Source organism: Empidonax traillii, unplaced genomic scaffold (genome assembly GCF_003031625.1).
Source record: "Empidonax traillii isolate 1590-97213 ecotype Southwest subspecies unplaced genomic scaffold, ASM303162v1 scaffold272:size679582, whole genome shotgun sequence".
Taxonomy (NCBI): Eukaryota; Metazoa; Chordata; class Aves; order Passeriformes; family Tyrannidae; genus Empidonax; species Empidonax traillii.
This window is the reverse complement of record NW_020955465.1, coordinates 325,102-453,292: the sequence shown is the minus strand read 5'-3', so window position 1 is coordinate 453,292 and position 128,191 is coordinate 325,102. Positions and strand designations below refer to the sequence as shown.

At 60.2% G+C, this 128,191-nt stretch overlaps 15 protein-coding genes across 30 annotated transcripts in view; 10 read left to right on the top strand and 5 right to left on the bottom strand.

Annotated features, from left to right (window-relative positions):
• Window positions 1-3,612, top strand: part of USP36 (ubiquitin specific peptidase 36) — a 10,225-nt gene extending 6,613 nt beyond the window's left edge. The window contains exons 14-20 of the mRNA XM_027889839.1: window positions 278-363; window positions 788-1,462; window positions 1,698-1,837; window positions 2,231-2,395; window positions 2,673-2,788; window positions 2,878-3,010; window positions 3,079-3,612. Of these exons, the coding sequence (XP_027745640.1) occupies window positions 278-363; window positions 788-1,462; window positions 1,698-1,837; window positions 2,231-2,395; window positions 2,673-2,788; window positions 2,878-3,010; window positions 3,079-3,083 (1,320 nt within the window). The 3' untranslated portion in view covers window positions 3,084-3,612. The remainder of the gene's footprint in view (window positions 1-277; window positions 364-787; window positions 1,463-1,697; window positions 1,838-2,230; window positions 2,396-2,672; window positions 2,789-2,877; window positions 3,011-3,078) is intronic.
• Window positions 3,613-7,459: 3,847 nt separating this feature from the next.
• Window positions 7,460-19,745, top strand: CYTH1 (cytohesin 1). 2 transcript variants are annotated; one of them, XM_027889852.1, is made up of 14 exons: window positions 7,460-7,586; window positions 12,145-12,227; window positions 12,997-13,061; window positions 13,735-13,801; window positions 13,979-14,097; window positions 14,412-14,492; window positions 14,605-14,717; window positions 14,793-14,941; window positions 15,055-15,166; window positions 16,409-16,411; window positions 17,591-17,667; window positions 17,766-17,837; window positions 18,189-18,343; window positions 18,565-19,745. In XM_027889852.1, exons 1-14 carry the CDS (start codon window positions 7,514-7,516, stop codon window positions 18,641-18,643), a joined length of 1,248 nt encoding a protein of 415 aa, XP_027745653.1. In that variant the 5' UTR covers window positions 7,460-7,513; the 3' UTR covers window positions 18,644-19,745. The 2 variants fall into 2 exon arrangements, with proteins under 2 accessions (XP_027745653.1, XP_027745652.1); XM_027889851.1 differs by lacking the exons at window positions 7,460-7,586; window positions 16,409-16,411 and having other exon boundaries at window positions 12,165-12,227.
• Window positions 19,746-20,639: 894 nt separating this feature from the next.
• On the top strand, window positions 20,640-53,752 carry DNAH17 (dynein axonemal heavy chain 17). Of its 2 annotated transcripts, XM_027889826.1 has the most exons (81): window positions 20,640-20,727; window positions 21,041-21,421; window positions 22,135-22,328; window positions 22,591-22,783; window positions 22,876-22,975; window positions 23,050-23,135; window positions 23,274-23,399; window positions 23,644-23,799; window positions 23,879-23,962; window positions 24,305-24,472; window positions 24,730-24,846; window positions 24,944-25,212; window positions 25,335-25,530; window positions 25,654-25,800; window positions 26,072-26,180; window positions 26,313-26,416; window positions 26,520-26,660; window positions 26,790-26,933; window positions 27,127-27,309; window positions 27,409-27,669; window positions 27,777-27,946; window positions 28,191-28,413; window positions 28,493-28,609; window positions 28,728-28,814; window positions 29,042-29,194; window positions 29,546-29,794; window positions 30,011-30,133; window positions 30,358-30,705; window positions 30,786-30,877; window positions 31,019-31,145; window positions 31,367-31,519; window positions 31,924-32,049; window positions 32,180-32,287; window positions 32,409-32,540; window positions 32,839-32,999; window positions 33,089-33,245; window positions 33,514-33,618; window positions 34,042-34,199; window positions 34,706-34,844; window positions 35,370-35,597; window positions 35,750-35,887; window positions 36,401-36,533; window positions 36,707-36,834; window positions 36,926-37,074; window positions 37,355-37,637; window positions 37,718-37,891; window positions 38,506-38,713; window positions 38,809-38,974; window positions 39,058-39,160; window positions 39,309-39,456; window positions 39,582-39,673; window positions 39,852-40,013; window positions 40,119-40,283; window positions 40,424-40,615; window positions 41,017-41,283; window positions 41,742-41,903; window positions 42,397-42,630; window positions 42,823-42,987; window positions 43,084-43,179; window positions 43,272-43,489; window positions 43,686-43,893; window positions 44,108-44,223; window positions 44,496-44,688; window positions 44,786-45,021; window positions 45,287-45,403; window positions 45,890-46,094; window positions 46,411-46,575; window positions 46,704-46,844; window positions 46,984-47,154; window positions 47,321-47,443; window positions 47,584-47,777; window positions 47,893-48,041; window positions 48,172-48,299; window positions 48,561-48,788; window positions 49,318-49,509; window positions 50,089-50,268; window positions 50,582-50,764; window positions 51,437-51,619; window positions 51,828-51,971; window positions 52,488-52,713; window positions 53,408-53,655. In XM_027889826.1, the coding sequence occupies exons 2-81, from the start codon at window positions 21,077-21,079 to the stop codon at window positions 53,653-53,655; spliced, it is 13,392 nt and encodes a 4,463-aa protein (XP_027745627.1). In that variant the 5' UTR covers window positions 20,640-20,727; window positions 21,041-21,076. The 2 variants fall into 2 exon arrangements, with proteins under 2 accessions (XP_027745627.1, XP_027745628.1); XM_027889827.1 differs by lacking the exon at window positions 20,640-20,727 and having other exon boundaries at window positions 21,077-21,421; window positions 53,408-53,752.
• On the bottom strand, window positions 52,967-69,070 carry PGS1 (phosphatidylglycerophosphate synthase 1). The gene is made up of 10 exons (XM_027889828.1): window positions 68,925-69,070; window positions 65,258-65,447; window positions 64,837-64,914; window positions 63,859-63,958; window positions 62,994-63,183; window positions 62,482-62,660; window positions 61,066-61,599; window positions 57,465-57,613; window positions 55,284-55,426; window positions 52,967-53,589 (listed from the first exon to the last, which is right to left on the bottom strand). The coding sequence occupies exons 1-9, from the start codon at window positions 69,068-69,070 to the stop codon at window positions 55,307-55,309; spliced, it is 1,686 nt and encodes a 561-aa protein (XP_027745629.1). The 3' UTR covers window positions 52,967-53,589; window positions 55,284-55,306.
• Window positions 69,071-70,619: 1,549 nt separating this feature from the next.
• On the top strand, window positions 70,620-73,070 carry SOCS3 (suppressor of cytokine signaling 3). The gene is made up of 2 exons (XM_027889829.1): window positions 70,620-70,674; window positions 71,220-73,070. Exon 2 carries the CDS (start codon window positions 71,287-71,289, stop codon window positions 71,914-71,916), a length of 630 nt encoding a protein of 209 aa, XP_027745630.1. The 5' UTR covers window positions 70,620-70,674; window positions 71,220-71,286; the 3' UTR covers window positions 71,917-73,070.
• An 8,254-nt stretch (window positions 73,071-81,324) lies between these two features.
• Window positions 81,325-82,437, bottom strand: LOC114060347 (translation initiation factor IF-2-like). Its single transcript, XM_027889797.1, has one exon. It carries the CDS (start codon window positions 82,435-82,437, stop codon window positions 81,325-81,327), a length of 1,113 nt encoding a protein of 370 aa, XP_027745598.1.
• A 2,616-nt stretch (window positions 82,438-85,053) lies between these two features.
• On the top strand, window positions 85,054-88,029 carry LOC114060369 (probable low-specificity L-threonine aldolase 2). Of its 2 annotated transcripts, none has more exons than XM_027889833.1 (8): window positions 85,054-85,187; window positions 85,267-85,350; window positions 85,640-85,728; window positions 85,980-86,165; window positions 86,324-86,461; window positions 86,614-86,806; window positions 87,096-87,462; window positions 87,704-88,029. In XM_027889833.1, exons 1-7 carry the CDS (start codon window positions 85,121-85,123, stop codon window positions 87,431-87,433), a joined length of 1,095 nt encoding a protein of 364 aa, XP_027745634.1. In that variant the 5' UTR covers window positions 85,054-85,120; the 3' UTR covers window positions 87,434-87,462; window positions 87,704-88,029. The 2 variants fall into 2 exon arrangements, with proteins under 2 accessions (XP_027745634.1, XP_027745633.1); XM_027889832.1 differs by lacking the exon at window positions 87,704-88,029 and adding an exon at window positions 87,564-87,657.
• Window positions 88,030-88,057: 28 nt separating this feature from the next.
• On the bottom strand, window positions 88,058-90,728 carry AFMID (arylformamidase). 3 transcript variants are annotated; one of them, XM_027889834.1, is made up of 11 exons: window positions 90,637-90,728; window positions 90,457-90,547; window positions 90,275-90,379; window positions 90,143-90,191; window positions 89,899-89,984; window positions 89,748-89,820; window positions 89,378-89,475; window positions 89,128-89,221; window positions 88,824-88,953; window positions 88,502-88,606; window positions 88,058-88,387 (listed from the first exon to the last, which is right to left on the bottom strand). In XM_027889834.1, exons 1-11 carry the CDS (start codon window positions 90,664-90,666, stop codon window positions 88,358-88,360), a joined length of 891 nt encoding a protein of 296 aa, XP_027745635.1. In that variant the 5' UTR covers window positions 90,667-90,728; the 3' UTR covers window positions 88,058-88,357. The 3 variants fall into 3 exon arrangements, with proteins under 3 accessions (XP_027745635.1, XP_027745636.1, XP_027745637.1); XM_027889835.1 differs by having other exon boundaries at window positions 89,128-89,206; XM_027889836.1 differs by lacking the exons at window positions 89,899-89,984; window positions 90,143-90,191.
• A 322-nt stretch (window positions 90,729-91,050) lies between these two features.
• TK1 (thymidine kinase 1) lies at window positions 91,051-93,926 on the top strand. 3 transcript variants are annotated; one of them, XM_027889775.1, is made up of 7 exons: window positions 91,051-91,134; window positions 91,320-91,351; window positions 91,443-91,556; window positions 91,637-91,730; window positions 92,051-92,140; window positions 92,223-92,342; window positions 92,454-93,926. In XM_027889775.1, exons 1-7 carry the CDS (start codon window positions 91,069-91,071, stop codon window positions 92,607-92,609), a joined length of 672 nt encoding a protein of 223 aa, XP_027745576.1. In that variant the 5' UTR covers window positions 91,051-91,068; the 3' UTR covers window positions 92,610-93,926. The 3 variants fall into 3 exon arrangements, with proteins under 3 accessions (XP_027745576.1, XP_027745575.1, XP_027745577.1); XM_027889776.1 differs by having other exon boundaries at window positions 91,106-91,175; XM_027889774.1 differs by having other exon boundaries at window positions 92,223-93,926.
• A 283-nt stretch (window positions 93,927-94,209) lies between these two features.
• Window positions 94,210-96,348, bottom strand: SYNGR2 (synaptogyrin 2). The gene is made up of 4 exons (XM_027889778.1): window positions 96,227-96,348; window positions 95,822-96,059; window positions 95,455-95,594; window positions 94,210-95,353 (listed from the first exon to the last, which is right to left on the bottom strand). Exons 1-4 carry the CDS (start codon window positions 96,329-96,331, stop codon window positions 95,156-95,158), a joined length of 681 nt encoding a protein of 226 aa, XP_027745579.1. The 5' UTR covers window positions 96,332-96,348; the 3' UTR covers window positions 94,210-95,155.
• A 600-nt stretch (window positions 96,349-96,948) lies between these two features.
• Window positions 96,949-103,427, top strand: TMC6 (transmembrane channel like 6). 3 transcript variants are annotated; one of them, XM_027889773.1, is made up of 20 exons: window positions 96,949-97,375; window positions 97,454-97,572; window positions 97,783-97,896; window positions 98,011-98,169; window positions 98,285-98,390; window positions 98,489-98,585; window positions 98,673-98,927; window positions 99,204-99,394; window positions 99,475-99,613; window positions 99,767-99,922; window positions 100,103-100,278; window positions 100,428-100,509; window positions 100,828-100,925; window positions 101,077-101,166; window positions 101,313-101,388; window positions 101,643-101,776; window positions 102,126-102,302; window positions 102,480-102,558; window positions 102,691-102,769; window positions 102,988-103,427. In XM_027889773.1, the coding sequence occupies exons 1-19, from the start codon at window positions 97,320-97,322 to the stop codon at window positions 102,760-102,762; spliced, it is 2,376 nt and encodes a 791-aa protein (XP_027745574.1). In that variant the 5' UTR covers window positions 96,949-97,319; the 3' UTR covers window positions 102,763-102,769; window positions 102,988-103,427. The 3 variants fall into 3 exon arrangements, with proteins under 3 accessions (XP_027745574.1, XP_027745573.1, XP_027745572.1); XM_027889772.1 differs by lacking the exons at window positions 96,949-97,375; window positions 97,454-97,572 and having other exon boundaries at window positions 97,802-97,896; window positions 103,125-103,427; XM_027889771.1 differs by lacking the exons at window positions 96,949-97,375; window positions 97,454-97,572 and having other exon boundaries at window positions 97,802-97,896; window positions 103,085-103,427.
• Window positions 103,428-104,989: 1,562 nt separating this feature from the next.
• On the bottom strand, window positions 104,990-106,140 carry ARL16 (ADP ribosylation factor like GTPase 16). Its single transcript, XM_027889779.1, has 4 exons — window positions 105,909-106,140; window positions 105,716-105,829; window positions 105,482-105,597; window positions 104,990-105,333 (listed from the first exon to the last, which is right to left on the bottom strand). Exons 2-4 carry the CDS (start codon window positions 105,761-105,763, stop codon window positions 105,162-105,164), a joined length of 336 nt encoding a protein of 111 aa, XP_027745580.1. The 5' UTR covers window positions 105,764-105,829; window positions 105,909-106,140; the 3' UTR covers window positions 104,990-105,161.
• Window positions 106,141-106,205: 65 nt separating this feature from the next.
• HGS (hepatocyte growth factor-regulated tyrosine kinase substrate) lies at window positions 106,206-115,677 on the top strand. Of its 5 annotated transcripts, none has more exons than XM_027889770.1 (21): window positions 106,206-106,310; window positions 106,646-106,730; window positions 107,120-107,195; window positions 107,623-107,715; window positions 109,573-109,696; window positions 110,595-110,647; window positions 111,099-111,167; window positions 111,377-111,501; window positions 111,737-111,815; window positions 111,903-112,001; window positions 112,209-112,304; window positions 112,647-112,685; window positions 112,770-112,913; window positions 113,046-113,256; window positions 113,432-113,604; window positions 113,743-113,883; window positions 113,962-114,139; window positions 114,216-114,349; window positions 114,596-114,712; window positions 114,877-114,972; window positions 115,080-115,184. In XM_027889770.1, the coding sequence occupies exons 1-21, from the start codon at window positions 106,274-106,276 to the stop codon at window positions 115,182-115,184; spliced, it is 2,274 nt and encodes a 757-aa protein (XP_027745571.1). In that variant the 5' UTR covers window positions 106,206-106,273. The 5 variants fall into 5 exon arrangements, with proteins under 5 accessions (XP_027745571.1, XP_027745570.1, XP_027745566.1 ...); XM_027889769.1 differs by having other exon boundaries at window positions 113,043-113,256; XM_027889765.1 differs by having other exon boundaries at window positions 112,770-113,256; window positions 115,080-115,677.
• Window positions 115,678-115,840: 163 nt separating this feature from the next.
• Window positions 115,841-119,356, top strand: MRPL12 (mitochondrial ribosomal protein L12). The gene is made up of 4 exons (XM_027889795.1): window positions 115,841-116,128; window positions 116,214-116,294; window positions 116,419-116,550; window positions 119,059-119,356. Exons 1-4 carry the CDS (start codon window positions 115,841-115,843, stop codon window positions 119,173-119,175), a joined length of 618 nt encoding a protein of 205 aa, XP_027745596.1. The 3' UTR covers window positions 119,176-119,356.
• An 892-nt stretch (window positions 119,357-120,248) lies between these two features.
• SLC25A10 (solute carrier family 25 member 10) lies at window positions 120,249-127,140 on the top strand. 3 transcript variants are annotated; one of them, XM_027889823.1, is made up of 11 exons: window positions 120,249-120,381; window positions 123,219-123,338; window positions 123,472-123,586; window positions 123,666-123,714; window positions 124,006-124,047; window positions 124,365-124,408; window positions 124,905-124,975; window positions 125,054-125,146; window positions 125,385-125,462; window positions 125,571-125,627; window positions 126,098-127,140. In XM_027889823.1, exons 1-11 carry the CDS (start codon window positions 120,292-120,294, stop codon window positions 126,197-126,199), a joined length of 861 nt encoding a protein of 286 aa, XP_027745624.1. In that variant the 5' UTR covers window positions 120,249-120,291; the 3' UTR covers window positions 126,200-127,140. The 3 variants fall into 3 exon arrangements, with proteins under 3 accessions (XP_027745624.1, XP_027745622.1, XP_027745625.1); XM_027889821.1 differs by lacking the exon at window positions 120,249-120,381 and adding an exon at window positions 122,670-122,873; XM_027889824.1 differs by lacking the exon at window positions 120,249-120,381 and adding an exon at window positions 122,687-122,899.
• The last annotated feature ends 1,051 nt before the right edge of the window (window positions 127,141-128,191 follow it).

The window sequence follows — 128,191 nt, the reverse complement described above, 5'->3', positions numbered from 1 at the left end:
TGCCTTCTCCCCAGGCAGTGTGTGGGACCAGCCCTCGGGGCTGCAGTGCAGTCAGGCTCGGGATGGTGTGCTGGGGTTCCAAGTCTTTAAATTTCTTTCCTTCCTTTTTTCCTTTGTTCTTCTAACTGAAAACACTTCTGATTCTTCCACCCCCTATTTCCCTCCCCCTGTCTGTATCTGTTCCCCTCCCCTTTCTCTGGGCTCCCCTTTTTCTCTTGGCTCATGGAAACTCCTCTGCTTTAGACCACCAAGTTTTTATTTATGTCAATAACTGCAGGGCAAACTCTCGCAGAAGGCGAGCAGGAGTGACCGCCACGCACTGTCCCACCCTGACTCCACTCCTGGGCCTCTGGGCAAGTCCAGGTAAGCAGTGCCACCGCTCCCAGGCTCCTGCGTGTCAGCAAGGCCAATGACAGCCTCGGCGTGCTCCGTGGGGCATCTGTGTGGCCTCTCAGCTGGCTCTCCTGTTCTCCAGGGCTGACAGGGCAGTCTCTGACTGTCAGCACAGGGTGGGAGGGAGCTTTGCAGGCCCTGACCCTGGACTAGTGTCCCATGGGATCAGGAGGCACCAGCCTGGTCTAGATCTTGCTCCAGCTTTCAACAGCAGTATGTGCTGCAGCAGTGCTCGCTCTTGCCCTGTCTGCTGTGGGACAGTGGTGCACGGTCTCTGTGAGCACTTGTGGACCAATGTCTGATTTCTGATTTCATGGCCAAGATGGCAGCAGTCAGGGTGGCATAAGAGAGGGGCTTCTGGGCTTTCAGATCAGCCTCTTTCCCTGTCCTTCAGCCTGCCCTCATCTGCTCTCAAACAACCAAGTCCTGAAAAGTCTTCCTTCAGCTTCACGCTCAGCTTGGACGCTCAGCTCTTAGCCTCCCCGCCGGCCCACGATTCCACTGCCCACCCTTCACTCCACCTTCCTTCCGGCAGCAGCGAGAAAGGATCCAGCCAGTTGGAAACAGAGGGTTCCTGGAAAAAGAAGCGTCGAAAGAGGAAGCGTCGTAGCACAGACAGGAACTCCTGTGCTGTGGCTGTGGGTGGATGTGGCTGTGACATGGATGAAGTCTCCAGTCCATCTAAAAAGGAGAGATTTGTCCCTTCAGAGGGCTTCAAAAACAAAGACTGCAGGCCCCCCAAGAAGGAGAGCATTGGATCTCAGAAGGACTTCATGGAGAAAGACTCCAGGCCCCCAAGGAAGAAGAGAATTGTCTCTTTGGAGGGTTTTGTATCCGCTGTGGGGAAAGAGACAGAAGGCGAGGGTCCTGGTGATGGCCTGGGGGGTCTGGGCTGTGAGGACATGGAGAGTGGGCCCAAGCAACACATGCCAGAGCCCAGTATTGACTTGGGCATAGAGCCAACCTTCTCACTAAAGAGGAAGAAGAAGAAGAAAAAGAAAAACAGGATCAAAGACAGGCCATTGGAGAGGACAGAAGAGTGCTGCTCTGAGTTGCTGTCACTGGACAGGTGAGGGGCACATGAGAGCCTGAGGTCAGGCTCCCTGGGCCATGGTTAGGGGCTTCTCATCTTCCTGAGGATGGGATGTGCCTTGGCATGGATCCAGCTGGAGCACCCACTTCCTTGGGGTGGGTTCACCCCTCCCCGAGTGCAGTGCGGGTGTCCCTGAACCCACCGCCCTGCAGTGCTCAGACTTCCCTGCTCTGGTCTGGCTGGAGCAAGCTGACCCTGCTGCCTTCCCCAGCTCCAGGAGGGCTGAGCTGGAGCCTTGTGAGACACATCGGAGCGTGGAGGCTGGAGAGCGCAAGCAGCACAAGCGCAAGTGGATGGAAAGCCTCAGCAGCCCGGCTGCCAACGCCGTCCCTGCCACCACCACCACCCCAGGTGTGACCATGTGCCCTGTCTGGTGCCTGGCAGGGCTGAGCCAGCCACTCACCTGCCCATGGGCCCCTCAGAGCACTGCTGTGCATTTCCCAGTGCTTGCTGGTCCCACAGTTGCCTGTCAGTGCCCGTCATCCTGCCCCCCATCCTGGGCTGCCCTGCCCCAGACCTGTCTGCTACTCCTGTGGGACAGCCCAAGAGCTCCCAGCTGTGCTCTGGAGGAGGGGTGGGGACAGGCTCCTTGAGGGGTGACAATTTGCCCCGATCATAGGTCCCGGTGTTCCCAAACACCCTCTGCCATCAGTGTCTCCTGGGGTAAGATCTGCCTTGGAGAGGGAGGGTCGCAGGAACTCCCCAAGCTCCCCCAGCCCGTCCTCACCCCGCCTGTTTCTGTAGTGGCAGCGTGTGCCAAGGACAGCCAGACTGGAGATGAGAGACACACCTTGGCTGCCCTGAGCCCTGCAGTCAGCAATTGGGCTAGCACAGCCCCTGGGGGCCAGCAGTCCAGCGTGGTGGGCGAGCTGCTCCAGGACTCGTTGGACAAGGCTTATGGCAAACAAGGTAATCCTGGATGGCCTGGGTGGGCAAGCAGCCGCACAGCCCCCCTGCCCCAAGCCCTGCATACAGGCAGGCTCTGCCAGGGTCTGAGCAACCCCTGCTCCAGCACAGGCAGTGATGGGGCTCCTGGAGCCGGGTGAACCCAGCTGGGGGCTGCCAGGGGTGGCACAGGGTGGGGGTCCGAAGCAAGGGGCTCCATCCTCGGGCCTGGTGGGGGAACAGTGCAGGCAGGTGCGGTGGAGCACAGCCCTGTGCTCCTGCTGACCATGCAGCTCTGCAGTCTTGACCTGGCAGGGTGAGATTTCCGCCGTCAGCCAGGATGCCATTCGGGACACGGCGTTGGCCCGGAGTGAGACCGTCATCGATGAGTGGGACCAGGAGTTCGACAAAGGAAAGGTGGGTGCTGACCGTGTGCTGGGCTGGGGCAATGGGAGGAGGCTGGGGACTCTGCCCTCTGACCTGAGAGCCTGCCTGCCTCTGCACAGGTAAAGAAAATGAAGAAGATGAAGCAGGAGCGGAAGAGAGACTCAAATCCCTTCCAGAAGCTGCAGAACAAGCGCAACTTCTGGTTGATGTCGCATCCTGCCAAGATGGCCAGTCTGGGCCACCGGCTCTCAGGTGAGTGAGCTGGGGGGAGGAAGGGGGTGGCAGCCCGATGGGGGCTGACGCTGCTTCTTGCCTCACAGGTTGAGATCTGCATCCCCCAGACAGCTCATGAAGCAGTCCCAGGTGAAGGACCAGGGGCAGGCAGCACTGTCCTGGGAGCTGTTGGTGGACCCTACTCAGAGAGGAGGGAATGCGGCCCCTGTCCTGGGGTCATGCCTTCACCTTCTGGAAGCTTCTTTTCCACCTGTGAAGGAGCCTGCCCATGCTGTCGTGCCTCCAAACATGCCTTGGCCAGGCTCCTCACTTCTCCGTGCCTCTTCCCCTCCTTTCCCCAGCCCACACCTGCGGGGGCTCCTGGCAAGTGCCTCAAGATCGTCCCCGCTGCTCCGTGTCACTGTGCCTCCCGCTGCCCTTCACCTTCCCGGATGCCCCCCCTCCGGCGCTCCCTGACCCCCGTTCCCTGCGCAAGCCGCATTGAAAGCCTCCTCTCCGCTTGTCCCGGCCCCGCGCTGGCGCGGGGGACATCGGTGGGCTCGGTGCGGGGATGGGGCGCTGCCGCCGGGGCCGCGGGCACTGAAGGACTGGATTTAAAGGAATAAATCCCGGTGTGTGTCCATCGGTGGGCTCGGTGCGGGGATGGGGCGGGCGGCGGGCACTGAAGGACTGGATTTAAAGGAATAAATCCCGGTTTTGTCCATCGGCCCGCTCGGGATGGGGGAAAGGGGCGGGGCCAGGGAAAGGGGCGGGGTCGCTGTAGCTCCGCCCCCGGGCCCACGTGACCGCCGTGGCGGTCGCGGCGCGCTCGTCACGCGGGCGGGGCCGGAGCGGCGGCGGGATGGAGGAGGAGGAGGGCGGCGGCTGCGGTCAGTGCGGGCCGGGGGTCCCGGCACCCTGCGGGACGGGGCGGAGGGCGAGGGCTTAGGGCGCACCTGGGCCGGGGTGAAGCGCCGGGGTTCTCCGTCGTCCGCGCTGGGGCGGAAGCGGCTCTCCCGGGCGGGCGCGGTTGGGCCGGGCCGTTCCCTTCCCAGGTGCGGGACGGGGGGGCGGCGGGACCCGGTGTCAGAGCGACCGCGGTCTTCGGGCGGGCGGGGCCGGGGTGGCGGAGGAGGCGCCGGAAGGAGCCGGCACCCAGTTGCCGCCGCCGGCACGGGGGGCGGGCGAGCCGCGGGGCTGCCCCCCCTGCGCTCCCCGCACTGCACCGGGAGCTCCGGGACCTGCTGCTCGCACTTGGCTCTCAGGTGCCCCCGCGGAGCTGCTGCGTCCCGACCCCGCAGAGTTCAGGGCAGGGTCGCCTCGATGGCGGCTGTCTGTCACAAACCCCCCTGGCTCGGGACACGCTCCAGGCCGGGCAGCGGCGGCTCGGGGGCTGCAGGTTCCCTCTCTCTCATGCCCACGCAGTTGCCTCTCGCTTCCCTCCCTGCTCCGTGCCTGCCGAGCTTTCCCTCCCGATGCTGAGGACCGGGCAGGGGAGTCAGTGCCTGTGCCGGGCCCCTCCGAGGCAGGTTCCTGTGGTCGGCAGGTGATTTTACCTTCAGTCAGGGTGAGATGTGAGCCCGTGGCCCCGGTGGGGGAGCCGTGCTGGTGGCCGTTCTTCCCGCGGGAGCAGCCGGTGCCGGTTCGTGGGCCTCCTTCCTTCCCTGCACAGCTGTGCGGCACAGCCGATTAGGAACTGCTGTTCCACCCCAGAAGTGACTGTGCCTGGCTGCGAGGACTTCACAGTGCGAGATAAGGTGCTGCGGCCTGGCTCGGGCGTTGTCAGACACAACCCGTTAGCGGGAGAGCGCCGCGGGGAGCGATGCAGCGAGCAGCCTCTCACAGCTTCCCGGAATTACCTGGAAGATGTCCCGGGTCATCTGTCAGCATCACAAGTGTCCTGCTCACCCCACCCCCAGGGAGCAGCACAGCCACCTCCAACCCTCGCCGCTGTCCAGGGGCGACAGAACCCCGCAGCTGCCCTGAAGCCCCTGAGCTGAGTTGGTCTAGCAGGGGACATTCTGCTGAGGCCACAGCATGGTGGAAGCCGACAGGGAGACTTGCTGGTGGGATTTTGCTAATGCCAATGTCTGACCCACAGCTCACAACCCCTCTTCAGCCTATCTGCCTCAGCAGAGAGCAAATCCTGGAGCAAGCAGCTGGTGGCACAGATGTGGGCTCCCCCTACTCCTGCCGGAGCGTGGGGCTGCACTCCCTTCCCCTTCCCATCCCCTCCCCATGGGATGGCGGTGAGACCAAGCCCATCCTAGACCTCACCGTAGCTGAGTGAGCGTCGCAGCACGGGTGAAACGCCTCTGGACCATGGGGCAGCAGTGTCCTGCTAGGGGGTATCCCAGCTGCTCCTACCCCATCGAGCTGCAGCACCAGCAAGAGGAAGTGGGGAGCACGGTCCAGTCCCAGCACCTTGTCCTGAGCTCGGCCCCATCATGGCCCAGGGTGAGAGGGATTGGGCAGTGCTGGTAATCCTGCTGCACTCAAGGGATTACTGCTCACTCTGGCCTGGGGATTAAGGGATTTCTCTAAGCGGGGTTGATGCAGCCTCCAGCAAAGCGGCTTGTGCCTGGGGGGCCTTTCTGTCTGGGGCAGGATGGATGCATGGAGGCAGGATGGGCAAGGTGTGGGCAATCTGCAAAGGAGGGTGGGCTGCCACATCCCCCAGCAGGCCAGGGGCTTCCCCACCCAGGGAATCCCTGTCCTTGTTGCCAGCCTGCACAGCCCTGTTTTGCCAGTGGGCGCTGGCAGCTTCTTGGCACAGGCTCAGCTGTTTCAGAGGAATCCTGGGACTGTGGCATGCCCCTCTGTAACAGGGGATGCTGCTGGGGAAGCTGCCAGTGATGCCTCAGTCCCTTCCCTGGCGTGATGTGGGGTGAGCCAGGGCGAGTCACTGGGCCCTCAGCTGGGGGCTCCCAGGTTGAAGGTGCAGAAACAGTGCAGGGGAAGCAGTGGGCTCAGAGAGCAGAGCTGGGCTCTCGGGCAGAGGCAGTTGACTGGTTCTTCTCCTGAGATGTTTGGAGTAGAGAATGATGAGCCCCACTGCTGATGCTCACAATCACACACTGGGGCCACAGCTGTGGTTACTGTGACCCCGAGGTGTTTGTAAGCACCCCACCTCACCCAGGCAGGGTGCAAGGACCGAACCAGGCATCTGGATCACTCTGCATGGGAGGTGCCACCTGGCCCTGCCTCATCCTGGCCAAAGCACCCATGTGCCCTATGGGGTTTTTTCCAGATGCCAGTCCAGGGTCTGGGCAGACGTTTGCCACAGCACATGCCCAGCTCAGCCCTGCTGTGTCCCCGGCTCCCTTCGCCTGCCCTTTTGCCTCCCTGTGATGGGGCAACCACCGCTCTGGCTGGGAAAGGGGAAGTGATGCTGAAAGCAGGAGGTCACTCCTGGTGAGTGCCTGGCTGCCCTCGCAGCTCCAGCAGCTGCCCTTCTCCGCTGTGTCTCCGGTCTGCAGTCACAGCGCTCCAGGAACAGGGACTGCTCCTGCCTGCCAGGGTGCCCTTCCCCACCGCCCACCCCTTCTGGGCTCCTGCCTGCCCCACTTGGGTTACTCCTGGCTCAGCAATCCCAGTGATTGTTGGGGCAGGTGAGCAGAGCTGCTGGGCTGCTCCTGCCCCGACAGGCCCTGAGGTTTGTTACTCATGGTGTGCCTTGTGCTTGAGATCGCTTCTGCTTTGAGGGAAGGAGCTGTCAGTCCGGTTTGTGTTTGCTCAGTGTTTGGAGGGTAGGAGGGCAGAAGGGCTGCACCTTTCCCTTGCTTCACAGCTCTGCCTCAGGCTGGGATCCCAGGGCAAGACCCCCCAGTTGGTGCTGCAGAAGGCCCCCCACACCCTAGGGTCAGAGCAGAGTGGGCAGCACCTCTGGGGTGTGACTGGGGCTCGACACCTGCCCACGTCTGCACACAGGGCCGGCTGAGCCTGTCAGGCTGTGCCAGGGTCAGAGCCCGGGCCCTGCACCCCGGGAGCGGGGGTTGTGGTGCACCCCCACGCGCCGTCTCTGGGTGCACCTTCCTCCACGCAGCACTCGTTGCTACGCGACCGCCGGCTCCCGATGCTTAATGCTCTAATACGGAGGGATAAAACCGCTCTAAAAATACCCCGCTGCCGGCCCCCCGCGGGGGCAAGGGGGCTGCTGGGGGGCAGGTGGCCTGGGCGCAGAGGCTACCGGGGACTTCCCAAACTCCTCGTCCTCTAAGTGGCTTTGAGCCGCCGGCCGGGGCTCCGGCAGCGGCACGGGCTGGTGTGCCGGTGCGGCGGGGATTGGCTGGGACTGGCGCGTGGGCTCCTGCGGCTGGAGCTCCCCTGCCAGAGCCGGCTCCAGCCAGAGCCGGGAGTGCTCTGGCTCCCCTGCCTGCACCCTGCCCTGGGGCCCTGACACCAGGGAGCCCGCTGCTTGGCCACGTGCACCTGCCTGGCCTTTGCCTGCTGCTGCCTGGCCTCTGCTTGCTGCTGCCGGACCTCTGCCTGCGCCTGCCTTGCCCCCTGGAACTGGTGGCATCCTGTGTGGGACCCCGAAGCATGGGGACGGTCAGCGAGCTCTGCGCCTCCAGCTTCCAGGCCTTTCTCTGCCCCTCGGTGGCTGCCAAGGCAGGTAGGCGCTGCGTGCCCCCCTCCCCTCTGTGCTGCGGGGTCCCCATCCCCCAGCAGACACGGTGGTGCCCGTGGCTCCAGCTCCATATGGCTCTAGCTCCATATGGCTCCTGCTGACAGCGGCACACATTGTCCTCGCCGTCTTGCTGCCTCCTTCCTTTGCCAACCTCCCCAGGCTCGGTCCTCTGCAAGCACCGAGCCCCAGCAAGACAGACAGGCACAGGCCCCTTGCCTGGCGTTGCCCTGCGCTAGAACCAGTGTCACGCTAGGATGGGGGTTGTTTGGGAGCCAGAGGGACTCGATGGTCACAGGGAGTGCGGCGCAGCCACGGCGGGTCCTGCCCCAACCCCTCACCTCTGCCCTGCGATGTGTGAGCGCTTGGCTGCCCTTACCATGGCAACTGCCTGTGGCTGCCAGGGCACCTTGGGGTGGCACTCTCCAAAGGGAATTCTGTGTGGGAAAACCCAGTGCCTGCCACGCTGGGGATGTGCTGAGGGCTGGCTGCCTGTGTGAGCTGCTGCTGTCTGCAGGTTCCTGCCTGGCTGCAGGAAGGGAGTGCTGCGCGGTGGGGCAGGGGGCTGTGGTCAGCCCTTGGTCAGCCCTGTGGCTGAGCAACAGCGGGTTCCGCTCCTCCCAAGGCCTGGCACCGTGAGTGGTGCTGACAGCAGGTGAGGCGCCTGGCTGGCTGCACTCTTGGCACCTGCACAGTGCACGATGCACGTGGACATGGCTGAGCCAGTGCTCACCTGGCTGTGCCAGGGGTCTGTGTGGGGGAGTACCAGAGCCTGGAGCCACTGGGAGTGAGGCAGCGGCTGTGGACAGGGTTTCCTGCTGGCCTCTGGGTTGTTTAGCGGGAGTGCTGGGCGGGCTTGCACAAAAGCAGGACAAGGGCCCTGGGCACGGGATCCAGCAGCTTTGGAGGGTCTTTCTTGAAGCTGCCTGTTCTGAAACCCTTCTCCTGACGCACCTTGGCTGTCGGTGGGGAAGGATGGGGCTGATGCAAACCGGGGTGTGCACGCAGCACAGTGAAAACAGGATGTGGTGCAGGGAGACAGGCAGGAAGTTCCTGGGGGCCCCATGGGACCTCACCAAGGGGCATGGTGGGCAGCAGCACCCAGAGCAGCACACGGAGACCCTGGGCTTGTCTCCATAGTCTGTTTGACCCCGAGGCCATTGCCTCTCTGGTGTGGCACAGCGTGGGCCAGCAGCATGTGGCTGGTGCTGTGGCTCGGGGGGCCAAAGGACATCCTGAGGCTTCTGAAGCTTGCACTCCTCTCACTCCATAGCTGGCATTCCTGATGCTGTGCTGTGCCTCCATCTCGTGCTGTTGAGCAGGATTTAGCTGAGTCAAGGCGGCCGAGGCTGATGCAGCCTCTGCAGGCAGCTGACAGGAGCAGGGACGGGCTGGGTTCTCTTCGCTGCAACCACGACACCATAGAGCCTGGATTTGCTGCAAAGGGGTCCTGCATGGAGCAGTGGGGTCCCTACAGGCACCCTGGAGCAAGGGAGCTGTCATGGAGCCTGTGGACCAGTGGTCCCCACGGCTGGCACAGGACCTGGACCTGAAGTCAGGGGGTCTAGCAGAGACGGGAGGAGCTGCAGGGCAGCGCTGGGGGTCTTTTGGGGTGGGGGGACCCAGCTGGCAGAGGAGAAGAGAGGGGGCCCTTCATTGCGCAGTTATCTCTGGGTGTGTTAGGGTGACTGTCCTGGCAGCCCCCGAGGAAGGAAGGGCTAGGCCAGCCCCAGGACCTGTGTCAGGGATCCCAGCACATCGAGTCCTCTGGCCCTGGGCCAAGGAGGGGCAGCCCTGTTTGCCTGTTCAACCGGGAGCAGAGGAGTTAAGGTGCTGGTGGCTCTGGCTCATGGCGGCAGGAAAAGGGTGTTGGTGGTGCTGGCTCCCGGCAAGGCCGGGATGACGCCCGGGCGGCCCTGGAGCTCATTGGTGCCGTGGCCCTGAGTCACCGCAGAGGCACAGAGGTGGCGGGTGCCCGCACCTGGCACGGCAGCAGCTCTGTGGAACCATTGGCAGCACAGGCACGGCCAGCAGGGCCAGTGTGAGGCCCTGCCGCGATGGTGCTCAGGGTGGAGGGCAGCGGTGAGCTGGGGGGTGTGGGTGAGGGGTGTGGGTGGCTCCGTGTCTGCCCCCCTCCCCTGCCCCCAGCCCTGCCCGAGGGCCTCGGGGCAGTGGACAGGACAGAGCACGGGGTGAGCACAGCCCCTGTGCCACGGGGCTTTGCTTTGGCCACAGTGGGGAGGGGACATGAGCTGTGGCTGCCGCTCCAGGTCACTGCAGGCCACGGCGAACCCGGAGTCCAAGACAGGTGGACAAATCCTGCCGGTGGCCCTTACTGCTCCTGGGCAGGGTCCTCAGGCTCAGCTGCCAGCAGCAGGAGGTGTGGGAGCCCCTGGTCCCCTGTCTGATGGGGAACCCTAACACTGCTTGGAATCCCACATCTGGTGGGTCACTGTGCGACTCCTGCCAGGCTGAGGCTGGGGGAAGTGTGTGCTCCAGCCTCCCCATCCATCAACATTGCTCTGCTTGCAGCCAGGCCCGTTGGGACTCCCCAGGGTGCAGGCCAGGGAAGGGTTAATGCCTTCTTCCTTCCCTAGAAAAGCTCTTGCGTCTGGGGTTTCTCTTCCTCTGGCTGCTGCTGACATGGCTGGGCCGCTGTCACGAGTGCTCAGCCTCCGTTTGGGAGGGACCTTCCGGGGCTCCGGCACAGCCCTGACATCCCCACTGCCTTGCAGCGTCTCAGCCTGCTCTGGGGCCGCCGAGACCCCCGCCGAGACCCCCGACCACTCCCAGGTGGGCAGGGGAAGGCAGCGCTGAGCGCTCGCCTTGGCCCAGCTCCAGCCCTGGCACTGAATTTGACCTTCCCTGCAGCCAGACAGGAGGGTCCTGCAGCCAGGGGAAAGGGTTCTGCAGCCCAGGGATTTGGGGGTTTCTGTGTCTGACAACACAGCTCATCCCTCCTGCAGTGAGCCTGGGCTTGATGAGCGGGGGGGCTGGTGCTGGTGGCAGCAGCACTGGGGCTGTGGAAGGCGCTCGGATGCATCGACACAGCTCTGTTATTAGAAGTTTAAGTAACTTTTAACCTAGTGCCTTGAGCCAACTTATCTGGTTCAGGCTTCCTGACACGGGAGGCTGAAAGCGTTGGGAAGTGCCCCCGTGAGGTCTGGGGCGCGGTGTCGCAAGCTGAGGCGCCTCAGCCTTGGCAGAGGGGTTTGCAAAGGAGGAAGCTCATCAGAAACCGGAGCAGGGCTAGGGAAGTGCTGAGCTCAGAGATTCAGGGTGTGGGGTCACGGTCACCCCAGGGAGGCTCCCTCGGAGGCGGCGCGGGGAGAAGCGATGTGTGGTTGAGGATGGTACCAGTGAAAGGCACATGGTGTCCCTGGGCGCTGGCACAGGGCAGTGACTGTGCTGTGGATGCTCCGGTGAGTCTTGGCTGGCAGCAGCGGTGGCCTGGTGTCTGTGCATGTGGTGGCACACGGGACGTCAGCGGGATGGAGGGTAACGCTTGGGGCAGGGGAGGATGTGACAGCCTACTGGTGCCTGTCCCCAGCACCCCGGGGTGGGAGGTGGGGATGACACGAGAGCTGAGCCTGTGGGTGCTGCTGCCACCTCCCTTGGGGACTGTGCTCTGTAGGGATGGTGGTTTGGTGTCCTTGTGGGCGACTTTGGTACAAAGTGTGGAACCCTCTGGCAGAGGTGGGAGACACAGGCATAGGAGGAGGGCTGGGAGCACTGCTGGAGGAGCAGGTGACCTTGCAACTGGAGGGAACAGGAATGGCATAGCTTGTCACCGTGACTCAGGAGGTCACACACCAGGGAGCACTAAGAATGTTCTGGGAGCAAGGGGGGGCGTGTGGCAGCCCTGTGCTTGAACCTCTGATGTTGCTGGGGAGGGAGTGCCTGGCTCTCCGGGGTCACAGGGAGGTGTAGACATCATGGTGTGCAGGAGGGTGTGCCAACTCCAGACCCTGCCCTGGAATGATGGATCCAGTGCAGAGTGGGCTGCAGGGGTGGCTAGGAGTTGGTTTATGTTTGGGGCTGGCCCAGTATGGCAGAACAACCTGCAGGGCTCCAGGTCTGTGCCATGGGGCCCAGCAGAGCTGCCCAGCCAGGGAAGGGCCCAGAATGGGTACCCACACCAGCCTGGCTGGGATGGAGCAGAGTGAAATGGGATATGGAGGGGCATCAGGGCTGGGGCTGGCGGGAGCAGCGCTGGAGCTGGTCTGGGGGCTGTGCTGGTCCTCACTGTGCAGCTGCCATGGGCTGAATCAGCAGGACACGGTGGTGCCCAGCTCCCTGTTGTAGCCGCTGCCCGGCAGGGCGATGCCCCAGCCCTCGCATTCCTTGCATGCCCTCAGTGCCACTTGGCTGCTCCGCAGGGCTGGGGACTCTGCTCATCAGCCTGGCTCCTCTGGGCAGCTGGCAGCTCCATGTTCTGGTTCCATCCAGGCCCAGGACTGCCAGCCGAGAGCACAGGCCATGCCAGGAGCCTGTCAGGGCTGATTCCCAGGGCCACACGTGCTGACCTGACCGTATCTCTGCTCAGTGCCCAGTGACTTGACCCCAGAGGAGTGCCAGGAGCTGGAGAACATCCGCCGCCGCAAGCAGGAGCTGCTGGCTGACATACAGGTCTGAATGCTGAGGGGTGACACCCACACAATGCCCTGTCTCAGAGAACAGCCTGGGAGGCAGAGGATGATCTCCCTGCTCATGTCACTGGCAGGGTCCCTGCAGCCCCATCCAGGGTCCCTTACCCCACTGCCTCACAGCGTTTCCTCTGAGGCGACCTGGGGACAGGGAGAGGCTCCCAGCAGGGACGTGATCCCAGGTGGCAGCCAGGCTGCTCTGCTCTGCCCTGCCGAGGCAGCCATGGCTTTTCCTGTGCCCTGCAGAGCTCCAGGCTGTGCAGTTGTGCCATGTCCCAGGGCACTGGTGTCTGTGCCAGCCCCTGCCTGGCACGGGCAGGGACCATGTCTCTGGACCAGGCCACTGCCCTGGCAGGCGCCTGCGAGGTCAGAGCTCATCTAGGACACTGTCAGTCCTGTCCCCGATTAAGGCAGCAGAGGCTAATTACTGCCATATGCTGGGCATGATCTGAAGGGATTAGGGGTAATTTTGTTAACCTCCAAATCTCTTCCTTCCTGCATGCTGGGAGCGTTGTGATGCTGCAGGGATTAGCAGTGGGATGGGGGGATGGGGAGGGGGAACAGCCATCCCCACTGACAGTGCCCCCTGAGCTGGTTCAGCCCCAGGGCAGTGCTTGAGGGTGGGAGGGGGATGGAGAGAAGGAAGAAAGAAAGGAGGTTCTGCAGGGCTATCTGGAGGAATGGGGCTGGCTCTGGGGCTGAGGGCTGGAGGGCTGGGGTGGAGGCCCCTCCAAAGTGTTCTCTCCCCACAGCGCCTGAAGGATGAGATAGCAGAAGTGACAAATGAGATCGAGAGCCTGGGCTCCACGGAGGAGAGGTGAGTCCCGGCTCAGAGCCCCACTGAGCCCTCTATGGTGCCCTGTGGGAGCGGAGGGCAGCTGAGACCTGGCCCATGAGTACTGGTGTGGGTGGCTTTCCCAGGCGCTCTGGGCTCCTGGGAGCAGGATCCCAGCCTCAATTGCTGCTCCCAGGTCTGTTTTTCTAAGCCCCTGCCCCTCTGTCTGATACAGCCACTGTGGGCCTTTGTTATTCTGAGCTGGTGCAGGCGGTGCCAGCCGGGATTAGGGGTCCCAGCAGCTGGTGGGAGCCGGCTCCCAGCGCTGTTCCCAATCACCCACTGGGGCGTGAAGGCTGTCCCCTCCCGCCAGCCCCACTGCTCTCCCCAGAGCCCTGCTGCAGCCAGCTTACCCAAGCCTCCCCATGCACGGCTGACCTGCAGGTGTTGTACCTGCACCCCCTCGGTTCAGGGTGACCCCTAGAGTGGGTACAGCAGCTCCACTCTGCTCTGGGGCCCGGCAGGCTGAGAGCAGCCCTGGGCTGCAGCACGGGGCAGGCACAGAGCAGTGTGTCAGCTTTGCCCTGTGCAGAACCAGCATGAGGGCCTGGCTCCTGCCACTCTGGGCTGCCCCTCGCTGCAGTGCACTGCCCCAGGGGCCGGGCAGAGGCACCAGGTCCCATCTGGATGCTCAGAACTGCTTCGTGCCTTGCAGGAAAAACATGCAGAGGAACAAGCAGGTGGCGATGGGCAGGAAGAAATTCAACATGGATCCCAAGAAGGTACTTTGGAGTGGGGAGCAGGGCGGGTCAGCAGCCTCTGAGACTGTGCTGGGCTCTGCCACCTCCCAGTCTGGATGCCTGAGCCAGGGCAGAGCCCGTGGACAGGGGCTCGGGTCAGCAGGCAGGCTGGCGGAGGCAGCAGCGGATCTCTGAGCAGCACCTCTTGCACTGCTCCAGGGCATCCAGTTCCTGATTGAGAATGACCTGCTGAAGAACACGTGCGAGGACATCGCTCAGTTCCTGTACAAGGGAGAAGGCCTCAACAAGACAGCCATCGGTGACTACCTGGGCGAGAGGTGTGCTGGCCTGGGGTCTCCTGGGGACTTTCTGGGCTCCTGCCGCCTGAGAGATGGGACACTGCAGCTCTGAGCTCACGGGGCAACCAAGTGGGGGTACCCGGTGTGCTGGGGGCAGTTGGGGGTGTTCAGTCCTTGACTGGCACTTGCGAGTGGCTGGTGTGTGCAGATGAGCGCAGGACACGAGCTGAGGGTAGCTGCAGCTTCCCCCCATGAATGAGTAGAGTTTGGAGCAGGACAGGAACAGTGGGGCTGCTCCTCAGTCACAGGATTGCTGATCATGCATCCCTCGTGCTCTGGCTTTGTTCCCACAGGGATGAGTTCAACATCCAAGTCCTGCATGCCTTCGTGGAGCTGCACGAGTTCACCGACCTCAACCTTGTGCAGGCCCTGCGGTGAGCAAGGGGCCAGGAGCTCAGTGTGGCCCATCTGGGGGACGGCGGGGGACCATGATGGGCCAAGGGACCGTGGAACCCCCAAATCAGCTCTACAACTTGCTCTCCGTAGGCAGTTCCTGTGGAGTTTCCGGCTGCCCGGGGAGGCGCAGAAGATCGACCGGATGATGGAGGCCTTTGCGCAGCGGTACTGCCAGTGCAACCCCGGTGTCTTCCAGTCCACAGGTGAGCAGAGCACCTGCCCCAGACCCTCTCCCTGGCATCCTGCCCCGCAGCTGACTTTCCCTTCTGCCCCCACAGACACATGCTACGTGCTCTCCTTTGCCATCATCATGCTGAACACGAGTCTGCACAACCCCAATGTGAAGGACAAGCCCACGGCGGAGCGGTTCATCGCCATGAACCGCGGTATCAATGACGGGGGAGATCTGCCTGAGGAGCTGCTCCGGGTGAGGGCCAGAGCGTGGAGGGGCCAGGGCCAGGCTGCAGAGCTGGCCTGGAGCAGGGCCTGCCACAGGGCTCCAGGGCAGAGCAGAGTTGACACCATGTGTCATTGTACCAGAATCTCTACGAGAGCATCAAGAACGAGCCCTTCAAAATCCCTGAGGATGATGGCAACGACCTCACGCACACCTTCTTCAACCCTGACCGCGAGGGCTGGCTCCTGAAGCTTGGTGAGTGCTGGTGGCCAGGAAGGGCATGCTGTTCCTAGGCACAGACCTGGGACAGGGGTGCAATGCCTCTGGGCTTCCCACACTGCTGCCCTGGCTCTTCGGAGCTTGAGGAGGCTGCAGAGAGAGGGACGGCTCCCTCGGGAAAGGCATCCATACATCCAGCAGCCCTCCATCTTCCCTTGGCTGGGCAGCAGGAATGAACTCAGAGCTGAGGAGGCCCTGCAGAGTGGCAGGGTGGGCATCCCAGGGGATTCTGCCTCTAGGTTGGGCAAGCCCCCGGGATGCAGAACTGGTACCAGGGTCCAGTGTCGAAGCACGGAGACCTTGAGGCCCTTCAGGTCACCGAGTCACAGCAGGGTGTGTCAGAACAGGCTCCTGGGAGTGAGCGGCGAGCTGCCCCAGGCTGCGTGTGTCCCCCCTCCGTGCCACAGACAAGCCCCTGCCTCACCTTCCCACAGCATTATCACCTCTGCATCCCAGCTCCACATGCAGGCAGCGTGCATGGCATCCCTGCTGCACCGCCCGGCTCCTGCAGCCGGAGCCCTCCGCGCCCTGGCTCCTGTGGCTTCTCTTCTCAGCACCTCTGGGGAATCCTCTGCATGGGTCCAGTGGGGGGGGGGATGGGTGCCGGCAGGATTGGGGTCCAGTGGGGCCTTTCCCTGGGTTCTGGCTGGGGTTGGGATTCCCGATGTATGGCCATCCCCTTGGGAGGGGGCGGGGCCTTATTGCTGGCCCAAGGGATGAGCAAGAGCCACCTGCTCCCCATCCTGGGGTAGGGGACTGGGGGAACAGCTCCAGGCTCTCCCATCTCTGGCAAGCCCAGTGCCCAGCAGGTGGACGGGCCTGGAGCACGCAGGTTCAGGTTGGTACTGCCACTATGGGTGGACAGAAGGGCAGAGAGGCAGCAGAGTGGCTGTGGACCCCAGCTCGCTTGTGGGGAAGGGAGAGACCCTATGGGTCAGCCATGGGGTGGAGGGTGCCAGGCTCTGTGCCCAGCAGCTGAGGAGCCCCATCCCACAGAGCCACAGTGAGCCAGGGCAGTTGGCCCCCACGGCCATGCCACCAGCCTGACCCCTTACAGCTTCCCTGCTGCAGCCTGGCCCTACTGACCCGCAGGGCAAGGGGGGGCTTTGGGATTCCTCTTTTTATTTTTTTTTTCCCTTTTTTTTTTAATTTTCTTTTCTCCCTCATTTGTATGTTTCCATGATTTTGGCTCTTCCTTTCCCTGCCCCCCAACTCCAGGAGGTACGTACCCCTCTCCCGTGCTCTGCTCACACTGCTGGGGCTTCGTTTCCTTTGCGTTTTTAATTGCTGGTGATGAGTCTCATTGCTGCTGCTGCTGCTGCTAACCCCGCACCGCCCGGGGGCCTCGCCTGCCGTGGGACAGCACTGCTCTGCCACCAGGCAGGGACTGGGGTGTGGCCCCACCGATGCCACACTCTCCTCAAGGCCTGCGGCCTCCTCTACCACCCTGGGGGAGGACAGAGCCATAGTGGCTCCTTGCCCAGCTGCTGGCCAGGGTGACCCACCCGGCCATGCTACGCTGTCTGCAGGCAGCTCAGCCTGGTCAGTGTGTCTTCACATCTGGTGCCACGGGGGATGGGGATGGGTTTGGTGTGTCCTCGGCAAGGGCTGTACGCGCGATGCTCAGGGGTGCCGAGCGCCTGGAGCTGGATGGAAGCAGGCAAGAGCCATCTGCATGGTGCCCTGTGCTGTGCCAAGGGCTCACAGCAGTTCTTGTGCGAGCACCAGTGCTGCCCCGGCTCCAGGACCTGCACCCCGGGGTGTCAGGGCATTGGTGCTGGCCCTGGGAACTACTGTGGGGCAGGGACTGGAGTGGGCACCCAGCTGGCATGGGGGAACAGGGGGCACAGTGCGCACCGTGGCTCCCTGTGTCCAAACCAGGCCCAATCCTCGAGGGTGGGTGGTCATCCCACATCTAGCACTGTTGCAGTGGCCACGGTGGAGGGGAGCCGAGCCCAGGGGGAGTGGCCCCTGTGCCCAGGGAGTGGCTTTTCCCACTGTGGTGGTGGCTGCTGAGCTTGGCCGTGGCTCAGCACGGGGATGAGGGGGGGCCATGGTCAGTGTGGACAGAAAGTCCCTGTGTCCCCCGGGGAACTGCCTGGCTGCAGTATCATTTAGCTGTGCTGAATTTGTTTTTGGGTGGGAACGGGCTTGGCACTCCCGGCCCGGCACCCCACCCTCGCCTCCATCCTCATCGGTCCGCTTCCCGCTCCGGCTCGGTGCGGTGTGTGCTGCCTGCTGCTGCTGCCCGCCGCTGCCTGGCTCTGCTTGGCTCTGTGTGTGTGCCCGGGCCCTGTGCTGCTGGAGCCGTGTGTGTCGGCCTGGCTCCCTCGCTGCCGTGTGCCACGTGCCCGGCTGCGCCCCGCAGGGCTGTGTCCGACCGTCCCTCTCTGCTCTCAGGAGGCAGGGTGAAGACATGGAAGCGGCGCTGGTTCATCTTGACCGACAACTGCCTTTACTACTTCGAGTACACAACGGTGAGTGGGCTCTGTGTGGGACCAGCCAAGCTGGGGCAGGGAAGGGGCTGGATTGGGAGTGTCCATCCCACAGCTAAACCTCTGCTTGGCCGCACCAGGATAAGGAGCCCCGTGGCATCATCCCCCTGGAGAACCTGAGCATCCGTGAGGTGGAGGACTCGAAGAAGCCCGTGAGTGCTGCAGCGGTGTCCTATGGGGCTTTGGTGCTTTGGCTCGGGTGGGGAAAGCTGGGAGGTGTTGCAGCTCCCCGGGATGCCCCTAGGAGAGGCGGGGGGCCCCACAGTGGTCACTGCTTCCACCGTCACAGTGGCCAGGTGCAGACCTGGGGCCAGTCACTGCAGCGACCAGGACTGGTGGCAGAGCTTGTGCAGGGCTGTGGGGTGATGAGCACGGCGTGTCCATCCCTCTCTGCCACACTGGGGTGGTTGTACTGGGAGAGCACAGCTCTGCCTCGTCCCTCCCAGCCTGGGGTCCCCTTTGGAAGGGGAGGGAGCCACTTCTGAGCGATCTTTCCCTCCCAGAACTGCTTCGAGCTCTACATCCCTGACAACAAGGACCAGGTGATCAAGGCCTGCAAGACAGAGGCAGATGGGCGTGTGGTGGAGGGGAACCATACTGTGTACCGCATCTCTGCCCCCACACCCGAGGAGAAGGAGGAGTGGATCAAGTGCATCAAGTGAGTGCCCAGAGGAGTGGGGGGGGCACAGTGCTGGGCAGGGGCACAGCAGGGACTTGCCTGCTGCCCTTGAAGGAGACAGTGCTTCCTGGGGCACCCTGCAAGGACAGGGAGAGTGAGCTTTCCCAGGGACATAAAGGGATGTGCCCAAGGCCCTGCCAGGCAGATCGCACCCAGCCCTGCAGTAGTTTGGCCTGACCCAACCTTTGTTCCCCTGCCAGGGCAGCCATCAGCCGGGACCCCTTCTATGAGATGCTGGCTGCCAGGAAGAAGAAGGTCTCCTCCACCAAGAGACACTAGCAGCCAGACTGGCCTTGTGAGGCCAGCGTGCCCTCGGCAGCCCAAGCGTCCCCCTGGCCGGGGGTCTGTGCGGTGGGGGCTGCGCTGCAGCCTGGCCCTCAGGGTCTAGGGCCCAACTTCAGCTTCATTGTTTCTTTTCCGTGGGGGGAGGGAGGGGGCACAGGCATCTCAGTGCCTCTGCCCCTCCATCACTGCCTCATCACCAGGACAGTGTCTTCATGGGCTCAAGCTGGGACACAGCACCCCTGGGAGCTCCAGCCTCAGCACCACAGGCACCCTCCCTGCTCCTGACCCCCAGCAACCCTGCGGCTGCACGTGGCGCTGCATCCCCCCAGCACTCGTGTCCAGACACACTTGGGGTGTCCCATCAAGAGGATGAGCAGCTGTCAGTGAGTAGCTGGCAGTTTTGGGGTGCCCCAGGTGCTGGGGTGCAGGGCATCAGGCCCAGGGAGGCCCCACAGAGACACAGCTCCCGGCCCTCGTTGTAGCGGGCCTGGGTCTGTCCTGGGTGTCCCCACGCTGCTGCCTCAGACCCTCACAGCTGCCCCCTGCATCAGGAACGGTCCCCATGGGCACAGGAGTGCCAAAGGGCAGGGACTGTCACCATCACGGTCTGCAGTGGTGCCACACAGGGCGCAGACGTGCACTCATCCAGCCTTGGGGGTTGTGGCTTGGATGAGGTGGCACTGGGTGGCATTGCCCCTGGCACATCCTTGCAGCACAGCCCCCTCGTGCCAGGGGCATGGTGCCATGGTGGGACATGCCCAGATCTGGAGCCTGCCCTGAGAATGGCTGTGGCAAGGGTCTGGATGGGTGGGGGCTGCAGTCCCTCACTCTCTGCCTCACAATCCGCCCATGTCAAGTCCTGTCCCTGCGCATGGTCTGGAGATGCCTGGATCAGTATTAGTCTATTTATCAGAGATGTAAATACTCCTGTATAGTTTTCTCCTTGTAGATTATTTTGTATGTGGGTGGTTCAGTGCAGAGGCCTCGCGGGGCGGGGGGGCAGGATTTTTTATTCTAACTTTTTTTTTTTTTTTTGCCATGGCCTTGTAAACTAGTGCTGAGGATTGGCAGCAAATAAACACTGCACTGCGCTCCACTTGGCCTCCTGTGCTCTGTGTGCAGCTCGGCGTGGGCAGGAGTCCCATGCCCCCCGCCACTGCCAGCCCCTGCCCTGTGCCCGGCCTTGAACCACTCACGCCCGAGGTCTCGGTACCGGCACCGCAGCGATGCCACACTGGGTGAAGTGGCAGCACTGGGGCCAGTGCAGGTCTTGTTTTGAGCCTCTGCCTGCTCCACTTCAAAGCCCCATATTTCTTGGTGTGCTGGTGGTGTTTGTGAGCCTTGTGCCCTCACCAGCCGCCCCTGGTAAGGACAGTGCCTTGGGGACCTTGCCACAGGGCATGGGTGGCTGTGCTGGGCTGGAACAGTTCCTGGTCCTGCATCCTGCTGGCCAGTGGGGCTGGCACCGAGTTTGACTGGGCAGGGGGGTGGTTGCCCACCACAGTGGTACTCACTGCACCGTGCAAAGGGCCTGGGACAACAGGAGTGGTGGGGCATCCACTCAGGTACCTCGTTGTGCAGTGGGGCTGGGGGGTTCATACCCAGGTGGTACCCGCTGTGAATGGGATCAAAGCCAAGATGGGGCTGAGGGCAAGCCGGGGGTGCAGAGCCTGTGCCAGCTGTGCTGCTGCCACCAGGGCTGGGGGGGCTGGTCCAGCCTTGTGCACTTGTGCCGTGGTGGGGGTCTGCCAGAGGCAAGGGCATTCCCTGACAGAGCCAGGGGCATTCTCTGCCGTGGTCTCTGCCCTCCCTGTGCCTCAGATGGGGCAGCCCGTGGCACTGTGACCTGAGTCAGGCCAGGGTGGGCACCAGCCCTGGCTGAGGGATGAGGATGTGGCGGGGCAGAGGGCAGCCCTGCAGCTGGGCTGGTGCCAGCGTCGGTTGGGCCGGTGCTGGGGGCAGTTGGGGCACAGGCTGTGTCGGTTGAACTGCAGATGGTGTCAGTTGGGCTGCAGACGGGGGCTGGAGGCTGTTGGAGGGCTGAGGGGCGCGGCAGGGCAGGGGAGCAGTAGAACCAGGTAAGATTGGGGTGAGCCAGGAGGGCAGTGGGGCCAGGCAGGGGTGGGGCAGATCAGAGGACAATAGGACCAGGCAGGGATAGGGCAGGTTGTGGGGCGATGGGACTGGGGGTGATGAGGCCAGGCAGGAACGGGACTGGCAGCTCCCCATGAGATTGCGTGTGCAGAGGGAAGGCTGAGGTCAGCGGAGGGGTGGGACGGGCAGTGGAGGGATGGGATGGGCAGGAGGGAGGGTCGAGGGGGGGGGGGGGGGGAGGGGTGTGCAGCCTCTATCTGAGCGGAGCTCCACCCGCTGGCCGCTGGATCCCATCAGGTGCTCAGGAGCCGCAGCCGAGCCCCTGCAGGCACAATGTCGGCCGGGCAGGACCCACGGCTTGGTTTCATGGAGAGCTTGGTCACGGCGTTGCTGCGCATCTCGAGCGACAAGTGGAGCAAGTTTGCGAGCAGCGAGGAGGTCACAACCACGCTGGACAAGTTCTTCAAGCAGCAGGATGCGCTGGAGCTGGTGTTGGGGCTGAACTCCTCTGGGCAGCTCCTGTCCACTATGGGCTTCCCATCTGCCCAGAAGGGCAAGGGCATCTACTTTGTGAAGAAGAAGGGAGAGAACATCACCCAGGAGAACTGCCAGAGCAGTCTTCTGGTGGGAGACATTGGCCCCTCGCCTGTGGAGCAGCTCATCACCGTGCTGCTGGAGGTGGGTTCCCTGCACAGGCACAGGCTCGGGGCGAGTGGGATGAGCTGAGCTCCCCGGGCACAGTGCTGTGCCGGGATGCCTCATGCAGGCTGCTAAAGCCAAAATTCCAGCTGGGCTCTGAAAGAAACTGACATTTATAGAAAAACCTTGCCCCAGGCAACTGGCCCTGACCTTTCAGCAGCTCCTGTGCTAGGCTGAATGAGCCCCACCAGGATAGGAGCTGGGGGAAGATCACCAGCCCAGTTTTCTCCTGGGCCCAACTAGATCACTTCCTCCCTGTGGTTTTAGAAACTCTTTGTAATGCCCCCTCCCCCTTGCCCCACATCTGGGAAATGTCGGAGTGGATTTCTCTCAAACTTCCCATGAATATTCCCACTGCCAGCCCAGAGTACCCAAAAGCTGTGTCGGCCCCAGGAGCCCCCACGATTCCCCTTCTGTGCTGGAGGCTTTTGCCTGTGTTCCAGCCTCTGACCCTGCTGGGTCCCAACGCTTCCCAGCCCATAAGAGCTGGAAACCCAGACCAAGGGGACTCCTAAGTCACACTGATGACAGAAACATCAGCAAAACCCATGGGTGGCCGCTGGAGCTGTAGCTGGGCTGAGACCGTGCTGTGATGGGCAGCAAGACGGGGCAGTGGGATGGGCAGCATGACTGCCCACTGCCCCGAGCATGGGAGTGCCTGAGAGAGCACCCAACCCAGCCTTGTCCTCCAGGTCGTGTCCCCCCTGCTTCTGAGTGAGGAGCAGGGGCTGGGCTGGCCCAGGATAGTGGTGGAGGATATTGTGCAACAGACCCACCAGCTGCAGAGCAGGATGTTCGTGATGGGCGGGAAGATCCAGGGGAAACCGCTGCTCCCACTTCCCGAGCACCTGATCAGCTGGGATGACTCTGGCGCCGCCCTGGACTGGTGGGTGCTGCTGGCATCACTTGGTGCCAGAAAAGGGAAAGGGGCCCAGGCAACACAAGTCCCTCAGAGAGGGACAGGAACTGGAACACTGGCTTAGTCCCTGCATGCCCCTGGGTACAGCCACCCCTGCAGCAGAGAAGGTTTGAGGGGCCCATGCCAGGCCTCCACACAAAGCAGGCACAAGGGGCTCCCCCTGGGGCTGTTTGGGATTCCCCTGGGGCAGTTCATGGCTCCCATGGGGCATAACCTGTCTGCCTTTCAGCCTGGTGGGGCCTGCAGATGGTCCAGTGCTGCACTCCATCGAGACTATCGTCATTGAGTGGTCCCAGCAGATCGAAGAGATCTTGAGCCAGGACTCAGCACGGCTGCTGCTGGAGGGACTGCACCCCCTGCCCAGGGTCGAGTTCGAGTTCTGGCAGATGAGGATGACCAACCTGCAGTGTATCAACGACCAGGTACTGCCCCACCCGTGGTGGCTGCACGTCCCTGTGCTAAGCCTCCCCCTGCTGAGCCCCCCGTGCTGAGCCTGCCCCCTCTCCTGTGCCAGCTGCTCTCACCCCAAGTGACAGTGCTGGCCAAGACGCTGGAGAAGGCCAACAGCTGCTACTGGCCACCGTTGCAGAACATGTTCAGGGCCGTCAGTGCTGGTGAGGCTCCGTGATGTGGTGGTGGCTGCCTCTGACAAGGTGTCCCCATCCTGACAGTTTTCTCCCCGTACCAGGCCTGGAGGAAGCCAAAGACGTCAGCCTCCATCTGCAACCGCTGCAGGTGCTGCTGGAGGAGATGGAACAATCAGATTATTCCCAGGTAAGTAATGTGGCAAAATAACCAGGCACAGCCTGGCTGCCTCATCTGGGTGGCAGCGTGGAGCCCCTGAGGCTGCAGGGGGGGCGCACGCCCCCGGCTCTGCCACGTCCCCACACTGATGGGGCTCTGCTCTCACAGCTGCAGCCCTTTGTGCCCAAGGTGCTTTGCACTGTCTGCCTGCTCCGGGTTCACTGCCAGCTCTACCACTCACCTACCCACCTAGCCCGTGTCCTGCAGGAGATCTGCAACCTCCTCATCGCCATGGTACGGCCCCAGCACCGACCCACATCCCCTCCAGCTGCCCCCCTGGGACAGGTGTGGGGAGTCCAGCTGTGGGGACACAGAGACACCCCAGACAAGGGAACAGCAGGGGTCCTCGTGGGGCTGGGGGGGCCTGGGGCAGGCACGGGCTGCAGGTGGCCACCAGCGAGCCCATGGGGATGAAGGGGACATGAGGAACCTTCACACCCTCCTGACCAGAGTCCCTGCCTGCATCTGTCTGTCCCAGACCCAGAAGTTCCTGAGCCCTGAGGATGTGCTGAAGGGGCTGCAAGGAGAGCCCCAGGAGACCCTAGAGGGAATCAAACTGAGCATCTCCACCATAGAGAAGTTCTTCCAGTCCTACAGCACTTACTGCTGCAACCTGATGCCCACGCTGTTCCCGGTGAGTGTAGGGACAGTGTGCAAGCACCTGGCCCCCTCCATGCCCACCCCCTTGACTGACAGACCCTCTCCCCTCCCAGGAAGAGCCACAGCTCTGGGAGTTCCCCCCCACCCGCACCTTCAGAAGGATGGAAACCTTCTTGCACAGGCTCAAGACCATCGAGGTGACAGCACAGCCTTTTGGGGCACAGTGCCAGCTGCAGCTGGGCCTTCCCTGCCCTGGGGATGCTGGGGTGGTCCCTGAGAGCAGCACGGGGTGGATTGGGGCTGCTGATGCAATGGGACATTGCTGGGAGCACAGTGGCACTATTCTTGGCACAGCCCTCCTGGCCCTGAGCCCCCAGGACAAGACAGGCACCCCCCAACCAGGCCAGGGAGCATCCCTGGGAGAATGCTCCTCAGGAATGGTGAACTGGCAGGATGCAGCCCTGTGCCAGTGCTGCAGCTCCTGCACCTGCAGCCTGGGACAGGGGGAGCCAAGTGAAATGGGGGATTGTGCTTGCCAGGAGCTGTTCCAGGCAGCCATTGACTTCCTGAAGCTGGAGAAGACAGTTCTGGGAGGAGTGCGAGGAAACTTCCTTGGGAACTGGGTGTTGCAGATCTCTGAAGAGATCTGTGAAGTCACCAAGAGTTTTGCTGATCGCAAATATGATCCCTTGGATCCCAGTGAAGAGGTGAGCAGATGGGGGGATGGAAATGTAATGGATGCTGGGATGGAGGTGTAAGCATTTGCTAAGTGAGAAGAAAAAAATCTCTTGCCAGAACACGCTGCAGAGCAGTCCATGGGACTGTCCCACAGCAGCACAGGGCTGGCTCTGGGGCAGGTCATGGGGCTCTGGGCCCTCCAAGTTTAGCAAACACTTCAGGGGAAGTGTTTGGGAAGCAGGCACAGGGACTGTGCCAGGTTAAATCATTTCGCTCTTGCTGGCAGCAATGGAACAGAGATTTTGCAGAGTTCCAGAAGAAGGTTCAGGATGCGAACAGGCAGCTGGCTGCTGTCTTCTGCCAGGGCTTTGAAGACTGCAACCACCTGTCAGCTGCCGTGAAGGTACCTGTGCCTCAGCGTGGCAACCTGGCACCTGCAGGGACCGGGGGTCACCAGGGGTGCTCCAGGGCACAGAAGCCAGCACCTCTTTCTCCCACAGCTGGTGCACATGTTTGCCTCCGTGCTGGAGCGACCCTTGATCAGAGCTGAGGCTTCCCCTTGCTACTTGGCCCTGCTGGGAATGTTTGAGGCTGAGCTGGAGAGCGTGAAGGTGCTGTACGACACCCAGACTGTGTCCCTGCCACCCCCCGGGGGAGCCCCATCCGTCCACAAGAACATGCCACCGGTGGCTGGGCAGATGAAGTGGGCTCTGGAGCTGCAGCAGAGGCTGGAGAGGCCACGCAGGGACTTGCTGGCCATCGACCACCCGTACGTGCAGGTCCCCTGTCACCTCATGGGGACACGGGGTGGCAGCTGGGCAGGATCCAGCCTGGCCTGGGTGCCCTCCCATGTTGTGTGCAGCAAATGCTGCTTTATCGTGACCCTGACAGTGCCATGGTGGGTCCTGAGGCTGAGCTGGCGACTGGGAAATACGAGGAAATGATGGCACTGCTGCAAGGTTACAGCAAGAAAGTCTACGGGGAGTGGGCGAGTGGAGCTGGCAAGGAATGCCACTTCAGCCTGGAGCAGCCACTGCTCTGCAGGGACCCCATCTCTGCCCTCCTCAGTGTGAACTTCAGCAAAGAGGTCAGTGCTGGCTCTGGGAACACCAGCCATCTCTCACCCCAGTGTGAACCCTGCAGTCCCAGGGGCTGCCTGAAGTGTGGTGGGTTCTGCCATAAACCCCTTCCTGACGGTGGTGTCTCACAGCTCACTGCCGTCCTGCGGGAGGTGAAGTACCTGAACATCCAGCAGCAGCAGGACATCCCGGAGAGTGCTGAGCAGCTCTTTGCCCAAAATGAGACTTTCCAAAAGCTTGGGGACAACCTGGCGCTCATCGTGGGCTGGTACAACGAGGCAGGTTCTGAGAGGGAGACAATCCTGCTGCTTTTCCATGCCCTGAGCCCCAGCCAGGCTGAGAGGGGCTGGGGGGCTGGGGTACCACAGACATATCACTGGCACCTCAGGTCCCTGCCCATCCTGTGGGTAGGCCAAGCTGTGGCTGCTGCTGTCCTCCTCCCGCCCCTCAGTTCTGTGTTGGAGGGATGGGGACCCTGTTCCTCAGCGTTTGGCTGCAGCAGGGTCCCTGCTCCACCTGGGCACTCACCTCTGCATGTGTTGGCCCCAGGTGAAGCAGGGGATGCTGCCAGTGGAGCAGCCGCTGGTGGCAGGGGAGCTGAAGGCCCTGGACAGCCGCCTGGCCAGCGCTGAGCAGTCCCTGTTCTGGAACCATGAAGGTACAAAGCCCCACATCAGCCATCCAAGGCTGAGGATCCTCTGTGCATTTTGGGGGGTCCCCAACACCGTCTGGCCTCCTGCTGCCCTGGAGGTGTCTGCACAACCTGTGCGTGTGTGCATCTTTCTCCCAGGTGTCATGGAATACATCCAGGAGATAAGGGACACCCTGCAAGACCTGCAGGGACGGGTCCAGAGAGTAAAGTTGAACCTGAAGAATATCACCCAGCTGATGGAGGTAATGTTTGATGGTGCTTCACAAGCATCTTTCTGGGACACATCCAGCTGGGATTTTCCCTTCCCTGCCTCAGCAGGGCAGTCCCATTCTCTCCTCCCTGCAGGACTGCTCTGCCACTCCCTTGTTTAGAAGGAAGGAGAACAAGGCAACTGCACTCCTGGACCTGGAAGGGAGAGAAAACGCCTTAACTGAGCGCCGCACTGTCATCGAGAACACGGGCACGAGGATCCAGGGGATGGTGGAGGTGAGGCCCATGGGATGGAGTGTCAGATGGGCCCACAGGGGCCACAAGGAAGGATTTGTCCACAGTGCCAGGAGCCAGCACCTTTGCTGGATGTTCACTGACAAACACTACCTGATTTTCCCATGGCAGGAGAATGCAACTCTGTTTAAGGCTGACAAGTCCTCGCGGATATGGCTGGACTATGTGGAACACATAGACAGAATCGTACTGGAGGGGCTCTGCAGATTTGTCCAGAAATCCCTGCAAATACTGCTCAGCAACATGGACCCTGATGTAGGTCCCAGTGTGCCTGCAGTGGGTTTGGGGGTCTTGGGGCATCCCACCGCTCACTGTCAGCTTGCTTAGTGGCCAAAGGTGCCTGTTGCAGTGCTCCCCAGCAGTGCTGGTGTCCCCCGTTGTCCCTGTCACTTGCAGGGCTGGGGGCTGTGGGACACGAAGCCCCATGCCAGGCACTGATCTGTTTCAGGCCGAGGTGTCCCCGCTGTTCGAGGTGCAGATGGAGCTGTGCGAGGGCCGGGTGCGGTACCAGCCTTCGCTGGAGGTGGGGGCTGGCGACAACTTCCTGACGCTGGTGGAGGGGCTGCTCGGGGACACCGAGGCAGCAGTGGCCTCCACGCCACGGCTCCTGGAGGGGGCAGTCAGCTACAAGGTGGGTCTGTGGCCAGCGGCAGCAACTCCTGGCTCAGCGGGAGGTGGGCGAGGTGCCCGGTGCCCCCAGCTGGTCCCCAAGCTCTGCCCGTCCCTTCAGACGGCGCTGGAGGAGCAGCCAGACCTTGGGAGGATGCGGGAGAAGGTGGTGTCGCTGGTGGTCAGCACGATGGAAGAGGGCGAGGAGTTCAGCGCCAGCTTTGAGGAGCACTCACACCTGTGGCAGGAGACCCCTGAGGAGTTCCTTCAGCGCTTCCTCACCTTGGGCACTGCCCCCAAGCCTGAGGAGGTGCAGCCGGAACCACCTCCAGAAGAGCCTGCGACCGGTGGGATCCCATCCCTCCAGCTCTTTAAGGAGGAGGTGTGGGATGGGTTCCTGGGCATGTGCTGGGTGCTTGAGTTGCCCTGAAGGACACAAAGTGCCCAGGGAGGTGCCAGCCGTGGTCTGTGACCTGCTCTTGTCCTCAGATCGATTCACTCGAGGCGCTCCATGAAGAGGTGTTGGGGTTTGCTGACACCACAGTGTTTGGGGGGTGGCTGCTGAGCGACTGTCGCCTCTTCAAGAAAGCACTGCTGGACGTCATCGAGGGCCAGAGCCTGGTGCTCCGCCAGTACCTCACCCACCACGTCACCTCCAGGTAAGGGCCTGGTGAACCTTGGCATGGGGATGTGGCACTACCATTGACTGGAGCTCAGCTGGGCTGTGGCACGGGCACCTCTGTGTGCCAGGGCAGGGCTGGCTGCAGGGGACAGAGTTGTGGAGGTGTGGGTGAAGGTTCCAAGCACCTTCAGGGGCAAGTCCATGGGGTGCCGTGCCCTGGCCCTGCAGAGTGAGCCCTGAGCCCCGTCAGGGATGCCTGGTGAGTGCCATTGTCCTCCCAGTCTCCAGGAGCTGGAGGATTTCATCCAAGAGTCTACTGCCGGCTTGAGTAAACCTCTGGAGGAGGGAGACTATGATGGACTGGTGGAAGTGATGAGACATCTGGCAAGGGTCAAGGAGAGGCAGGCAGCAACCGATGTCATGTTTGAGCCCTTGAAGGAAACAGTTGCCCTGCTCCAGACTTACGGGGATGAGATGCCGGAGCAGATCCACCTGCAGCTTAACGTAGGCTGCTCAGGGTGCGGGGGGACGGGGAGAGGCTCCCTGGGGCCTGGCTGGTGACCCCACATGGTGCCCACTGCAGAAGCTGCCCGAGCGCTGGGACAACAACAAGAGGCTGTGCGTGCGAGTTGCGGACAGCGCAGCACCCCTGCAGGCCAGCGAGGCTGCCATCCTCCGCGAGAAGTGCCAGGAGTTCGAGGTGCCTGCCTGGGGGCTGGGGGCACGTGGGCCGCTCTTCAGCAGCTTCGGGAAGACTCTGCTGGTCTTCCTGACTGCCGGGTCCCACGTGTCCCCCTGAGCCCCATCCTCCCACACAGATCCAGCAGCATGCCTTCCGGGAGACTTTCCAGGGAAAAGCCCCTTTTTCATACACGGATCCAAACCCCTACAAATCACTGAACAAGGTAAGAAAGTGGAAGAGGACACCAGGGCCACTGGTGTCCTCACTGGCGCTGCATGACCATCCCTGGCATTGGATGCTGGGGTGGGGCAGTTGCTCTGGTTTTGGCTCCAGCTCCCAGCCCTGCAGGGAGGATCTGACCCTGCAGCAGGGATGGAGCCAGCACTGGAGTAGGAGACATGTCCCTGGCACACAGTTTCTGGCTGAAACCTTCTCCTTTTCTCCATCCAGCAACAGAAGAGCGTCGCAGCCATGGAGAGGGACATGGCTGCCCTGGCCACCTCAGCTGCCCTGTTTGAGGTGTCAGTCCCAGAGTACAAACAGCTCAAAGCGTGTCGCAGGGAGCTGCGCCTGCTGAAGGAGCTCTGGGACATGGTCAGCCTGGTATGTGGCACGATCTGGGAGCCAGGACACAGTGCACAACACTAGCTCCAGGCAAGGGCTGGACAGCAGGCTGCTCTTGGCTGGCACGGGCAGCTGGCACGTGCACCTGGCACAGGCATCCAGCATGGACACCCAGTGCCAGCCAGGCATTACCAGTCAAAAATACAGAGCTGTAGTGACTCCTTAGAGGGGTCGATGCTGTCAGAGGGAGGATGAGATGGGGGGAAGGTCTGCAGCACAGCTGCATGCTGTGTGTGCCTGGGGGGCATGGGGGCACGGGGTATGCTGCTCTTCATTCTGGGCAGGAATGCTTCTGCTAATCATATGTCTGAAAATGTCTCCGGGGTCCAGGTGAACATGAGCATTGACACCTGGAAGACGACCAAGTGGAGTGAGCTCAACGTTGAGGATATGGATATTGAGTGCAAGAAATTTGCTAAAGACATCCGGAGCTTGGATAAGGAGGTGAAGAGCTGGGACGCATTCACAGGGCTGGACAGCAACATGAAGAACATGATCACATCTCTGCGTGCTGTGAGCGAGCTGCAGAACCCAGCCATCAGGGACCGGCACTGGCAGGAGCTCGTGCAGGCAACTAAGGTGCTCTTCCCACCCATCCCTGGCTCCAGCCCCTGGCCCAGGAGGCTCCTGAGATCTGCACCCAGCAACAGAAGGGTGCCATCGAGTTGAAATGTGGCCACATGCAAATATTTGTGTAGGGTCTTCAAATGCAGGTGTTCATGAGTTCTTTTGAGCCACAGGATTGCCTCTCCCCAGAGGAGAGTCCATGGCCCGACCGTGCCGGTTCCTCTCCAGGTGAAGTTCACCATGTCCGAGGACACCACCCTCGCGGATCTGCTGCAGCTGAACCTGCACAAGTTCGAGGAGGAGGTTCGCGGCATCGTGGACAAAGCCACGAAGGAGGCAGGGATGGAGAAGGTAAACAGGGCTTGGCTCCTCCCCTGCTTTGCTGAAAGCCCAGTGCCAACGTGATTCTGTGGCTGCCAAGCACTCGTGTTCTGGCTCTTGGCACTGGAGTCCACAGGCAGCAGGGAGCTCATGGAGCCTCTGCCTGGAGCAGGTGTTCCTCTGGTGCCCTGCCTTCCCGCAGGGGCTGGGCTCGGCACCATGGCGCCCAGCTCATCCTCATGCCCCAACTGCAGGTGCTGAAAACCCTGGATACTACCTGGGCAGCAATGCAGTTTGAGTACGAGCCCCACACCAGGACTGGGCTCCCACTGCTCAAGGCAGATGAGTTGCTCATCGAGACGCTGGAGGACAACCAAGTGCAGCTGCAGAATGTGTTAGCGTCCAAGTACCGAGCCTTCTTCCTCCGGGAGGCACAGGACTGGCAGCAGAAGCTGTCAACAGCTGATGCCGTTATCAGCACCTGGTTTGAGGTGCAGAGGAAGTGGGGTCACCTGGAAACAATATTCATCGCCTCTGAAGACACCCGCAACCAACTGCCAGAGGAGTCAAAGAAGTTTGATACCATCGACGAAGATTTCCGAGTGCGAAGCCCATTCCCACTCTGCCTTCACCCTGTGGCTCGCTGCCACTTCAGGTGGACTTAAGTGTTTTTCCTCTTCAGGAGCTAATGGCTGACGCAGAAAAAACTCCCAACGTGATTGAATGCACCAACAAGCCCAGGCTGCACGAGCGGCTGGAAGCGCTGCAGGACAGGTGAGTGTTGAGTCATCCCAGCGGACCATTTGAGGGGGCCAAAGGAAGGGGTTGATTCCCCCAAAGTAGCACTGACAAGGGCTGAGCAAAGAGTAAAACGCATATGTGGGGTTGATGGTGGGGTTTTCCATTTTCTTCCAGGCTGGAGGTCTGTGAGAAGGCCTTGGCTGAATACCTCGAGACCAAAAGACTGGCTTTTCCCCGGTTCTACTTTGTCTCCTCTGCGGACCTGCTGGATATTTTATCAAAGGGGACCGAGCCCCTTGAGGTATAGGTTGTGTGTGAACACGGGGGAGAGTCCTCTGCCTCTTCCCTGCTGACTGGTTTGAGCAGTTTTAGAACATTTTTCACCCTAGTGGGTAGAACACCATCCCTGATCCCCCTTGCCAGGGGTGCAGTGCCTAGGGAGCACCTGGAGGTAGATCCAAGTGCTGATCACACCCTCACACGTGACGGGGATCCTGATGGCGGCTGTGCCTCCGCTCTCAGGTGTCCCGGCACCTGACGAAGCTGTTCGACAGTGTGGCCAAGCTGAAGTTCCAGCTGAGCTCAGACAAGAAGCCCCTGAAGGTGGCCCAGGGGATGTTCAGCCGGGACGGGGAGTACGTGCCCTTCGACGCAGACTGTGACCTGTCTGGCCAGGTCAGCTGAGCTTTGTGGAGCCTCCACGTGCTGAGATGGCGGGGCAGGTTGAGGATGGGGACGGGCCTTTTGCTGATTGTGCACTAACAGTTTGGCAGGAGTTTAAAAATGTAATCACAAAGCTTTTTGGCAAAAAAAACCCCAGAAATGGGACCTGCCTTACAGGTGTAGAACAGCACAGTTTTGTGAACCTGCACAGCTTTACAGCCCCTTGGGGGTTACAAGGTGGTTTCCCCTCTGCTGGTCACCCTCAGACCACCCTCCGTTATCTGCCGTGGGATGTGCCCTGCGGGGCCAGCACCAGGGTCTCTCTGGCAGCTTGTTGCACAGGGGGAGGTTTGGGCAGCCTGAGGGGACAGAGGCTGGGAGCCAGTCACTCAACTCTGCTGGATGTGCCTCTCCAGGTTGAGATTTGGCTGAACCGGGTGCTGGAGCGCATGCGCGCGACACTGCGACAGCTCCTCCCCCAGGCCCTGGTCACCTACGAGGAAAAGCCACGGGACGAGTGGGTGTTCGACTACCCAGCACAGGTGGGTGCTGCTGCGTGGGGCCAGGCTGAGCCAGGGTCTGAGAGGAAGAGGAGGAGGAGACAGAGATCCCTGGGAGCTGCAGGCGATGTGTTCCCCTCAATGGCCGCAGTGTCCTCGTGGTTTGCTGCAGGTTGCCCTGACATGCACCCAGATCGCGTGGACCTCAGAGGTCGGTGTTGCCTTTTCAAGTCTGCAGAAAGGCTATGAGAACGCCCTGAAGGACTATAACAAAAAGCAGGTTAGCATCGTCTGGACCTGACCTGGAGCTGGGCCCAAACCCCTCTGCCAGGCTGGGGGTCACCAGGAGGTGGGAAAATGAGGGCATCATCTCTATGTGCATCATTTCTTTGCTTCCCCAGATCGCTCGGCTGAATGCCCTCATTTCCCTGCTCCTTGGGAACCTGAGTCCTGGAGACAGGATGAAGATTATGACAATCTGTACCATTGATGTCCACTCCAGGGACGTTGTGGCCAAAATGATCCAAACAAAGGTATTTGGTACAAGAGGGTATTTTTACTGCAGTGTCTCTCAGCACTTCTGAGCACGGATTTCCTGTCATTACATTACTTTTGGGCTGGGCACTGTGGTTGACAGGTGTGGGCTGAGCTGGGCCATGAGGAGGGATGGTCCTCACCTCCCCAGCACGGCACTGGAGCCTCTTCACACACTGTCCTTGTGCTGGGAGGTGGTGAACGGGTCCCAAGGCACAAATGGGAGCTTGCTGTCCCAGCGGGCTGGGGTGGGCAGTGCCAGTGCCCACCTGCCTTCCACAGCTGGCTGCTCTGCAGGTGGAGAGCGACCAGGCATTCGCCTGGCAGTCCCAGCTCCGGCACCGCTGGGACGAGGGGAAGAAGCACTGCTATGCCAACATCTGCGACGCTCAGCTCCAGTACGCCTACGAGTACCTGGGCAACACCCCCCGGCTGGTCATTACCCCCTTGACAGACAGGTTGGGACTCCCACACTTGCTGCTGCCTGCAGCTCTGTGGCCATTCTGCACCGCCGGCCCCACTCAGCCCCAGTGTCCTCCCTTCCCAGGTGCTACATCACCCTGACACAGTCCCTCCACCTCTACATGGGCGGGGCCCCCGCAGGCCCTGCAGGCACTGGCAAGACAGAGACTACCAAGGACCTGGGCCGGGCAGTGGGCATAATGGTCTACGTGTTCAACTGCTCTGAGCAGATGGACTACAAGGTAGGGCATGGGACAACAGGGTGGTGGCACCGAGGTGAGAACCATGGGGTGTCCAAGACAAGGGGGGCCCTGGTTTTGGTCTCTGGGAGCACAGGGGAGCCCAGGGGCAGGGGGCCGTATTGCTTTGGGGCATTTCCTTGGGAAGGGGCACAATCCATAAAGCATGAGCAGCTTTCAGCACTCGAGCTTTGTCACCAAACCCCCCATCACAGTTGCCATGTAGGATTACAGCACCTAAACACCATCTTGATGCTCTGTTTCTCTCCAGTCCTGTGGGAACATCTACAAGGGACTGGCTCAGACAGGCGCCTGGGGCTGCTTTGACGAGTTCAATCGCATTTTGGTGGAGGTCCTGTCTGTCATCGCGGTGCAGGTGCGTGCTGTTCCCACAACCCTGCAGCACTGAGTGCCAAAGAGACTCTCCAGCTCATATCCTGGATGCTGTCCCAGCTAAATGTGACTCATGGGACAACTTTCTGCTGTTCTCTCCACTATGTCCTGTTTGGACAGGGTGGTGGGTGGAAGCAGAGCAGTGCTGGTGATTTGGACAGAGTTAAACCACACAGCCCAGCTGTGTCTCATCCCAGTAACCTGACACCCCCTAGCTCAGCCATTGCCCAAGACAGGGAGTTGGGGTGATGGGGAAGGAGCTGGTTTAAGGCCAGCTCTCCTGCTGTTGTGGCTTCAGTAAGAATTCAGTGCTATTCCTGGCACTTTGAGGGGTGGTGAAGGTGAGCCAGAGCATGGGGCAAGGAGCTGGGAGCTGCCAGCACCAACACCTCTGCTCACCTGACAGGTGAAATGTATTCAAGATGCAATCCGTGCCAAGAAGAAAACATTCAACTTCCTTGGAGAGATCATCTCCCTGGTGCCATCAGTCGGGCTGTTCATCACCATGAACCCTGGCTACGCCGGGCGCACGGAGCTGCCTGAGAATCTAAAGGCTCTGTTCAGGTGGGTTGGTGTCATCACAGCGCTCACCTGTGTGGTGGCACTCATGGGTCACATCCATCCTAAGCTGAGGGTGTTTGTGTGCAATGGCAGCACTGGTGTCAGGGAGCCCTTGGCACCGAGGGACAACCCTGTCACTACCCGAAGGTGGCCAGGCTGGGCGAGCTGGGCTGCTCAGCTGGGGAAGAGGATGCTCAGGGGGTCTGATTACTACCCCAGCTAAAAATCCAATTAACAATAAGACAAAAAGGTGACAGAGTGCTGGGAGGGGAGGCACAGGGTTGCTGCGGGATCCCTGTCCTTCGTGGAACTCAAACTGTGAGTGCAGAAGGGCCCTGATCCAGCTGGGACATGAGCCCCACTTGGAGCAGGAGGCTGGGCAGAACACCCCAGCAGTGTAACTGCAGCAGGGTAAGATTTCTACTGGAAATTTGGGGACAAACCTTGGGGGCTATGGGAGGGTGAAGACATGGTGTGCAACCCTGCCAACCTCCGCTGCTCTTCTGCAGACCCTGCGCCATGGTGGTCCCTGATTTTGAACTCATCTGTGAAATCATGCTTGTGGCAGAGGGGTTTCTCGATGCCAGGCTCCTGGCAAGAAAGTTCATCACTCTGTACACACTCTGCAAAGAGCTGTTGTCGAAACAGGTAATTAACAATATCACACAGTGCTGTAAGAGGAAAGAGTCCACCTGAACTTCAGGCCTGAAACACTGTAGTGGGATTGCTGGTGGTGATGCGTGGGGTGATGTTCTGCACAGCTCAGGTCTATGGCAGGACAAGTTCCACTTCCACCTGGTGCATAATATGGTATCTTTCTGCCTTGGGGAAGGAATCAAGAAGGCCAAAAGTAGAATAACATGGAATTAGAATTAGAATGAGAATTAGAATTGAGCCAGTTAAGGTGAGAGCTTCTAGATATTCATCTTAGCAGAGGTGTTTCACACCTAAAGTATGTCTCCAAGAAGGAAGCTGGATTCTTGCTCCCCCTGTGACTGATGAAGGCTTCTCCTGTAAACAAACTCAGTTTAGGTCCAACCCACTGGGGGCTGGACCACACACTGTGTGGGTGACCTGTCCGTGGGGCGATAGACAGAGTGTTCCTCCGTGGTGCTGTTTGAAGCTGTTCTCATTCACCAAAGTGAAATGGTAATTCTTTGCTGCCTGTCACAGGACCACTATGACTGGGGGCTGCGAGCCATCAAGTCCGTGCTGGTGGTGGCGGGCTCCTTGAAGAGGGGGGACCCCGGCTGTGCCGAGGACCAGGTTCTGATGAGAGCTTTACGAGACTTCAACATCCCCAAGATCGTGACAGATGACTTGCCGGTGTTCATGGGGCTGATTGGAGACCTGTTCCCAGCGCTGGACGTCCCCAGGAAGAGGGACCTCAACTTTGAGAAGGTGCAAGCCCAGGCATAGCACCAGCACTGGAGACGTCTCAGCCCTGGCAGGGTTCAGAGACTGACGGTCCATTCAGCACTTTTGGGAGTGGCCGGCTCGTCTCCAGGGTCTTGCCAAGGCTGCCAGTGGTCAGCACCTGCTCTCCCTCCCAGGTCATCCGTGAGTCCGTGCTGGAGCTGAAGCTGCAGGCAGAGGAGAACTTCGTGCTGAAGGTGGTGCAGCTGGAGGAGCTGCTGCAAGTGCGACACTCTGTCTTCGTCGTCGGCAATGCCGGCTGCGGCAAGTCCCAGGTAGCAGCCAAAGCGTCCTGAGGACGTGGGGCCCAAGCACGTCCCATGGCCTCCCACAGCTCTTGGTGAGGGCATGGCCACAGGCCTCAGCCAGCCATGCAGGCCCTGCCTCTGCCACAACAGCTTTTGGGTAGGGGACTGCAGTGCAGCCTCGACCATGTGGCTGAGCAGGTTTGGGATGCACAACTCAGGGGCTCCTCAGGACAGCTATGAGTGGAGCAGGGACAGTGTAGGGAGCAGGCAGAGACATGCTCTCACAATGCTGTGCCTGCTGGGGTACTGGCAGCATGACAGGACATTGCTGGCTGGTGGGATCGGGGCTCCCACACCAGCCCAGCCAGGAGCTGACTCTGCAGAGGGAGGTCAGGTGCATTCCCAGCAGCAGCCCCCGGGAGAGCAGGACTCCGTGCCCTCTGCTGCGAGCAGAGGCTGCCGAAGGCTGTGGACACCCCAGTAGGAGCAGCACCCGATGCTGCACCACGATGATGCAGCTGCACCATCCCCTCTCCTCAGGTGCTGAAGTCGCTCAACAAAACATACCAAAAGCTGCAGCGGAGGCCGGTCACCGTGGACCTCGACCCCAAGGCTGTGACCTGCGATGAACTGTTTGGGGTCATTCATCCGGCCACACGGGAGTGGAAGGATGGTGAGAAACCAATGCTGTGAGCTCTGTTTATGGGATGTGAGATGGAAAGGGAAGACCTTTCCTTGGGGCTTTCTCCTGGGGCGGGAGGGAGGAGTAATGTCCTCCGTGGGAGCACCAGTCCTGAGTGTCTCCCAGCAAACTGACGGACCAACCCATGTCTCTCGGTGGGGCAGGTCTGTTCTCCACAGCGATGCGTGACCTGGCCAACATCACACATGACGGGCCCAAGTGGATCATCCTCGATGGAGACATTGATCCCATGTGGATTGAGTCCCTGAACACAGTCATGGATGACAATAAGGTTGGTGCCATCACATTCCAGGGGCTTTGCTTGCTCGTTAACTCAGGAGGATCAGCTCTGGGCATCCCTCACAACGAGCTGCTTCTCCCAGGTTCTAACCTTGGCCAGCAACGAGCGTATCCCCCTCACCCCCACCATGAGGCTCATCTTTGAGATCAGCCATCTGCGGACAGCCACGCCAGCCACCGTGTCCCGCGCGGGAATCCTCTACATCAACCCCGCGGACCTGGGCTGGAACCCGTGAGCCAGCAAGGGAGGAGGAGGGGGTGGGAAGGGATCAGATGGACAGGACGAGACAAGATGAGATGCAATAGGACAAGATGGGATGGGATGGAATGGGACAAGATGGGATTTGATGGGACGAACTGGGATGGAATGGGACAGAATGGGCTGGAATCTGATGGGATGGGACAGGATGGGACAAAATGGGATGAGGGAATGAGATTGGATGGGATGAGATGGGATGGGGTGGGCACTGGCCCCCACATGCTCACTGCAGCCCTGCTTGTCCCTCCCACAGCATTGTGACCAGCTGGATTGAGACGAGGACAGTAAAGTCTGAGAAGGCTGTTCTGATGATCCTCTTTGACAAGTACCTGCCACCATGCCTGGAGAAGCTCAGGTCTGGGTTCAAGACAATCACCCCTGTCCCCGAGGTCACGGCCATACAGACAGTGCTGTCCCTGCTGGAATGTCTCCTGACGCCAAAGAATGTCCCACCAGACTCGCCCCGGGAGCAATATGAGCTCTACTTTGTCTTCGCCTGTACCTGGGCCTTTGGCGGGGCCTTGTTCCAGGACCAGGTACAGCCATGGGACCACCTGGCACCTGCCACCCTTGCTGTGTCCCATCGTGTCTCTGAGTGTCTCTGTTTTGTCCCCAGCTGGTGGATCACCGGCAGCAGTTCAGCAAGTGGTGGCTGACAGATTTTAAAGCCATCAAGTTTCCTAATGAGGGGACAATTTTTGACTATTACATTGATCCGGCAACAAAGACATTCATGCCTTGGGATGAAAGAGTGCCACAGTTCGAGCTCGACCCTGAAGTCCCCTTACAGGTATTTCCCATGAGTTCTATGTTTATATAGCTTATTTGATTACTATTCTACAGTCTTCCTCCCAACAGTGCCTGGGGTGTCAGCAGGATTTGGGCTGGGGGCATCCAGCAAACCCAATGGCTTCCTGTGGTTATTTTTGCCCTGCAGAAACCCCAGCAAGGGCTACAAGTTCCACCTCCTTTTTAACTTCAGGTTAACCTGCAGCTTCAGAGGGTCTCATGAAATAACTGTGACTGTTGCCTGAGTGCAAAATTTCCTTTAGCACTTGATTTGTGTCTCCTGCAATGCTGTCCAGAGGGGGGTTATCAAAGCTGTCAGGGCAAGGCTGAGGAACTGTGACTGGGTTTGGCTGTGGGCTGAGCAGACACCAGGTTTCAGGAACTGTCCATTTTGTTTTGTGTAATAACTCAGTTTCAGTCAGAATGTAGTTCTGACTAGAGTAGTTGAGTGCCCAAGACCTGTAGGTTTAGAGAGGGAGCAGGTCTGTACGCAGAGAACATCGTCCACTGGAGCTGACATGAACACTGTGCAGGGGGCTGGCATGCTGCCCCATGCTCCATCCCACATCTGCCAATGCCAGGGTAAGCACAGGGACTGACAGCTCCTCTCCCCAGGCCGCCATGGTGCACACCACAGAGACCATCCGCCTCCGCTACTTCCTGGACCTGCTGATGGAGAAGCGGCAACCAGTGATGCTGGTGGGGAACGCAGGGACGGGAAAGTCGGTCCTAATGTGGGACAAGCTGGGAGCCCTTGGCACAGACGAATATCTGGTGCAGTCTGTGCCCCTCAACTTCTACACCACCTCAGCCATGCTGCAGGGTGAGGCTGTCAGAGTCAGTAGCTGACCTCGTGCCAGGCTGTGCCACAGCGTCCTGCAGTGCTGACCCACCACCCACCTGCTCCTCTTGCTGCAGCTGTCCTTGAGAAGCCCCTGGAGAAGAAATCGGGAAGAATCTATGGCCCACCCGGCTCCAGAAGGCTGGTCTACTTTATTGACGACATGAACATGCCAGAGGTGGACAAGTATGGCACCGTGGCACCACACACGCTCATCCGGCAGCACCTGGACCATGGGCACTGGTGGGTGCCGGAGGGGCACAGCATGATGGGGGGAACCTGTCCCCGTCCCCAGGGAAAACATCCCAGTGCTGATCCCTGCGCAGGTACGACAGGACCAAACTGACCCTGAAGGACATTCGCAACTGCCAGTACGTGGCCTGCATGAACCCAACCGCGGGGTCCTTCACCATCGACTCACGGCTGCAGGTGTGTGGGATCCAGGGGCCAGGCTGTGTTGTTCCCCTTGGGCCAAAGCCCAGAGGGTGGGGTGAGGAAGGGGGCCCCAAGGTGTCATCTGGCTGCATCAGCCCCCACTGGGCAAAGCGCCCATCTCAATGTCTGCCCTTTTCTGCAGCGCCACTTCTGCGTCCTTGCCGTGAGCTTTCCCAGCCGGGAGGCGCTGCACACGGTGTATGGCACCATCCTGGAGCAGCACCTGGCCCGGCAGCAGATGTCACAAGCTCTTCAGAAGATGCAGCCCCAGCTGGTAGCAGCAGCACTGGGTGAGCCCCTGCCATGCTGGAGTGGGACATGCCAGCACTGGCCTCTGAGGAATCTGCTGCTGGGGAGCCAGGCTCAGGGATCTCTGGGGACCTGGCACCCCCTCACCCCCCTCTCCTCCCCACAGCCCTGCACCAGAAGGTTTCCTCCAACTTTCTGCCAACAGCAGTTAAGTTCCACTACCTCTTCAACCTGCGGGACCTCTCCAACATATTTCAGGTAGTTTGAGGGCTGCTTCTTGTAAAACATCCTTATTCTCCCTTTCCTCATCCTACAGCCATGCAGCATACCTTTTTCCTGAAACAGGCCTTGGCCTCTTCCCAGAGCCAACCTTTACACTCAGCTCTGAGTGGCACTAAAATAATCCTGAGGGCTGAGAGGTTTGTATGTTTGTCAGGGACTGCTCTTCTCCACCCCTGAGTGCCTGAAAAGCCCTGTGGACTTGGTGCGTCTCTGGCTTCATGAAGCAGAGAGGGTGTACGGAGACAAGCTCGTTGACGAAGAGGATCAGACCAGCTTCAGGAAGCTGCTGGTGGACATCTGCAAAGCTGCCTTTCAAGTAAGTTGTGCTGAAAAGGACAGGGCTCCAGCATGGTGGCACTGCCTGGGTACCCCATGGCTGAATTCCATAGCTGAAATCCACAGCCGGAATTGCCTTTCCCAGGACCTCAGCGAAGACGTAGTGTTTGCCAAGCCCAACATCTACTGCCACTTCGCCCAGGGCTTTGATGAGCCCAAGTACATGCCAGTGCCAAGCTGGTCAACTCTGAGTGACCTGCTGGGGGAAGCCCTGGACAGCTATAACGAGGTGAACGCAGCAATGAACCTGGTGAGTGCCCATGGTGGGCAGCGCCGCCCTGAAAAGATGTGACTGTGGCATCCCACTGCTTGGGTCAGTGCATTATGGGGCACTTGCTACTTCCCTGCCCTGATCCAGAACACAGAACCTTCCCCTCCTGTTTTCTTCAGGTGCTCTTTGAAGACGCAGTGTCTCACATTTGCAGAATTAGCAGGATCCTGGAGTCTCCTCGGGGCAATGCGCTACTGGTGGGGGTGGGAGGCAGCGGGAAGCAGAGCCTGGCACGGCTGGCAGCTCACATCAGCAACCTGAGCGTGTTCCAGATCACACTGAGGAAAGGCTACAGCACCGCAGACCTGAAGGTAGGAGCAGCTTTGGGCCCTGGGCCAGTGCTGCCTGCTCAAGGAAAGGTCCTGAGGAGCAGGACCTGGGCAGCACCTGCAGTGCTGGTGCCTAGGGTGGGCTCATAGGGCTCTGCTCTCCTCACATCAGTGCATTTGCACACCAGGATCTGCTCACAGGTGACACCCAAGGGTCCTGCCCCAAGGGGCCACAGCACTTCCCCAGCCAGGGACAGGCAGTAGCCACTGCTGAGGAGGGCTACTGATGCTGCATCCATGTCCCAGCTGAGCAGCTGGCACCAGCTCCTTCCCAAAGGATCCTTCCCAAAGGCTCCCCCCTGGCTCCCCAGGGCTGCTTCAAACACTTTTGGGAACACCTCACAGAGGTTGAACCGGGGGGTGACAGTTTCTCTCTGCCCCAGGTGGACCTGGCCTCCCAGTACCTCAAGGCAGCCGTGAAGAACGTCCCCACCGTGTTCCTGATGACGGACTCCCAGGTGGCTGAAGAATCGTTCCTGGTTCTAATCAATGATTTCTTGGCGTCTGGGGAAGTGCCAGGTCTCTTTCAGGATTCTGACCTGGAAACCATCATCGGTGCCATGAGACCCCAAGTGAAGTCCCTTGGATTGGAGGATACAAAGGAAAACTGCTGGAAATTCTTTATAGAAAAAGTCCGGCGCCAGTTAAAGGTGGGTGGTTAGTCCATGGCCCTGACTTACCTGATCCAAAACCTCTTTGCAACAGGGCACCTTGAAGTTTCATCCCAGGCTGGTGGGTTTGGGCAAAAGGTGTTTTCAGAGACTCCCCAGATGCCCCCAGCCCTAGGGGTGCAGGCCAGAACACCCCTGTATTGACCTCCCTGGAGGCAGAGCAGCAGCCTCCGTGGCCGTGGGCCATGCTGGGCACTCCCAGGGACGCTGACTGTGCTCAGCTGATGAATGCAGCCACCAAAGGGGACACAATTCCAGCCCTGGTGAACAGCACAAGGTGCACAACCACAGACCACCTCCCATGTACTGGGAGTTACTGGGAGGGCAGCAAAGCCCTGGTCTGCAGCAGAAGCCTTGCAGTCATGCAGAGTTCCTGGTGATGTTCCTGCCACCCCAACAGCGGGGACACCCCGCTCAGCGGTGCTGCTCTGCCCCAGGTCGTCCTCTGCTTCTCCCCCGTGGGCTCAACCCTGCGTGTGCGGGCCAGGAGGTTCCCTGCCGTGGTCAACTGCACGGCCATCGACTGGTTCCACGAGTGGCCAGAGGACGCTCTCGTGTCTGTCAGCAGCAGGTTCCTGGAGGAAACGGAGGACATTGAGGTGAGCTGGGCCCCCGGCACAGCTGCTGTCCTGGGGCACTGGGGATCCCTGCACCTTTGCTGCTCTCCTTGTTTAATGTGCCCAGGGATAGGGGTCTGGTGTGACCAAGGGGGCGAGGGGCAGCAAGCTGGGAATAGGTCTGGGATAGGCTCACAGCTGGTTCTGGGGTCAGAGCCTGCAGCCCTGCACCATGTTTGTGGGGATGAACCTTCCCTCATTTTCTTCTGTCCTTAAAACATCTCCTCAGGTAACAGACTAGGGACAGCAGCTTCTCCAGTGCAGGGTTGAGTCAGGGACCCAGAGCTGGGCATAGGGACCAGTGCCAGTGCCACGACTACCAGCATGTCTCAGCCCTGCACTGTGCTGTTAACGAAAAGGGTCACTTTTCTCTGCAGCTGGACACGGAGCCAGCGCTGCAGGAGGGCTCAGGGCAGCCCTGCACTTCACTGCAGGCACCCACTGCAGCAGCTCCCTGTCTGTGCTCCCTGTGCAGCCAGAGGTCAAAGTCTCCATCAGCCAGTTCATGTCCTTCGTCCACACGAGCTCCAAGGAGATGTCCAAGATCTACCTGGCCGTGGAGAGACGCTATAATTACACCACGCCAAAGACCTTCTTGGAGCAGATAAAGCTCTACCAAAGCCTGCTGGCGAGTAAAAGGAGCAAGCTGGCTGCCAGCATCGAGAGGCTGGAGAAGGGGTTGATGAAGCTGCAGAGCACAGCATCACAGGTGCCTGTCTACAGCCTCACTCCTGCATTGTGCCTGCTGTGGGTCTGGCATGGGGGGAGAGAGCAGGCATGTCCCTGCAGGGTGGTCAAGGTGGCCACAAGGTGCCTGAGCCATACCAAGCCACCGCTCTGAGGCCAGGCAGGGCTTGGCAGTATCAGCCCTCTGATCTGCTCTGTTTCTCCGCTTGTCGAGGTGGACGACCTGAAAGCCATGCTGGCAATCCAGGAGGCAGAGCTGAAGCAGAAGAACGAGGACACGGATAAACTGATCCACGTGGTGGGTGTTGAGACAGAGAAGGTCACCAAGGAGAAAGCCATTGCTGATGAGGAGGAGCTGAAGGTCGAGGCCATTAACAAGGTGCGTGGCGCTGAGCCAGTGCCCAGTGTGGGACAGGGGAGGGTGAGGTGGGTGGCTACGGCCGTTCATCCCATCCCTCCCTCCCTCCCTCCCCAGGTCGTGGCTGAGAAGCAACAAGCCTGCGCAAGTGAACTGGCAGAAGCAGAGGTGGTGCTCTCTGCTGCCCGCGAGGCCCTCAACACACTCAACAAGGTGGGCGAGCTCTCGGGGGGAGGCAGGTGCCCAGCTAGCGCTGGTGGCCTCACACCAGGGGGATGCTCAGTGGCCCTGCTGTCCCTTCCCAGTACAACCTGACAGAGCTGAAGTCCTTCGGGGCTCCGCCCCCAGAAGTGGTGAATGTGATGGCAGCTGTGCTGATTCTGACGGCCGAAAATGGCAAGATTCCAAAGGACAAGAGCTGGACAGCAGCAAAAGTCAAGATAGGAAAAGCAGACACTTTCCTTTCAAGCTTACAAAACTACGACGGGGAAAACATCCCTGAGCCCTGTCTCAAGGCATTTCAGTGAGTCTCTGCCTGGTTCCTTGGGCAGGGTGGCCAGGGGGACCCTCACCTGGGAGCACAGCAGTTTGGGGGCAGAAGGTGTTGACCCTGCCCTCCCACCCTGCTGCCCACCAGCAGCCCAAGCCCCAGCAGGAGTGGGAAGGGTCGCTGGTAGCCATGACGTAGTGCCACAGCATGGCATGTGCTCCCATTCCAGGCCGTACCGGTCAGACCCTGGGTTTGATCCCGAGTTCATCAAGTCCAAATCAACAGCTGCAGCAGGGCTGTGCTCCTGGTGCCTCAACATGGTCCGCTACTACGAGGTGCACTGCGAGGTGAAGCCCAAGAGGCAGGCGGTGGCTGACGCTGATGCCGAGCTGGCCGAGGCGCAGCAGAGGCTCAGTCGCATTAAGAGCAAAATTGTGGTAAGTGTGTGTCCCCACAGCCCCCAGGCAGGGCCAGCTGCCAGCACCTGCCACGACCCCCTCAGCCACCAAACAGGCAAGAGAGGTTTCTGTAAGTCCATGAACCCGGAGCCCAGGCCAAACACTGTGCTGGGACAGGGCCACTGCAGAGCTCCGGGATCATGGAGCCACCTGTCCAAGTAGGGAATAACTGTGGAGCTGTTCTCTTCCAAAGACCCTGAATGCCAATCTGGCGACTCTCACTGCTCAGTTTGAGAAAGCCACAGCAGAGAAGATCAAATGCCAGCAGGAGGCTGATGAAACCAACAAAGTCATCACCTTGGCAAACAGGTACCGTGCAAATGCTGGCTCCAAAGCACTGGGGCGGGCTGATGCCGCCTGGCATTGCTCAGTGGCTGTGGGAGCAACAGAACCCCCCATACCCTCCCCAGATTAAAAGCTCCTGAGATAAACTGGGCTAAAAATTCATGGTGGGTATACCATGAAACCATTTTGAGATGACACCCTGGGGCATCGTGGCTGAGTCGTCCCTGCTCCCCCACTGGGTCACAGCACTAGGAGCACCAGGACCACAGCAGCCACCATCCCCTCTGACCCCCCAGGCTCGTTGGGGGTCTGGCATCCGAAAACGTCCGCTGGGCTGAGTCAGTGGGCCAGCTCAAAGAGCAGGGGAAGACGCTGTGCGGGGATGTGCTGCTGGTGTCCGCCTTTGTGTCCTACGTCGGATATTTCACCAAGAAGTACAGAGCTGAGCTGATGGAGCAGCACTGGATCCCCTTCCTCAACGGGCTGACGGTGAGAGGCCACAGATTCCATCCCAGAGTGCCCAGAGCTCCTTCACCCCTGCCCACCACCCCTCTGCAGCCAGGCACCCAACAGCCTCTCCCTGCAGGTGCCCATCCCCATCACCCCAGGCCTGGACCCCCTCAGCCTCCTCACGGACTCTGCCGATGTGGCTGCCTGGAACAACCAGGGGCTGCCCAGCGACCGCACCTCCACCGAGAATGCTGCCATTCTCTGCAGCACCCAGCGGTGGCCACTGCTCGTGGACGCCCAGCTCCAGGGCAGCAAGTGGATCAAGAACAAATACGGGGAGGAGCTGCAGGTCGTCCGCCTGGGCCAGCGGAGGTGGGCCAGGGGCTGCAGAGTTGGGCACAGGCTTGGGCTGCACCCCCATTTCCCTGCCATCAAAGGGTGCAGGGTGCTGTGAGCCAGGGCAACATCCCCATCAGACTTCAGGGCACCCGAGGGCAGCAGTTCCACAGGTTCTGCGGGGGCCAGGGCTGGCAGAACACAGCAGGGTCCCTACAGGGCACAGTGGCTGGAAGGCACCCCAGAAGCCCCCCGCAGCATGCTCAAGCCCCCCACAGTGCACCTCCCCCTCTCCACTCAGGTACCTGGACACAATCGCGCAGGCAGTCTCTGAAGGACAGACGCTGCTGATCGAGGACATTGGTGAGACGGTGGAGGCGGTGCTGGACCCACTGCTGGGCAAGACCATCTTGGGCAGGTCAGTACACCCCAGTGCCGAGCGGTTTCACCTGCCCTGAGTAACCACTGCTGCCCCAAAATGCTGGTCCATGCCCCTTTACTGCCAGCAGTTGAGGGCCTGATCCTTCCTTGGTTTTGGCCACATCCCCCAGTGTTCTCCAGTATGTCCCACTGTACTGATGTGGCCTTTTAGGCTATTCTCATCTGCAGCACCCAGTTCATGTAGTGATTTAAGAACACATCCCCTGGGGCACCTGCCATAAGCAGGTGATAAGCTGGAAGGGGAGAAACACCCCAGAAGCCATGGGGGGCTGCAGCCAGGCAACCTCCAGCTCCTGCTCCTCCACCCTTGCCCTGCCTGTGGTTTTGCACTTCCGCCCTTCCTGAGCTTTTTCCCAACCAAAGAAATTCATTCTGAGCAGCTGGGAACAGCACATGGGCTGATCACATCTGTCTGTGATGAGTGGACCAGCGTGTGGACTAATTTGTTTAATTAACTGAACAGATACATTAGGATTGGAGATAAAGAAGTGGAATATCACCAGCAGTTCCGCTTGATCCTGCACACCCGTTGTTTCAACCCGCACTACAAGCCGGAGGTGCAGGCTCAGTGCACTCTCATCAACTTCTTGGTGACACGGGAGGGCCTGGAGGACCAGCTTCTGGCTGCGGTGGTGGCCCGGGAGCGGCCGGACCTGGAGACCCTGAAGGTACAGACCCAGCTGCTGGATGGAGGGGTGGGAGAGGCTGGGGCACTGCGGAGGTTTTGGGGCAGGGAGCAGAAGAGCTCCCCTCTGTGTGCTCGCTGCTGTTTGTCAAGAGCCAAGCGAGTCCCAGCCAGACCCTGCAGGTCCCCCATTGTTCCCCGCAGCCAGCACTGCCCTGGTGGGTGATGGTGGGTCGCAGCAGGGTCTGTGCCCACCCTCCCCTTGCACCAGCACATCGGTGGCCGTATGACAGAGTGTCTGGTGCCAGCACTCGGTCATGATCTCTCGAGTGATGTATCCCTGGGTGCTGCTGTCACAGGCAAACCTAACCAAGAGCCAGAACGAGTTCAAGATCAAGCTGAAGGAGCTGGAGGACTCACTGCTCGCCCGGCTGTCGGCTGCTGGGGGAGACTTCCTGCGGGACACAGCTCTGGTGGAAAACCTGGAAACAACAAAGCGCACAGCCAAGGAAATCGAGGAAAAAGTAAACACGCTGCCCTGGCACTGGTGCCGCAGGCAGAGGGACAGCTCAACTGGGCACCCAGCTGGAGGGCAGGCACTGCTTCAGCCTGTGCCTTGGTTCTGGTAACACCCACCCCCCTGTACCTCCAGGTGAAAGAAGCTAAAGTCACCGAAGTACAAATAAACGTCGCGAGAGAGAACTACCGCCCAGCGGCAGAGCGCGCGTCCCTGCTGTACTTCATCCTGAGCGACCTCGGCAAGATCAACCCCATCTACCAGTTCTCTCTCAAGGTAGACAGGGAGTGAGGAGGGAGCTGGTGTGTGAAGGTGGGACGAGGCTGGGGGAGTATGGAGATTCAGAGTTTTAGTGTTTATGCTACTGACAGGCTCCCAGCAGCCCAACACTGATGTCTGCTGGGATCTTCTTCAGGCCTTCAATGGAGTTTTCGAGAAAGCCATCCAGCGTGCGGCCCCCAGCCAGGACACCAAGCAAAGGGTGGTCAACCTGACAGACCAGATCACCTACTCAGTCTATATGTACACAGCACAGGGCCTCTTTGAGAGAGACAAACTCATCTTCCTGGCCCAGGTTGCCTTCCAGGTAATCCCTGTGAATGTCTGGGGCTCCTGCTGTACCACAGGTGCTTGCGTGGCTTTAGACAGGTTGTTCTCACTCCTGTGCTGCTGCTGGATGCTCAAAGCCTCTCACCCCTCACACCGGGGCAGTGGGTACCAGGTGGCTGTCATGCTGCACTCCCAACTTCCAGGTCCTGACCATCAAGAAAGAAGTGAACCCAGCAGAGCTGGACTTTCTCCTGCGCTTCCCTTCCAAGGCCGGCGTCACTTCTCCCGTGGACTTCCTGCAGACCCAGGGCTGGGGTGCTGTCAAGGTGGGTCCGTGTGGTCACCTGCTGTGCCAAGGCAATGCCAGCACGGCCCCTGGCACAGTGGGTCCAGAGTCACCTGTATGGGTTCCCTGAGGATTCCCAGAGCCCAGGAATGATTTAGTCCTTCTCTGTGGAACTTGAAGGCTCTCTCAGACATGGAAGAGTTCAGGAACCTGGACAGTGACATAGAGAACTCGGCAAAGCGATGGAAAAGGTTTGTGGAGATGGAGGCACCAGAAAAGGAGGCGCTCCCCATGGACTGGAAGAACAAGTCAGCCCTGCAGAAGCTGTGCGTGCTGCGGTGCCTGCGCCCCGACAGGATGACCTATGCCATCAAGTGAGCTGGTGCCCTGCACAGGGCCCTCCTGCAAGAGCCCTGCGGTGTCATCATGCCAGCTGTGTCCAACAGATGCATCTCCTCTGACTCACTGGATGGTTCTATTTTTTTGTAGGAAATTTGTGGAAGAGAAGATGGGGAAGAAGTATGTGGAAGGAAGGAGCATTGACCTCTCTGAGGTGTACAAGGAGAGCAGCCCTTCCACACCCCTGTTCTTCATCCTCTCCCCTGGCGTGGATCCACTGAAAGATGTAGAGGCGCTGGGTGAGCCACTGCCCACCTCAGGCTGGCAGCAGCCCCAACAGTCCCGAGCTGGTGCGGGGCCAAGCAGCTGGAACTGCACAACCCTAGCTCAGTACCCATGCCCATAAATCTGGCGTACACTCCCCCCCAGGCACGAGGCTGAACTTCACCATTGACAACGGGAAGATCCACAACGTGTCACTGGGGCAGGGCCAGGAGGTCGTGGCAGAACAGGCCATGGAGGTGGCTGCTGAGCAGGGCCACTGGGTCATCCTACAGGTGGGTGGGGGGCCCTGCGGTGCACCACGGGGCACACGACCCTGACGGCAACCGGGCACGCCGGGCACCCAGTCCTGCCAGCATCCAGTCACACAGGACATGGTCACCCCACTGGTGATGGCAGTGGCACTGCCTGGGCCAGCTGGGTGTATCCAGCCCAAGTGGCATCCTGTCATGCTGCACCTTCTCCCTGCGGAGCCACAGTAGGAATTTGGCGGGGGGGAGGTGAGATTCACGAGGTACAGGCTGTTCCTTTTGCAGAACATCCATCTGGTGGCCCGGTGGCTGGACACACTGGACAAGCTGGTGGAGCAGCACAGCATGGAGAGCCACCCCGAGTACCGGCTGTTCATGAGCGCCGAGCCAGCCGGCAGCCCCGAGTCGCACATCATCCCGCAGGGGCTGCTGGAAAACTCCATCAAAATCACCAGCGAGCCGCCGACAGGCATGCGTGCCAACCTGCACAGGGCCCTCGACCTCTTCTCCCAGGTACCCCCCAAACCACCCCCTGCCCTTCCACTGCCTCCTCGGGACCATTCAGCCAGTGTGTCCAGCTCACCCCCTCCCAGGGTTCCACAGGCTGAGCATCTTTGGGGGTGTCACTGAAGCCAGAAACACTGCACCCCCAGCCAGCCCCACCCCAGGACATCCTCCTGCAGTGCCCAGAGCCCCCATTCGCCAGAGGTTTAGGGGTAACCAGAGCTGCCCGAGGGCTCCTGACACAAGGAAGTGCCAGACTGCCAATGCCTTTTCTGAGACTGAACCTGGAGCTGCTGCAGTTTTACCATGAACAAGATGCCTCAGCTGTCAGCAGGGCATTGGGGTGTGGAGTCCTAATTCTTCCATAAAAAAATGAGTGCAAAAATTACCAACTAGCAAAGCATTAAAATACAGTTCTATGCCTTCTTTTTTTCCCAACTAAACATCTTCAGTTCTCCTTTGCCTATGAACGTTCTCAACTACAGGGGCATTTGACAGCAATATTCACCTGCAAACCCCCATCACTGTTCCTCTGCAGGAAACACTGGAGCAGTGCAGCAAGGAGACCGAGTTCAGGTGCATCCTGTTTGCACTCTGCTACTTCCACGCAGCGGTGGCCGAGCGGCGCAGGTTTGGCACCCAGGGCTGGAACAGGCCCTACCCCTTCAACAGCGGCGACCTGACCGTCTCCGTTAACGTCCTGCACAACTACCTGGAGGCCAACGCCAAGGTAAGGGATGACCAGGTGACCACTCCACAGCACAGCACGCACTGCAACAATCAGCCTTTCTTAAAACCTTCACCGGTTTGCAGCACAAATGCTGTCTCATGAAGGAGCCCAGGGCCAGCAGAAGCCCCGGTCCCCACACAGGCAGGGGAAGGGGCTGAGTCCTTGGCCCTACTGAGCTGAGTGGGAAGAGGCATCAGGCACCAGTTGGGACAAGTGTCTGCCCTGGCCTTGGGCAGACACTTGGTGTCTTGGTGCCTGCTGCCCAGAGAATGCAGGTATGGTGAGCAGGGCTGAAGTCTCGCCCTTAGACCTGCGCTCACAGACACAATCAGTACTGGCTGGAATAAAGATGGGATGATGGGATTCAAAGCTGTGTCCGTGAGACAGGGAGAAATCTGTGGGTGAACAAGAGACACTCTAGATGAGATCCTCTTCACTGTCCCTGAGCCTCTGTGAGCTCTGTCAGCTCCCTGCACACTGGACAGGTCAATCCTGGAGCCATCGCTCTGCGGCCCTGCAGCTGCATGGGGGACTCCCAGGAAGCTGCACAGGAGCTCCAGCTCAAGCCTCTCCCCACAGGTACCATGGGATGATCTCCGGTACCTCTTTGGCGAGATCATGTACGGAGGGCACATCACTGATGACTGGGACCGCCGGCTGTGCCGCACGTACCTGAGCGAGTACGTCCAGCCGGAGATGCTGGAAGGGGAGGTGTTCCTGGCTCCAGGGTTTGCAGTCCCTCCCCGCCTGGATTACCAGGTAAGACAAGCATTGCAATTTGCTATGGAAAACCTCTGCTCTGCATTAATGCACGAGTCCAAGTTCCCCCACATTCACTAAGGGCGATGCAGGGAAAGAGAGTGTCGATCCCCTGGAACTTGGACTGCTGTGAAAATAATTCCTGTGGCTGGGGCACGAGGGTGGGACATGAGTCAAAGGAATAGCCTGCATGAGCACAGGCAGGTGCTGCAAAGGACCCCCGAGGACAGTGATGGGTTTTCAAAGCTGCAGGGAAGTTTGGGCTCCTTTGCCCGTACCTGCCGAGCCAACACTGGCCCTGTCCTGCGCTCAGGACTACCACCAGTACATCGACGACAACCTGCCAGGCGAGAGCCCCCACCTGTACGGCCTGCACCCCAACGCAGAGATGGGCTTCCTGACCGTCACCTCGGACAGGCTCTTCCGCACCGTCCTGGAACTGCAGCCCAAGGAATCTGAGGCTGGTGGAGGCGCAGGTGGTTCCCGGGAGGAACAGGCAAGTCAAGTCCTGTCTCTTTACAGCAGAAATTAACTGATTTTTTTTTTTTTTAATCTGTGGTTATTTTTAATTAAAAAGGGAAAAAAAACCTCTTAATGGTCACAGCTGAGAGGCCAGGGGGTAGGGGACAGATGCAGGCCCAGAGACGACAGAGAGAGCAGGACTCATAACAATTAGGAAGGGATAGCAGAGGGAGGCAGTTCCAGCCCAGCTGTCAGCCTGGGATGGTGGCACATACGGCAGCAGCACGGTCAGAAAGGTCCTGCTGTGATGGGGTTGAGATGTGCCACTGGCAACATGTGGCTTACGTGGGACTTAGCAGGTGGAGAGAGCTGAGGAACATCCATTCATGATGGCAACTACTGAAAATACAAATTTAAAATATAAAATTTAAAAAAAAAAAAAAAAAAAAAGGCTTCTTCCTGACTGCCTGGACCTTACATGTGACACAGTCTCCATGGCCTCAGCTCTGACTTTCTTGGCTATCAAAAAAGAGCTACAGCTTTTTAAGATCCAAGAGCAGTTATAAACAGAGTGGAGCATTAGTAACAGAGAAGGAAACACAGAAAAACACCAAAGCAGAAAAAAAAAATTCTTACCAACCTAATTAACCATAAACCTACAGCATTTTTCCCTGCATAAGAGCAGTTTATGGCATTGTCCTTCCAGGTGAAGTCAGTCCTGGATGAGATCATGGGGCAGCTGCCAGAGCCGTTCAATATGGAGGAGCTGATGGCGAAGGCAAAGGAGAAAACTCCATACACAGTTGTTGCCCTCCAGGAATGTGAGAGGATGAACATCCTGACCAACGAGATCAGGCGCTCGCTGAAGGAGCTGGACCTGGGCCTGCAGGTACGGAGCAGGCAGCTGCCTAGATCATTTCCCAGGATTTCCAGTGTACTGTGTGCCCTTGCTGGAGCTCTTACCTATAGCACTGGGGTGGGTGTGGCCAGGTGGCCTCAGGCTGCTGCTCTGCTTCAATCTGAGCCCAAGCACATCCCCCTGCCTGTCCCACCACTGGCTGCAGGTGCCACTGCTCAGGTTTTTCTCTTTTTCAAAGGGAGAGCTGACAATTACATCAGAGATGGAAGAGCTGGGAAATGCTCTCTTCTATGACAGCATTCCAGAATCCTGGACACGTCATGCTTATCCCTCCCTCCTCAGCTTGGGAACCTGGTATGCAGACCTGCTCCTGCGGATCAGGGTGAGCAGAGTTCATGTGACAGTCAGAGCTTAGGGCATGAGTGGGTACCTCTGACACCAGAACTCTCCCCACCAGTGCACTGGTTTATTGGTAACTGGTTTATTTCTCAGTATCACTTTAAGCAGCCTGAAGTACATGGAAAGGAGCTGTTCCCCCAGGGATGAGACCATAAATCTGACCAGGTTCCCATTACAGTAGATCACAGTAGCAAAAGAGTATCAGCTCCCCCCATGACAACTCTGGGTGTCCCAGCAAAAAAAAAAAATTAATAAAACTGGCTTTGTTAAAAAATAACAGTGGTATCTCCTGCACTGCAAATTCAGCTTCATTGCTGCAGGGGAATCTGCTGTTTATTCATCCTACACCACCTCCAGCCAGTCCCCTACTCTGCAAGACTACCTGTAGCTCAGGTTAGGCACAGTGAAGCGGCAGCTCTATCACACCGTTCCTGGTGCAGTCTCTGGTGGTTCACAGCCCACCCTCCACCCTGAAGGGCTCTGCTGGTTTATTTTCCAGGAACTGGAAGTCTGGGCAACAGACTTTGTGCTGCCTGCAACAGTGTGGCTGGCGGGATTCTTCAACCCCCAGTCCTTCCTCACAGCCATCATGCAGTCCACAGCCAGGAAAAAGCAGTGGCCACTGGATAAGATGTGTCTGGCGACAGAAGTGACTAAGAAAACCCGGGAGGACATAACATTTCCACCCAGAGAAGGCTCCTATGTGCACGGGCTGTTCATGGAAGGTAAAAACTGCACCTCTGAGATGTTTCAGACACAGGGCAGGCCCAGCTCAGTCCTCCTCCCTGCTGCAGCTGAGCAGGTGATGGCACTTGCTGGCCGATCTGCCCTGCCCTGGCTCCAGGCTCAGACACCAGCTGAGGGCAGCACTGCCCGGATCACGCAGCCTTTACAAACCAGAAACTTGTGTTTTGGCAATTCAGGCTGCAGCTCGTGACCCCCAGGGTTGGAGTGGTTGGAACCACAGGACTCTAATGATTAAATATGTCACATTCTTATTTGATGTATGAGTAAGACAAATTGGAAAACTCAAACCTATAATAATTACTGCTGCAATGAGGGGGAAGGAGGCAGTTCAGCAGAGGAGATGAAGGGTCTGCTTGGACAAGAACACAGAGCACACAGGACAGCGTGTGGTAGATCCCACCACGGTTAGTTCACCTTCAGCTCTGCAATTCCCATGCAAAGCTGAGCTGAAGGGAGGGGTGGGGACAGAATTTATTCAGATATCCCACACACAGTAAGGCAAATGCAGTCCTGGGTCACAGTGAGTCGAGGACACGTCAGCCCTAACCACTACCGAGCCACTCTACCCAACCTTCACCTTCCAGCTCCCACCCATCAGTAGTTCCGAACAAAGCCCCTGCAGGGAGAACCCGGGGGCAGCTGTAAGGTCATGACACCGCTGTCACGTTGCAGGTGCGCGCTGGGATGTGGCCTCAGGGTCGATTGCCGACGCGCTGCTGAAGGAGCTGACGCCCGCCATGCCAGTCATCTTGCTCAGAGCCATCCCTGTGGACCGCGTGGACACCATCAACATCTACGAATGTCCCGTCTACAAGACACGGATGCGAGGGCCCACCTACGTCTGGACCTTCAACCTGAAGACAAAAGAAAAAGCTGCCAAGTGGGTCCTGGCTGGTGTGGCTCTGCTCCTAGAGGCCTGAATTTTAATGTCAATGGAAAACAGCAAATGTTTTTACTTGTAAAAGTTGTGTAGTTCAGAACCATTTTAGCAAAGTATCAATAAAACCAGTGCTGGCAGCGCTGCCGTGTGGACCCTGCTCTTGCAGCACACGGGCTTCTCAGGGCGGATACTGGTTTTCCACTGGCGGTTTCTGACGCGGTGCTGGTGGGGAGCCAGACCACCGTGGGAAGCCAAACGGAACAACTGCACACCAGTGGCCGACTCTTTTCCCTCTCCTGGCTTTCTCTGTCTTCCCACAGCTCTTTGTGTGATGGCTCAGTGCAAAGTGAGCAGGAACTCCTCACACTCCTGGCACAGAGCACGTGTCTGGCTGGAGCAGACAGGAGGAGAAAGGTGCAGATTTAGCCCAGTTCACTCACACTCCACCTCCACAGCCCAGAGAAGGTCCAGCTGAAAACAGGTCACTCTCTGAGGTACATTATTTCTGTTTCTAGGGTATAGAACCTACTCTGTCCTTTCTTTACAACAAATCATTTGTATCAACAGTAACACGTTAGGGCCGAGGCCTGTCCCTTTAGCATAAATCAATTCACCAAAATCCCACCCTGTGAAATATTTGAACAATTAGTACTAAAATACAGTTGCCTAAAGCTTCCCTCACAGCTCATGGTCAGAGAAGCCCAAAGAGCAGGCAAAGAGAGCTGCTCATTTCTTTATAGAGCAGCAGCATTTATCATCAGTTACCACCGAGCTTCACACTTAGCCTTTCTTAGGTGCCAAAAATTCTGTCTGCTCACACCCCACCAGTGACACAGAGCAGCCCCAACCTGCACTCTCACATGTTTTTACCTGGCTTCCAACCACTTTCTTTTCAAGATGTTAAGATTCAAGCCTCCCATTTTCAGTAACACCTAAACCCACATCAGCACAAAAAGACTTCTCCTGCCCCTTCAAAACTCATGAAAGACACTTTTAACACATCTGAACGTTAAGGAGTCAGGTGCACTCCTGACTCCTGGCTGAGGGAGAGGCCACAGTTAGGTTAAGTAAAAGGGGAACACACAGCATCCTGGGCACACACACCAGTGCCAAATGCACAGGAACAGTCCAAGAGCGAAGTTCTGAAGCTCAGAAGGGCTCGAGTCATGGGGCAGTCGAACAGCCAGGAAACCTAGGATACCATAAAGCACAAAAGCAAAACCAACTGCCCTTGTTAACCAACACCTACAGGGGCAAAGCAAAGCTCTGACTGGATACGACAAAACATTTTAGGTATTCCAGGGATGTTTTCTATTGGCTGGTCAAGATAAAACAAACACAGTCCTTCTCCACAAAACTTTGAAAGGCACATTTCAGAAATGGGAGTTTTATTTCCATGCACGGAAAATAGCCCTGTATGGGTCATGGGAAATAACTCTGTATGGGTTCTCTGCCAGTGACCCATCCAGAAGTTTTAGAAGATGAAACTCAATCTGGACTGAGCACATCCCAGTCCATGGCAGTCAGTATCTCAGAGGAAATGAGAGGTGCCTGGTTTCCCCCACATCATCTGTGTGTCCATTGTCTCTTTCTTCCAAGTGACAGAGCACTACAGCTATTCACTGCAGTCAGTGCAATATAAATTCCCCATAAGGGCAACAAACTCACCCAAAGCAGCAGCTTTCCTTCTTTCAAAAGAAATTCTTGATCAGAGGTGTCACCAGCTTCACCCACAGCTTCACATAACGATTTGGCTGCTCAAACGTTGATGTTGAGACCACACCTGAGCAGAGGTAAAGCCGCTCCTGCTCCTAAACAGGGAAAGAAACATCATCGCAGTAAACCCCAAGTGTTATATTACATATTATATATTCTCTTTAAGAGAAGGGAATTCTCATACAGAGCTGGACAGGGATTCTGCCAAAAGGCTGCATCATTTCTCCTCAAGAATTAGCAATTTAAACTCTACAGAGAGCAAGGGCAGAGGGTTTGGCCTTTTTGTGCCCCACAGTTGCAAGAGCTGAGCTTCAGTTTCAGAAATCTCCTCAATTCCTGGCTGTAATTGCCAGAAAAGGAAACCTCACCCAAACCTCCCGGGACCGGCTTACGCGGCTCTTTCTAGACACAGCTCAGGCGCCGCGTTTTCAGATGAATGTGCAGTCGTGATCTCAGCTAAATTACCAGAAACACTCGGGCCCCCGCAGCGTGTACCCGACTGCTAAGGGAGGAAATGAACCACCCTGCTGATAACGCACGCTCACAGCACGTGAGAGAAGCACTTTGATCACAGGTAAGTGGGTTTGTAAGCACAGCCAGGCAGATTTCGGGATCTGCAGGCAAACAAGGAGCAGAACGGGTCCTGGAAGTCTGTTCATCGTCTTTTCTCATTAGTGAAGCTGTCACAAACAGCAGAAAATACTCTGCACTACTTAATTTCAGGGTGGAACAGGTAAGCAGGAACCAAGCACTGCAAAGTCACATCAAAAAGATGAACCAACAACAGAAGGAAGACATTCATGTGCTAATTCACCCTAATTTTAGAGCCCTCAAATGCTCCAAGAGCTATAGGCAGCCCTGCTCCACGGCCACGCAATACAGTGAGGACTGAGCGCTGGAGGCAAGGCCAGTTCCCTGAATCAAGCTCAGTCCATTCAGAGGAGCATCCAGACACCTAGACCACTCACATTTCTTCCCAAATCTCAGCACACATTTTTAAAATGGAACTAAATGTTACACAGACAAAGTGATTTCATGGCAGCATCCCAGGAACGGATTGTCTTCTAAAAAAGACCACAGAAAGTAAACACCCAGTCCATCTCAGAATCAGCTTCCAGCAATCGGGAATGGTTTAAAGCCCTTTGAATGAGATCACTGCAGCCCTGTATGAGAAAATTCCTTTGTGTCACATTTCCATTGATTCTCCCCTTCCATTAGAAACAAGCAGAGGCAAGATATGAATTGAAATATTCAAGCAACTCTTCCAGTAATAGAATTGTTTTTGATTAGATACACTCTGACTCATCTTGGGGAAGAGCCCTGATGCAAGAGGGCAATTCCCATTGATCTTGCAGACAACTCTGCCAGGACCTGCCTCACAGAGTGCGTTTCTAAGGTCCCCAAGTCACACAGAGGCACCAAACCAATCTGCTTTGCTGCAGAGCACTACAGGAGAAACAACTTGGGACAGTCAGTTCTAGCAGAAGATTCGGAATCTAGACAGTTAGAGAACTAGGCAGGATTTGGAGCAGGAGCAGAACTGCTGAGCACTCCAAGCTTCCTAATTAAATCAAAAACAGCACAGAAAAACCCTGGGACACTGAACATCAAACCACTGAAAAATTATTGTGTCAATATTATAAAATGTCATATTATTATTCAAGATATGAATTATGTCATAGAACTTCCTGGGCAACCCAACCAGCTCAGAAATCCTCTTCTAGTCCAAGCTCAGCCATTCCAAAGGCCTGGCCTCATTACCTCAGAGCACAGCACAGCCTTGGCAATGCCCAAATGCTGGGATTAAGGCCCAGAAGGTGCAGTGTGGTCGGTGAGCAGAGGAGCCAGCAGACTCTGAACACTCTCTGCACATCTAGCCCCGAGCACTCCCGGTATCCGAGGTCACTGGGGACACGCGTTCCTTCCTGTTACAGCCTCATTTCCCAGCACTGGGCACTCGCAGCAGGCAGCTCATCAATAGTCACTTCACTGACAGCTCCTCAGGACTCCTCATGCTCCAGCAGCTTTTGAGTTATTACAGCTGGATGTTTTTATTGCCACTGCGTCATCAGCATTCCCTGTGTAACCCAGAAGCACAACATCCCCGTTGCCTCCCCAGAATCCACTGCTTACCTGATGGAGCTGCTGCTGCAAGGCTTTATTTTCTGTCACTATCGCAACCTGGGCTTCCAAATCACGATGAACCGATCGATATCCAAAATTCGGAGAGCCAATCAGGGTCAGGCAGGGCAGGTCACTCCCTGCCAGGTACAGCCAGAGGCCTGTGGGAAAAACGAGAGGAGAGGCAGCGTGGCAGCCTGAGGGGACAGCCGAGGTGGGCTCACACTGTCCCTTCACCATTAAATGTGGATTACAGATTCTGTACAGGACCCCGAGAGCAGGCCCAGCAGAGCCCACAGGGCTGTGACACTGCATGTGACTCATGGGATGCCAAGGCACGACCCAAACCCTGTACCGAGGAGTGCCCTGACCAGGGGGGTAGCACCCTCAGAGAACCCCAAGGACACACTGCCCCAAAACAACTCAGGACAAGTCCCTGTCACTGCGTTAGAGGCTGTTTTGCACCATGGTAAATCTCAGAAACACTGAAAGAGGATAAACAGATTTTCAGTGAAGGAACCAGCCCCAGAGCCCCAGGCAAACAGGCCTGTCCAGCCTGTCCCAGAGACCAACCGCTTTTCTGGGACTGTAACATGCAGAGGCTGCTCTGACAGGTGAATTCACATGAAATAGAGACTCAGAAGAGAAGTGCAAATTATTTCAACCCCTCACTTCCTGAGGAGCCACCTAGGATGAGATCAGACTCTTCCCAGGGCACCTGGTCCCTGCAGCCCCTCACCACCACAGCTCCCACAGCTCTGCCCGCACAGAGAGCAGTCAGGACACAGCCCAGGATGGATTTTCAAGGCAAAGATGGAAACAACACATTATTCTCAAACACACCACTGCAGCAGGGCAGGAAGGAACAGCCACAGGAGAGCCGGGACTGCTGCCAAGAAGAGGCTGCATGGCCACTCTGTGCACAAATGGAGACGGGAAGCATTTGCTCTCCTCAGCACAGCCCTGGGTGGGTCCCTGGTAGAGGCTTATCCCCATGGCCAGTCACAAACTGCAACAAAGAACCCGTAGCATAAAAACCACCTCAGCCTTAAAATAGCAGCAAGTTTCCTAACTCAGCCCCAGAGCAGTTCCAAGAATGCCTTGAGTAAGACGCTGCTGATTCACCGCCAGTTCCTGTAACCTCCTCCCCGCCCCCACAGCACACACTCACGGAGCTGGCACTGCCCTAAGGCCACAGCATGTCCGGCCCCCACGGGCTCACCCCACCACAGAGGGGCCAGAGAGCCCATCGTGGGCTCTGGGAGCCAAAGGGAAGCACCCGTGTGGCGCAGAGATTTGGCATGTTCTGTCACCGAACGGGACCCTGCCAGGAGCTGCTCAGTGCCTGACCAGCTGCTAGCCAGACCTCTGCCCAGGCAGTAGCTACAAGGAACAGGTTCCTCGCCTTCCTAAGTGTCCTGTGGTACTGTTTTTATGGCCACCTGGCAGGATCTGCTCAAACAGTGACTCACCTTTCCAGAAAGGGGAAGTGCAGTTTCCCAGCACCAGTCAATAGTAGTAACGGGGTTTATCTCTCAGCACAGAGCCACCTGTCCAGCACCCTGACACCAGCACTTGCCTGGAAGAGACTCTGAACCCAAGGGAGTTCGTGTCACTCATACCACCACGCCTGGGAACACAGCAGAGCACAGGTAGGCTTCAGGGTGTCACACCACGACAGCTGCTGGCAGTCCTGCTCACATGTGCACCATGGCTGTGCAGAGCTCTTCTACACCTGCACGGTGCTGTCACACCTGTGCCGTGCTCTGCTACACCTGCACTGCACTGCTACACCTGCACAGCGCCAAACACACCCAGGACAGTCATCCCTGAGAACAGACATCCCTGGGGATGCACCACTTCATGCTGTCTGTGCAGATATAAATGCTTTAAGGGGAGCAGGAGGGGGCTGCAGCACAGCTACAGGGTTTAAGGTATGTCAGCCGGATCCTGTGGGAGACTAAAGGGTGCCTCGTGTCTCAGCCCACAGAGAAAGCACCAGTGGGCACTATTGGCTGCTGGGGATCTCATGTCCTCGGCCAGAAGCCAGGTTCCACGTGCTCCATGTACACCTGCTCTTCATATCTCCAAGGTTTCTCCCTTCCTTCTTCCATCCTTGTCCTCTCTGCCACACACACCATGAGACTCCTGCAGAAGGAAACCCAGTGAATAAAGCATGTGCCAAGTGCAGAGCATGCCAGAGAAGGAGCTACACACTGATCCTTCTAGCACTCTGAAGAGGAATGAAAACATGGAGAAAATGTCTCCAACTGTCCCCCTGCCAGACACCGGAGCCGCTGAACTCCAAGCCCTGAATCCCTCTCCCAGCGAACACCACACACCAGAGAGCCCAAAGCACTACCCCACGAGGGACAGCTGGCCCAAACAGAAGCAACGGCCACACGCACTTTGGTAGCTGGGAAAAGCAGCCCACGCTTCTGACCTCAATCCATGCCAAATCACATCCCACTGGCAGTCAGCGATGCCCAGCAAACACGTAACCACACGTTGCTTGAACAAGTTCTTCCTGGAGGACACGGGACACCCCAGGGGGCAGGCAGGCACCTCCCACGGGCTGCCCTGCCTGAGATAAGGGTTTCCTTGTGCTGAGTTCCCGATAGCACTGAGGAGGAGCACGACACCCTGAGATCTGTTTGTGGTTTCAACACAGAGGCAGCCGGTAACACCTGTGGATTTTCAAGTCAAGAGAAGGCCGACTCAGCAGCTTTCCCTCCCCACTACCTCTGAACCTTCCTTCCTCTGAGTATCCATGTGGGAAGCAGGGAGATGGAGGCATTCTCACAACCATTAAGAGCTGTTCTCCAAAAGAGGAACCTCTCCAATGACAGCCAATCATAGCCAAAATGCTCTTATCCCAAATCAAATGCTCCAGTTCACAGCCAAACACTCCAACCGAGCACTGTGTTGATCCTGTGAGAGTTGGGCACACTGTATCCAGCAGGAATGTGGGGTGTCCTACAGAAGACCCCAAGGACAGCATTCATTAACTCACTGCATCTGTCAGTCCATGTTCCCTCCTTAGCCCCTTCCCCTCTGGCTGCCCTGACTCTCAGATGCACACTCTGCAGTTCCTCACACACCACACCCCTGTGTGCCATGCACAGGAGCTGCAACAAATCCCCCAGACCTGCTGCCAAGGGAACATGGCAGGAGCTCCCCTCCTGCCCCTGTCCCGGATCCTGCTCCAGGGTCCCCAGCAGAGCCTGCACTCCCGACTACTGAAACCAGACCACGGGACATGAGAAACTGTGCCACAGCCCTGACGGCATCATAAACACATCCAAATGCTTCCTTTTCTTTGCATCATGTTTCTCATCCAGGCAGTGCTTCCGTGCCACCACAGGGACAGCTCTTGCATCATCCCTGGGGCTGTATCAAACCAGAAATCCAGAGGCAAGGCATGACTGCACAGTCGTCCCCCAAGCAATTCAAATCCTTCAGGTTTACGCAACCAAGTTGTTCAAACCTTGAAGGAGTGTTTTGAAGGTTAAGCCCAGGCTGGCACTCAGCCAGCCCCTTTCTCCTTGCACAATCCAAACACACAGCTCTCACACACCTCTGAATAAGTCCCGTTGCAATAAGGACATCTTACCTTTGGCATGGAACGTCCACCCGGCCCGGGAGTACTCCTGCAGCTGCACCCTCTCCTGCTGCTGCAGGTAGCACACCTCGCTGAAAAACTGGTGTTCAATGTAAACGTAGGCAGCAGGGATGGCACCTGCCACCCCCTTGGCACCAAAAAACCCATTGACCTCTGGCGAGGCCAGGAGGATCCGGTACTCGGCCCTCGTGCCCAGGATGAGGTCCATGTAGGCCTGAGTCAGGTTGAAGTAGCCAGTGGTGAGGTATATCCTGGCATCCCGCTCAGCCTCGGTCAGCAGTGTCTCTGTGACCATCTCATCTATTTGAATACCAAAAGGTTTCATTTGGATTAATGGATAGATCCAGGTGTCGGGTTCTGGTTTCAGACCCCCAGATGTTTCAGAGCCTTGCTGGGATAACAGGGAGCTGTCTGCATGGCTGCTGTGGAAAGTCTTTGCATGAGGGAGCTCTTGCCGTGTCCGGGCAGAGTTGATGACCTCCATGACCCTCCGGTTGGCAATCTCGCAGTAAGCAGCCTTGTCTCCTGCAGGAAAATGCCAAGAGATGATGTCTGAGACCTACAGGCACAGAGCTATGTGTCACCTATTACCTACCAGGAAAAACACCTATATGGGAACAAACAGGAGCCAACACAGCGGACACGACTCTCTGTCCTGAGGCCCAAACCAGCTGTTTCAAGGTTGGCAGAGCTACGTCACAGAAGAGAAATATTCAGCAACTGGCAGCAGCCTGAAAAATCCTCTGAGAAAGGAAAGGATCAGGACAAGGCTAAACTGGCAACAAAGAATGAGCTGGAACACACAAAGAAACCCTCGCCCCCAGACTAAGCTTACATCACCCAGCAGTGCAAGGCCAGGACAAAACCTGATGACGCAATCAGCCTGGCACGTGGCTGCCCTTCTCTGCCCACTCCTGTGCTTGTTCCCGGTCTTCCTGATCCAATTCCCATTTGATTCCAGGAACAAACTCTACTACAAAATATTAACTGCCAACAATAGCACCACATTCATGAACCGCTCATGCACACACCCAGAACACCCGAAACTGCAGCTGCTAATATCAGAAAAAAACTCTCAAGGTATTGAAGTTCTTGTTTAAGGCTAAAAGCAGCACATTTATGAGGAAGCACTGAGACAGTTGCAGAGTTACTTCCAGCCTCTGCATGCCCTGCTGGATTAGCCTGTGACAGCCACTGTGCTGGGAAAACTCCGATAGACCCAGTCTTGAAATCTGAGGAATCTTGATTTTAATGGCATGGCACAAAACAGGAAACCCCATAATCTGAACAACGGTCAGGCATCCAGAAATTCCCAAGTGGATGGAGTTCAAGGCATCCTTAAACCCCAGCTGTCACTCCCTTCCCCTGGATACCATCACTCAACCAGGTGAGACAGCTCTCTCCTACCTCGGTATGGGTGTACCATCCCCTCCATCATCTGGACTGTATCATCTCTCTGTAACTGCAGGGACACGTCCCCAATCGCATCCACAAGCTCTGTGAAGAAGTCTGCAATCTCTGGAGAGTCCTGCAGCAGGACATAGCGGTCCTGCCGATTGGTGAAGTACAGATCACTCAGGTTTGCACTGGAGAGAAAGGGAAGAGCTGAGTTCAGAGTGTGGGCACAGGATCCTCAACCCCCCAGCCCAGCTACAGGCCTCACTTTGCGATAACCTCACTAAAGCACAAATTGTCCGTTTCCTTTGGAATCCCAAGAGATCTTTCTTTTGTCCCTTTGAGAAAGACTTTCTTCCATCTGAGAATCTCATAAACAAGAGCTGCAGTTGCTCTCCCATCTCCAAAGAGCAATAATAGGATCACGGTGGAAAGTCCAGATGTTCAGACAACTCTGGCAGCACAGACACCATGCCCAAATCCCAGCAAAAGGAACCACGCCAGCAGACAGCAGCAGGACTCACCCACTCAGGATCACATTGTCATCAAAGAGATACACCTTGATGTGCTGCAGCCCTATGGTCTCATTGAAACGCTCTGGAATCAGGAGCCGGAGAAGTCCACGCAAGTTTGGGGTGTGGAAGAGGGACACACGGACTTTCTCAGGAAATCGCTGCAGCAACGGGATCAGCATTGTCCGAGAATTCTTCCTGCCTGGGAGAGAAGGGGAGTTTCATACAAGGATCACACAGACGGGACACATCATTTCACAGCTTCATGTTACAGTTACAAGGTAAGCACCCAACCCATCCCATCCCATTCACTGGCACTTCACTGGTTTTCCCTTTTTTCTTTGTTTTTTTTTTTTTCCAAATCACTTTCATTTGCACTACGTCAATACTGAAACCAACATCCAGAACTGTAAGTTCATGGATGAATGGGCCTTGGAATCAGTCACAGAGCAGGTCTGACACCTTTCAAGTTTCTTAATCATGCCTCATCAGCACTGGTAACACATCTGCAAGAGTCACTGCAGAGGTTCCTGATTCGGTGTGCTGCTTCCAACAACTTCCACTCTCCTTCCAAAATGGAAATGTTGGAGAGCATGAGGTATAAGGGCAATTGTACTGACAAGTGAACCAAGCAAGAACGCATAGGTTGCACAGAGGAGTTTGGCCCTTCTTGCTCCTATCACCCATTTTTGGAAGAAAAGCTGCTAAGCTTGAAGATTTTCTGGGAATATGCAGCTCTGGAATGCAAAAGGCAAATACTGAAAGGTGCATGATTTAAGTAAGTATGTCCAATTGGCCAAGACAGCCTCTATGAAAAAAAGTTCCTCCAGCCTAACAGTAAAATCAGGTTCTGACAAAAGCAAAGCACAGTTCCTACCCCGGGAGCCCCTGGTGTAGTCCAGGAGAATGGAAACTCTGAGATCAGGCGAGCCTTTTGCTTCCAGCGATTTCTCCAGCGTTTCTTCTAAGCAATCCACCTGCAGAGAGAGTTCTCTCCTCATTACAAAAGCAAATAAAGCTTTCCAAGAGAAGTGCTCAGCAGCAGGAGGTTGTGGCCAGGACAGCTCCCACGGCCTGGTGTGAGTCCTTCCTTCTTGTGCCAAACACAGTCGGTTCAGCCTTTGCCTCTGCAAGCCTGGCAGCTTCAGTCAGCCTAAAGCCACAGATCAAAAGGCCTCAGTTTTACACGCCCACATTCTTCAGGCCTCCCAAGAGCAATTAATGTTAGCAGAAAAAATCCCAACATCATTCCCAAATCACAGATTGCATCACCAAAGACAAACCTTGGTAGGAGTTCACTGCAGAGGCCATTTTATTCTTTAACTACAAGGCTGTTTGTCACATGCAAATTCAAATCCTGTGTGCAAGCCCAGACAAAGCTGGGCACAAATTCTGTGCAGGCTCTGTCCGCCTTTGCACTGTCAGAGAATTTGCATCCTAATACCAGAACCTGACCAAGGCCAGGCTTCTCCCTAAAGCCCCTGGCAATAATGATTTGTTTCCAGAGGGAAGAACAGAAAATGCAAAGCTGACCTTGGTCTCATGCAGAAAGACAATCCTGAATCTGTGTTCTGCACCTGGAGTACCAAACACAGCACTCTACACCTATAGCTTCAATCGTGTTCAAGAAAACACCAAGGAAAAACAGATTCCTATGACGCAGGTTCTGCAAAGCCCCTGGGCAATGTGAACACCAGGCTGGTCCCCTCTAACAGGCCCAGGCTCACCATCCACTGAAGAAGTGCAGCAGTTCCCTGGCTCTGTACCAGGTCTAAACCAGAAATGCCCAGCGTCTCCCTTCCACATCCCTCCCCTGCACTCCCTTCCCACCCTTCCCAAACCCTTCCACACTCACCAACTCCTGCTCAAGGAGCCCTGTTCCCAGGTACAGTGAGGCCATCACCACTCGCTGCTTAGCTGCTTTGATCTGCGCCTGGCAGTAGCAGAAAACAAGTTCAGTTTCATGCTGGGTCCCCAGGAGCCATCAGCCCAGGCCCAGCAGTGCCCCAGGAGGATCACTTCAGCCACATCTCCACACTGGCTCCCCGGCCTTGAGGGAGGAAAGGGTGACACAAGGATAGGGATGACACAGAGGGTCTGCAGAGCCATAGCAGCACCACTGCTGCATCCAAAATTCAAGGAAGAAATCAGCGCTTCCTGGGAAACTGAGGAACTCATTCCCTGCAGCTAAAACTATTCCATAAAAGAGCAGTTACTTGGCAGCAGCTGCAACACTGGGACTGCATCAAAACCATTCCCATAACTTGGAGCCTTACCTTCAGGAGTTCATAGAATTCTGCAGGGGATGAAAGCACCTTGACGTGTGAGCTGGAGATCCCAAACTCTGGGACCAGATTCCTGATCCACTGGAACCTGTGTGCTCCTTCTGGACAGAGCGAACATGGTGGGGCTGTGATCACTGGAACAGGAGGGCTGAGCAGCGGGGCTAGAAGGAGCCATGATGATCTGTGGAAAGAAAGATGGAGCAATGCTTTATGGTGAAGGCTTTGCTTCCCACAAAGCCTCCAAGGAGGTAAAGAAAGAGTCGCAGCCAGGGCCAATACACGGCAGGGATCCACAGTGGCAAGAATGCCTTTCCCTTTCCGTAATCCCAGCTGGATCACCAAAGCCAGATGTAGGAACAGAAACACAAGCAAAAGATGGCAGAACAGATCTGAACATCACCAACTCTTTCCCCAAGCCAGCAGGGAGATGAGGAGAAACAACTCCTTCTTCAGGACAATATAGGAAAGGAAGGAGCCTGGGAGCTGCAGAAACTGAGGGTGTGGGTGCTCAGGTGTCTGGCGGTGCTGCAGTGGTACCACCTGTACCTGTAATCAGCCACTTCTGAATTACACATGCATCAGTTTGGCCATGGCCAACACTCCCCTCATGTCCAGCTTCATTCCCAGCTGGACTGAAGTTGTTCCTGTTTGAGGTAAAGACATTTAAAGATCACACTGCTCTAAAGAATAAAATGCCTCAATCCCTTAATTTTATCCAAAAATAGAACTGCAGCACACAAGATGCCCCAGCACAAGCCCCAGCAAAGACAGGGCAGTCACACCTCAAGAATGACCCACTAAAGGAGCAAGTGCATCTCAGCAGTAACACGCCAAGAACCAGCACAGGGATCCATCCCTCTCCATCAGTGCTGCCAGCATTCCGCACAGGTACAGAAGAGGATCACGACTTCCCTTGCAAACCTCACAAAACTGTGAGGGAAACAGCAGGAAGCTCATTCTTCAAAAAGACACTTCAGAACAAAGTTAATTCCCTTGAAATCATTCCAGGAGAAAAACAGCTTGCTGCCAGCATCACGCTGGGGGTGACAGGAAGCAAGTGGCAACTTTTTCTCTCCAGAGGTTTTGCGCACACAAATTCATCCAGTCGTACAAGAACCCCCAGCAGGACTCTGTCCACATGACAAAACCACATTTCAACACAATTAGCAGCAGCAGCTCCCATGAGATCCAGGAATCCATGAGCAAGGGACTGAACTGCATCCCCAGACCCGACAGGAACCATTCCAGTCTGCAAACCCTGCTTGCGGGAGTCGGGTTTGTGGGGACGGAACTGGAGTGGCTGGTCGAGGAACAGCAGGCAGCCACCATCCTGTGGCACATCCTTATGATTCCACTGCCACCACACACCACGAAGAAACTTGATTACAACCTTTACCAGAATTTGTTACAAGGAACTTTTGGGTTTTACCACAGTCCAGAGCCCAAATGACCACAGATTCCAGGAAGATGATTTCACTCATCTGGTTCATGATACAACCCTGGATCTTCACAAGATTTCCGAACACCCTTACAAGGAAACCAATTTGCAGTGGTGTTTCCTGGAAAATCCACGAGTTTCTCACTGACTATTCATCGCCACCAAAATCTGAGTCAATCTGTGCAGGAATTCCTGGGATGGTGAATTTCAACAGATCATGTGGACTGGGCTCAGCCTGCACACCCAGAAGTGACACAGATCACCAGCACAAGATGTTAAAACCAATGCAAATATCCCCTAAAAGGTGCCAAAAATATCAAAGCAGAACAGAAACACAAGAAATATCATTTCTCAGACACATTCTCGTCAGTATCTACAGAATCTGAGTAGGACCTTTGCTCATGTCACATCTCACAGGCCACAAAACAGGGAGCAGATTTCCACGGCTCCATCATCACGAGGCAGCACAGCACACAGAACTACAGGGATTCACACTGGATCCAGAAATACGGGTTTTTTAAATGCACCGAATGCTTGGTCCACAGAGCAGTGGCACAGTCAGGCTCTAACCTGGCCCTGAGGGTCACAAACAACATTCTCTGGAATTATTCCCAGTAAGAAAGCAGTGGCAAATTTTATGTATTTTACAATAAAAATCAACAGAGATGAATACTGTAGACATTATGCCACTGGCCAATCGAATTACACTTTCAGAAGCCAGACCAGCAACCAAGCAGACGCTTTCCAGAAAAACGATTCCCAGAAGCCATCTTCTGGCAAGGACTATTGGAATTGCGAGGCCGACTGCACCTGCCTGCCATGGCCTGGGGCAGCTCTGGGGGCTGCAGGCTGTGCTTGGAGCGTTTGGGCTCTGATCAGAGCATTTGGAGGAACACCAACCAGCAGCACCAGCACTGTTTTTGTGCCTCTGAAGGTTTGAGCCTTCAGATTAGTTCTGTGCAATTCAGCTGATCGCCACTAATTCCATCCTCCAGATTTTTTTGTGCCTACAGAATTTACAGTGTGTCTACACTGTTTGATTTTTTAACCCAATACTGAAATTTACACCTTATTCAGTGTTGGGAGCCTACTCTCTTCTAGAATTATCAGATAAATCTGTATTTTGCTCCAGCCACAGAATCACTGGCACAGCAACCAGCTCCCAAAGCAGCAGCTTCTACCCGCTGGTGACTGACATCAGCTCAGTACCCAAGTACCACCAATCCCTCCAACCCTGCATACACTGCCAGAAACCACATAACATTATGAAGAAATCATCAAAATTCCACACTGTGACAAACCAGGTTTCAGAAGAACAGAAAATGGGGCGGGGGAGCCCTTCCCATCCCTACTCCACATCACTGAGGAAACTGAAAAGAGAAAACGGAACCAAAAGGAACCACCTCAAACCACTTCTGCATAAAAAGCCGACCCAAAATAGAAATGAGGGATTTTTTGGTGTGTGTTCTATTTTTAAAGACACGGCTTTCATACAGACACCCACAACGGAGCTGAAACTCTTATTCACCGTCAAACCCCATCTGGAGAGCCAGAGGTGAAGTGAAACTGTGGGACACGGCGCTGTCCTTTCACCCACGTACACATGGGGATCTGCACTGCTGCTCTTTGAACTCAGTCGCTTTCCAGGGCTCAGTCTCATTTATCTGCGCTAAAAATACTGATGAGACCAAGATAGGTGTGGAAAGAATTTCCTTGGCTTAACCAAGAACACAGAGCATACTGATGATCCATCTCCTCCACCACCGTGGTGACACCGTCGGGCAGAGCGTCCCCTGCCCCTCAGCCCTCTCTGCCTGGCACGGCCGGGACCGACACCTCTTCTCGGCCCCTTCCGCGGGGGGGGTCTCGCCCTCCCCGACCCCCCCGGCCCGCGCGGGTTGTGCTGCTCCTATGACAGCCGAGGGGAGCCTGGTCCTGGCCCTGGCCAGTGCCCGAGCGACCAGAAAACAGGAACTGACGGAGAAATGAAAGTCAGCTGTGGCGCTAAGGGCGATCGGACAGTGGGGCGGGCTAAAGGGGGCTGCGGAGCAGAGCCGGACCCGACTCAGGGCAGGTGGAGCCGGGCCGCCCCTTTGCCTATCCGCAGCGCTTCCAAGGGGTTCGGTTGGACCAGAAAAGGGAAGCGGCGAGCGGGGGAGCCCCGGTAACGCGACACCTCCCGGGCCCGGGGCCAGCCGGCGGGGCCTGGCCGGTCCTTACCTGCGGGCGCGGCGGTCGCGGCCGCGGGAGAGGCGGTCAGAGAGGCGGCCGAGCAGCGCGGACAGGCCGAGGCGGCCGCGGGACAGCCAGGCCGGGGGCAGCCAGGCCGAGAGCCGCCGCCACAACACCACGCCGCCCGCCGCCATCGCCCGCGCCTTCCGCTTCCGCGCTGCCATGGCCACACCGCCTTCCGCTTCCGCTTCCGCCGCCGGGCTGCGCCGCGCCCGCCCCGCCCGGGCCCGGCCCGCGCCTGCAGGGGGGCCCCGGCCCAGGCACGGGGCCAGGAGGCGCTCGGGAAGGGCTCGGTATCCGGCGGGGCAGGGACGAGGCTCCCCTGGTCCCCGTATAGGTGGGACGGGCTCACGCACGGCCCGAGCCGTGTCACACCCAGGTGTTCCTTCTCCTCCCCCCGGGGCGAGCCCCGGCCCGGCCGAGGGGCTCCGAAGGGACGGACCCGGCTCCTGCCCGCGGCGGAACCGGCCGCCCCTCGGGACGATGGTGGAGGGAAGCGCCCGCACCACCCCTACCCCCACTCCCCGTCGGATTCGGTTCCCCCACAGCGGGCAGGGCGAGGCGGAGCCCGGGGACCGCAGATCCCCCCGCCCGCTCCCGCCCTGGGGCCCCGGAGCCGCCCCGGCCCGCCCCCGGTGTCCCCTGCCCGCCCCGGCAGCGCTCCGGGTCTCGTTTGCATTTCAGAGCAGCCCGTTCGCCACAGGCGCTTCCCAGAACTGCAGCGCTGGGTTGGTCCCTGCCGGGCACCGGCGGCTCCTCCGGGGAAAATTAAACTGTTTAAAATAAACCCACGGACCGAGACCGGCTTGTGTGCGAGGTCGTAACCAATGCCAAATGCAGAGAAATCGGGGAGGGAAACCCCGGCCCCGCTCCACCCACCGGGGGGCAGGGAGGAGGGGCGAGGGACCCCCTCGACAGAGCCCCGAGGGGGCAGCGGGGGCCGGGGGTCCTGGTCCCACCGGGCTCCACACCAGCCCACAAGGCCCCCAGACCGGCCAAAGCACCGACCCCACGGAGCGTCGCGGGGCTCTCGAAGCCGCCGCACGGAGGGGGACTCGGGAGCGATGGCTGAACCGCGGCGGAGCCGGGAGCCCCCGCACAGCCCCGGGAGCGGATTTCCCCGTGTTGCCCCGCGGGTCCCCCGGGGAGCGCGGCCGACACCGGCGGCAGCCCGGCACGCTGGCCTGGAAATGAGGGCTGGCGATGTGGGGACGTGAGACCCGCTGCCCCACAGCACGGCGGCAGCTCCCGTCCCGGTGTCTCCCCTCGCTGTCCTCACCCCCCGGGGTCACCGCCCCCTCCCCTGTATCCCCATCCGCTGTACCCCCCGTCAGCCGAGCCCAAACCCCTCTCCGGGGCCAGGGTCCTGGCGCCCCAGAAGAGGCGGGGGGTAGCGGGGGCCCCCGGGGGGAGGGCGGGCGGGCCGGGGCTCTCCCTTTCTCCGCAGAGCAGGGCGCGGAGGGGCGGGGGCGGCCGCCCTGCCCGGAATGGGCTGGCGGGGCCGGGCCGGGGGCCGGCGAGGCCGAGGCTGGCGGAGCAGGGGCTGGCGGGGCGCCGGGGGGCCGGGCCGGGCCGGGCGGGGCGCGGGCGGCGCCGCCGCGTTACAAGAAGCCGCGCAGTTCCAGGAACCCGAGGGCGGGCGCTGCGCCCTCTATAAGAGGCCTCCCCGGGCCACCCCAGCAGCTCTGCCGCCGCGCACCGGCCTCGCTCCGCCGCCGGACCGGCTCCCGCGCCCCAGGTACGGCCCCGGGAGGGACGGGAAGGGACAGGGTCCTGGAGAAGGAGGGGGGACAGCCCGCCGCCGGGGAAGCCGGTACCTCCGGGGAGGCGATCGCCGGGGACCGGGAATGCCGGTTCTGCCCAGGGAAGGGGGATAGCAGGGGATGCTCGCGCTCCGGCGGGGCAACAGCCGGGGCCGGGGCTGCCTGTGCTACTGGGAACGGACAGCCGGGGACCGGGGTTGCCGCTGCTGCCCAGAGAAGGGGATCACCGGGGATGCTGGTGCCCCAGCGGGGCGATAGCTGGTGGCCGGAGGTAGCGATGTCTCCCGGAAAGTGAGAGCAGAAGACCGGCAGAAGCGGTGCCCCCGGCTAGCGGAGAGCCGGGGACGGGAGCTGCCGGCGCCCCCGGGAAAGGAGAGACGGGGACCGGTGGTGCCGGTGCCGTGGAAAGGGAGAATCGGAGATGCTGGGGGACAAGAGCCAGGGACCGAGGGTACATATGTTCTAGGGAAGAGAGAGTCGGGGACGGAGGTGCCGTGGCTCACCGCTGTCTCTGCCGCAGGTGATGGTGTAGCAGCGGCTGCTGCTGGCAGCAGCACCCCAAGCACGCGAAGCTGGCTCCCTGCGCCATGGTCACCCACAGCAAGTTCCCCGCTGCCGGGATGAGCCACCCCCTCGACACCAGCCTGCGCCTCAAGACGTTCAGCTCCAAGAGCGAGTACCAGCTGGTGGTGAACACCGTGCGCAAGCTGCAGGAGAGTGGCTTCTACTGGAGCACAGTGACGGGTGGCGAGGCCAACCTACTGCTGAGCACCGAGCCAGCCGGCACCTTCCTCATCAGGGACAGCTCAGACCAGCGGCACTTCTTCACCCTCAGCGTCAAGACGGAGTCAGGCACCAAGAACCTGCGCATCCAGTGTGAGGGTGGCAGCTTCTCTCTGCAGAGCGACCCCCACAGCAGCCAGCCCGTGCCCCGCTTTGACTGTGTGCTCAAGCTGGTCCATCACTACATGCCACCCGCGCCCTGCGCCGTCCCTGAGCAGTCGGGGGGGGCCCTGCACCCCAAGCGCACCTACTACATCTACTCAGGTGGTGAGAAGATCCCCCTGGTGCTGAGCCGCCCGCTCTCCTCTAGCGTCTCCACCCTGCAGCACCTCTGCCGCAAGACCGTCAACGGGCACCTGGACTCCTATGAAAAGATGACTCAGCTGCCAGCCCCCATCAAGGAGTTCCTGGACCAGTATGATGCCCCCCTTTAAGGGGCTGGCAGAGCAAGGTCACACGCTACAAGCACAAGAGCAAGGGACAGGCACAATGCCCCACCAGCGTGGGAGCTCACAGGGCACGCTGAGCCTCTCCCTCTGGGAAGGAGATGAGGGGGACTGAGGAAAGCCACTGTGGGGCCAGGGCTGTGGCCAGCACAGCTGGCCACCTTTGGTGCTGGGGGGACCCCCAAGGAAGCACGACACCCTCTCTGCACAGGGAAGGGGGATGGCTCCAGATGGACTGTGGATGTTACAGTGAGCCCATTGGCAAAGCTCCTGTGGGCTTGGGCAGCCAGGATGGCTCCCATGACACAGAGGAACGAGCACTTCGGCAGCCCCATCCTGGGGATGTCCTGGTGAGAGCCCCTTCCGCCCCCAGGAACTGAAAGCACTGGAGCCCAGGAGTGCCTGTTCGCTTTTCCTCGGTTTTAAGGGGAAGGTGTTTTTTGCCCATACTGTACTTTACCTCTTACTGCCTCCTTGTGGGTGGAAGCTCTTTTCACATCAGGCCCCAGACTTGGAGGTTGCTGCCTTTGTTCCCTCGTTGCCATTTCCCAGGGGACTAAGCCTTAATATTCTCCCTGTCCCGCAATCTGGGTTACTGCACATCATTTGGTGGCGCTGCGTGGTGAAAGTCCTGCTGATGTGCTGTGAAGCCAGAGGGGAAGTGGCACATCCCAACGCTGCTGAGTCCCACATGACTGTGTCTGCAAGGAGCACCCCGGGGACCCCGGGCCCTTACTACCAGGAGTTGCACCCCACCTCTGCTCAGCCGCTCCCACAGACCCCAGCCACGCTGCTCCATGGGGCACTGATTCCCACGGGAACGTGGTGGGAGGATCCCCTGGAGCATGTCGTCTCATGAGTGCTTTTCTGCATCCACCCAGAGAAGTGGTTGGATTTTTCTCGCTTTTTTTTTTTAATTTTTATTATTTTTTTTAACTGAAGGGATGTTTACAGGCCAACGTGAATCACTGTCTTTTATAAAGATTCCATCTTCACCTCCAGCCTTGAGGGCTGAGCAAAACCATGCTTGAAAATTCAACCAAAACCAAACTCAGATGAAACTTTGCACATATTTATATTTATATTTAGAAAGGAAATGTTTCCATAATTTATAATAAAGAGCACTATTTTTTAATGAAAAACCTCAGATCTGGTTTGATTTCTCTCTTGCACCCCCGGGGCCACTGGGCCCCGGCACAATGCCGGGATGTGTTTACATCACGTAAGCGCCGTTTCCTGGAGCCGCTGTCCGTGCCGGGTGATCCCGCCGCAGTGACTCAGCCCCTGTGTCTGCGTAAGCACTGCCCCAGCACTCAGGTATGTCTGAGCCGAGCCGTGGGGACAGGAGCCACTCCCGGCTCGTGCCCGTGGTGTAGCCACACAGTCCCTTGGTGGCGGGACACAGCCCATGGCCCTGGGTACGGAAGGGCCGAGGTGGTGGCATAGCCCCTGTGCAGCACTCGAGTCGTGCCTGCCCCCAGCCCTGCTTTGGCACGGCCAGGGTGAGGAATAGGACATGGAGAGGCACAGTTAGGAGGGGTATGTGGTGCTTCCGCTGGGAGCACGGCAGGCTCAGGACACGGGGTGCCCAGGTCCTGCTCATCTCCAGCTCTGTCCTGTGCAGACCCCTAGCCCTGAGCCAGGCACAGATGCCCAAGGAAGGGTATGAGAGGAGGAGGAGGAGGAGGAGGAGGGAGAGGATGCCCACAGGGATCTCCTGGCCCCCAGGAGCGCCTGGCTCCTTGAGGGTATGAATTGGGTGTGGGAATAAACCTGCAGCTCCGTTTCATTGGTGTGCAGCGCAGTGCCCAGCTGGAGAGCTGCATCCATGGATGTGAGTGATCCCCTGGGAGGGGGTCAGCCCATCGCAACCTTCCCAGAGCCCCTGGCTGTGACAAGCAGGCTGTGCCCAGGCGCCCTGTGCATCCCGGCCCCTCTGGCACCCACAGCCCTGCACTGTGGGCATCATGCCTGGCATCGTGCACTGTGCTCTCCCTCTGGGGAACCCCAGCTGCTGGGAAAAGGCTTTCCTTAGGGATCACCCCAGAGCAGAGGGATGGTGAGTGTGCTGCCTCAGGCTGTGGGCATGGCACGGTCCCAGTGACTATTTTGGTGCTGCTCTGCGGGAGCATGGCACACAGGCTGCCAGGAAGCGCTAGGCCTGCCTGGCCACCCGCTGCAACTATGCAAGGAATGTCCACGCGCACGGGTGGCCGCCCGCCAGGCCCTGCTGAGGCACATCCCCGATGTCAGGGCTCCCAGGAGCACCGGTGACTCCCAGCCCTGTGCCAGGGACAGGGTGGGGGCAGCGCTGTGGGCACAGCATCCCCCAGCCAGCAGGAGCATCACTGCTCCTGGACACGACAAGGTGCAGAAGGGGAGGGGGAACCAGGGCCCTGGGAGGTTATGAGCACCCTCAGCCCCTCCAGCAGGCAAGGGCTTCACAGAACCCCATGGTGGGGCAGTGGGAAGCTGACCCCAGAGAGGGCAGCCAGGCTGCCCACAGTGCCCCTGCCCAGGACCTCCAACCAGACCCCAGCCTTGCCATCCCTGTGGGAACAGCCCTGGCTCCTCCACTTCCCAGAAGGGCCCTGGTACCCCCATCCAAGGGCCGCTTCCCTCACAGTGCTGCAACCATGCTGAGAGTCCGGGAAGCCCAGCCCCACGGGTTTCTTGGAATAAAGCCAAGCTCGCAGTAGGAGTGACATGGCAGCTGCCGGGCAAATCCCTGCCCAAGGTTTCACAAACCTCTCGCCTGCTCCGGAGCAGCCAAGCGGACTTGGCCCCACATTTCGTAAGCAGCTGATCAAGTGTGTCCCACAGCCAGTTCCCCTCTGCCCCGCAGCACGGCTGGCACAGCTCAGCTCACCCCTGGGAGGGTTTCTGGAGGGGGAAAGTGTTCACAGGGTGATCAGACCCTGTCACTGGGTGGCAGTGCCAGGAGCCAGATGGGAATTGGGCAGGGCTCCAGAAGCAGGGCTGGGATATCAGGGTCCTGTAGATCCCCACATCCTGGGTCTCTCTTACAGCTGCAGAACTCAGTGCATCTGTAAGTGCAGCCTGTCCCCCGTGCCATCACCTCCTCCACACTGTGATGGTGCCCATGACGGTGAGATCACCAGGCTCAAAGAGAGCCTGACGAGGTGCTGGGGCACAGGAGAGTGGTCAGGAAGTGACAGGCAGCTGCCCCACAACCTCTGGAACCCCTTATCCTGCCTCAGCCTGGCCTCCCCATGGGGTGCTGGGCAGCCACTGATGCTTCCCATCACACTGCTGGCTCATTACTGACACAAAAAGGAAGTATCTGCTGGAATGGTGAACCTGAACCCTATGGGGTCAGGGGTGCAGGAAACCTGCTCTGGTGTGTACCAGCCTCTGCAGATCCAAAACAGGAAACCACCACAGCCAGCAGTTGCCGTGGGCAGCCGGTCCCGGCATGGCAGGCAGTGCAGCAGTGGAGGGCTCAGCCAACACCACGGCTCTGTTGCCAGTGCCCCAGCCATGAGGCAAAACCCAGTCATGAGGCAAAACCCAGCCATGAGGCAAAACCCAGCCAGGCACAGGGAAGCAGGATGGACTCACGAGGATTCCCCAGCCCTGCACTGGGACCCTGAGGAAGGCAGCAGTGGGCAGCAACACTGGTGAGCGCTAGGGCAGCAGAGCCAGGCAGGGAGGTCACCACAAACACCCAGACCTCGCAGCACTCCCCTCATGCACTTCCTCCCGCTCGGCTCCACAGCACCAGGACATTCCCACATCTGCTGCCACGTTTCCCAGTAGGATGCAGGAAAGGGCTGTGCAGCAGCTGAGGACTTACTGTAAATGGCACCACCTGCTCCTTACGTGGCAATTCCTCCACAGGCCAGGGCCACAGGGATGGTTGGGAACAGGGACTGGGACATCTGCTCCTGTCTTGCTGCTGGGAAGCACAAGCATGGCCTCTACGGCACAGCCCGGGGCTGGCACTGGTGGCTCCAGCTGCGGGCTTGGGCCAGGTAACAGCTGTTTGGGCTGGAGGAGGAGCAGGACTGCAGCCTGATGTTCCTGGAGCCCTGCAGTTCCACAACTGGCCCTCCTCCTGGGCCTCTGCCCAGATGCTGTGCCGCTCTAAGTACCTGTCCCAGCAGCAGCTCAGCTGATGGTGACCTGCCCCAGAGCCTTGGTGGCTGGGGGAGCCCTGGGGGCTGGCCTGGCCCTGACTCTCCCAGGGCCAGGCAGAGCTGAGAGCAGATGGGGAGCAGGGGGCAGCAGCAGGACCCCGTGTCCAGGCCTGGGAGTATTTCAGGATTCAGTCGAGCCCAGCAGGCTGTGTACATCCCCATGGAAACTCCACTCTGTTGCTGCTTCCCCAGCCAGACACACAGCCAGCACTAGAGAGCCAGCAGCTGTGGATTCCTCACTCCTTCCATCAGCAGCTCCGTGAGCTGCGCTGCCCGGGGCCCCCAAGCCCCAGGTCTCTGCTGCCCCGCAGGGACTCGTGCCCAGAGCCTCACTGCTCTTGCCCCCACACTCACAGGGAGCGGGGAGGTGCCGACCACCGACTGCGGTCACTGCTGAGCACGTGGCACGGCACGGGAGTCCCCGCGGGTGTGCTGGCAGCAGCCTGCCAGCTGCCTGGGGTGTGCTTGCCCAGCACAGCACAGAGTTCTCAGATGACCCGAGCAGAACAGCTATGGGCAGGTGCCAAACCCCAGCCCTGGACCATCCCTTGGCCTCACATCAGCCCTGGCCTCAGCCTCAGCACAGGAACCGGTGATGGCAGTGCCACACACATGGCTGTGTCTGCAGTCCAGCCCTGCCTTCCTCACCTGCCACCTTCTCTCCAGTGCACGGTGTTGGGGGGGCTTGAATGTCCCCCCAGCCTGGTGGGCTCTGCCTGTCCCATGGCTCCAGGGGCCATCAGCAGAGAACAACCCCAGCCCGCGCCAGTCAGGTGGGAGGCAATGGGCACCAGTAGTGCTACGTGGGTGAGGATGGGGCGTGTGGCTGGTGGAGGGCACAGCTGGAGCAGACATTCCCTAGAAGGACCCAGGGGCCCTGTCTCAGCATTTAATGAGTGGGAATAGGAGCACTTTACAGTAATTCTAGCAATTACATTGTTCATCCTTGGCAGCCAACACCAGTTGGTGTCCAGTGCCATGGGATCACAATAAGCCACCTGGCAGGGAGGCTTGGCAGCGCTCTGTGCTGCCAGGCAGCCGGCCAAGGCAGGGCAGGGAAGGGCTGCAGAGCGAGGTGTGAGGTACGGTAAGGGCCCGCCCCAGGAGTTCCCGTCACTAGCACGGCCCTGGCGTGCAGGTGCTGGCTGGGAGGCCCCGGTGCCCAGGGTTGACTGCTGAGCCCACACAGCCGGGGATCCCCAGTCTGTCGCGGGGTCCTGGCAGCCACCCATCATTGCAGCAACTCCAGCACCCACCAGCCTTGCTGGGCACTGAGCTGGAGCTGCCAGCAGCGTGATGCTCTGGCCACTTGTGCAGTGGGGGTTCAGGGCAGCAAGGTGCCAGCAGGCCAGAGGGTAGCCCCCCCCCACCAGGTGCAGGAGGGGGCAGGGGAAGGGGAGGAGGCTCTACCCAAGGGTCCGTCACCCTCAGGGACCTGATGTCCCACCCTGACACCACCACTGCAGCTTCCAGGCAGGCGCTGCCCCTGACTCTTTCCCGCCATTGACCACCCGCCCTGGCCAGGCTGCCACATCCCTGGGTGGTCCCACCAATGCCCGGGGCCATCGGGAGCAGGGACAGTTGGCACCCCAGGGACGGAGCAGGAGCCCTGCTGAGTCATCACTTTGCTGTTCTCGTTTTTCCATGGTGCTGTTGTGCATTTGCTGGAAGCCAGCTCAGAGCCATGACTAATCTGTTCTCAAAACAAGCACAAAGCGAGCGGGAGATTTGTGCAAACCCATGGGGAGGAGGCGGAATCACAGCGCGGGGCTGGGGAAACGAGTGGCTGGAGCATCTGGGAGTGCCCTGCCACAGAGCAGCCCCACAGGCATCACCTCCATGGGGCTTGGGCACAGCAGGGAGGGCAGGGGCACCGAGGACCCCCAACCTCCCCTCCCTACAGTGAGGCTGGGTGGAGGCAGCACACTTGGACAGGGTGCAGCAGGCAGCACGGGCAGGCACAGGCCATCAGCATTTGGAGCCCCACGTGCAGCGGCCAAGGCTGGGGCTCCCACCTGGGTCATTCTGCCCTGCAGGGAAGCCGCCAGTGGGGGAGGCCGGGGAGGAAGCACAAGAGTTTGCTCTGGCCGGAATCGGGCATCCATTGATTTGCTGTTATTAAAACCAGAGCTGCTGTCGGGAACTCCGCAGCCTGTCTGCCCTCACATGCTTCCTGGAAAGGGCTGTCCCGTGTGCCCTCACCCGCAGGGACGGGCCCCCCAAAGCACCTGGCAGCAGCACTGCTCTGCACCAGGTTTGGACAGCCGCTGGGGCAGGGAGCCAGGGATTCAGTTCTGCCCTCGGCACCCATCTCTCTGCTGCCCAGAGGTTCCCACCCACCCACCACCCCAGCCCTCCTCAGCAGGGTCATCCCACCAGTGGGTGACAGGAGGGCGCAGTGGCACCCTGCTAGGCTGAGTAGTGTTTACTGGAGAGGCAAAGTCATCACTTCCAGTGGGGGATGAATCACCCCTGTCAGGAATTCTGCCCGGGGGCTTTTCTGTAAGAGTGTGGAATTTCAACACTGGCCGTGCCCTCCCGGGTCCCCCCTCCTTGCACAACCTCCCGCCGGGGTTCCTGTTCCCAGCCCCAGCCTTGCAGCTGCAGCAGCTGCCGAGAGGTGTGGGCACAGGCACCTTGGCACAGAGAGACCCTGCCCACGGCACGGAGCAGGGCCCTGGGGCTGACAGAGCAGTGACAGGGCCAGAACCGACCCGGGTTCCCAGCGCGGTGCAGGTGCCCACTCACAGAGCTGTGCACTCGGGTGCCATCCACAGCTGCCCCAGCCATGAGTGGGTCCCTGGGAGCCTGAGGGCTCCCCAGTGCTGCCCACGCTCAGCACCACACTGCTGCTGCTGCGGGGATCGGCTGCGGTTCAGAGCCTCCAGCTGCACTCACACCCACAGATGGGTCCAGACAGAGGGGAAGTGGCAGATTCCAGTCACAACTCTAAGAGGAAGGCTCTGCCTTAGCAGCAGCATCTTCCCTCTCTGACTGGGCACATCCCACCCCAGGTAGGCCTGGCAGTAGCCCAGGCTAACGGGAGCAGAGTAGGGAATACTGGCAGGGTGGAAGTGTGCAGCTGCAGACAGAGGAGCAGCTCCTGCCAAACCCTGCTCACTGCCCCCACCATTATCCTAGTGCTGTCCTCCTGCGGGGTCACTGTGTGGGGAAACTGCTGACCTGGAGGGACACCCCTGACCTGGAGGCTGCCCCACCATTGGCCAGGCTACTAGCAGGGAGGCTGAAGCTTTTCCAGCAGCCAGCAGTGAATTGGAGCCATGCTGGGGCTGGGGATTCTCTTGTTTTCCACACACTGCAGAAACTCTCTTTCCAAGCAAGAGCAGAGGGGTTTCTGAATAAGGGGGAAGCACAATCAGAGCAGGAACTAAAACGTCACCTTTGAGACTTGCTGCTCCCCCCAACCTGGCACAGCACAGACAGGCTGTGCCAGTTCCCAAACAAACTGTCCCACCGATGAGGAGAGCAAAGCCCAGCTGCCCACGGCCCCACAACAGCGAGGGGAACACATGGCTGTGGAAAACCAGAGATAAGGGTCCTGCTTCCCAGAGCCTCCTTTCCTGTACACAGGACTGCCGGGAGCAGAATGCCTGAGCATCCGTTCCCAGGAAGCCCTTCTTGATGGGAACCTGTCCCCTGCCCCACTCTGGACATCCCAGCAAGACTGCTGGCTGGGAACAGCCTGTGTCCCTGTGGGAAGCAGTAGCCTGGCACTCCACAGGACCTGCAGCCCTGGCAGCGTCCCTGTACCAGCAGCAGCCAGCACATCTGCCACGGCGGCTTCAGTGCAAAGGGCCCCCATGCCAGCCCTGCCACTATAGCATTGCTTCCCGGCAGGGGCCAGCTGCAGCAGTGACCACCAGCCCCAGCTGCAGCAGTGACCACCAGCCCCAGCTGCAACAATGCTTCCTGGGGGCCTGGGCGATTTACCTGCCCCACTTTGCACATCTAAGGTTGCCCGGGGACGCATGGCCACAGCCACTCTCCCCACTCCAAAGCAAGGCAGGCAGGGGGGCAAAGCCATCCCCATCCCAGTTCTGACAACCCAACAGCCTCTCCAGGTCTGGGGAAGGGAAGTGGGAATGTGGGAAAGATCAGGACACAGCAGCACCTCAGCTGTGGGAAGCTGCTGTGTTTTTTGCTTTACATTTTCCACCATTCCTGGAAGCAGACACTCTGACCTGTCTGCTGGGAAGCAGCCACAGCCCCCTTGTCCTCTTTGGCCCCCTCAGCCTCTGCCCTTCTCCACCCTGCCAGGATGTTCCACTCCCAGAGGGTCTCCCACGACCCACAGGCTGCAGTCCCATGCACCAAAGCCAAGCAGTTCCATCCTAGCTGCAAGCATCAGCTCCAGGCTGATTTATAGAAATCCAATGGCTGGGGCTGACAGTGCCTCCTGCCAAACCTCATTAACGGCTGGCCTGGGAGAAGGCAAACAGCTCGTGCAGCAACAAGGAAATCCTTGTTTAAGCATTTCTGGCTGTCCAGGACCCTTCACCTCATGCCCAAGGGAGGAGGAGAAAGAGGAGGTGAGGAGGAGGAGGTGCAGGTCACAAGCCCCAAGCTTGCACCACCCTGGCAGCCACAAGGAAGGAGACACAAGGGGACCCAGCAGGGTCTGCACAGGGAGGGAGCCCCCAGGATGGGATGTGAGCTGGGGGGAGCAGGAAGCCACATGGGCACGATAGAGGCAGAGGGCTCCCACAATGCCACAGGACCCTGCTCACCCCTTCGTGCCCTGTGCTCCCACCCACACTGGGTTCTGCTGGCCGGGCTTGCAGTGAGTTCTGGGCATGCAGGACTGCTGGGAGGCCATGGGAGCCCACAGCAGGCACAGGGCACCAGCATGCCTGGCCTGCGGGCTGGCACCCACAAGCTCCGGAGCAGCCTCAACGACCTGCATCCGCCTGCCCCACGTGTGGCTCAGGATCTATTTCATCATCTGGAGAAAAGCATTTACTGCCAATAAACGGGCTAATTAATTCTCCTCAAAGACCTCTCAATTATTCATTTCGGGCCACAGAGAAAACAATTACAGCACTTACCTCAGCCCTGGCTCAGCCAGTGCAGCAGCTGGCGGCAGGCAGGGCACAGCGGGGACTACTCTGCACAGCTCTCAGCACGGAGCCTCCCTGCCCGGGCAGCCCCAGCTCTGCCCACCCGTCCGGAGTGTCCCCACGGAGCGCTGGGCAGGGCTGTGGAGCTGGTACAGCCACTAGCCCTGAGCCGTCATTGCCACCAGCACTCTCCCAGAGTGCCCCCAGAGCTGCCCCAGCACCTGGGCTCTCCCAGGGACCCCTCGGCCGCCCCATCCCCACAGCGCCCACCCCCAGCCCGCGCTGGGGTACAGCACAGAGGGGCTTTTTTCCCAGCGCTTCTCCAGCTCTTTGGCCCTTGGGTTGGTCCCTCTGCCCTGTGGAGGGGTCCAGACCCTGTTCAGTTGCACCCTGAGAAGGGAAACCCTCTGTTTGGGGTCACGGGGGGCTAAGAGGGCCCTTCCCGGTACAGCTGGACCCCGCCGGGGCTGAGGCCGAAAGGCCCCCCGGAGCAGGGGTCGGGTCTCTCGCACCGGCTCCCGGTGCCGCGGGTCAGGCTGCCTCGGCACTGGAGCCTCCGAGACCCCCAGGACCACCGGGCCCCTGTTTCTCGGGAGCGGAGCCATCGCCGCCCCGGACTCGGCGGGCAGAGTCCCCCGCAGGTCCCCCGAGCCGCCGGGCCGGGCCGGGCGGGCGCAACCGCCCCGGGTCCCGGGCCCGCAGTCGCCCGTCGGGCGGGCAGCGCGGGGCCGGCCGGGCCGGGAAGGGTTAAGGGCGTCCGGCGCCCCCCCGGCGCGGAGGCCGGGCCTGTCGGGAAGCCGGGATCTCTGCGGCGGTTTTACTGGAAAAGTCGCTGCCGGCAGAGGGGGGGGCACCCGCGGCCCCGCGGGCTGGGGACGGGGCACCGGCCGGGACCGCGCGGCCACCGGGCCCCGGCTCCGGCACCGGACCACGCGGGGCTCCGCCAGTCTCCCCGAGGCAGCCCGCGGCTCCCGCACCGGGTACGGCCGTGGCAGCCCCGGGACTCTGCCCGTCGGGGCTCTGTCCCGGGCCGAACCTTGGCCGGTGCTGTGTGCGAACGGTGGCCGCAGCTCGGGACACGTCACCGACACCGGGACTGCGGCGGGTGGGGACACGACCCGGCCCGGCTGAGCCTGGAACCGGCGCTCCCGGGCATCGCCCTGCCATTCCCAGTAGCGGGAAACCGCTCGACTCTGCAGCTCCGGCCCCTCAGGGGTGATGGATGGCGGCTGCCCCGGCCCCGGTGGGACCGGGACCATCCAGATGTTCATGGTGAGAATGTCAGGGTCACTGCCCAGCCCTCAGCCAGCCCTGGGCACCCGGCACAAGACCCCCAGGACACCACCCGAGCCACCGACAGCCCCATCCCCACAGGCCCCCCCTTGCAGCCACCAGCTCTACTGGGAGGCTGGGAATAGAGCTCACTTCCAGCCTGTTCCAGGGTAGCCATGTATGCCAGGGGCAGAGGCTTGGCCCCAGTCTGGTTAGGTACAGCACTGTGCCCCCCCACAACCCCTCTTGAGCCTCCTGCAGTGCAGGGCAAAGCAGCTGGGCCCAGCAGGGCTGGGACAGGGCTGCCGGTGGGGCCGGTGGCAGGGGGGGCCCAGCTCCGGGAATCAGCCCCAGTGGCTGCCAGGCCTGTGGCAGGGAGGGGGGGAAACCTGATCCTCCGCGGTGGGGTCTGGGCTCCACTCCCGGCTCCCCAGCCAGGCCTCAGCTGCTAATTTTAGCCTGGGGGAGGCACGGCTGGAGCAGAGGCTCAGCCCACCACAGGAGCTGGTGGGGGCAGGTGGTGGCTGCAGAGCCACAGTGCAGTGTGGTCCTGGGCAAGCCCCCAGCAAGCCCCCAGCTGCCAGCCAAGCCACTGGCCAGGCATTGGCACTGCCCACCCCCTGCCCACACTGCTGTGTCCTCAGCTTGGCTGCCCCACATATGGCCACCAAGTCCCACCGTGGCCCTACTGCGCCCCGTGCAGATGGGGGAGCTCTCTGGGGGTGCTCATAGTGAGGGGAGAACGCCGAGGGAGGTCCCAGCCCAGAGACCCAGAGAAAGGTACGGGGCTGAAGGACAAGGGGCTCTGTGGAGGAGACCCAGCCATGTTGCATGGTCCTGCAGAGGATGTGGCCACCTCCCAGTGGAGCCCCTGCTTGGCTGCAGATCCTGCCTGGGCTGGGGCGGCTGCACAGCACAGAGCCTTGAGCTGCCCCTCAGCTCTCTCAACCCTCAGCATTTGCTGGGGCCACGCACAGGAACAGCCAGGATGGATGGGAGCTCTCTCCACTGTGGGCACCCCAGGGCCACCAATCACCCCACCAGGTGCTGTAAGAGTGGATGGGTGAGTGGCTTGGAAGGCAATGCTGAGGGATGCTCCAGCCACCCAGCCCTTCCAAGTAGAGAAAGCAGCTCCAAAGCCCGCCTTGCCCTAGGGCAGCCGTCCCAGGCATGGGGAGGGGTCCTTGGCTCAGGGCCCCACAGCTGCTCTTCCCCCCAGCCCTTCACCTGTGACGTGACCGGCTGTGCTGCCCAGCTCTTACTGGAAGAGGAAGCTGCCGGGAAGGCGGTGTGTGCAGCGGGGCAGCTTTGGGGAGGCTCGGCTGGGCTCAGCAGCCGGCACAGCTCAGCTGTCCGTGCTCCCAGGTCCAGGGCCAGTAACGGGAAGCGTCTGCTCTCAGTGACGGTAAATCAGATCGGGGAGATTAGAGGCCTTTTTGCCTAATCACGAGCAGCTTGAAGTTGGAGGACAAGTTCCTGGAACAAAGAGGAAATGGAGGCAGTAAATAAAGAAAAACTGTTAACATGTGGCCCTGTGTGTGAAAAACGTCTCGTGAAGGACTGTTTATGGCTCACTCATCTGCGGGATTGACAGCCAGGGGGACGATGAGGGAGGAGGCCCCATGGACAGGGGTGCAGGCAGAGGCAGGGCAGCCAGCGGGGCAGCTGCAAGGCTCAGGATGTGGGATCTAGGGAGGGCCAAGGCTGTGGCAGGGCGGAGGGAGATAGAAGGCATCAGCATGGCAGGAGCCATGGTGCAGGTGGCTGGAATGTGGCACATACACAGGTGGGCAGGGCTGGGTAGCACGGGCCCCTGAGGCGAAGGGGGGACCTGAATGCACCTGCCCTGATGATGCCCTGCAAGTGCCAAGGAGAAGGTGTCAGGTTCTGCAGAGCTGTGCCCCCCTCCCCACTTACAGCACGAGGCAGGCACGGCCCAGCTGGTCCAGCCTGACAGCGAAAGGTGGGGGGGGCTCATTGCTGCACTGGGCACATGCCCTCCTGCTCCAGGGCAGTGCAGAGTTCTGCCAAGGCCGGTTGGGCCCCCCAGAGCAGACAGGTGGTGCTGAGAACTGCGGAGCTGCCCACAGACCTCACAGCACCGGTGCAGTGCCAGCCCACCTTTGGTGCCACCGGGTGATGTGCCGGCTGCTGCCAGGGCAGACACAGCCAGAGCTGCAGCCAGTTCCCAGCAGCCAGGTGACCCCGTGCCAGCCCTGTTGGCAGCGGCACAACGTTGCCATGGAAAGACTCGCGGATCCCCCCTGGCGCCCAGGATGGGGCCCCTGGCAAAGCGAGGGGCCGCGGGAAACTGCGGGGCTGGGGCGGCCCCCACCCGTGTCACCCGGCGCCACTGTGGCTGAGGTGAGCGGACAGTGGGGGGGATGAAGGAATGGAGGGATGGCTCTGTAGCGCCCACGCAGGAACTGCTGCCCACTGCCCTCGCCACGGTCCCATGTCCCTACCCCATTCCCGGGGCAGGGGCCGGGCGATCCCGCCTCCGCCCGGGAGCCCTTGCGGGGGGCGGTCCTGGCGATGCGGGCGGTGCTGAGGCAGGGCTGGCTGCTGGGGCGCAGGGGGGTGATTGGGGGGTCGCAGCCTCCGGAGTTCCCCCGCCCCGTCGCGGTTTCCCCGCGCGCCGTGGACCTGCGGAGCGACACGGTAACCCGTCCGTGCGCGGGGATGCGCCGCGCCATGGCCCGCGCCGCCGTGGGCGACGACGACTACGGGGAGGACCCGGCGGTGAACGGTGGGCGGAGGGGACGGACTTTCCCGACGCCCCGGGACCCCCAGCGCCAGCCCTCCAGGACTCCCGTGTCCCTCCGCAGAGCTGCAGCGCCGGGCCTCGGGGACCATGGGGACGGAGGCGGCTCTGTTCGTGCCCTCGGCCACCATGGCCAACCTTATTGCTGGTGAGTCCGGGGCTGCGCCCGCTGCGCCCCGCGCCCCCAGGCCCGTTCCGGGGCCAAATGGAGCCCCCGTCCCGTGGGACGTGTGGAGGGCCGGGACAGCCCTGCGCCTCCCGTGTCCCCAGAGCCCCGTTCCCCCGGGAGAGCGTTGCTGGGGCCAGGGTCGCCATAGAAGCTCTTCTTTCCCCGGGGGAGAACCTCACTGCTGCCGTGGAGGCAGTGGGAGGGTAGCAGGGCAGAGCTGTGGGGTGCTGCCCTTGGCACCCCTCCTTCACAACCTCTCTTCCCCTAGTGATGTGCCACTGCCGGCAAAGGGGAGCTCAGCTGTTCCTGGGCCAGAACGCCCATCTGCACGTCTATGAGCATGGTGGGGCCGCACAGGTGGGTACCGAGGGCAGGCACGGTGGCACTGGTGGCAGTGCAGGCAGGGGCAGGAGGGCGGCCGTGTGCTGCCCTCCTCTGGCGGCCAGGACTGGGCCAGGCAGAGGACCCACAGATTGTTCGAAACCACAGCTGTGCATGAGTACAGGCTGAGCACACCCGATGGAGGGGACAGAGGGGCAGAGGACCAGATCCCCCCTGCACCACCACTGTCCCCTGTCGGCTCTATGCTCTTACCGCCCTGGGTGCAGGTTGCCGGTGTCCATTCCCAAGCCCTGCCAGATCTGCCAGATGGCACCTTTGACCTAGACCAGCTGGAGCTGACCATCCGTGAGGCCCATGGCAGCCGGTACCACCCACGCCCTGAGCTCATCTGCCTGGAGAACACACACAGCTCGGCAGGGGGCCGGGTGCTGCCCCTCACCTACCTCAGGCAGGTGGGAGCCCATGGACAGTGCTGGCACAATCCTGCCTGACGTGGGCAGCTGGACCCAGCACACTGACACTGTGGGGATGCTGGAGCTCACAGTGAGGCTCATGGTAGACAAGACGCCCTAGGGGTCCATCCCAGACCAGCTGCCCCTCTGCCCCCCAGGTCCGTGAGCTCGCTGACCGCTACGGGCTGCAGGTGCACATGGATGGCGCACGGCTGATGAATGCGGCTGTGGCCCAGGGCGTGGAGCCTGCTCAGATCACTCAGCACTGTGACTCCGTGTCCCTCTGCTTCTCCAAGGTGTGCTTGTGTGGAGAAGAGTCCCGGGGCCGGCGGTAGGCAGTGCAAGCTGGAGCTTGGCCCTTGTTGGCAGGCGTTGTGCTAACACACCTGGCAGGCTGGGCGCATCCCCAGGAGGGGCAGCTGGGGTGACCCCGCCGGTGGCTCCGCAGGGCCTGGGTGCCCCGGCCGGCGCAGTGCTGGCAGGGCGCAGGGAGTTCATCGCTGAGGCCTGGCGCGTGCGGAAGCTGCTGGGCGGGGGGATGCGGCAGGCGGGAGTGCTGGCGGCCGCTGCGCTCCTCGGGCTGCAGCGCGCGGAGGCCACGCTGCACAGAGACCACGACAATGCCCGGCGCTTCGCAGAAGGTACCTCAGGGCCCCTCGGTGTGCCGGGTAATGGCATGCCCAGCACCGCCAGGTACTGCTGGGGTAATGCTGGCTCAGGCACCATCCCCCAGTGGTCATGCTGGGTCTCCAGCCAGGTGAGGATGCTGCTGGGATCCTCATCCTCATTGTGGTGCCCACAATGACCCTGGTACCACACGGGGGGGTAAAGGGCCCCCCTTCAGCCAGGACATGGGGCAGGGCTGGGGCAGGTAGCCTCTCCCAGGTAGCCAGACACTGGGCTCACACCCACCACCCAGGCCTCCCACAGGCATCCACGTGCTGGACTCGCCTCTCTGCTCTGTTAACCTGGCAGCAGTGGAGACCAACATCGTAATGGTAAATGTCCGGGGGGCCTGGCCATCCCCTGCTGAACTCTGCGATCACCTGCGTGCCATCAGCGAGGAGGAGGTGGCTGAGACCGGGGAGGCTGTTAGCATTCTGCTGCTCCCCTGGTCGGCACACGCCGTGCGCGCCGTCTGGCACCGCGACATCTCGGTCCACGACACTGAGCTCGCAAGGAGCAAGCTGGAGTTTGTTGCCAGGAAGTGCCAGGAGAAGCTGGTCCTGGGACTGCGTCCGACTCCTCCGGGCACAGGGGAAGCCTGAGCATCCTCCCAGCTCCCCAGCTGAAGCAGGTAGGCCAGCCCACAGTGCAGATGCTGGGACTACTGGGACCAGCCCCTGTGTGTTCCAGATGTGTTCCCAGCTGACTGCAACACATCATCTGCCCCAACAGGCACACTGACAAACCAGGGTGAGCCCAGCCTGGGGGAGACCCCAGTCCTTGGGGTGGTGAGTGCATAAAATAAATGTTTTCTGGCAGTACTGTGGCTGTTCAGGGTGTTTTAAGTGTGTTTGGCTCTCTTGCCTCTGCAGCAGGGACATTTCAGCCAAGGTCCCCATGGAGGGACAAATGCTTCTGAGGACGTGGAAGCATCTCATCCGCAGGACCAGAGTCACTGCACAGCAGCACCGAGGTTTGTGTCTGGCCAGCACTGTCCCAGGAGCATGAGCCCAGCCTGGCTTAGATGGCTCTGTCATCCCCATTCCCAGAGGGGAATGTGTCATCCCAGTCCTGCAGCAGCATGTGGGCTCCCCAGGCTTCTCTGTTATGTTGTGGGTCAGCGAGTCCCCAGCCCAGAACTCGGTGCTGGAAGAAGGGATTCCCTCAGCAGTAATCACAGTGGGTGTACACTCACAGGCTCCCTGGGAAGCAGCTACCCCAGGCAGCAGTAATTCCTGGTTTATTTTGTATCCACAGCATGCAGTTTAAAGGACACTGAGGGAATGATCTTCATCAACCAGTTGTCCAGACGGAGCCTTGCAGCCTCCAGCCCTTCATGCTCCGGCAGGCAGGAACACCCCAGGGAAGGGGCACCAGCCTAGGCTGGGCAGAGCAGAAGGGGCCGGTGGGGTCTGAGGCAGTGGCCACCCTGTGCTGGAGCAAGGAGGCCGTGGGCAGGGGGACACTGGCTGCCTGGTGCCGCTACGCAGGGCCACGGTCCCTGTCTGTTTGCTCTCAACATGCCATTATGCTCTTGAAATCATGTTCAGAATGACCTGGGATGAGGAACCAAGCCCTTTAAGCAGGAGCTGGCCCCACTCCTCCCCACAGGGAGGTGACAGCCAGCCCTGCACCCACCTGACCTGTCTCAGCACAGCCCTCCTGCCTACCTGAGTGAGAATGTAGCTGTTCTCTGACAGCTTCTCAATGACATCAAAGTGATCCCTACCAGCCAGATCCAGCAGGGAGACGGACCAGCCGGCTGCGCGCAGGGCCTGTGGAGAGAGCGGTGCTGGCAGGAGGGACCCCAACCCCCACCTGGCCTGCACAGGGCAGCAGGAATGACGGCTTGGCAAGGACTGACATCCTTCCCTGAGCTAGAAACACCACTCTGATCCAGCACACGAGCTCTTCATTGCCGTTGGACAGACTGGCGAGGGCCAGCTGGAGCAGCGCTCTCATGGGGCTGGGCAGGGTGCTGCTGGAGCTCACCTGGCTGTACTCCTTCGACTGCCTGCGAAACTCCGGGGAGTCGTGCTGGGCCACAACCACAAGCACCTCACAGGCCCCTGGCACCGCTGGGGCAACGTGTCGCATGGGACTATTCCTCTGGGCCACCTCCCTGCAGGAGTCACCACAGCGGCAGCTGACACAGCCCCTCGCTCCAAGAACAGCCATGTCCTTGGCTGGGCTCATCGACCAGGGGCTGGCACAGGGGCAGAGCGGCCACAGGGCCACTGATGTCCGCCTGCCCGTGCCCTGTCCCTGTGCCTGTCCCTGCAGCGTGTGGGCTCACCAGCTCATGTTCAGAGCATCGTTCACGTAAGTGTGCAGGATGGGCTCCAGATCGTACACGCCGCTCACCAGCACCGCTCCTGAAGGCAGAGGCACCAGCAAGTGAGGGGCCACAGCTTGGGTGGCTCCCACAACCCTGGGGACCTCATCACTGGGCAGCTCATCCCCCCAGCTCCACAGCCCCGCAGCCGTGTCCCAGGTGCAGAGGCCAGTTCTCCTCCAGCCTCTGCACTGGGATACGCCAACCCTACCTTTGATATCTGGCACCACGCGGAATTCCGTCCAGTCCGTCAACAGCACCATGGCTGCCAGGTGGGCCCCTGCCGAGTGCCCACACAGGTAAATGCCTCTGGAAGGAGAGAGCCATGAGTCAGTTCAGGGAGTGAGTGGCAGGGACACCTGGGGACACTGAGGGACATCCTGCTCCGTGGGAGGGTGCAGCATGCCTGAACACAGCAGCTTGGATGTTTCCTAATCCATCAGCTGCTGCCTTGTGCACTGATAGGATCGCAGCCACAGGTGCTGCCCAGCACTTGGGCTGAGGGGCTGGAGTCTTTGTCCTGGCACAGGGCTCGTTTGCCCAACCACGCTCACACAGCAGCCCCCCCGGGAGTTGCCCACCTGATCCCAGGGTACTGCTCCACCAGGAAGGCAATGCACCGGCGCACCTGCAGAACCATGGTGTCCATGTGACCTGGGCACAGGGCAGAGGGCAAAGTCAGACGGCACCGGGCCATGCATGCGGCCACAGCCTCTGCAGGGCGACACTTACCTTTGGGGGCTGTGTCGTACCCCACCGCCACCACCGCCACCCCCTGCGACACCAGCGAGGGGGCTGCAAACCCCGACTCGTCCTTACTGGGGGAAGAGAGACACTGACAGGCTGTGGAAGCCAGGGGCTGCAGGGGCCAGCTGGGGACTGGTCAGACCCCACGTACCCAGGGAGTCCCAGTGTCAGGAGAAGGGGGTCAGTAAGGGTGGGTACGGGGGTCCCTTCCCAAGGGATCCCACCTCACCTCAGGCACTGCCAGTATCCGCCATGGATGTAGACCAGCACCGGGAAGGCTGCACAGTGCAGTGGGGGGTGAGCAAAGGGTCCGACCCCTGCCCACCCCTGTCCTCACCGTCCTCACCTCACTGTCACTTACTCCCAGCATGGTCCGTGGGGAAATAGATGTCCAGCTTCTCCCCGTCCCCTTTGCCGTAGGGGACGTGCAACGAAGTCTGGGCGCTGGCCCGGGCCCGCTCGGTTCCTGCAGGGCAGGAGGCGGTGGGGCACGGGGCCTTGACACTGAGGGCAGTCCCCACTCCCGGCGCCCTCGCTCCTCACCTGCTGCTGTCACCGCGAGGTGGGCGTCGATGATGGTGTCCCGGTCGAGGCGGGGGGACCAGCGGCTGGGGGAGTACTGGTCCTCCAGCGCCTGCGGGGAGGCAACGGGGCTGCAGCGGGGTCGGGGAGAGACCCCGTCGTCCGGGAGAGAATCGCGCGCTACCCGCCCCCGGGCCCTACCTCAGCGGACATATCCCGCCACCCGCCCATGTTGTGCCCGCTCCCGGTCCCGCTCCCGCTCCCGGTCCCGTCCTGACCCCGCGCCCCGTGCCCGCCCGGGGCCAGGGCCACAGCCCGTGGGTGGGGCCAGAGCCCGTGGGCGGGGCCGCCTCATTCCCATTGGCCACCCTGGAGGCGAGGCCGGAGCTCGGGGGCGGGGCCAGGGCCCGGGGGCGTGTCCGTCCCCTCCCGCCTGCCCGGGAAGGCGGTGCCGATGCTCAGGGGAAAATAAGAATTTTGGCGCCCGTGCTCCCATTGGTCAGCGCCGCGGAGCGCCGGCGCGAGCCCTCCCGCGATTGGCTGGCACGGCGGCGCGTTGGCGCGGGGCCTCCTCCGATTGGCCGGCGCTGGCGCGGCGAAGCGGCGCGCGCGGGCTCGGGCAGTCAGTCCGCCATGAACTGCCTGACCGTGCCCGGCGTCCACCCCGGCTCGCCCAGCCGGCCCCGCGGGCAGATACAGGTACGGCACCTCCCGGCCACCGCCCTGGGGGGCACGGACAGGTACCATCCCGGGGCACGGGGCTAGGGGCACGGACAGGTACGGTACCGCCCCAGGGCGCTGCGCTGGGAAGGCTGCGAGACCGGGGGCCGCACCGGCACCGGTCGGAGCCGGGGCTGTCTGATGACCCGCCGTTCTGCCCCCAGGTGATCTTCGGGCCGATGTTCTCCGGGAAGAGGTAGGCCCGGGGCAGGGGGCGCCGGGCAGGGCCCATGGCGGGGGGTGAGGGGAGGGTTGGTACCGGTGCCCTCTGACACGGTGTCTCGTAGCACGGAGCTCATGCGGCGGGTGCGGCGCTTCCAGCTTGCCCAGTACCGGTGCCTCCTGGTGAAGTACGCCAAGGACACGCGCTACAGCTCCTCCGGGGTCTCCACACACGACAAGTGAGTCCCTGGGGCAGGAGGACCACCCCCCCTCCACGGGGCTCCCTGGCCCGCCCGGCTCACCCTCTCCCTGCCCGCAGGAGCACCATGGAGGCTGTGCCCGCCGAGCTCCTCCAGAACGTGTACCAGGAGGCGCTGGGCGCCGCCGTCATCGGCATCGACGAGGGCCAGTTCGTAAGTGCACGGCTCGGGTGGGTTCGGGTGGCTCTGGGGAACGCAGGCTCCCCAGAACAACCTGTGAAGACCAAGGCCTGAATCATCTGTAGGAAGAGATGGGAAGAAGTGCCCTGGGGCAGTTTGGTCCAGCTGGACTGTGCTTGTAGTCAAACCCTCCCTCCCTGTAGTCCCTGATGGCATAGGACTGCATTCTACAGACAGGGCTCTGATTTCCCTTGTTCGTGGTGCTGCTATCTGGGCATGCAGAGATTGCTGCAGGATCCAGAGCCAAGTGCTGCCCCTCCTCCCTTCTGACGCTGTGCCTGTACCCTGTACAGTTCCCAGACATTGTGGAGTTCTGCGAGACAATGGCCAACACCGGGAAAACCGTCATCGTTGCTGCTCTGGATGGGACTTTCCAGAGGAAGGTAAAACACTCATCTTGGAACAGCAGCTGCTCTGTACCTCACAGAACCCGCCCAGCAGCACCTCCTCTGCTGTCTCGCACAGGCCTTCGGGAGCATCCTGAACCTGGTGCCGCTGGCGGAGAGCGTGGTGAAGCTGAACGCCGTGTGCATGGAGTGCTTCCGGGAGGCCTCCTACACCAAGAGGCTGGGAGCAGAGCGGGAGGTGAGTTCCCTTGCAACAGAAACTGCTTCACCTTTCCAGTCCTGCTGGTCCAGAGGGATCCCCTTGGGGAAGCTGGACTCTGCAGAGTCACCCTCCCAATTTCCCTGCCAGGTTGAAGTGATTGGAGGGGCCGACAAGTACCACTCCGTGTGCCGAGCCTGCTACTTCCGCAAGCGGCCCCAGCAGCCTGGGCTGGAGAACAAGGAGAATGTGCCCCTGGGGTTGAGGCAGCAAGAGGCAGCTGCCATTCGCAAGATCTTCTCTTGACTGCTGGGAAAATGGAGGAGAAGGGAGCTCAGTACCATGGCTCATGGGCACGAGATCTGCCTCCCCCTGCTTTTAGTGAACTGTTCAGTGCCTCAGCCCTCCCTGCCCAACCTCCACTGCCTCCCCACACTGAGCACCACAGCCAAGGAGGATCCACCGGGCCCGATGCTGGGGAGAGCTGAAGCGAGAGCCTGACAAGAGTGAGTTCCAGTCTCAGAACACAGAGATGGGTGTAGTTAGTGATGTTACCACACACAGACCCTGGTTCACTCCATGGCGACCTAGGCTGCAGGGCTCCCGCTGCTTGCCCTGCCTCTGGCCAGCTCTCCCGGTGCTCTGTGTGTGCTCAGGCTGGCTCTGGTGCCTGTGAACGCAGCCCTTCTCTCTTGCGCACTCTTGCTAAATTCCAGGTTTCTCAAGACAATGTACAGTCATTAATATTTTGAGCCCACTTCCTTTTTTAACAGTCTGAGGTAACTTGTTCCTTGTCACAGAGCTGTGGCACAACTTTTAAACTGACACACGCGACAGCCCAGCCCAGGGCAGGGCCTTGGCCTCTCTGACTACTGACACTCACTTTTATTATTGCTTTGTCAATTCTTGGTGAAGCAGTAGAGGGGAAAGGAAGGCCCAACTCAGCCTGGCAGCAGGCTCTTCTGAGCCATTGAACTGTAAGGGCTGGCGGTGGTCTAGCAGGCTGTGACAGAGTCCTTTAGAAGAACTGGTCCCAGGAAGAGCCTCCTCCCAGTTCAGGGCAGTTTTTCTCAGGTTCAAGGTTGGTGCTGCATTAACTGTGAGGGATTTGGAGGCTCAGGGTTTCATCTAGCCAGATTTGGGCAACTGTTCCTGTGAAGGTCCAGCTACCTGGCAAAGGGGCTCTGATATGAAGGGCTGGTTCTTTACTTTAGTTGTGTCTCTTGCTCCCTCCTGAGCCTTCCAAAATTCTCAAGGCTGACTGTTCCTCTGCTCTAAGCTGACTGAAGCATCCTCTTCCTGCTTTGCTTGATTCGGCTTCTGGAAGGTTGTTGGCTTTGTTCCTTGCTCCTTGCAAAAGTGCTTTGCCCTGCAAGAGAGCCACAGGCTCCAAGCAGTAGCTCTTGGTTCTGGCCAGGCCAGATCTCCGTGTGTGAGTGCAGGGTCACTGCCTGTGCCCTGGAAGGCTCCAAGAGCCACATGAACTCCCTCTGTTGTCCCCATGTTACTAGTGGGCACAACTGTACTCACAAGTACTCGAGTGCCAGGCCTGGGTTTTTCTCTCAGGGCTGGGGAAGGCACTGCTGCTGCTGTTTTAGGTTAATAAATAACTTAATGAACCTCTGTGTGTGTTTTCTACCAGAGTGCTCTGCGGAAGCTTCCTGGTTGTGACCAGTGAGACAGCCTGCGCTGGTCACTGGAGTGGTCACAGGGTGGGAGGGCTGGCACTGGAGCTCTGCTCAGATCGAGAAGCAGGAGGGTGGCCTAAAAATAGCCACCAGCGTGAGTGTGCTGTTTGCAGCGCAGCAGTTGGCAGGGGCTGTGCCGCCACTGCCTTGCCTGGCACCCCCAGCCCTCAGGGGGAGAGGGCAGTAACCCCTTCTTCCCCAGAGACAAAAGGCACATGGTGGCTCGGTGAAAAAGTTTATTCAAACCTTACAGTGACAACTACTTGGAACATCAGCCCCAGCAGCAACAGCCTGCACAGGGCCACTGGGAACAGCTTCACCATAGCACAGCAGCGAACACAACCTGAGACAGCAGCCCTGAGGCACCCAGGGCAGCCGCAGTGCAGGTGGGAGCCGTGGGCAGGGCATGGCAGCACAGCCTCACGTTAGCAGAGGCAGCGCTCAGGGGGGAGGCAAGCAAGAGACAGAAAGCACTCGCGGACCCTCCTCAGCTGGAGCAGCTCTGGTCCTGCTGAGGGATCCCGATGCTCGCTGCTCCCACAGATCCCAAAACTGCGTGAGCACTGGCAGCTCTAGTGCAGGCTGGAGGAAGGCACAGTGTGGCATCAGAGGAAGACAAGGGGGGCTTTGGCAACAGCTCACCCAGCAGCAGCCGAGCAGGGAAGGCACGGAAAGCCGGCACAGGCGGGAGCCAGGCCTGGCCGTGCTATGGCAGCAAGAGACAGCACTCGGGGGGATGCAGCCAGCAGGGCTGAAAGGCACTGGGGCCAGGACAGGCCAGGGCAGCAGTCACAGGGGCAGAGCTGGGGCAGGGCCAGGGGAGGGTGAACCACACACTCCACCAGGGCACCACAGCGAGGGCAGAGGCTCAGCTGTGCCAGGGCTGCCCACACACCCACCCTGCCGCAGCCACAGGGCTCACCCAGCAGCTTCGAATCACTACCATGCACCAAATTACCCACCACACATGGGGCTCTCGACCCCTCATCAGAGAGCTTGGCTCCAGCACTGGGACCAGGCCCCTCCTGCGCCCCACGCCAAGGCCCAGTCACCTTCACACAAAGCAGCCGTCACCCTCCCACCCCTCCAAGTCACAGGCCCCTCCCTCCCACCCCACAGAAGGAATTGCAATGGTACAGCCATCCCGTGGGCACCAGCCGGGACTCAGTACACCGGCGGGGGCTGGTACCCCTCCGGGGCCTCTGCCGTTTGAGTGAAGGGCGGCTGCTGGTAGCTCTCATGGCTGATGTTGGGGTAGCTGGAGTAGGGAGTCGAAACCTCTGGGGTGGGGTCGACATAGCTTTGAGCAAAGTCCTCCACCCCCATTTTGTACCTCTTGTAAGCGAAGGTCAGCAGGAGGCCCTGCAGAGAGGAGGGGGCAGCAGCGTCAGGGCTGCCCTGGGCTCTGCGGTACAAGGGGCCCCTCCACGCTCTCCTCAACCAGGGCAGGATGGTTCACTCACCCAGGAGAAGATGGAGAAGAAACTGAAGGTGATGGCAGCGCGGGCAGAGTCTGCCACGATGTACACGTCCTCGGCCCGTGTCCAGGACCACTGGTTGGTCAAGAAACAGAACCCGATGAACCACAGGAAGGTCCAGAGACCTGTGGGGGCAAGTAGCATGAAGACCCTGCTCAGCCGTGCGGGCTGGCACAGACACCCGGCCGGGGGCAGTCACTCCTCAGGGTGTCCCGCAGCAGCAGCTCGTGGCCCACGGGCAGCGTGCCAGGCGGGAGCGACTCCCTTTGCCAGGCACCGGCAGCCACGTCACGGGACAAGGCGGCCATTGTGCAGCGGCGGGAGGCACAGCCCTGCCCCGCGCCCACGGTACCTGAGAAGCCGAGGTCGGCCAGGACCAAGTACTTGCGGTCGGTGGTGTTGCTGATCTGGGGGAAGTAGACGTCCACCATAAAGAAGAAGATGCAGGCGAGGAAGGCGAGGACGCCGATGCCGATGCCGTAGCGACAGGCGTCCTCGTTGTGGTTGAAGACGCAGAAGAGATGGGACTCCTCGGGCAGGCTCATGTAGCCATCGCCGACCAGGCAGGCGAACACGATCAGGGCGAAGATCTGTGGGGCGGAGCCGGTGTCCGATGGGCGGCACCGAGACGGCTGCCCGTGCCCGACGGGCCGGGGGCACCAGCCAGGGCGGAGGGGAGGCGGGCTCGGACGGGCTCCAGAGGAAGGGCCCGTGCCGATGGGGCTCTCCTGTCCCGTCCCGTCCCGTCCCGACTCACCGCACTGACGATCCGCGCCAGCACCTGCGGCTGCTGTACGAAACGGACCAGGTCGAAGGCGCCGCCAGCCTTCGCCGCCCCGTAGGCGCCGCCGCCACCCTCCATCGCGTTCCGCTGCCGCTCCTGCGCGGCACCGCCCCGGGAGGGCCGGGCCGGGCGGTCCCGCGGCGCTGGGGCGGGGCGGGCTCGGGCCGGCGGGACCGGGGCTCCCCCGCCCGGGCACAGAGGGTTGCGCTCGTCCCGCCCTGCACCCCGGTGCCCCGCTCCGTCCCCGCCTCCGCCCCGGTGTAACGGGGACGGGGAGCACTGCCCCCACGGCCCGGCCGGCGGCGGCTCCCGGTGAGTGCGGCCCAGGGGAAACAGGGGCTTTGGGGGGCTTCCGCCGCCCCCGCCCTGTACCGGGAGACGGCAGGAACGACGGGACGGGGAGGGCTCGGTGCTCCCCGCCCTCCCCGCGGATCCGCACCCACGCCGACCCACGGCCCCGGCGGAGGCGGCGGGAGCCCCGGCGGGACGTCCCGTCGGTTCCCGGTATCGGGACGGGCGGGAGCTGCCCAGGAGCTCCGGAGCTCCCGTCTGCCTTAGCCCGCTCCGGGGGCGAGGCGGGGTGCGGAGCCCGAGGCTTGGTGGAGGAGGAGAGGAAGGAGACGGCGCTGGGCACCGGCGGGAGCGGACGGGGGGACACGGCGTGAGGGGGGGGATCTGTGCTCCGATGTGTCCTCCTGGGGACAGTTCGAACCCCTCCCGAGCCATGCGCTGGGGTTGGTGCTTGGAGGCTCCGTCCCTGCCCCTGAGGCTCCCGGGACGGCGGGGGGGGCGAGCTCCTCCCCCGCGGGACCCGCTCGACGGCGGCGCCGCCCTATCCGCCCGTTCTTCCTTCCTTCTGCTGCCGGGTTGGGCCCGGGGTTAGTCCCTGATTTAGCCCCGCAGGCCCCGCGCTCCCGCCTGCCCCGGACCCCACACGCAGTGGCTCCGGCTCCATCCTCGTTCTGCGGGCCGGCAGTGCGCGGGGGAACCGGGGGCCGGGGCCACTGATGCCCGTCCGCTCGCCGCGGCAGGGCGAGTGTCGGAGGGACCCGCTCGGGCCCGCAGGATGTCCCAGCCGCCCTCCATCACCCTCCACGTCCTCGAGGGCACCGAGAGCGATGGGTGAGTGTGACCCTCCCGCTGCCTCACCGTGCCCTGGCTCTTGCACCCCAGTGGCATGGTGTCCCTGTGTCCCTGCAGCCAGGAGCCAAGCCCGGACAACGAGAGAGCCCTGCACACCTCCTTCCACCAGCTTATCCTGGAGCAGAGCAGCTTGATCGAGGCAGATCTGGAGCTCGAGATGGAGAAGAGGAACAGAGGTAAAGGACTGCAGCCGAGGCAGGCTGAGGATAATGTGTGTGCCCAGGGCCATCCACTAACCCTGACTCTAACCCAGAGTGCCCCTGGAGAAGGGGGTTCTCTGGGGGAAGCACACACCAGGACACACACCTGGCCTCTGTGCTGGAGCAGAGCAGTGGGGACACAGGGATGAGCCTTGGGTATTCTGCATCCTGCCTTCCCCCTCCTAGAGTCCCCGGCTCCCCCAGACGCCTGTGCTGCAGCCTGGGCAGAGCCAGGGCAGTGCCCTGGCTACTCCTCCACCTCCCTGCAGATCCTGGCCAGCATGCCCAGCCGCACCATTGGTAGGTGCCACCTGCCCTCCCACCCTTCTCCAGGCCCCAGAGCCTCTCAGAGAGCTCTCCCGCCTACCCTGCTCTCCCATGGCCACCCGAACCCTGCCCTTCTCTGGCCTGCAGGACGCAGCCTCGGGGCCGTCATCTCCCAGTACTGCAACCGTACGGCCCGGCTGCGGCGCCGGAGCAGCCGCCCACCCCTGCAGCAGCTGTCCCGTGCGGCGCGGCCCAGCCTGCGGCAGTACGACCTGGACACCGACCCCGCCAGCACCACACTGGAAGGTGAGGGTCCCCTGGAGCGGGAACAGGCAGTGCCAGGCATTGTCCCTACACTGGGTTTGGAAAGGGCATGCCGTGACCTTGCTAGCTGTGTCCCACTGAGCCCCCTGTGCCCCAGACAAGCGGAGCCTGCTGGTGAAGGAGCTGCTGAGCCTCTCGCCCTACCAGCGCAGCCAGATGCTGCTCACTTTGCCCATCAGCCTGGCAGAGAAACGCACCCTCCGGTAGGTCCCCTTGTGCCAGGCCCAACCAGGCAGGGCTCCCACAGCCAGAGCCATCCCGGGACCTGTGGTACCCTCTGACATTCGTCTCTGTTGGGCAGGCGGCAGGTCAACAGGCAGAGGGGCATCCTGAGGCAGCGTGCCCAGCACTGGGCCCCCTCCTCGCCCTGTGGGTGGTCCATCGTCTACATCAGCCTCGTAAGTCAGGGTGGGGTCTGCACAGCTATGCAGGGGCTCCAGTGCAGGCTCTGGCTCCGGTGCTCTCCACAGGTTCTCTCTCCCCAGGGCTGCCGAGGTCTCTGGTACAGGCTCCTCTCCCTGCTCCGCACTGCACAGCCTTGGCACTACACCTTGAAGCAAATCAGTGGCCGCTTTGGTTCCAGTGTCCTCTCCTACTTCCTTTTCCTCAAGACGCTCCTCATGTTCAACTTCTTCTCATTTCTCATCCTCCTGGTCTTTGTGGTGGCCCTGCAGGCTGTATACCCCCCTACCTCGGCTAGCCCCCCGCCCTTCACCGGCCTCGAGCTCCTCACAGGAGCGGTAAGCACAGCCCACGCACCAGGGCCTGGGCATCCCCAGGACAGGGGCTGCTCCAGGCCTGGGGTGCAGTCCCATATTCCCCCACAGTGATGCCCCAGTCCCTGCCCTTGCTCAGCCTGGGCCCCAGGGCTGCCAGTGCTGTGGATGCAAAGGGGGTGCCTGGTACTGCCCCAGCCTAGGACTCTGTGTCCCCGGTGCTGGCAGAGGCGCCAGGCTGGGCAGGGAACTGCAGGCACACCGAGGTCACCATGGGCCACATCATGTGTTTTCCGCCAGGGTTACTTCACGCACTCACTGCTGTACTATGGCTACTACAGCAACATCACCCTCAATGAGCCCTGCACCCCTGGCCCCAAGGGCAGCACGTGCCCCCCCACAGCCCCCTCATTCCCGTACAACATGCCACTGGCCTACCTGTTCAGCGTTGGAGTCACCTTCCTCGTCACCTGCATCCTGCTGATGTACTGGTGGGTCAGCAGCACGTGTGACACTGCCAGCCTTCCCCCTTCACTCAGCCCTGTTCCCTGATGCCCTCTCCCTCATGCAGCGTGTTCTGCTCTTTTCGGGAGAGCGTGGGAAGCTCCATGGGGGACCTGGCCATTAAAGTCTTCTGTGCCTGGGACTTCAAGGTGATCCAAAGGCGTTCAGTGAAACTGCGGTGTGAGAACTTCTGCACCCAGCTGAAGGTGAGGAGCTGGGTGATACAAACACCCCCAATCCCATCCTTGCATCAGTGCTTTGTCCATCATCCCTCTGGGTCCTGCCACGGTGCAGCGGGACAGACCCTCACTCCAGATGTGGAGCAGGTTTGGCAGCTCTGGCACTCTGCTCTCTTCCAGGAGCTGCTGGCAGAGCAGCGCTCCCGCTCCCACTCCCAGAGCCTCTACCAGCGCCTGAGGCACTGCATCGTGGTGCTTCTGGCCTGGACCCTGACACTGGGCTCAGTGCTGGGCTGCACGCTGGCTGTGCACCACTTCTCTAAGTACATGCATGTGGTGAGTGCCAGCCCTCGCCCTGGGATGCCCTGCCCTGGGGTTGGAGCGACATGGCAGGGGTACCAAGGAGGGAGGTGGGGGCAGCCCTGTTGCAGCTCTTCTGGCCTGGGTGTTTGCTGCCCTCCCTAAGAATGCCTGGCTGCCCAAATCCGTGTGCTCACCCCAGTACCTGCTCACCAGGTTCAGCAGGAGCAGCAAGTGCAGGGCAGTGGCAGGTGGCAGCAGGAAGCCATCCTGCTGGTCCTGCCCTTTGTGGTGTCCCTCCTCAATGCGCTGATGCCCCACCTGTACAACTTGCTGGCAGTGTGGGAGAAGCAGGACTCCCCTGTGACACAGGTCTACGTGGCGATCTTCAGGTGGGCCGGCTAGGGCTATGGTGGAGGGAGAGTCCTGCACCCCCACCTGTGGCATGGGGGGACGCTTTGGGGCCAGGCACCCTGTCTATGGGGCATGGCCCCTCCATCCCTTGGGCTCAGGGGCTCCTGGCCCTGCTTCTGTTCTCCAGGAACCTGATTCTGAAGATGGTGGTCCTCAGCCTGCTGTGTTTCCAGTGGCTCAGCCGGAGCGTTGTCTGCTCAACAGAGGAGGTCAGCACTGCTGCCCCCGGGCTGTGAGGGACCAGGCTCAGCGCGGGGCCATGGAAGGAACTGGTGGTTTCTTCCTTACTAGATACTGGGAAGAAATTCTTTGTGAGGGTGGTGAGGCACTGGGCACGGTTTTGGCTAGAGCAGCTATGGCTGCCCCATCCCTGGAAGTGTTCAAATCCAGGTTGGACAGGTCTCGGAGCAACTTGGTCTAGGGAAGGTGTCCCTGCCTACGGCAGGAGGGTGGAATGAGATGAGCTTTAGGGTTCCTTTAACCCAAAACACTCTGTGATTGTATGCCACCCTTGCTCGTATCCCTAGTGCTGGGAGACATGTGTGGGGCAGGACCTTTATCGCTTTGTGGTGATGGATTTCATATTCACCTTGCTGGACACGCTCTTTGGGGAGCTGGTGTGGAGGTAACATGCCCCAGGATGTGTGTCCCCCTCCATGTGGTGTCCCTGCACGGCCCCAGCTCTCTGGTGTGCCTAGGCTCTGCCACACTGGAGTGGGAAGGTGGGTGTGAGGGTCCCCCGGGCAGTGTGGCAGCAGAGCTCTGCTCCTCTCCAGGCTGATCCTGGAGAAGAGGCTGAGGCAGAGGCCCGAGTTTGACATTGCCCGAAATGTGCTGGAGCTGATCTATGGGCAGACCCTGACCTGGTGAGACGTCTCTGCCTGGTGCGGCTCCTTCCCTGCTGGCAAATACCTTGTGTTCCCCAAGAGCCCTGTGGGTGCCACAGCTGTGCCCACCACTGGCTCCCTTGGGGCTTCGATCCAGGCGAGCCTGTCTTCCCCCCAACTCGCAGGCTGGGCATTCTCTTCGTTCCGCTCCTGCCGGCTGTGCAGATGCTGAAGCTGCTGCTGCTGTTCTATATCAAAAAGGTGTGATTCTCCCTGCCCCCTGCAGTTCCCCACTGGTGACAGAGCGGTGACACTCTGCTCTGCCACTGCCAGCCTGTGCTGCAGCAGCAGTGCTGCACGGAGCAGCCCTGTCCTGGTGGGGCTGAGCAGAGGTTGCTGGGGAGAGGGTGTCCCCAGGCTCGCTCGGCTCCCAGCAGGTAGGAGGGAGAGGACAGCAGGGTGTGGCCCACTCTTCAGGAGCTGGCAGCCCACAGGATGCTGCTCCCTGTTCACAGACCAGCCTGATGCGGAACTGCCAGTCCCCCAGCAAGCCCTGGCAAGCATCGCACATGAGCACCATTTTCATCACCCTGCTGTGCTTCCCCTTCTTCCTGGGTGCAACCGTCTTCCTCTCCTACACCATCTGGTCGTGAGTACCCACCAGGCCATGGCTTGGGGCACAGGACCCTTGGCTGCCCGGAGATGGAGGGGCCTGGAGATACCATGACCCCCGACCCCAACATCCCCCAGGCCCAGGCTGTGCAGTGCTGCCCCAGACAGGCAGGTGCTACCCAGCCACTGGCTCGTGCCCACTTCCTCCAGCTATTCCTGGGTGTTCCTGGTGCTGGACACAAGGATGAAGATCCCTGAAGATGCTGGGGACAGGGAGGCTGGGTCCCAGGAGGGCTGGATGTCTGAGACAGGCAGTGCCCTGGGCTAGGGGCAGCAACTGCTGGGCTGCCCATTGCTCTGACCACCCCATCGGTCTGTCTGCTCAGGGTACAGCCATCAGAAACGTGCGGACCCTTCCGGGGGCTGGAAACCGTCTACAAATCAGGGAAGAGCTGGGTGCTAGTGCTGCAGAAGTCCAACCCCAGCATCACGTGGTTCACCTGGGTCCACCAGCACCTGGTGGAGAACACCTTCCTCCTGTTCTTCACGTCTGTGGCCTTGCTGTGAGTATGGACGCAAGCCCAAGGCTGAACCCTGGGCCCTTGCTTTGAGGGTCCCACTGTCATGGCCCTAAGCAGGGCTGGAGCCAGGGTGTCAATCCAAAGCCCTGTGCCCCATCCCGGTGCCAGGAGCCCGGAGTTCCTCAGCCCAGCTGCCACCGTCCTGTCCTGTTGTTGCAGAGCTGTGATCTACTTCTACATCCAAGTGGTGAGAGGCCAGCAGAGGGTCATCTGCCTGCTCAGGGAGCAGATCGCCAAGGTGCGTGAGCGCTGCATGTTGTCCCTGCCCATCCCGGCTGCTCCGTGGCCTGGTCCAGCCCTAGGACTGCCCGTTCAGGCTCTGGCCCTGGCAGCGCTGCCACTCAGCTGCTCCACGGCTCTGTTGTTGCAGGAAGGGGAAGATAAGGTATTTCTCATACAGAAGCTTCACTCTGTTTATGAGCAGCGAGAGAGACGTGCCTGAGGCCCAGGTAAGGCTGGCACAAAGGGCTGGATCTGTCCATCACAATACTGCGCTGGAAGCTGCGGGAACACAGGATGCTGGGAAAGATTCTCTCTCCTTGCTGTGGCCAAGGACCCATTGAGACACATCAATAGGAATGCCGTGGCACAGGGATGCAGGTGCTCCTGCTGCCTGGAGCTGCTGGGATGCAGCAGGTGCAGGACCAGGACTGCTGTCACACCCCAGGGCACAGCTCCATGTGGGGCTGCCTCACCAGCACAGCCCTGCTCTGGGGGTGGTCACTGCTTGCAGAGAACAGCTCTCCAGCTCTCCTCCCTGCCAGCACACCAGCCCCATGGAGAATGGCCCTGGGCTGTTCTCAGAATCCTTTGGAGATGGCTTTCTGGATGGAGAAACCTGCAGTCTATTTCACATTGCCCAGGGGCAGCAAGGATGGAGCTGGGAGCTGCCAGGCACTGACCCAGCTCCAGCCCTGTGCCTGGCTCACTAGGAGAGCAGCTGTTTGATCCCAGTCCCATGAGCAAGGCCTCCAGGCCACCCCAGCAGCCCTACACACACTGCACCAGCTGGCAAGATGGACTCAGAAGAAACACCGTGGTGCTGAGTGCTGGGCTGGGCAGGGACCCTGCGGGCTCAGGCTGACCTGGCCCATTAAAGTGCTGCTGTGCAGAAGGGCTCTGGCTGGTGTCTGGACCTGTTGGGCTGGAAACAGGCAGGTGGGGTTAGTGCCTCAGCGCTGGTTGTGGTGGTGACTCAGCCGTTGCATCAGGGTGTGCTCGAGCTCCTCGGCACTGCCTGCTTGCCCATCCAGCTGCCTAGGGCAGAGCACAGCTCAGCCCACACCGCTGGAGCGAGGGCCACTGCTGCCCCATGAGCCATAAGCCACCGTGGGCAGTGTCTGCAGCCCCCAGCGCCCAGAGCTGCTCCCCTCCATGGCACGCTGCTGGCAGCCCCAGGCCCTGGGACAGCAGCTGCCCTGGTGCCATGGCACTGGCAGGCCCTGGGCAGGTTGTGCCGTGGTGTGTGCCAGGCACAGGCAGTCACCAGTACCCCGTGACTTGGCACTGGCGCCGCTGGGTGAGGCAGCTGGGCCAGGCTGGGCTGTCATTGCTGGCACAGGGGGGTTATTGTCATGGACAGACGCTGGTTATCGGTGTGGGCATGGGGTGGGTCCTGCACACAGCCCCAGCCCTTCTTGGGATGCATTAAGAAGAGTATTTCCAGTGGGTCAGAGAGGTGATCCTGCCCCTCTGCTGAGCCCTAGTGAGGCCACATCTGGAGTGCTGTGTCCAGTTGTGGGCTCCTTAGGACAGGAAGGACATGGAGCTCCTGGAGCAGGTCAGAGGCTACAGAAATGATCAAGGGACTTGAGCATCTCTTATGAGGATAGGTTGAGGGATTTGGGCCTGTTCAGCCTCAAGAAGAGATGTCTGAGAGGGGACCTCGTCAGTGTCTGTCAGTATGTGCAGGGAGGTGTCAGAGGATGGACCAGACTCTGCTCAAGGATGCCAAGCAATAGGACAAGAGGCAACAGGCAGAAATGGATGCGCAGGAAATTCCACCTGAATATAATCCTGGTGGGCCCCTTCCAACTCAGCATATTCTACGATATTCTATGAGAAAGAACTTCTTTCCTCTGCAGTGACCCCACACCAGAACAGGCTACCTAGAGAGATTGTGGAGTCTCCCTCACTGGAGATACTCCAGAACGATCTGGATGCAATCCTGTGCCATGTACTGTGGGATGAGCATGGAGGTTGAACCAGACAACCCTCTGTGGTCCCTTCCAACTTGACCCATTCTGAGATTCTCTGAGCCCAAGTGAGTGCTGGGGAGCAGCCACAGGCTCAAACTTGCTACAATTTGTGACACATATGTGACTGAGGCATCCCTGTCACTGGGCCTACCCCAGCTCCTGACACCCACCCAGGTTCCCCAGTTATTCCACACCTTTCCCCAGGTCACCCTACTGTGGCTGGACTGGCATGATGCCTGTAGGGCCAAAGCTGCCAGCAGGAGACACATATGCACTCCGTCTCCATCCTGGGCAGCCTTACCAGCCCTGCCCTGCTTAGCCCAGCTCAGCTGCTGCCACAGCCCCCAGCCCAACTGCAGCAACTCCTCCTGTGCCCAGAGGTGCCAGCACACTCTGGCCTCTGAGCCTTCTGCTCATCCCTTCCCCAAAAGCCTGGGGTCTCCTCCCAAGCACAGGGCAGCCACCAGCCTGGACTGTTTGGTAGGAATTTTACTGTGAAGTCCCACAGGGATACAGTCTGTCACCAGCCTGTGACACTGTCCCAGGCCCTGCTCCCAGCCCCATGCAAGGCAGCTGCTCCCTGGCCACCTCCTTTGGTGACAGGATTGTCCTGGGCTGTTGCAGGCACCTGGCAGGGTTGGGGTCAATGGGGGTCTCCAAGGGTGGCCCGAAGCCACTGCAGGACGTCGGCCAGGCCGGTCCCATCGCGAGCGCTGATCTCCAGCATCGTGATGGGCTGCGTGGCACAGGACACGATGTCCTGCATGCGGAACAGCGACTTCATCTCCACCAGCGACATGTAGCAGGGCAGGTCACTGCAGTGGGGACAGGGGGGCTGCATTAGCCCACCACAACAGCTCCCCTCCCCAGTCCAGCACCAGCTTGGGGGTCTCCGGCCCAAGAAATGCAGCAAAGTGCAGCTGCTGCCCCCGGGCAGCCTTCCGGGCTGATCCCCCTCCTCACATCTTGTTGAAGAGCACCAGGACGGGCACGGAGGCGAGCGGCGCTGCCGAAAGGACGGAGAGCAGCTGGATGCAGGATGAGGAGACCTGGGTGGGGTTGGAGGCATCGACCACGAACTGCAAGGGGAGAAGGGAAAGCGGAGTGCGGGTGTGCCGAGGGCAGCCCCGGGCCGGCAGGGCCGGGCTAAGCAGGGCACGGAGAAGGGAGATCTCACGGGATGCCGGTGCTGCTCACCAGGAGAGTGCTGCACTCGCTGTAGTAGCTGGGCCAGATGGGGCCCATGCAGCCGCCCAGCTCCCGCACCGTCACCTTCCTCGGCAGCCGCAGGTCGGTCAGGTTGGTGCCCACCTGCGGGACAGGCGCCGGGCTGGGTGCGGCCGTGCCCGCCGCCCCCCGCCGCCCCTCGGCCTCACCGGGCCTCGCCTACCGTGGGCAGCGTGGCCGGGGGCTCGCCCAGCTCCACGGGCTCCCCGACGCTCAGCTGTGCCGCGCGTTAAGGACTCGCCTCGAGGAGGGGAAGGGGCTGCCCGGACAACCCGCCCCCCGGTCCCCCCCTGTGCCCCCGTGCCCCGCGGATATGGCGCAGCCGCCGCACCAAGAGGCTCTTGCCGCCGCCCGCCGCCCCCAGCAGCAGCACCGTGGGCGGGGGCCGAGCCGCGGCCATGGCGGCCCCGCCCCGGCGGAACCGGCGCCGCCCCGGCGGAAGGCGGAAGGCGGAAGCGGAAGGGCCGCGGAGGGGCGGGGGACGGACGGGCCGGAGCGGTGGGGCTGGGCCGGCGGCGGGAGGACACCATGGGGCGCGGCGGCGGCACCTTCGAGCGGCTCCTCGGTACCGGCGGGGCCCCCTGGGCGGGCGGGGCGGGGGCCGGACTGGGGTCCGCAGCAGGGAGAAGGCGGGCCCGGGACGCGGCGCTGCCCGGGCCGCGCTCGGTGCCGCAGCCCAATGCTGGCCGGGAGGAGCGGGAGCGGTGGGGCCGAGGTTGCCGAGCGTCCGGGGATGTCTTAAAGGGGATGGAGGGCTGGAGCCTTCCGGGAGACATCGGAGGTTTATCCCCGAGCCTCGGGGCAGCGCCGCGCCCGGGGCGCTCCCGCGACACGTCGGTGGCGGAGCGGAGCCGCGGGGAGCGGCCGCTCACGGCACCCCCGTGGATCTATTCCTTGCAGATAAGGCCACGAGCCAGCTTCTGCTGGAGACGGACTGGGAATCCATCCTGCAGATCTGCGACATGATCCGGCAGGGAGACACCCAGTGAGTGCTCCTGGGCTTTCGGACACGCTGTGGGCGCAGGGCACAGCTCTCCTGTCTGACCCTTCGGGGGTCTGGGACCTGCCAGCCCGTGGGAGCACACGTCTCATTGAGATGTCATTGAGGAGCTTTGGAAGGGCAGTACAGCACACCTCAGTGTGCTGACATGCTTCCCAGGCCTCGGGGGCTGTAGGTTACCCCTGGCCTGAAATCCTCAGGGAAACTCAAGCTTGAATGTGCTTATTCCCTCCTAGTTTCCCCCAAGGAATTGTGTACCCCTGAGCTAACTATGCCCTCATGCCAAAGGGGGGGTTGGCAGGTTGTCAGCAGCAGGTGGGATCTCCCCTCACATCCTTGATCCCCTGAGGATGTGTCCTCTCTTCCCTACCCAGAGCGAAATACGCCGTCAACGCCATCAAGAAGAAGGTGAATGACAAGAATCCCCATGTGGCCCTGTATGCACTGGAGGTAACGGCACCAGACGGGAGCACCACGGGGGTCTGGGGAACGTCCCCTCACCATCCTGCCTTCAGGCTACGCAGCTTCCCTGCCTGTGGCACGGCATGGAGCCAGCCTCCTCCTGGCTGTGGCACAGAGGTTTTGGGATGATCAGACCTGGGTCTTCATGCTTTAGGTCTGTCTTGGCTTTGGAACAGGCAAAGCTGGGACTTGGGCCACTGTCCCTGGGGTCATTCTCCACAGAACAGAGGCCCCCCAGGCCCCTGTGGAGCTGAAGGGCAGCGGGTTCCCAGCACTGTGTATGGATTGACACGGGCCCAACATGCCTCGTTGCTAAAATAGTGCCCCATGTTCAGCCTGTACAGTGTGCTGGCACCACCATGGGTTGCAGAGGAGGCAGGAAACCGTGGGCTGATGTTACTCTTGGCCCTTGCAGGTCATGGAGTCAGTGGTTAAAAACTGTGGCCAAACAGTTCATGACGAGGTGGCCAATAAACAGACCATGGAGGAGCTGAAGGAAATACTCAAGGTAAATCGATTTATTTTTCTATCATTTTTTTCTGGAAAAGCACCAGCAGCAAGAGGAAATGTATGTGTCCTCTCCTGCATTCCTTTTGGGTAAGGAACAGAAGGGAAACTCGGAGTGCACTCCAGAAAAGAGCAAACTATCATGTGGTGTGAAGGGGTGAGTGTAGGGAGCAAAGGAGAGTCTCTGGAAAGAAGAGATGTGGTGGAAGGAGAGGTTTGGCTGTGCTGTGAACTGGCAAGAATGTGCTGCAGAGGCATGGGCCATTCCATGTTAAATGCTCCTGGATGCACCACTTGGCTTGGGACAGCAAAGGAAACCAGGTGACGGCCTGGCACCTGCGTTGAGGACCTGGGCAGTGGTGAGGTGAATTTCCTCCCATAGAACAGTGGGAGACAGGCAGGTAAAGCAGTAAAGGAGAAAGCAACAGGAGCTTCCTCTGTGTCATGGCCATTTCACTGGCCTGTGGAATTGTTCAGGAGTTCTGCACGATGTGACCCTGGCTGCTGGCACTGACAAGATGTTGTCACAGGCTACCACCAGTCTGATACTTGCAGGAGCTCTGCTTGTCCTTGGACTGGAGAATTCCATGAGGGAAGTGGAAATGAGGACTCCTGTCTCCCGCTCCCAGCTCAGAACAGCAATGCCCAGACAAGAGCTTGTTAGCGTCGTGCTGTTCCTTCCTTACAGCTCCTGTCTTCCACCAGAAATAAACAGCTAGATGACCCAGATCCTTGCAGGATGAGCTGCATGAACCCTATCACCTCACACACTCAGCAGAGTGTCTCTCCTGTCACCTTCCTGTTAGGGCTGACTCAGTCTCCGTGCAGGATCTCCTCCCTGAGGAGGAAACACTACCTCAGTGGGACAGCCAGGTGTGGTAGCGCAGCCTCTCCAAGGGCTGAAGAGATCGGATCAGATCCAGGGATTTTGTGGCTTTCAGTCCTTGTCTGCCTCGGGAGTTTCACAACTGCCCCATTTTCCTCCCACACTTGGAACTTTGATGCTTGTGAATGCCCAGTGCTGGTAAAACAATTCATGTTCTGGTGAAGTTCAGGGCTGTGACATGTGGAATGCAGGATTTTGCCAAATCTTCTAAAAGTTGGACCTCCAGGAATTATCAGTAAGTCACACTGTGTGGACTGAGCACTTGGCTGAAATTGGAGCTTGACAGTGCTCCTGTGCTTCCTGGGGGATTTCTAGAGCAGCTGGTCATGTGGATGCAATGACTTGGGCAGCTGAGGACAGGGCACCTCCAAGGCTGGCTGAGGTCGGAATAGGCTTGCCAAGTTTCCTACAGCTCCTGAAACTGTGATACAGTTGCCCCTGCCTCCAAAGGGCAGGCGACCCAGCTGTCCTCACTGTGTCACATTCTAAGATGGCTTTGAGCATTCCTGGGCTGGAGGTGCTGGCACCCTCCAGGCACCCCCAGCACCATCAGTGCCCGGGCAAGGCAGGCTGTGCCATTCTGGGCAGTGGAAGGTCCCGCTGTTTTCCGAGTATGGGATGAGCAGCTCTTGAGGGGAGCTGTTGGTGGGCTGGGCTGCTGCAGGCCCCAGAGCCCCTGCTCCTGGCCCTGGGCGTTTGCTCAAAGCATCAAGGCCACAGACCTGTTCAGTTGGTCTGTGCTGTTCTGAAGGACATTTTGTTGTTTGTGCTGAAGGGGGGCAGTGGGGCAGCTGTCATTTGTGTTGTGCATCGTCCTCACTGCGTGTTTCTGACAGCTCTTGTTTCTCATGAGTACTTTAAAGTCTCTCTTTCCTGACTGGCATTTCTGACTTCTCTTTGGGGGTTTCACACCATCCTTTGGGTTTCAGGAGCTTTTTCTCAGATGTTGTTTTCTCCTCCCTTCCTGTGCAGAGGCAAGTGGAGACAAGTGTCCGCAGTAAGATCCTGTACCTCATCCAGGCCTGGGCTCACGCCTTCCGCAACGAGCCCAAGTACAAGGTGGTGCAGGACACCTATCAGATAATGAAGGTTGAAGGTGAGGACTGTGGGCACAGGTTGGGGGACACCTAGCCAAGCAGCTCTGCTCTGCAGGAGCCTCGGCAGGACCTGCCTGATGTGAGCAAAATCTGGACTTGCAGCACTGAGTTTTTCTTTGGTGCCTGATACCCAACAAACCCCTCACAGTAACTGAATCCCACTGCAGAGATGGGACAGTCCTGTGGTCCCAGGATCGGGGCTGCCTTGCTCTGGGCCTCCAGCCCAACCAGAAGTTCAGGGCTGGCAAGAAGACCTGAACAGCAGGAGGTGCAAATGTTCTTGGGGAGACTGACAGAAAGTCAGTGTGTCCTCTGGGGTGGGATTTGCTTCAAGGCAGTTCCTTCCTCCCAGGCTTTCATTCCTGCTCCCAGGATGGGTCTATGCTCCGCTTTCTGACAGAGTATTGGTGCGACTCTTTTCCTCCTATCCCAGGACAGCAGTGTCCCCTTCAAGGGCAGGGACATGCTGCTGCCTTTGCCTCCTGTGCACCAGAACCTTTGTGGGCAGTGGCAGAGCCTGGAGGGCCAGTCCCCCTCCCCAGCTGGTGTTGACACACTCTGGCCATTCAAGGCCTGAGACTCACAGGCCTATGTGCCCACCCACTGGGCTTTTTATCCCCCCATGCTCGGTTCAAGGTCTTGAGAGACATGAAGCCTTATCCAGAGGTTCCTTATGTCTCTTATGAGTGTGTAAGGAAAACCATCAGGGATTGTCTTGAGAGTGAGGCTGAGGGGAGGCTGATGCTGGTGTATCAGAGCAAGATACCAGTCAGGGCAGGAGGTGGTGCTGAGCTGGGTCTGGTGTTTGTCCTGGCACCTGCAGCATGAGGCTGCAGGCACCAAGGCCTCCCTGTGCCGGAGGATTCCTCTCACAAGGGGACTCTGCTTTTCCTGCAGGTCACGTCTTCCCGGAGTTCAAGGAGAGCGATGCCATGTTCGCTGCCGAGAGGGTGAGCTGTGTGGTGGGGGGAGCTGGCACTGCAGGACAGACCTGCCCTCCCATCCCCTTCCTGCCAAACCTGCAGGTCTTGCATTTCTCCTTTCATGGGGACTGGAGACCTTGCTGGGAGAACTGATGGGAACAGAGTCAGTCCCATCATTCCCCTTTCTTGGTGGCCTTGCGTCATCTTGGCAGGCTGAACGTGGCAGGGCATTGCTGAAGGCATCACTATGCAGACATGTTCCTAGAGAGTCTTGTGCTAACTGGGAAGGTGTCACAGTCTCTAAGGAACACAAGAGGGTAGCTTGTGGGGATTAATATTTCCTGTTGAGCTGCAAGTGCCTCCGCTCTCCCCTGTGCACGAGAGCCCTGTTAGCCATTGGAGCTCCTGAAAGGCCAAGTGCAGACACTCTCCTTGAGGCTCTACTCCCTCCTTACACGATTCCCCTTGACCCTGACAGGCTCCAGACTGGGTGGACGCTGAGGAGTGTCACAGGTGCCGAGTGCAGTTTGGTGTCGTGACGCGGAAGGTGGGTGCTGCTCCTGCCCCTTTGGGTTTCTTGGCCCCACACAGCCCTTGGACTGGCAGAGCTGCCTGTAGGACTCTCTGTGTGGAAATGTGTTGGGGACAGACCGTGTACTCGGGCTGTTGGCAGGGAAATGCTGGGAGTATCTGAGTGTGTTGTCTCATGGAGAAGGAGTGTCTTGCCACTGCACTGATGTCTCCCATCCTTCACAGCATCACTGCCGGGCCTGTGGGCAGATCTTCTGTGGGAAATGCTCCTCCAAGTATTCCACTATCCCCAAGTTCGGGATTGAGAAGGAAGTGAGAGTCTGTGAGCCCTGCTATGAGCATCTCAACAAGTCAGTACCCTTTGTGGTGGGTTCCTTTGCTTGCGAGAGCTGGGACTGGGAGAGGGGAAGCATGGTCGGGAGCCAATTCCCTGCAGAGCAGGGCGAGGGTGCTTCCCAGGCTGTGCAGGCTGGGCTGGGCCTCCTTCCTTCCCAGGAGCAGGTTTGCCACTGAAACACTGTGCAGAGCTGGGGCTCTGGTGCAGAGGAGGGAGTGTTCAGTCCACACTGTCACCTCTCACTGCAGGAAGGCTGAGGGCAAAGCTGCTGCCACCTCTGAACTGCCCCCTGAGTACCTGACCAGCCCCCTTTCTCAGCAGTCGCAGGTGAGTGGCTGCCACATGGGTGATCTGGTGATCCTGACCTTTTGGTTGATCCCATTACCAACTACCTCCTCATCTTTTCACTTCCAGCTGCCTCCAAAGCGCGACGAGACAGCTCTGCAAGAGGAAGAGGAGCTCCAGCTGGCTATTGCCTTGTCTCAGTCAGAGGCTGAGGAGAAGGAGAGAATGGTTTGTGCACTGCAGGGATCTGGGAGGGATCATTACTCTTCAGCCCAGGTGTACTGGGCCATAACAGATCTCTGGGCATATCCTGGTGTGAGTGAGGTGCAGGTCCTGTGGAATGAGAGGGTGAAAGCAGAGCCAGGCATGGGCTGTGTTGCAGTTGGTTTGGAGGAGTCTGGACAGTCCCTGAGTTGGAAATTTTTTCTTTTGCAGAGGCAGAAAACAACCTACTCCATGTACCCTAAGGCTGAGCCCACACCTGTCACGTCATCAGCTCCCCCGGTCAGCACACTCTACTCCCCGCCCGTGGTACGTCCATGGGAGCCCTGGGCGTGAAGAGGCTGGACACAGGCCACTTCCCGAGCCCGAGTCTGTCCTGCTTGTGTCTAGTTTAATCCCATTCTGAGGGAAAATAGTTGCCCCATTCAATCCCTTGCTCCTTCGCTGTGTTTTGAGCAAGAGAGTCTGTTCCTAGATGGCATTTAGGTGCCTCTGCTGCTTCCCAGAGCTGCAGTGTGTGTCCACTTCGAGGCTCTTGCTGGTACTCAGCACTGGTGGTCATACATGGACAGGTCTGATCCAGACATCTCTGTGGGACCAGGGGGGTCTCTGGTTTCTCTGAACTGCATTTCCCTGTTTTGCTCTTTCCAGAATTCCTCTGCTCCCTTGGCTGAGGACATTGACCCAGAGGTAAGGATCCCAGCCCTGTTAGTCTGTGGCACAGGCTTGCTTCCACAAAGGCAGCAATGCTCATCTTCCTTCTCTTCCTGACAGCTGGCTCGGTACCTGAACCGCAACTACTGGGAGAAGAAACAAGAGGAGGTTCGCAAGAGCCCCACACCATCAGCACCCCTGTCCCTGACAGAGCCAACTGCGCAGCCTGGGGAAGCCCACCCCGCCCCACTCGGGGTGGTTGAGGTAAGAGAGGGCCCAGACCTGGGTCTAGCACCTGCCAAGGGGCAAGAAGCACCAGGCTCCGCAGGCTGGCTGCCAGCTCTTGGCACTGGGGGGCTCACGGCTGATTGGCTGCCCCGTCCTTCCTTCCAGCAGCAGTACCAGAATGGCGAGTCTGAGGAGAACCACGAGCAGTTCCTGAAGGCGCTGCAGAACGCGGTCACCACGTTTGTCAACCGCATGAAGAGCAACCACATGCGAGGCCGCAGCATCACCAATGACTCCGCTGTGCTGTCCCTTTTCCAGTCCATTAACAACATGCACCCACAGCTGCTGGAGCTGCTCAACCAGCTGGACGAGCGCAGGCGTGCGTGGGAGCTGGGGGAGCTGCTGGCCCTGGGCGTGGGCGGGCAGCTGCCAGGGCTTCCCCAGTGCCAGCATTTGGCATTCCTGTGACACAGCCTCTCCAGAGACTAGTGAGGAGTGCAGGGGTGGTCCAGTGCTCTGTCCCCATGTTCTGAGGCTGTCCCTTCCCTCCCCAGTGTACTATGAAGGCCTGCAGGACAAACTGGCCCAGATCCGGGATGCACGTGGGGCTCTGAACGCACTGCGGGAGGAGCACCAGGAGAAGCTGCGCCGCGCAGCAGAGGAGGCAGAGCGGCAGCGCCAGATCCAGCTAGCCCAGAAGCTGGAGATCATGAGGCAGAAGAAGCAGGTGAGACAGAGAAGCTTGTCCAGGTATTCCAGGCCTGCCTGCGCCATGGATCAGCCCAGGGCTGGCAGGGGCAGCTGTCCTAGTGGGAGGGGGTCTGTAGTGTACTGGCTCCGAGCCATCACAGTCCTGTTCCCGTAGGAGTACCTGGAGATGCAACGTCAGTTGGCCATCCAGCGACTGCAGGAGCAGGAAAAGGAGAGGCAGCTGCGCCTGGAGCAGCAGAAGCAAACCATCCAGATGAGAGCCCAGATGCCAGCCTTCTCATTGCCCTATGCCCAGGTACAGCTGCTGGGCCAGGAACCCTCCTGCCAGGTCCCAGGGCCCGCAGCCTAAGGCTGGCTTTCCTTCTCCCACCAGCTCCAGGCCATGCCTGCAGCCAGTGGGGTGATATACCAGCCCTCTGGGCCCACCAGTTTCCCTGGCACCTTCAGCCCAGCCGGCTCCGTGGAGGGCTCTCCCATGCACAGCGTGTACATGAACCAGGCTCCACAGGGAGGCACCGGGCCGTACACCGCCATGCCCGTCACCGGGACTGGTACGTCAGGCAGCTCATCCCACAGGGGTAGGGGTGAGCCAAGGTGGTTGCTCCAACCTCTGCCCTCTCTGTCCAGATCCCAGCATGGTGAATGCCTACATGTACCAGCCAGGGGCCGGCAGCGGGCAGGGGGCTCAGCAGGGGACAGCAGTGCCCACCACCACCCCGGCATACTCGTCCTACCAGCCCACGCCCACACAGGGCTACCAGGCAAGTGAGGCAGCACAGCCTGTGGCTGGCTGGGGTGAGGACTGGGGGCCTGGAGCAACGTACCCCATCTCATCAATGGGATCTCTGAGCAGGAGGGAGGACAGGCTGGTTGGTCCCAGACCTCCAGATCTGCTGCTCTCACTGTGGGAGTGGGCTGGGGTCAGAGCCAGTTCTGGGCTGTGGTGTCTTGGCTGGAGCTGCGAGCCATCGCTGCCTACACCGCCTCTCACCAGCCTCTCCCCACAGAGCGCGGCCTCGCAGTCTCAGAGCATCCCGGCCATCTCCCAGGCCCCCCAGTCGGGTGCCATGGGCTACATGGGCAGCCAGTCCGTCTCCATGGGCTACCAGCCCTATGGCATGCAGGTGAGTGCTCCCTGCTTGGGCATGGGGGGTAGGAGGTGTGGGTGGGCTCCAGCCTATGGAGCCATCCTGGAGGAGGCCTGGCAGAGGCTGGGGTCTGTCACCACCGCCCCACAGTCGCTGCGTGTCCCCTGGCCCCTCTGACACCCACCCCCTTGCTCCCACAGGGTCTCATGTCTGCCCTCCCAGGCCAGGATGCAGCTCTGAGCAGCCTTCCAGCCCAGCAGTCCTACATGCCTGGGCAACAGCCCCTCTACCAACAGGTAAGTGCCACCAGCCCAGGGGGTCAGGGTCCCAGGGGGATCAGGACCCAGTGGGACATGTGTGCTGATAAAGCCACATGCTAATGAAACCGCTGTGTCTGTTCCAGGTGGCCCCAGCCGGGGGACCCCCCCAGCAGCAGCCTCCACCGGCACCAGCCCCCGGGCAGCAGCCCCCGGGCAGCGGAGAGGCCCAGCTCATCTCGTTTGACTGATCAAGACCACAGGGCATAGGGGACCCTGGAGGTCCTGTGTAACACTACTCTTCATCCAGAATCACTCTGTACTTCGACTGCTCCTCCTGTCCCCTGGCCCCATGTCCGGAGGCAGTGGTACCGCAGGCTTCCATCGCAGGCTCTGGAGACCAAGCAGCAGGGGGACAGCCCCCTGCCCCCAACTGCCCGGGGCTCCTGCCCCCGGCACACCCACCCACCCCCCACTCCCCCTTGGCAGCCGGCGGCCCCCGGGGCCGGGCAGGAGCTCGCCCGGTCCTTGCCGTTGCCCCGGGGCTTGTGGCCGCGGGCCCCGAAGGAGCAGCGCTCTAGCCCTGCCCGGTCCCCGGCGCCAGCTTCGCCCTATCCCCGCTGAGTCCCGCTCCCCGCAGTGCCCTCCTGGGCCCGGTGCCCCTCGCCGGGCCGAGCCCGTCCCGTCCCCGCCCCTCGCGGGGGACACAGAGCGCGAACGGTGACAATAAAGCGTTGGAACGAGCTGCGGCCTCGTGTGCTGGGCGGGAGGGGGCGACGCTACCAGGCTTTGCCTACATCTCCCAGGGCAGATCGCTTCGCTCCACCTCTGTCGGCTGTGCCGGGCCGGAGCGGCGCGGGGCCCGCCGGGAGCGCGGGGCGGAGCGCTCGGTGTCCTCGGGGCCGCCATGCTGCCCGCGGTGCTGCCCGCCGCGCTCCCCGCCGCCCGCCGGGCGCTGCTCCCGCCGCGCCTGCCGCGCCCGCCGCGCCCCGGGCCCCGCGCCGCCACCGCCACCGCCACCGCCACCGCCGGGCTGCGGGCCCTCGGCACCGGCCCCGCGCGGCGCTCGGAGGCCTTGGCAGGGGCGCCGCTGGACACGGCCGCCAAGGAGTACTCGCCCAAAGTGCGGCAGCTGGTGCGGGACATCGCGGGGCTCACGCTGCTGGAGGTGGCCGATCTCAACGCGCTGCTCAAGGTGGGTGCGGGGGGCGATCCCGCTCATCCCGGCCCGGCCGCGTGCGCCGCCTGACCGGCCGCCGGTGCCGCTGCTCTTCCCGCAGGAGACGCTGAAGATCCCTGACGTGGGGGTGATGCCCGCCGCGGCCGCCGCCTCCGTCGTGCCCGCCCAGGCGGCTCCGCAGGTACGGAGAGGGGCGAGAATGGGGCCCCGGGGGCTCCGTGTCGGCCCCGAGGGCCCCACGCGCGGGCAGCGGGCGGGGCTGGTGGGCTTGGCCGCGGGGCTTCACCGCTCTCCTGCTGCTTCAGGAGGAGGAGGAGGTCCCGCTCAAGAAAGAGAAAACACATTTCACCGTCCGGCTGACAGAGCTGAAACCCGCTGACAAGGTGAAGCTGATCAAGGAGGTGAAGAACTTCGTGCCAGGAGTGAACCTCGTGCAGGTGAGCAGGGGCTGCCCCAGCTTCCAGCATGTTGCCCCCGGGCCCAGATGGGTCCAGCAACCTTGGCTCTCTGTCCAAAGGGAGCCTGGATTCCGTGTGCAGGAGCACAGTCTGCCTGTGTCCACCTCAGTGCAGAGGCATGGACAAAGTGGGGAGCAAGATTTGGTTGTGTCTTTGGCGTTTTCCCCTGGCAGAAGTGGGAGGATGAAGGAGGAGACCCAGAACAAAGATCTCAGAGTCCTTCGTGCCAGTGCCAGCTTCTCCAAACTTGAGAGCTGCTATGAGCTTTCCTGCAGAGCACAGGATTCCCTCACTACAGCTCAGTTTGGCTTGCCTTTCCCAAAACCAATGTATTTCTGAATTAGATGAGTTTCTCTAATTCACACACCTTTCGATCCAGGCTTCCATGTCTTTTCAGGGCTTTTTATTTTGTAGGTGATGCTTCTTCCTCTTTCCGGGGAGGAGACTGGGCCTTTCACAGCCCTGGGCAACATCTGAGGTTGTGCCCTTGAGCTGGGGTGTGGGCTCACTAGGGGTGATGAAGCTGCTACTTACCAAAGTATTTAACGCGCTGCACTTCTCCACTGGGTGATTCTACCATATCTTGGGGTTTAGTAGGAGCACTTTCCATTTATCCATCTGAAGCGTTGAGCATTGCAGAGTCTGCTCCTGTTGTAATCTGGAATAGCAGGAAGGTTCGCGAACAATCTTCTGACCTGTTCTTGTTGCAAAGCCAACAGAGAAACTCGGTGGCACAGGTGCAAGTTTGGCTCCCCCACAGGGATAATTACCTGACTGTCAGCCTGGTTCCTCTGGACATTGCTTGTCCATTGTTGGTCCAAAGCAAACATGAAAATACCAAACCCTGTAATGGATGTAATCAGCAGATAATTAACTGGAGAGCTGATGCTAAATGAGCTTGGCTTAGCATGTGGCACCTATTGGACGAGCTGTTTGTAGGTGCTGGCTGTCGCAGGCAAACTCCAGTGTGATGTACCTGGCCTGGCACTTTGGTTAAAACACGCACACAAAACAATTGGCTGATTACAGGGGTTCTGCCTGCAGAGGTTATGTTCAAAGTAGAGCTGATGCGCTTTTGTTGTAAATTTTATGGCCATCCAGTTGAGGTGTTATAATGAGGTTTGCAGGGGATCTTGCTTGTGACCTGATTGTTTATAGGAGAGCGTGGCTCATGAGGACTTTGGGTGCTGGTGGGACCCAAACAGGTCAGTCTTGTGGCAACAACTGCGTGAAGAGAGAGGTGTGTGGTCAGCACACACCGGACTGAGGCCATCCTCGGTTCAGGAAGCTCATTGAGAGCCTCCCAGCAGACACTGACCCTGTATCACTGCCAGTCCCAGGCCTGACTGGGTTGGGAATGTGCTGCCTCTGCCTCATGACTGCTGCTGTGTGGATACTGCTTGGCTCAGGCCCTGCTCTTCCGCCAGGCGCCAGGAACAGCTGCTTCCCTCAACCAGGGCTGCTTTAGAATGGAGTCACGCCTTGGTGAGCAGGGTTCTGAAATGAATAACCTGGGTTGTGTTGCCTGTTCTCATCCCAGCAAGACAGAACAGGCTCCTGTCCGACCCCTGTCCTGGTGAGTGAAGGCATTCCTGCCCTACCGGGCGCTGGCTGTGCCTGCTCACCGCAGCAAAAAAAAAGGCATTTTTTCCCTCTGCAGATATGTTGTTACTGTGCTCAGCAGGAATCAAAAGGACAAAACCTTTTGCCAGCAGCAGCAAGTCCAGTGGGTACTAAAGCCCCACTGAGCCACAGCAGGGAGCCGTGGCTTCTCACCTGGGAACCAGCTGGGGTTTGTTTCAAGGAACCAAATAGCTTCACTGGTGCTGGGTGTAAGAGCAGGAGGGTCTGACCACAGCAGGGGCTTGTCCCCCCAGACTCTCTTCCCTCTCTACAGCAGCACTGCCATAAGTCCCTTAAATCAGCTCAGCAGCTTTTCAGCTTTCCTTAAGTATTGCACTGCTGCCTAGTACCAGTAGTTTTGCTTAAAAAGTCCCTAAAATGTCAAAATAAGGTGTTACCGAGTCTAGTCTGTGCTGGATCTCTGTTTTACCCAGTGCAGCTGTATCCAAACTCTGCACTGGCCTCCCCTCCTGCTGGCACAAATATGTGAACCAAAACACCGACACTGAACAGGGCCCAGCGCCAGGCAGCCACTGCCTTAGTAGGTCACTGCGTGGGCCTTTGCCTGCCCCTACTCCTGCACAGGCCAGGGGTGCACATCTGGGAGCACCACACACATGCTGGGAGGAATTGAGGAGCAGCAAATCGCTGGGAAAGGTTTTGCAGTGGATGTACTGCCACTCACGGTCAGGTTTAGCCGCCTTCTGGTGGGATGTGCCGTAGTTCAAGTGAAAGTCTTGGGGTTTGTACTGGTCGGTGAGTTTCCCTGGTGATCCTAAACAGAGGTCAGGCTCATGGCTCTAAATCCAATAATCCAGTTAGTGAAAGACACTTTATGAGCCTCGTACTTTGTCCCTCCCACAGGCCAAGAAGCTGGTGGAGTCCCTTCCGCAGGAGATCAAGGCAAACGCCTCCAAGGAGGAAGCAGAGAAGATCAAAGCGGCGCTGGAGGCAGCAGGAGGGACTGTTGTTCTGGAATAGTCTCACCCCAGAGGGACTGGCACAACGGCTGCTGCCCAAGCTGGGCCTGGACCTTTCCAAGTGCGTGGCGTGGTGGGAGTGCTCTCCCAAAAAACACTGTGGTTTGGCAGAGCTGCTGCCTCCTTCCTCTATCACCATGAACTCTACCTTATAAATATAAAAAAAACCATGTAAAACAGTTCATCTCTCCCAAATCAGCTCTGATTATCCCCATGCTCTGTGTGTGCACACTGGTAACGTCACCGTTTCATAGAATCATGGAATGGTTTGAGTTGGAAGGGACCTTAAGGATCATCTCATTCCATCCCGTGCCATGAGCAGGGACACCTTCCACTATCCCAGATTGCTCCAAAGCCCCTCCAGCCTGGCCTTGGACACTTCCAGGGATGGGGCAGCCACAGTTTCTCTGGGGAACCTGTGCCAGGGCCTCACCACCCTCACAGGGAAGAATTTCTTCCTATTATCTAACCTAAAGCTACTCTCTCAGTGTGAAGCCAATCCCTCTTGTCCTGTCACTCAAGGCTCTCCTAAATAGTCTCTCTCCATCTTTCTTGTAGGCTCCCTTCAAGTACTGAAGTTTGTACTAGCACATCACGCCCCTCCTTGTGACATCACTCCCCTCGTAACTTAATGCTGCCTTTTGCCGATAGTCTCCCCTCCCCGTTAGTTGTTAACGGGAAGAAGCTACTTCCACGGGCTGTGGAGATGTGTGCAGGTTGGGAATGAGTGTTCTGGAGCTGCTGATTCTCCCCGCGCTCTGCATGTGTGCACTGGTAACGCTGCTGTTCGTACCCGCGCATCCCCCACCTCTTCAGGTCGCTTTTTTGCAGATGCCTTCACCTCCCCGTTAGTTAATCCCTGTTAATTTTTACCGGGAAGAAGCCACTCGCACAGGCTGTGGGGATGCGTGTGGCAGGGGAAGGAGGATTCTGGAGCCTGGGGTCGCCGCGGCAGCCCCCGCCCGCGAGGCTGGGGGGGTTGCGCTCCGCTCCTGGGCCGGAGGATGCGGCGGCCGGGTCCGCCCCCTCCCCGGCTCCGGTACCGGGAGGGGCGTGGCTTAACGGGAGGGGCGTGGCTTAACGGAAGAGGGCGTGGCTTGCGGCAGACACGGAGCCCATGGCGGAGCAGCGCGTTTCGCGCTGGTACTTCGGCGGCCTCGCGTCGTCCGGGGCCGCCTGCTGCACCCACCCCTTGGACCTGCTGAAGGTGAGGGGGGGACACGCCCGGGCGGGCGGCTCTGACGGCGTGTGAGAGGCGGTTTAGGGGAAGAGGGAGCGGGTTTGAGGAGCGCGGAGCGGCTGTGAATGGCTGCGGTGGCGTGGGGGGGTGCTGTGAGGGGATGGGGAGGCGGTTAGTGGGGCTGGGAGGGTTTGGGGGACAGTTGTCGGGGCTGGTGGTGGTTCTGAGGGTCCCGGAGCGACTGCGAGGAGTTGGGGAAGGGGTTAGGGGGAGTTGGGAGTGGCTGTGGGGGTCCCGGAGAGGTCGCGGCGGGACGGGGAGCGGGTCTGAGGGTCTGGGCTGCGGGGCGGGGGGCGGCTGTGAGGGGACAGAGAGCGGGTCTGGGGGCTTCTGGGCGGCTGGAAGTGGCTGTGAGGGTCCATGAGAGGTTGCGAGGGGATGGGGAGCCGATCTGGGGAGCGAGTCTGAGGGTCCCGGAGTGGGTGAGGGACCAGGAGAGTGCTGCCAGGGGAGGGGAGGTGGCTCTGAGTGGACTGAGAGTGGCTGTGAAAGTCCTGGAGAGGCTGTGAGGGGACGAGGAGCAGGTTTGAGGGTCCTGGAGCAGCAGCAGGACCGACTGTGAGGGACCTGGCTGCGGGGAAGGTGGGCAGGAGTGAGGGAGGACGGTTGTGAGGATCCCAGGGTGACTGCGAGGCCAGAGAACAGCTGCAGAGCACCAGGGAAAAAGCTGCCGGGGATCGGTTCTGAGGGGCTGATCTCGTGGTTTGGGGCTGTACGGGTATATGGGCCTGGGCTCAGGGAGGAGGGAGCCAGCACTGGGGCCCGGGGACAGGGCTGAGGGGTCACAGACCCAACCCAGGGGCAGGGACAGATGTGTGGGACTGAGGGGTCTGGGGTACTCGGGGTGTCCTCCCTGGGGGCTGTGGAGGACGCCTTGGCCTGCCCTGCCCTGCCCTGCCCGGGCACGGCAGTAACTCCAGGGCTGGCGGTGTTGGACACTGTCCCACTGGGCTCTGAGCCCTCCGGCCAAGATGTCACCTAGGCGCCGCGGATGACCTGGCATCCCCACTGCCGCACAAAGGGCGCCGCGCGCAGCCCTGCACTGCCAGCACCCACGGACGGGGCGAGTGCCAGCGCTGCCTGGAGCCTTGTGCGCCGGCCAAGCGGCGACGAGCCTGGCAGCCGGGCAGGCTGCGGAGGGGCAGCGGGAGAGCCAGCCCAGGCCAGGGCCTACCCTGCCCAGGGCTGTGCCCACGGGTGAGGCTGGGACAGACAGCCCCTTCCCACCCCATGACGTGGAGGGAGGGGAAGATGTATTCGGCACAGGAGAGCAACCAGCCCTGAGAAGGGGATGCCGCCTGTTCAGCCTGTTGCTGTGCCTGGTTGGCCCTGTCTGCCCAACAGAGGTGGCTGCCAGCCCATGGGAACTTGTGTGGGATTCCCTGGCAAGGCGCTAAGAAAGGGAATTAGTCTGATACATGCCTCTCGGTCTGTCTCTGAGCCAGCATGACGGGTGTGACATTTGGGCCATGTCCCCTTGCTGTCCCCTGCAGATGTGCAGCCCCTGAGTGTACAGGGCTGAGAGCAGTCCAGCCCACTGCTAGGTTTTGCCAGAGGGTTCACATCCGAATATTGATCACAGACCTGTCTTTGACCCAGAGCTCCCCTGCAGCAGGGGCTGGCACCAGGCCTGGTGAGGCACAGGAGGCCTCAGGGTCCGGCAGGGCAGGGTACGAAGGGCACTTCACTGCTGCTCTGGACCTTAGCCTCAGCAGGAGGCCGCAGCCAGCCAGCCTGGACAGTGCTTGTGCCCTTAGGCCGGCTCTCTGCAGCCACCAGCCACCCACGGCCTGGCCAGCCCCTCCCCTGCCCGCCTGCCTGCCCTTCCTGCAGCCCTGGGACAGCAGGCGGCGGAGCGCATCCTAGCATGGCTCTGCCTGACTTGCCTGCCTGTTTCCTCTGCCCCAGGCTACCTGAAGCTGGCACACACCACACACCACGAGCTCTGGTCCCTGACATCCAAAATCCACCTGCCAGCATTGAAGGCAGGCCCCTGCACCCCTGCTGGTGCCTCACGTGGGAGACAGCAGCTGTTCCCAGCATCCTGTGGTGTGTCCCACGGCCCAGCTGTGCTGGGGCTTCTGTAGCAGGAGCCAGGCCTGGTCCCCCGACAGCGGCCCTTTGCTCTCCTTATCTCCTGGGGCCTTTGACCTGCACATGTCTTCGCAGCACTCAGAGCATGCTCTGGAACCAGCTGACACAGTTCCCGTGTGTCCCGGCCAGCCCCCCACAATTCCCACTGCCATGCATTGCGCCTGGTGATGGTGGGAAGCATTGGGCTGCTGCAAGAGGGAAGGAGAGCATCTGGCCGGCCATGGGGTTCTCTTCCTGCCTCTGCGATTCCTGCACTCGGGAGGAGAGAAAGTGGCTCTGGAGGCCTGCCACCCTGCATGGCCATGACTTTACTGACCCGACTGCATCCCTCTGAGCAAACCCATACTGGGCACTCACTTGCTCGGGTGCTGCTGGACCACCCCACCCTGAGGTGGTCCAGGGTTCTTCTGGGAGGAGCAGGCACCACCTCTCATCTTGGAACCTAATGTTGAGGGCAGGGCCTGGGAAGGGCTGTGGGCAGGTGCCTGGGCACTCCCCTTCCCTCACTGCCTCCAGCTCTCCAGTGTCAGGCTGGGCCAGTCTCCAAGTCCTGTTCAGGTGTGGGAAGCCCAGAGCTGTTGCTGTTGGCTCCTGGGCAATGCTGACGCGTTAGCCTGACATGCTCACATTCATGCCTGCTCTGCTGCCCGTTGCACTCCCAATCCCTGCCTAGCCTGGTGCTGAGCTGATGCTGCCGCGTTCTGCCCCAGGTCCACCTGCAGACACAGCAGGAGGTGAAGATGCGGATGATGGGGATGGCAATGCACGTGATCCGCACCGACGGCTTCTTTGCTCTCTACAATGGGCTCAGTGCCTCGCTGTGCCGGCAGGTGAGTGCCACTGTGCCCTGCTGGCCCCTGGGCCCCCAAGGCTAGCACAGAGCCCCTGCCATGCTGCAGAGCCCCTGGAGCTGACAGGCTGCCCTCTACCAGAGGCACAGCCACTCATATCCCTCTCCTCCAGATGACGTATTCCTTGACTCGCTTTGGCATCTATGAGACTGCAAAGAAACACCTGGGCCAGGGCAGGCAGGGGCCTCCCCCCTTCTACCAGAAAGTGCTTATGGCTGCAGCAGGAGGTGAGCCAGGCAATGGGGCCCTCAGCTCCAGCTCCCTCAGGCTGGACGCTCCCCTGACCCAGCTCTTCTTTTGCCACAGGTTTCACTGGTGGGTTCGTGGGGACCCCGGCTGATATGGTGAACGTCAGGTCGGTTCTGTCTGTGTGACAGTGGTTGGAATGGTGGGAGGTGCTGGGTGCTCCTGTCATCTCTCCTGGCCAGCCTGACCAGCAGTCAGTGGCCCAGAAGCTCTGTGCTCAGGATGACTGGAGCTGTTCTGCTGTTTGATGACAACCCCTTGGGGGGAGTGGGGCTGGAGGCAGCGTTCTTGTCCATTTGCAAACGGGCAACACAATCCCATCGCCCTGGGCAGGAGTCTCTAGTGCTGGGGGGATAGTGAGGCGCCGGCCCGTCCTCACCTGCGGTGCTCTGCCTTGCAGGATGCAGAACGACATGAAGCAGCCGCCGGCTCAGCGGCGCAAGTGAGTGGGGGACTGAGGCAGGGGGGGCCGTGGCTGCCGGAGGAGCTGAGGCAGAGGGGTGGGTTGTTGTGGGGCCCTGAGGGCTCGGACAGCGGGGAGGTGGTCGGCAGGGACCGGCGCTCCCGGGGCCGGGGGTCCCCGTGGCCGCGGGGTGGCAGCACCGCACCGGCGGCGCGGCCCGGGCACCGGCACCGGCACCGGCGGGGTCTGGGCCGGGGCGCCGCTCCGGGAGCCACCGGTGCCCGCCGAGAGCGGCGAGGCTGCCGCCGTGCTGGGGAGCCTCGAGTCCTGACCCCTTCCCCTCTCGCTCCTTCCAGCTATTCCCATGCCCTGGACGGCATGTACCGTGTCCTCCGGGAAGGTGAGGCCGTGCCAGCCGGGTGGGTGAGCCCGCTCCGGTGTCCTCACGGGCACCGGGGAGCCGGAGCAGGGCTGACCTGGGGAGTTTGCTCAGCCAGGGCAGGGAGAGGGGCCGGGGGGATGCCCTTGGGGCTGGGGAGCCCAGGGGCATGCAGGGCCTGGCACCACCACACTGTCTGGCTGGGGCAAGGGCCAGGCCGGGTCTGGTAGGGCCTGGCAGCCTGCCCGTACTCAGTGGGAAATCGAAACCTGCCAGGAGGTGTGATGGAAAAGAGCAGGAGGATGGAGCAGGTGGGACAGGGGATGAGCAGAGGCAGGGAGGAGGTTGGGCCGTTTTTAAGGATTCCCCTATCCTGCAGCCTATTTGCTGTGGTGTGTTTTAAGGAGGGCTGTGCAAGGAGTTTGGGACATAGCCTGGGCAGGGAAGAAGGCTCCAGGTGGAATAGGGTGTGAGTGATGGCCCAGGACTCTGCTGATCCCCATCTGTCTGTCCACAGAGGGCCTGAAGAAACTCTTCTCAGGAGCTACTGTGGCATCCTGCCGTGGGGCCCTTGTCACCATTGGGCAGGTAGGACAGCTCTTCTGGGCAGTAGGTGCCTGGTGTGGTGAGGAAGGGGAACATGTCGCTGATTCAGTGTCTTTGCAGCTCTCCTGTTATGACCAGGCCAAACAGCTGGTTCTCGCCACTGGGTTGCTGTCAGACAACATTGTCACTCATTTCCTGTCCAGCTTCATTGCCGTGAGCAGGGCTGGGGGGGCAGGGCTGGGGCTTGGTTTGCCTGCAGCCAGGCTCAGGGTGCCAGGCTGGGGCTGTCAGAGCCACCGCTCTGGGCTTGGACTGAGCAGGGCTGGGCACAGTGGCTCTGGGAGGCTCTTGGCCCGGGGTTGGGCCCAGGCATGGATGGCTCTGGGTCTCTTCAATGACCGCAGCAGCCAGTGGCACCAAGGTCTCCTGATTCCTCGCTGACTCTCTGCAGGGCGGGTGTGCCACGTTCCTGTGCCAGCCCCTGGATGTGCTCAAGACCCGCCTCATGAACTCCCACGGGGAGTACCAGGTGAGTCACCCACCCTGCCCATCTCACTGCTGCCCATCCTCCCCTCTCTACACACAGGGCCTCTGCCTCCCAGCCCCTCCCACCTCATCTCTCACCCTCTCTCCCCAGGGTGTTGTCCACTGTGCCATGGAAACTGCCAAGCTCGGACCCCTCGCCTTCTACAAGGTATGTAGCTGGGGATGTGTGGGGTGGGGCAGGCTGGTTCGGGCTAGGAGTAGAGGTTGCTATCCAGAACAGTCCTGGGACAGGGGCCTTCCAGGCTCTGCTGTGGTGGCTTGGCTGCCTTCTGCACCAGGCCTTCATCCACCTGGCCCAGGCTTGGCCTCAGGGTAACACAAGCCCTGGCCTCGCCGGGACTCACCCTGGGCTCAGGCACTGCAGCCATGGCCCTGCTGCACCCATCAGGCTCCCAAATGGGAGGGCAGGTGCCAGCACCCATGTGTAGAACAGAGGGGTTGGCATGTGATGCTGAGACCTGTGTGCCCTGCGGTGACCACGGTGCAGCAGTCCCTGCTCTGCAGCCTGCGTTGCATGCCCAGCCAGCACTGCCCTGTGCCTGCCCGCTCGTGCTGCTGCTGGGAGCACCAGGGCCAGGCACGCACTGACTCTCCCCTTTCTTTGCTGTCCCCTGCCAGGGCTTTGTTCCTGCTGCTGTCCGACTCGTTCCTCAGACTGTTCTCACCTTTCTCTTCCTGGAGCAGCTGCGCAAATATTTTGGGATCAAAGTGACCACCTGAGTCAGAGGCATGGGACCCTGCCTCACCCCAGGGGGGTGAGCGTGTGGGTCACCCTCAAGATCCCAGAACCTCTCTCTGCTCTCTGGGGCCAGCACCATTCTCCCTCCTTTCGGCCCCATTCCTGTGCCTTGCCAGCACCTGTGGCCAACCCCCAGACTCTCCTCTCCTCTCACCCCATTCTCAGTATCTCCATTACCTCTGCACTACTGGTTTTGGGTTTCTTGCGGGTTTTTTTTGCTGTCTTCCTATTGCCCTACTTCTGGCCTTGAGTTCTGTCCTTGCCCCCCTCAGCCCTGTCCCTCATGTGCACCGGGAACAGGACTGTGCTATCCGGGGGAGGAGTGGGATTGGCCGCCTGGCTCTGTACCTCATCGCAGAACCCATGGGGCTGAGAAGGCTGGTGCCCCTGCGGCTGTGGTGCTTGGGCTCAGGGCAGTGGGTGTGAGGCCCTGTCCTCCCTCAGTGCCTCTGGTCCCCGTGCTCTCCACCAACACCAGCTCAGCCTGGACCCCATGCCCTGCTCCTGGCCTCCCACACCCTCCTTCTGCTTGGCCAAAACTCCCCAGCGCCGCTGGCCGCTGGGCTCTTCAGGGATTGTGCCTCATACCAATGAGGGCGGGGAATGCACCCCAGCCAGCCCCAGCTCTGGCAGGGCCCAGCAATGCCTGCTCGGAGACCCAGTACTTGCTCCCCCACAGTGTGCCCTCGTCAGACCCAGCCTCTGTGGGAGCGTCCCTCCAAGCTGCTCGGTGGCCTCACTTGCCCCGGGGCTGAGCAGCTCCCTGCCCCTCACAGCCCCCTGGCCCTGCACTGCCCTGTGTGCAGGGGCTGTGGGCACCAGGCCCTCTGCCGTGCGCACCCCTGTGTGTGCTGGCCCTGAGGGATCAAAGAACTGGAATATCCGTGACCTTAATGTATAATAAAGGTGAACATGCACAGGGCCTGCTGTCCTGCTTTTGCAGAGGGGGATGCTGCACCCCCTTTCTGCTTCTGAGAGCTTGGGCTGCGAGCTAAGCCTCCCAGAGTGGAGGGAGGGGAACAAGGCATGGCCCCTGGCTCCGTGCCAAACACGGGATCTTCACCCTGCTCTGCCCAGCACCCCGAACCTGTGCAAGGGGAGCTGCGGGCAGGGTCTCTGGCCAGTCTTGGGCCAAGTTGTACCCAGTCTCATCTGTGCAACAGCTCTGGGGCAGGGCCATGCCAAGGGCGCCCATCGCCTCCACTGGAGCTGCCTCCTGGATGTGACAGTAATTGGGCTCTGGCGGGCGGAACAGAGGCAGCCTGGCACAGCAGAGCAGTGAAAGCTCGTCACCTTAACGAGGCCTAATGATGCTGGCTGGCATTGCCACTCTGGGCCTGTGCCCAGTCCCAACAGAGGCCGTGGGCAGGTGAACACAGGGGGAGCTGGGCTCTCTCCTAGTGAGGGGCTGGGGGCTGCCGGACAGGCTGTGGTGCCTCATACCCCGGCCAGCCCAGCACTGCTCCCACGGCTGGCAGACCCTGCTCTGTGCCATGAAGGGGCCAGCGTGGAGCAGGGGAGCAGTGGAGCCCTCGTGGCCCCCTAGCAGCACAGAGTCCTTCTCAGGCCCATGCCAGCTGATGGCAGGGATGTTCCTGCTGGGTTACGGTCCCACCAGCTGCACCTGCCCCATGCTCCCAGCACACGAATACCCTGTCCCCACATTACTCGTGGCAGCCGAGCTGTGCTGCAGCCACACTGGCAGGACAGTGTGTGCCAGACACAGCCCGAAGCACAGTGCCCACAGCTGCAGCATGCTGGCACTGCTTATCTCTGAGCACTGGCACTGCTTATGTCTGAGCATCGAAGAGCGCAGGGCTGGCAGCAGCCTGTGGCCACCGTGTCAGCACTGGCCACCCCCTGGTCCCATCCTGCCCTGTGCCAGGGCCCGGGCAGCTGCCTGCAGGGGTTCCTCCAGGGCACTTCTTTGCCCTGACCTTAGGCAGGGATGGGGGCTGCTGGTCCTCTCCCCC

Excerpts from the sequence above, each read along its gene's own strand:
- TK1 (XM_027889774.1), top strand. The coding sequence starts at position 91,069 with ATGAACTGCCTGACCGTGCCCGGCGTCCACCCCGGCTCGCCCAGCCGG. Across the intron at positions 91,557-91,636 it reads GGGGTCTCCACACACGACAA|GAGCACCATGGAGGCTGTGC; the intron begins GTGAGTCCCTGG and ends CCCTGCCCGCAG. Across the intron at positions 91,731-92,050 it reads GCATCGACGAGGGCCAGTTC|TTCCCAGACATTGTGGAGTT; the intron begins GTAAGTGCACGG and ends TACCCTGTACAG.
- CYTH1 (XM_027889852.1), top strand. The coding sequence starts at position 7,514 with ATGGGGACGGTCAGCGAGCTCTGCGCCTCCAGCTTCCAGGCCTTTCTC. Across the intron at positions 14,098-14,411 it reads GGTGACTACCTGGGCGAGAG|GGATGAGTTCAACATCCAAG; the intron begins GTGTGCTGGCCT and ends TTGTTCCCACAG. Across the intron at positions 14,718-14,792 it reads CGGTGTCTTCCAGTCCACAG|ACACATGCTACGTGCTCTCC; the intron begins GTGAGCAGAGCA and ends CTGCCCCCACAG.
- SOCS3 (XM_027889829.1), top strand. The coding sequence starts at position 71,287 with ATGGTCACCCACAGCAAGTTCCCCGCTGCCGGGATGAGCCACCCCCTC.
- ARL16 (XM_027889779.1), bottom strand. The coding sequence starts at position 105,763 with ATGGGCCCCATCTGGCCCAGCTACTACAGCGAGTGCAGCACTCTCCTG. Across the intron at positions 105,598-105,715 it reads GCGAGTGCAGCACTCTCCTG|TTCGTGGTCGATGCCTCCAA; the intron begins GTGAGCAGCACC and ends CTCCCCTTGCAG. Across the intron at positions 105,334-105,481 it reads CTGGTGCTCTTCAACAAGAT|TGACCTGCCCTGCTACATGT; the intron begins GTGAGGAGGGGG and ends TCCCCACTGCAG.
- LOC114060369 (XM_027889833.1), top strand. The coding sequence starts at position 85,121 with ATGCGCCGCGCCATGGCCCGCGCCGCCGTGGGCGACGACGACTACGGG. Across the intron at positions 85,351-85,639 it reads CATGGCCAACCTTATTGCTG|TGATGTGCCACTGCCGGCAA; the intron begins GTGAGTCCGGGG and ends CTCTTCCCCTAG. Across the intron at positions 86,166-86,323 it reads CCCTCACCTACCTCAGGCAG|GTCCGTGAGCTCGCTGACCG; the intron begins GTGGGAGCCCAT and ends TCTGCCCCCCAG.
- AFMID (XM_027889834.1), bottom strand. The coding sequence starts at position 90,666 with ATGGGCGGGTGGCGGGATATGTCCGCTGAG. Across the intron at positions 89,222-89,377 it reads CGTGGTGCCAGATATCAAAG|TGCCTCTGCCTTCAGGAGCG; the intron begins GTAGGGTTGGCG and ends CTCACTTGCTGG. Across the intron at positions 88,388-88,501 it reads ACAGCTACATTCTCACTCAG|GTCATTCTGAACATGATTTC; the intron begins GTAGGCAGGAGG and ends TCCTCATCCCAG.
- MRPL12 (XM_027889795.1), top strand. The coding sequence starts at position 115,841 with ATGCTGCCCGCGGTGCTGCCCGCCGCGCTCCCCGCCGCCCGCCGGGCG. Across the intron at positions 116,295-116,418 it reads CCGCCCAGGCGGCTCCGCAG|GAGGAGGAGGAGGTCCCGCT; the intron begins GTACGGAGAGGG and ends CTGCTGCTTCAG. Across the intron at positions 116,551-119,058 it reads CAGGAGTGAACCTCGTGCAG|GCCAAGAAGCTGGTGGAGTC; the intron begins GTGAGCAGGGGC and ends TCCCTCCCACAG.
- SYNGR2 (XM_027889778.1), bottom strand. The coding sequence starts at position 96,331 with ATGGAGGGTGGCGGCGGCGCCTACGGGGCGGCGAAGGCTGGCGGCGCC. Across the intron at positions 95,595-95,821 it reads GGCCGACCTCGGCTTCTCAG|GTCTCTGGACCTTCCTGTGG; the intron begins GTACCGTGGGCG and ends TTGCCCCCACAG. Across the intron at positions 95,354-95,454 it reads TCTTCTCCATCTTCTCCTGG|GGCCTCCTGCTGACCTTCGC; the intron begins GTGAGTGAACCA and ends TCCTCTCTGCAG.
- DNAH17 (XM_027889827.1), top strand. The coding sequence starts at position 21,077 with ATGTCGGCCGGGCAGGACCCACGGCTTGGTTTCATGGAGAGCTTGGTC. Across the intron at positions 30,134-30,357 it reads AGGAGGCAGGGATGGAGAAG|GTGCTGAAAACCCTGGATAC; the intron begins GTAAACAGGGCT and ends CCCCAACTGCAG. Across the intron at positions 37,075-37,354 it reads GCGGACCTGGGCTGGAACCC|CATTGTGACCAGCTGGATTG; the intron begins GTGAGCCAGCAA and ends TCCCTCCCACAG.
- HGS (XM_027889765.1), top strand. The coding sequence starts at position 106,274 with ATGGGGCGCGGCGGCGGCACCTTCGAGCGGCTCCTCG. Across the intron at positions 113,884-113,961 it reads TCTCATTGCCCTATGCCCAG|CTCCAGGCCATGCCTGCAGC; the intron begins GTACAGCTGCTG and ends TTCTCCCACCAG. Across the intron at positions 114,350-114,595 it reads CGCCCACACAGGGCTACCAG|AGCGCGGCCTCGCAGTCTCA; the intron begins GCAAGTGAGGCA and ends CTCTCCCCACAG.
- PGS1 (XM_027889828.1), bottom strand. The coding sequence starts at position 69,070 with ATGGCGGCGGGCGGCGTGGTGTTGTGGCGGCGGCTCTCGGCCTGGCTG. Across the intron at positions 64,915-65,257 it reads AATTCTATGAACTCCTGAAG|GCGCAGATCAAAGCAGCTAA; the intron begins GTAAGGCTCCAA and ends TGCTACTGCCAG. Across the intron at positions 61,600-62,481 it reads GATGGTACACCCATACCGAG|GAGACAAGGCTGCTTACTGC; the intron begins GTAGGAGAGAGC and ends ATTTTCCTGCAG.
- SLC25A10 (XM_027889821.1), top strand. The coding sequence starts at position 122,676 with ATGGTGGGAAGCATTGGGCTGCTGCAAGAGGGAAGGAGAGCATCTGGC. Across the intron at positions 123,587-123,665 it reads GCTTATGGCTGCAGCAGGAG|GTTTCACTGGTGGGTTCGTG; the intron begins GTGAGCCAGGCA and ends CTTTTGCCACAG. Across the intron at positions 125,628-126,097 it reads GACCCCTCGCCTTCTACAAG|GGCTTTGTTCCTGCTGCTGT; the intron begins GTATGTAGCTGG and ends GTCCCCTGCCAG.
- TMC6 (XM_027889773.1), top strand. The coding sequence starts at position 97,320 with ATGTCCCAGCCGCCCTCCATCACCCTCCACGTCCTCGAGGGCACCGAG. Across the intron at positions 98,928-99,203 it reads TCGAGCTCCTCACAGGAGCG|GGTTACTTCACGCACTCACT; the intron begins GTAAGCACAGCC and ends GTTTTCCGCCAG. Across the intron at positions 102,303-102,479 it reads TTCACGTCTGTGGCCTTGCT|AGCTGTGATCTACTTCTACA; the intron begins GTGAGTATGGAC and ends CTGTTGTTGCAG.
- LOC114060347 (XM_027889797.1), bottom strand. The coding sequence starts at position 82,437 with ATGAACATCTGGATGGTCCCGGTCCCACCGGGGCCGGGGCAGCCGCCA.